The sequence below is a fragment of the Sorex fumeus genome, unplaced genomic scaffold (assembly GCF_029834395.1).
Source record: "Sorex fumeus unplaced genomic scaffold, SorFum_2.1 ptg000128l, whole genome shotgun sequence".
In the NCBI taxonomy this organism is placed as follows: domain Eukaryota; kingdom Metazoa; phylum Chordata; class Mammalia; order Eulipotyphla; family Soricidae; genus Sorex; species Sorex fumeus.
In genome coordinates, this window is record NW_026606185.1 from 14,497,693 (window position 1) to 14,641,871 (window position 144,179).

General features: G+C 42.3%; 1 protein-coding gene across 1 annotated transcript; it reads right to left on the reverse strand.

The window, feature by feature from the left end:
• Positions 1 to 13,401: 13,401 nt before the first annotated feature.
• Positions 13,402 to 49,880, reverse strand: APCDD1 (APC down-regulated 1). Its single transcript, XM_056137941.1, has 5 exons — positions 49,518 to 49,880; positions 35,571 to 35,754; positions 31,924 to 32,455; positions 16,586 to 16,907; positions 13,402 to 15,487 (listed from the first exon to the last, which is right to left on the reverse strand). Exons 1-5 carry the CDS (start codon positions 49,573 to 49,575, stop codon positions 15,039 to 15,041), a joined length of 1,545 nt encoding a protein of 514 aa, XP_055993916.1. The 5' UTR covers positions 49,576 to 49,880; the 3' UTR covers positions 13,402 to 15,038.
• Positions 49,881 to 144,179: the final 94,299 nt, after the last annotated feature.

A 144,179-nucleotide genomic window follows, 5' to 3' on the forward strand; every position in this document is an offset into this window, starting at 1 on the left:
TGTTTGGGGGCCACACACTGTGGATGCTCAAGGCTTACTCTTAGCTCTGCAGTCAGGAATTGCTCCTGGCTGTGCTCAGGGGATCACATGGGATGCCGGGATCAAACCTAGGTCGGCTGTATGCAAAGCAAGTGCCATACCCACTGTACAGAGAAAGATAAGAGATCCAGCTGGCAAGGGTTGCTGAGTTCATGTGAACTTTCATTAAGAAATAACCTTTGGAGGTGATATGCATGTTGTCTGGAGTTGATTTGACTTAACGTGCTATGTTTAATAAATAATATAATGTATTATGTAATATTAATAATAAGCATACACTTGCTTATATGCGTGGGATATAATTTAATTTCCGATATATATCTTATTATTATGTACTATAAATAAGATTATGTACTTGCTTATGTGCATAGGGCATGTAATTTAATGTAGTATATACATCTTATGTGTGTGTAACATAAATAAGATTATATTTGCTTATGTGCATATCTAGGGTGGTGAGTACTTGAATGTGGAAAATGTGCAATAAAAAGTGCAATAGTTACTTTTAATGTCTTAAATCATTGAAGTAAAATGCATCCTGAATAAGAGGAATCAGCCTCCCAGGAGAGATACTGGCTGGAAACATCATCACTCTTTAATTACTTATTTTTTTCCATGTTCTCTCAGCATTTCTAACTTCTGCATTCTGTATGAAGGAAAACCACAGCAGGCTACAGGGAATGAACGTTGATAGAGAATATTATAAAGTGTGATCCAACTATTCCTTGAATAATTTAAGTACATAATTCATTTTAGTATAAAAAATAAGCACCTATTTGCTCACCTATGAAAATAAGGAAACAGGCCTTTTCTTTGCCCATTGTTTCATGATTTCTTGCACAGATATTGTTACCTCATTAGTATTGTGTAGCCTGCAATCTCTGGCTTTTTTCTTTGGCAGGTGGGGAGATTCCCAAGCCGTGCTCATGAGTCCCAACCAGGATTCTCAGTCATCGGGGCCTCCATGGCTGCATCATGAAATGCTGCAGACCACGTGGTGCTGGGAATTAAATCAGATATGAAGCATATCGGGGCTGGAGCGATAGCACAGCGGGTATGGCGTTCGCCTTACAAGCGGCCAACATGGCCGACCCGAGTTCGATTCCTCCGCCCCTCTCGGAGAGCCCGGCAAGCTACCAAGAGTATTCGATATGCCAGACACAGTAACAACAAAGTCTCCAATGGAGACGTTACTGGGCCCGCTCGAGCAAATCGACGATCAACGGGAGGGCCTTTACCTTTACCTTATGAAGCATACCAGGCACACACCTGACCCACTGTACTACCTCCCAGTCCCTTTTTATTTCTCTTATTACGAGGGAAAATTTGGACCCTGTGGAATTATTAGAGCTCAGATCTTTCTCTCTGTTTCTGGAGGGTAAACCCGGCAGTGCTGAGGGATCTCAGGGTCATTCCTGACAATGCTGGAGGTTTAGTGCTCAGCTCAAGGGGCTACTAGCCTGTACCACCAGTGCTGGAGGAAGTGCCATGTGGTGCCAGGGGTCTAACTCAGAGCCTCACCTATGTTAAGCAGGTCTTCTACCACTTGAACTATCTCCCTGGCCCCTTCTATATATTTTTTGAAGTTTACCATTTCTATTATGATCATAATCTAACATACTGAATTGAGCAATGTTCATAGACAAAGAACTTGAGATTTCTTTTAGTTTTATTTTCAGTCTTGAAGTGGAAAGAATGAAAGAAAAGTGAAAGACAATGTAAAGAAAAAATTGAATATAATGTTTTTAGCATCCAATTTCATTTTAAATATAGGAATCATGGATGTAAAGTAAGTTCTAGAACAGTAAAAATCTGGGAGTAGTACAAATCTAGAATTCATTCCTTTTCAAAAATTATTTTTAATGGAATCACTGTGAGATACAGCTACAAAGTTTGTTCATGATTGGGTTTCAGCCACAAAATATTCCAAATACCCATCCTTCCACCAGTGTATATTTCCCACCACCAATGTCCCAGCTTTGCTTCCACCCTGCCTCAGCCTGCCTCTATGGCAGATGCTGTCTCTCTCTCTCTCTCTCTCTCTCTCTCTCTCTCTCTCTCCACACACACACACACACACACACATATATATATATATATATATATATATATATATATATATATGGCATTTAAGGCACTTGCTGACCCAGGTTCAATACCAGGCACCCAATATGGCCCCTTAGGCCCTGCAAGGAGTGAATCCTAAGCCCTGAGTAGGATTCCCCCCACCACCCCCCCTCTCATTATGTCATTATGGTTTACAATACAGGCACTGACAGGTTATCATGTATATCCCTTCACCTACTTTCAGCACTCAGATCTTGTCCGAGTGATTATTTCCAACTATTCCCTTTTATATTTTTCATGTCATCAGCCCAGCCAGCAACCTACTATTAGACCTTATTCAGCAGCATTTTTAGTTACTTTAATTTTGTCTTTTAACATATTCACCAGACTTTTAAATGTAGTTAATATTTTTTTCGTTAATTTTATCTTTTAAAACTACTTCTAAGAACAGGAAGCATAAATAAGTTAGCATATAAAAACAACTTATTATTCATGTCTCAAACTTATTATTCATGTATCCAACTGTCACGTTCATGGATTACCCTCAGAGAGATCTTACTGAATTGTAGATTCTGTTTCAGCAGGTCTGGAACAGGGTCTGGGGATGTGTCTTTACAGTTTCTCTGGTGGTGCAATGCTGCCAGTTGGTGGTCTGCACTTGGAGCATGCATGTTGCTATTGCAAACTATGGGCATCAGCCAGTGTATCTTCCTGTGGGAACAGCTGAGTCCATTGATCTAGGACACTGGTAAATGCAGGTCTATCATGAAAGCTTTTGTTTCATTGGCGCATATTTCTCATTAGATAAGGAAAGTGAACTCAGAGAAGGTGAGGGGCTTAGCCATTGCAGGCAAGGATGTGGAAGGTGAGCAGAAATTTAAACGCAGTCCTGCTTCTAAAGTCCATCATTTCCACTGCACATCCAAGAGAAGTAAAGCAGAGGGCTCAAGGCACATGAAAGAGCTGTGGGGAAGCCAAGGATCCTTAGCCGAAGCTGCTCAGAGAAGAGTACAAGCAGGATTGATCTGCAAGCCGCTAGTCTTGGAAATCTTTAAAAAGGTAAGCTAGAAGCTAAGAGGTTTCAAATTCTCTTAATTTGTTTTTTATTATGTTACAGGACTTTCTATTGGATTTTTTCCTTCCCTCCCTCTCCCCTCCCTCTTCCCTCTCCTTCCTTCCTTCTTTCCTTCCTTCTTTCCTTCCTTCCTTCCTTCCTTCCTTCCTTCCTTCCTTCCTTCCTTCCTTCCTCCCTCCCTCCCTCCCTCCCTCCCTCCCTCCCTTCCTTCCTTCCTTCCTTCCTTTTGTTAGGGGGGCCATACAAGAGGTGCTCAGGGCTTCCTTCTAGCTCAGGGTTTAGGATTCACTCCTTGCAGGGCCTAACGGGCCATGTTGGGTGTCCGGGATTGAACCTGGGTCAGCAAGTGCCTTATGTGCCATACTATCTTTGCATCCCACTCCCACATTGACTTTTGTTTGTTTTTAGGACCCTCACTTTCTCTTACATCCAGGTAAGCTGACACTGAAGAGTTAACTGAGCAGCTCTCTGTTGTCTGGGAAAATGATCAAAAATAAGGCACAAGTGAACAAGCCTCCAGCGGGGCAGTAATGTTTGTGGACTACATTATTCCTGAGGAAAATGTTAGCTCCACACATAAGAGTATTTGATTTTTTTTAAATCAGGCTGATTGTTTCAATTAAAACACACTGCTTTATTATGTTGAAAATTGCACATGAATTCTTTGGATCTTTGGCTCAATAGTCACTTTGATGTTTTATTTTTTGATGAAAACATAAAGGACTTGCCTTTCAAGTTTGTTATCTCTTGTTTCAATGACATTTTTCAAAGTATTAAGAAATTAGCTCTCTAATACTGACGACTCAGTTCGAAATTGGCACGTAATTCTAAAGTGTTATTGGTGCCCGTAGGTGTTTCCTGCCATTTAGTTTCAAACTAATAAGGAAATGCAGAAGTTGGCTAGAGTTTGCTACAAATATTGTGGATAGACATTTGTGCTGGAACACATTCAAAGGAGATTTTTTTCGAGAAAGCATTTTATAGAACCAAGACTTTGTTTTTTTGGCTGTAGAAAAGATTTGTATTTGGAAATTAAAACTATTTTTCATCTTAGACCAATTGACAAGTCTGAACTTCGATGTTTATGCATTCTGTGACTTCAGTAAGGTGTTTTTTTATGACAAAAAGGGAAAGAGTTAAGGTAGAGATGAGATAAAGCCTTTTATATTTGAGAAATGTCTATTCATGTCCATTGCCAATTTTAAAAAATCAATGTACTTGCTTTAAAAATAATGAGCTACATGTTCGTTCTTCAAGTCCATATTCTTCAAGTTCTTGAATATTTATTTCCTCTCTTTCTCTCATTTCATATCTTTCTAAGGGAGTTTTGTTCAACAAAATCTACCTTGCTTCATTAATTTTTTTTTAGGAATTCCTATTTATTTTGGATATTAATTTCTTATTAAATATGTGGTTTGCAAAATGTTCTTTAATTCCACAGGTAACTTTAGCACCCTGTTCTTTTCTCTTTCTTTCTTTCTTTCCTTTCTTTCTTTCTTTCTTTCTTTCTTTCTTTCTTTCTTCTTTTCAGTACAGAAACTCTTTGATGTAGTCCCACTTGTTTGATTTTGCTTTTGATGCCCATATTTCAGGGATCAGACACAAAAAAATAAATATCTGCTGAGACCAATGTTACAAAGTTTTCCTCATTTTCTTCTTTGATTTTGGTTTTATGTTTAAATCCTGAATCCATTTTGACTTAACTTGTGTATGGTTTAGGAGTCCAATATCATTATTTTGTTAAGAAATTCCGTTTTTCTGCCATGACCCAGAGACACACAGAAGAATCTCAGAACCAAGCAGAGATGCCTCCGGACTTTGCAACAGGCCCATCTCATTGGGGTGCCTCAGACAGGAGCAGGAGTTGTCCCTCCACCTGTTCCCTAGGAATCCTGGGGACTGCCACCTTCCAGAACCCAATGAAAAGCATGGAGTTTCCTTGATTGCACTAACTCCTCTGTATTGCAGCTTGATATGCAACAATTTATTGCATACTGATGAGACAATAATTTGAACTTAAATGTGCAATTTCCAGCTCGAGCACATAGAAACTATCTGCCCCCCAGTCATTGGCCTAGAGACCCAGGGCCAAGAAAGATCTGGATTAGTGATGGAAAACTCCAGGCCAGGCCTCAAGGTATAGGGGATGGGCCAGCCCTTCCCATCTGCCTCCCTCTTTGGGATCCTGGATGTCACGTCAATGAACAACTACTTAAGCTCATTAATGGTCATGATCTAGAGACATACAAAAGAATTTCAGAACTGAGCAGCTCACTGCAGAGATTTTTCCAGACCCTAATCACCTAAAATTTTAGATTTCTAGGAGCGAGCAACCTATTTCACAGCCGTACAACATCCTATTCAGAGCATGCAATACAAATAAAGTATCTAGCATCTGTCTTTTCAGCAGGTTTGAGTGGTGGTGGGAAATTCAAATTAATGGTGGTTGGAAGGTGTGGAAGGTGTGATGGTGGTGGGATTGGTGTCAAAATATTGAAAGTAATCCATTTTGGGGAACAACTTTATGAAAACTTTTTAAAAATCAGTTCTCTTAACACCACTTGTTGAAGAGACTATCTTTGTATACTTTTGGCACTCTTGTCAAGTCAGTGGACCAAAGCATACATTTGTTTCTGGACTATCTACTCTGATTCATTGGTCTATGTGAATATGCTCTAGTCTATAATGTTAATTACTGTGACTTTGAAATATATTTTGAAATCAAGAAGTGTGACGCCCCAGCTTTATTCTTAGTTCTCAAAAGTAGCTTTGGGGAGCTGGAGTGATAGCACAGCAGGTAGGGCGTTTGCCTTACATGTGGCCCAACCTGGGTTCGATTCCCAGCATCCCATATGGTCCCCCAAGCAAGGCCAGGAGTAATTGCTGAGTGCATGAACCAGGAGTATCCCCTGTGCATCTCTGGGTGTGACTCAAAAAGAAAAAAAAAGCTTTGGTCATTCAGGATCTATTTTAAGTTCATATAGACGTCGTGTTTTTCCAATTTTTTTTTCAACAGGAGCTATAGAGATGTTAATGGGCATTGGACTGGATCTGTGAAAATTTGGGGGGTGTACGGCTTGTTTATAAAAGTAGTGTTAAAACTTCCAACACTATATAAACTTGGTATTGAGTTTTCACATTAAAATTAGTTCTAGGGTCAGAGAGAGTATAGTGTTCAGACCTCGGTTTGATTCCCCTACTACATTTGGCCATCGACCACCACTGGGGATAGTCCTCAAGGCCCCCCAGCATGGCCAGCTTGGGCTCTGGAGTCTTCCAGCGCTGTAGACCTGGCCCAGGTATTTCCAGCACTATAGGACCTGAGCAACATCAGATTCTCAGGCCCATCCAACCATCAGCCCAGTTGGTTGAGAACCATTCCTCCTGAGCACCAGTCATTGCTGAGAAGGAGCCCTTCAAAATAAATAGAAATAAGAGTTCCACTTAGCTCAGAGTCATGGGGACTACATACATTATCTATAGGGAATAGAGAATATGTAACAAATAACGGGGTAAAAATTTGAAAACTGATCTAAATTCAATTATAAATTATATTCCCTATTATGGAGTCAAGTATGTGCAACATGAAAAATTAATGTTTCTTGTTTAATCTGCCATGGCAGTATCGTAGCCAATGAGGTTTATCCCACAAAGAACCACGTTATGAAAAATAGGGGTTGCCTTGGGATTCATGGACTAGTCCTAGCAATAGTCAGCTCAGTGATCCTAGCAGTATTCAAGTGACATCAGGGACAGTACTCAAGCGACATAGAGAATCAGAGAAGGGGCTATATGTATGTGGTGCCAGAGATGGAACTCAGGGTCTAGAGTGTGCAAGTGATGTGCTTCATCCATCCAAGTTCTCTCCCTAGCTCCAAGGCCATTTCTACCCAGAGGTTCCTTCCCATGCAGACATAATACTCTTTTATGGATTTTCCTTGAGTGTACTAACTCCTCTGTATTGCAGCTTGATGAGTAACAATTTGTTGCACATTGATGAGACAATAATTTGACTCTTAAATGTGTAATTTCCACCTCGAGCACATAGAGACCACCTGCCCTCCAGTCAATGACCTGGAGATCCAGGACCAAGAAAGATCTGGAAGGAATCCATAGACTGAGGAACTGAGAGTCACTGAAGCCTGAGAGTATTTAGAGGTGAACTCACCCACTCCTTGCATTGTGCTACATAAGAGCATAACTGAACCTCTCACTAGTGTTTATTCTCTCTCCCAAAGCCAGGACATAGATATATTCTCTGTAAATTTGCTGGATCTTGATAGCCAGCAGAGGGTGGATGGCCTACAAATGCCTGTTTATATGCAGGCAGACTTAAAAGTCGATTTTTTTAGTAACAATAATGTAATGTAATGTAATGTAATGTAATGTAATGTAATAACAAAACTGTAATGTACCATAAGATATCATGAAAACTAGGCAAGAAAATGTCCATAAAGATGCAAGTATGAAGACTTTTACTTAGTGTGTGTTGGAGAAAATGGTGTGGTGGAAAAGTCAAACTGAAATTCTGTGCATAAAAGGAACAGTCCAGAACTGGAGAGTACAGAGGGCAAGGCACTTGCTTTGCATTCAGTCGCAGGGATTCACCATCCAGGACAACTGGTTTCCTACACAGCCAGGAGAAACCCCTGAGCAAAGAGCTGAGAGTAAACCCCGAGCACGCCAACTGTACTGCCCTGGCAATTCCAAAAGAAGAACCCAACAGGAGATCTGTAATTCCCAATCCTTAATATCAACTTAACTTACAGAGCTACAAAATAAAATGAATAATACATTTTAAATTTTATTTGGGAAGAGGGTTCCCAAGTATGCTCAGAAGATCCAGGGACCCCACTACAATTCTTTTTTTTGCTTTTTGGTTCACACCCGGTGATGCACAGGGGTTACTCCTGGCTCGTGCACTCAGGAATTACTCCTGGCAGTGCTCAGGGGACCATATGGGATGCTGGGAATCGAACCCAGGTCAGCCGCATGCAAGACAAATGTCCTACCTGCTGTGCTATTGATCCAATCTCAAATTCTTGGCCAACCAGACCTTCAGTTCAGTACGAGAGCCCAAAGAGATGCTGCCATGTTCCTCACTATTGTGTGTTCCTTTGAAACTGGCTGCAATTCTGTGTTCCATAAAAGCAAATCTTCCAGAGATGGTAGCTGGGTTCACTAGTGAATTTTCTCAGTGGGCCCCATGTGGGATTTTGTGTTTAATTTGTATTTTATGCCTTGTCTGTGGTGCCAAGGGAGAACTCTATTTGCTCCCATTTCAGCCATGTTCAGTCATCCCATTTCTGCCCCTTATCCAAAAGATTGCAAAGTCCAGCCAGGGCAAAGCAGCTGTAGCAGAAGAGCACTATTTCGTTACAGTTTCCAAAACTCTTACCCTAGCCTACCCTGCCATGCCCCTCACTTCTCATATAATGAAATCTACTTTAAAAAATCTCTACCTAGGGGCTGGAGTTATAGCACAACTGGTAGGGCATTTGCCTTGCATGCAGCTGACCCGGGTTCGATTCCCAGTATCCTATGTGGTCCCTCGAGCACTGCAGAAGTAATTCCTGAGTGCAGAGCCAGGGGTAACCCTTGTGCATCACCGGTGTGAACAAAAAAGTTAAAAAAAATAGCTCTACCTAAAAGCTATAAGGGTGCTATAAGCTAATTATTTTCCCACTTAAGTAATGTAGGAACTGCAACACATATAGCTTCACTTTCAAGTAAATTGAAGGATAAAACTTCATCAAGCAACAGAGCTCAATTTTCCAGCTATGTACACTGATTTCAGGGCAGATATATTAATTGGGTAAAGTCTGTGATAAATTGCACCGTTTTATTTAAGAAAAAGATAGACATTTTGTAAATGAGCTCTCATAATACCTAGTGGCCCTCACTTTTTACTACAATCTTGATTTCTGGAGTGCATAGCTTCTCAAATGTCATAGGTGCTGACTGATCAAATGTAGAAAGAAAACTTGGCTTCACATGTCTAGTCCTGGGAAATTACAATCCCTAATCTTCCAGAGGATTTTCCTTGAACTTTCCTATCAGTTCACGGAGAGCAACCTATTAAGCAATAAAGAGAATGGAGTAGAGGTTGACTAAAGCATCATCCCTCTTCCAGCTCAAGAAAATGAAGACTGAGCTGCTGTAGGGGGTCACTGGAGCCTTAGAGGCCCAAGACTACCGTGGGCATTTCTCCTCACAAATTCTGGTACCTGCAATGGCTGCATGGGATTCATTGAAGGAAGGGGGTGAGATTGCTCTGGTATATTCCAAAGGGTGTACAGGTAGCAGAGATGGTGGTATCTACAGTTAGCAGAAACTGTGACCCAAATGAATCCCTGCAAACCTTGCTTTCAAAACGAGTGGCTACCAACTGAATGCTACTATGTGAGTTGTGTCCAATCCCACACCCTCAGGGGCATACAGCCTGGTATCAATCAAGTCTCCTCTGGAGGGTGTGACCATATGGTGACTGTCAGCATACCTTAGCCAATAGAGATGCATAACTTCCCCAATATTTTCCTCATAATATTCTTACTTCTGCCTATTGAAACAACAGGAAAATGGAGTTACAATAAAATAGGGCCCATTTTAGGTTCTGAGCTCATATGATCCAAGAGTTTGTTTGGGATAAAGGGCTCCACATTAAGGTACACACTCATCCTCGAGCACTACTCTCCACAACCCACCTTGGACTGTTTATTTTCCCTTCAGCAGAGTATCCTGAATGTCTAGTTAATGCTGTTGTTTTTTTCCCACTGTTATGTATCCAGATCGCATGCATTATAGGAATTGGTGCAGCATTATAAAATATTACACTTGTATGTACTGCAGTGAAATTTACTTTCAAGAATGCATTTAAAGAGTTGAAGAAACAGAATGCATCACAGAAAATGTGATCATTTAAGTTTTTTTTCAATCTGAAACTCCAAGTCCTGGCAACATCAAAGTTGTCCTGGGCTGTCAGTTTCTCCATCCAACAGACCCCTTTCACGTTGGGTGTTGCTGAGCAATCCTGGTGGCTGCTAGCAAACATGGACGCTGCAATGGTGTCTTTTACCAATACTCAGTCACAGCTCAGTGCTTATGCCCTGTGGACACTGGACCACCAGGGCCACCCTAATGGCACTTGGGGGCTATTCGGGTTATACTCAGTGGTGCTGAAGGGGTGTAGAAATGAGCTAGAAATGCTAGAAATCAAAGCTGAAGTGACCTTTTACTATTTCCCAATCCCATGCAATGGAGTCTTTAGGGTGGGTATTACCAGGAAGTCACAGACACTACACTGCAAGATGTGACAATCCTAGCACATGACCAGACCTGTCACAGATAAATAAACTACCTTTGTACTGTGCCAGGTTGCTCTGGGACTCCAGGAAGCTCCTTTTTGCATCCACAGCCAACCTGGATTTTATAGTTCAAAGTCTACATAATATTCACATTTTATTTTGGTCCAAAGAGCAGCTTTCTGAATCTGACCATTATCAGCGTGCTCCTGAAGAAAAGTCTGGTTCCAACATAGCACTGAAGTGCAGAAAAGCTATCCATCATTTATTTACTACTTTCCCCAAATCTAGGAATTACAAGCAGAGCTATCTGTTAAGGACAGACTGGCTAGCATAAGAGTATGAATTATAGAATAGCTTATTAATAGCTTATTATGGAATATCCTCATAATCCATACCTAACCCATACAGAAATAGCATTATGGCCTTAAGTTAAAAATTCTGTATTTCAAATTAGAATAATACTCAAAAGCAGATGAATACATATGTCACTGTCTCTTCACAGTGTCAGTAAATTACTTAAAATCAGGATCTTCATGGAATGCATGGACAGTTTACATTTAGAGGCCATTATTTGTTTTAACAATACCTAACCAAGATATGTAGTGATACATGTGTAAGTGATAGATATAAATCTATATAATGTCAATTAATTTATAAATATATTGATCATTTTATGAAATGATTTATAGAAGAATATCAGAAAGTGATAGCACTGTAGCACTGTCCTATAGCACTGTCCCCCTGTTGTTCATCGATTTACTCGAGCAGGCCCAGTAACATCTCCATTGTGAAACTTGTTACTGTGTTTGGCATATTGAATACGTCATGGGTAGCTTGCCAGGCTTTGCCGTGCAGGTGAGATACTCTTGGTAACTTGCTGGGCTCTCCGAGAGGGGTGGAGAAATCAAACCCTGGTCGGCCAAGCTGGCCACATGCAAGGCAAATGCCCTACCACTGTGCTATCGCTCTAGCCATCAGAAAGTGATAGGACAAGAATTTCATATCATCCCTAGGATATATATATATATATATATATATATATATATATATATATAGGTAAAGGTAAAGGCCCTCCCGTTGATCGTCGATTTGCTCGAGTGGGCCCAGTAACGTCTCCATTGGAGACTTTGTTGTTACTGTGTTTGGCATATCGAATACTCTCGGTAGCTTGGCCGGCTCTCCGAGAGGGGCGGAGGAATCGAACTCGGGTCGGCCATGTTGGCTGCTTGTAAGACAAACGCCCTACCCGCTGTGCTATCGCTCCAGCCCATATATATATATATATATATATATATATATATATATATATATATATACACATATATAATATACATGCTAATTACTATGTATTTGGGTGATGCATATAGGTGTATGTATGCATATATGTGTACATATATGTATATGGAGTGAGAAAGTACTTTTAAAACACTTGAATCCATACGGTACATGGAGGAAAATGTGGGCAGAACCCTCCATGACATTGAAACGAAAAGCATCTTCAGAGATGAAACACCACTAACCAAGCAAGTGAAAACAAAGATAAATAGGACTAGAAGCTTCTGTACCTCAAAACAATGACCAAGATGCAGAAAGAGCCCATGAAATGGGAAAAATTACTTACTCAACACCCATCTGATAAGGCATTAATATCGAAGATATATAAGGAACTAGTAGAAATTTATCCAAAAAACCCTCCAACCCCATCAAAAATGGGGAAATAAAATGAACAGAAAGTTCCTCAAAGAAGAAATACAAATAGCAAATAGACACATGAAAAAAGTGCTGTACGCTGCTAATCATTAGGGAGATGAAATCAAAGCAACAATGAGATATCATCTCATATCACAGAGACTGGCTCACATCAAAAAGAATAAGAACAACCAGTACTGGCATGGATGTGGGGAGAAAGGGGCTCTCATTCATTTTTTATGGAAATGCCAACTGGGAATATACCCCAGGGGTTCCAAAACACACAGCAGAAACACCGTCTGCACTTGTATGCTCATTGCAGCACTACTGATAGTAGTCAGAATATGGAAACAACATGAGTCCCTGAAAACAGATAACTGGTTAAAGAAACTATGGTACAACTACACCTTGGAATAGTATGCAGCTGTTAGGGAAAATGAAGTTATGAAATTCACTTATAAATGGATGGACATGGAGAGTATCATGCAGATTGAAATGAGTTAGAAGGAGAGGGAGACATAGATTGACTGCATTTGTGGGATATTAAAAAACATAATATGAGCCTAATACACAAGGACAGTAGCAATAAGGACGAGGTGGACTGGTCCACGGTTGGAAGCCTGCCTCAAGTGCTAGAGAGAAGGCCGTTGGGATAGAGAAGGGACCACTATTACAAAGATAGTTGGAAATGATCACTCTGGATAAGAACTGTATGCTGAAAGCAGGTAAAGAAACAAACATACCTCTCAGTATCGTATTGTAAATAATGTCCAAACGGAGAGAGAGAGATGGAAAGTGCCTGATATAGAGAGAGGCTGGGGAGGAAAACTGAGGACACTGGTGGTGGGAAATATACATTGGTGGAGGGTGGGTGTTGGAACATTGTATGACCAAAACACAATCATGCAGAGCCTTGTAACTGTGTATTTCATGGTAATTAAAAAAAAAAAAGGTGCGGGGCTGGAGCTATAGTACAGTGGGTAGGGCATTTGCCTTGCACGTGGCTGGCCTGGGTTTGATCCCCAGTATCCCATATGGTCCCCCAAGCACCGCCAGGAGTAATTCCTGAGTGCAGAGCCAGGAGTAACCCCTGAGCATCATTGAGTGTGACCCAAAAAGGAAAAAAAAATTGTAACTACATTACTATAGGTGAGTGGCTGTGAATTAAGTGGCTATAAATCTATCTCTTTCTTGGGAAATCATCAAGGTATTCTTTAGTAGTGAACATAGTTTTCCATATAATTTTATTATATCCTTTAAAGACAAAATTAGTATTAAATAGATCCACAGGTAAAATGTACTTTTGTTTGGGAGTATTTTGACATCTTTGTTTATTAAACTTGGCAGACATTAAGTTAGTATTTCCATTTGAATAAACCCCCTCAGTATGCACCACAACTTACAATATAATCTAAAGATAAAGCACTCTGGTATTCCATGCCATCCTTATAACTTAACACCACTCTGAATGCTGCAAGCATTTCATAAAGTGAATTCTTCAATACAGCTCTGACTTTTGACCTTGATCATGGTTTCCATGTTTGCTATGGGGTACATCCGGGCATTTGGTTACCCTTGTGTCCTTTTCTTAGTGTCCACTAGCAACAATGACACTTGGTGTTTGGCATTGTTGCATTATTATACAATACTGGACATGACCCCCTTGGCATGACTCAGGGATGTAACCCATGAGCCCTAGAAAAGTCTGTGTGGAAAAAGCTCAAAGACCATGTAAGATGCCCCTGAGATGCACTGCATAACAGAGCCAAGGCCACAGCAGGACAAAAGCCACGTCAAACTGGCAGGTCTTGGGAGAGGGGCTTGGCACAGTGCCTGGGGTTCACACAGGCTAAAGGTGTCACAAAGCACCCAGCTCTGCTGCTTGCACTGTGTGGACAGTCTAGTGCTTACACACTAAATGTGGTCTTTCTTCATCTTTGGAGAGAGAAATACCAGCATGAAGCTGTCTGCTAGCCCTGATACCACATAAGCCACGACAAGTACCCTCTGAAAAGGAACTTGTGAAATGAACAGGCACTTTATCATTCATTCACATTGAACTTGCTGTCACCATTCTGTGCAATTCTGTCTCTATCTGCTTGACCATAGGTCCACTGGGTAGGTAAGCAAAATGCTCCTGTATTCCCCAATCATCCCAAACCAGAATATGACAAATATTTCCTTTGCCACCAAATTAAAATCACCATAGTTTAAATTTCTTTGACGTTTCAATTACAGACACTTTTCTACAACATTCCCCAATCTGCATTTTCTCCTTGTTGGCAGGAAGGCTGTCAGGTGATGAGAGGGAGCTTTGTGTTTTTCCTTATGTACAATATCTACACTTGACTCTCTTCCTTATTAGTGAAAGGCAGCTGGATGGCATGTCCAAATCCACTTGGCACTGGAATCCAAGAAAATCTAAGAGAGTAAAACAGTTTCCGAGGAGGGTAGGAGGCATCTGCAGTAAAGTGGCAGGGACAGCAACAGCCTGATTTCTGCTTTTCCAAGTTCAACTCAGAAATACAATAATAAATTTGGGGGAAGAAAGGAAGAGGACACAGCTCTTCCCCCTACTCCCTCCACTCACCACACTAGCCCCAGACCCTCTGCAGCCTTAAAGTGCAATTTACTATCCTAAAGGCGCTCAGGACAGGGATATGACAGGATGGAGTTCAAAGCAGAGACTTCAAAAACAAGCTGTGCAAGACTCGGGCTGGGCAGGGAAAAAGCACTGGAGAAAAGCAGACAGTTTTCGGGCATTCAAGTGCATCAGAAAAATAAGTATCCTTTCTTCCCATGAGGAGAATCTGTCCCTTTTAAGGAGTCCTGATTTGGAAAAATAAACAATGGTATGCAAATTTCTATCTGAAGATGTTCCAGTGCAACAGAGTCAAAATTCCAGCCAGTAGAGCCAGGAGCCGAGGGCCAGTGTCACCCCCGGGGACCCAGCTGCCATCACGGGGCCCCCGCTGGTCTTCAGTGAAGTCGGCTCTGGGTGCAGATGAGGCGCACTGCACCAGGGGCATCTGGTAGGACGTGGCTCTCTTCTCTGGCCTGTCTGGGCTGGAGCCGTCGCTGGGCCTTTGGCCATTGAAGAGCAGGTAGCGGCCCCGGCCATCCTGCTCCATCTTGAAGATCTCGTACTCTGTGTGAGGTAGTTTGATGCCCAGCGCCACACAGCCGTTGGTGTGGGTCACATCCTGCTGGACACCCACCTGCCAGGAGCCCTCGGCGCCACACTCATTGCCATTGAAGACGTTAAGGAGTGAGGCTGTGGCCGCATCCATGGGGGTGACCTTCATGTGATTCACTGTGGAGGAGAGGAGGATGGATCAGAGATGAGGAGGGAGTGATCACACAGGGCCCGCGGGGTGAAGGCTGGGAGGGAACTGTCTCCGAGTGTCCTTCCTTACAAGTAGGGCCAGTGATAAGCCCTGAGCACTGCCAGGTGTGGCCCCCAAATAAACAAAAATCCTGTGTAAAATCCTGCTTCTTACATCTCTCCCTGCAGATTTCATTCAGTGTTTGCCACCCGGCTTCAGGGTGGGGTCCGACCAAGAGCAGCTCTCTTGGCAACATCTGTGCCCAGCCCGCCCCAAGATGCCCTGGGACTCATCGAGGTTGGCTAGAATATGCGAACTAAGTATGTGGAACCAGGGAATGCTGTCCAGAATGGTCGCATGCATGGTCCAGGTAAGTGATTTTCAAAGAAAGTCACAGTCCCTCCCCACAGGTTGAGGTGCTGGAATGATCTGGGTGAGGCAGCAGCTGGCAGTAACCTTAGATAATTCTGAGGGGTATGCTCTGCGTATGTCTGCGTAAGAAGGCAGATTTCAGGGGCTGGGCCTAAGGCAAGTCTCTGCATTTGTCTGTGACAGGCCTGAATTCACTCTACAGAGACGGACAAGCTTCAGAACATTCTAAGACCTGGGAAGTACATGGCTTCCCTGGCTGGGAAGTCTGTGCAATCTCATCCTGGACCCTCCTGACTTGACCAATCATATCACATGACTCTCCCATCTCCAAGCACATGACAATGACTTTTCAAGGGCAGGACGGGGATGGGACCCACCCCACCAGAGACCCGCTAAGCTCAGGTCCAGCTGAGAGGTGGCTGATACTGACTCCTGACTGCCCAGTTGAGAAAGTGCCCTGCAGGCAGCATGGATCAGCGGCCACTGAAGGGCGACATGGACCTGAAGCTTCGTCCCCAGCCATACCTGACACATGCGCAGCCCTGGGGACAGCCCAGCACAGCATGGGGGAGCTCATAGTGGCCCGGAAGGAGGCTGTGGGGAGCCCCCAATCACATGGGAAGGAAAGGGTCCCTCCCCCAGGCTCTGCATGACCCGCTCCCTGCCCCCTCTCCAGCCGGGAAGACTGTGACCCGAGGCAGGAGCTGCCCTACCTTTGAACACAAACTCCGTGCCACCCATGACCTTGGCCGAGTGCACGCCCCGGCTGTAGCGGCCCTTGGCGTAGATGGTGAAGGTGGGGTGCTTGCACACGGGATCCGAGTAGTGGTAGTAGTGGCCTTCCCAGGTGTTGTTGTTGTCGTGGAAGATGAAGTGGCGGGTGAGGAAGAGGACTTCAGGCCGCACCTCACAGCGCTGGCTCACCCACTCTCCATGCAGGCCCACAGTCAGGTCAGCCTTGGGAGGCAGCAGTGGTGGGTGGTGCTCGTCTGAACGGTGGATGATGCGGCATGCGATACAGGTGTGGTCATGGTTCTAGAGTCAAGAAACAAACGTACTGAGAGCTGTGGCTGGGTACCAGGAGAGCTGGTGCTTCCCAGCAGGCCTGGCCAGGCCCACCCAGAGCCAGGCTCATAGTCCAGCAGAGGCGGGAGAGATCTACAGGACACACCTATCTGAATGGTGGCGGGAGACGGTGCTCAGAGCTGACTCCTGGCTCTGCACTCAGGAATCACTCCTGGCACTGCTGGGGGACCATACGGGATGCTGGGGATCAAACTCTGGTTGGCGGCGTGCAAGGCAAGTGCCCTCCCCACTGTACTATCACTCAGACCCCACAGGGGCTCTTCTAAATTCCTATTATGTGTTCAGATCACATGTGAAAGACACTTAATGATTAAAAAAAAAGCTGCATCTTACTTATGTTAGAAGGTGAGAAGCAAATAATCACAGACGGGGCCGGAGAAATGTGGTGCTGTAGGAAGAGTGGGGCAGACAGCCATGGAGATGCTGGCCTTGCATGTGGCTGACCTCAGTGTGATCACTGGAGCCACATGATCCCCGGAGCATCATCTGGTGCAACCCTGTACTGCTGAGGTGACCCAGGTGATACCCGCATGGCAGGGCCTAAGCAGCACCACACCCTCAGGTCCTCGCTGGACCAGCAGGCTGAGAGTCACTAGTGGGGTCCTGGGTCTCCTGAGCACCGTTAAGAAACTCCCCTCTCCCTCAAATTTACAAAAAACTATCAAATGTTGGTGAAGACATGGAAATTCTGGAGTCCCTGTACATTATTGGAGCTCAGGGGTGCAGCGTGTGGGATTCCCACAGTAAGGCACATCTGATCTCAGCAGCATTCTTCATGACAGCCAAAGGATGGAAACACCCAACAGCCATCAGTGGCTTTTCACACCCACAAAGTGAAATCATGGAATCCGATTCAGCTTGGAAAAAGGGGCGAATTCTGACCCACACTACATCATGGATGGCTCTTAGGACATGGTGGCCCCTGCCATATGGGAAAGACTGAAATAAGGCAGTCACAGAGGGCCAGAAATTGCCTGAATGAGCACGAGGGACCTAGGTTCCTCAATTCCTATAGAACAAAGAAGGCTGGAGGCTTCCAGCGGCAAACGAAAGAGGAGGGGAGCAAGCGGTTGCTTGGACACAGGTGTAGCTTGAGATGTTGGGAAATTCCTGTGCATTCCCACCTCCCATCTCCACTTCCAAGTCAGTTTATTGGCCCAAACCAGAGATCCTGAAGTCTCCGGCTGCAATACGCAAAGTCTGCTAATTCTGAAATACTGACAGCTGAGCAGGAGCACACCAAACTAGATGTAAAAGTAACAAGAAGACAGCTAAGCTCAACAAACAAAATCAGTAATGCAGAAGGCTCAACAAGCAGCAAACAGTTCAGCAAATTCTTAGACAAGCACTTACCTCCGTGAAGAGCTGTAATGAGTCTTACATTAAAAAAGTATGAGTTTTTAATATTTATTGATTTTAATATTGGAGCTTTGTTATTTAATCAATTTCAACTCCAGAACTGTATCAACAGTTGCGGCTCTTGTCTACATTAATTTTTTTTAAAAGAAAGTTTTGTGCACGAATGATGCTGAAGGCTACACAGCATGAGAAATGCCAGTAAAAGCTGCACACTTGAAAAAAAGGGAATTTCTACTGTAACAGACAATCTCTATAATCAACTTTAGTTTGAAAAATTATGACACACACAAGAGAAGTAAAGTGCCAGAGTGGGGCCAGTGGAAAACAAAGGCAGAGGCTACACAGAGGCAATGCCTGAGGCTCAGAGAAGTTGGGGCCGACCTCCATCCATGGGGGCGGTGGCTTGGTGAGCTTCAGAGCACCTCATTTGCTTCCTGCTTGACAGTGCTCAGCCACTCCATGCCAGCAAAAGAGGCAGTGCATCCCTCAGAAGCACTCTCACTGGTGAGTCTGTTTCTAGCCCTAGCGGGTCCCAGTTTGTGCAAGAGTGCTCAGAGGCTGTCGGCCGAGGCAATGCTTTGAGGAAAGCCCATCTGGACACAGGTGTGGGCTTCTGTTCTAGGAGCCCCATGTGCCAGCCATGGGGCCTCCTACCCTCTGCTATTGTCCTCCTACAATGGGGTGCTGTATCTTGGACTGCTGACGGAGCCAGGCCCTGCTAGCGGCTAAACACCCATCAGATCTCTGTAATGTCTCAGTTGTTCAGGTGACCCCAGTCCCGAGCTCCCTCCAGGAGGGCCGGGAAAGGTGGAACTCACTGCTCACTAGTCACTCTGGCTAGGCCAGCAAGCTGTTTTTCAAAATCAGATTCCAGCTCTCCAAGGCCTCCTTGTTTGCAGCACTCACTCAAGGTGATGCTGCTGGGGTGAATGTCTGGTGAGCTGCATGGCTGTTGAGGGGCAGAGGAGAAAGCTTTTGGCTCTCTATGAGCTCCTTCGAGGACTCAGCCTTCACTGGACTGCTGAGAGGGGCCTGGAGTTACTGTCGAGTGAGCTGCAGGTACGCTGCCCTTTTTCCTGCTGTTTCAAGACACCTGCTAGCCTTTGACCTCCATGGGAGATGTCCTGCCACCCTTGGTCTTCCCTGAACTGCTGTCAGCAGCTTCATTTCACAAGAAAATGAAGAGGAAAGAGCCTACCTGCCTGAACCCCAGTTAGAACCATGCTTCACTGTACAGAAAGATGCTTCCAACTCAGAGAGGTCTGAGGGCCCTGGGCTGGCACCAAGCTTCTAACAGTTGACTGGGCTTAACACCTTGGCGAAGCATGAATCTGTTTAATACCCTCATGTATAAAATGGGGATTGTAATGCATTTTCTACATAACTGCTACAAGAAATGAGCGCTGGGATAAGGTGGCTCTGACCTTTAAGTTGAAGTCACTGAAACCACTGTAAGCAGGTTTCTCAGAGGGACGGGAAGGGGGAGAGAAGTGCAGGGTAGGAAGGAGCCGAATGAGTAGGAAGATAAGGTGAAGAGCAAGTCTTAGCCTCTGGGTATCACCATCTTTCAATTCCATGTTAGGGTAAACACACATTCAGTTCAAGGAGATCATCACTTTCAGTCCTACTCATGTTTCCTTGGGGATCTATGAGCTGAAGTTTCCAAACATATTATGCAACAATTGTTCTGACACTCAAAGTCAGATCATGAAGGCAGCATGATTTCACCCCACACTGTTATCCTGTCCCCCAGAAGCACCCTGAGAGCTGCCAGCAAATGTGGTCATGAGCAGCACCTTTACCAAGCCAAGACTGACTGTCTTCTCTTCCCTGCCTCTGAGTGAAATGAGCCCTGCCCAAGAGCAGACTCAAATCTTTGGATTCAAGGACAGAACAGACAGGATTCTGGCCAGTGCCTTTTGGCAAGAACACCGCAAAGCACAGGAGATGCCATCTGTTTTAGAAAGGACACAGCACCCTGGACCATGAGAGGAGCAGGAAGCAGAAGCACCCTATACAGTTCATCAGCTTATGGACTAGCCTGGGCTCTGCCAGGGTTCAGTCAGTGCCTGGAACTTCCAAACCCAGCTCCATCTCCCTTTCTCCCATCTTCTCTACCTGGTCTTCTATTTGTGGTTTTAAAGTCAACAGTGTGACCAGTCCAATACTGGCCCTTCCTGGACAATGAGAGTCTCAATCCTCACACAGTTGGATGCTGGTATCGAAGAGGAAATTAGATGGGGAAGCGGTGGGTCTGGTTTCTAAGAGCTGCTGCCGGGATACAGCCCAGCTCAGAGAATCTTTGCCCAGATTAGGGGGGAGGCAAGCTTGTCAAGTGATCCAGAAAGGTGCCAGGTCCAGTGTGTAGCATCTGTTGTTCATCCGGGCTATTCACTAAGGAGCCCAGGTCAGGACCCCTAAGTGTTCTAAGAGAACACAGCTGAACCTGATCCTGTGTTTCTCGGTGACAGGAGAACAAGCCTATCAGGCAATGTGAGGGAGAGCACTCACCACCCCTCAGGTCTTTTGAAAATTTGGTGTGTCTGGTGGGGGGGGGGGGCAGTGTGAGGAACCTTGACACTTAAGTGTCAGTCCTACAAATTTATTGAAATAGTTACATATTCTTCCTTGTTGCTTTGTTTTGGGGTCACATTAGCTAGTGCTCAGGGCTTTACTCAATTGCTTTGCGGTCAGGGATCACTCCTGTCATGGTTTGGGGGCCCATATGGAGGAATTAAACCCGGTTTAGCTGTGTGCAAGGTAAGCTCCCTATCCACGGTACTATTTCTCTGGACCCCTAGTAATGTTTTTCCAGAGACATAAAGTTCAACATCTCAACCATTCTTCAGTGTAAAGGTTAAGGGATTACCTATAATCCTCTCATTTTGCAAACACCACCACTTTCTGTTCTAGAACTTTTTCTTCCCCAACTGAGAGGCTGCACCCTTTAATACTGTCTTCCCAGCCCAGGCCCCAAAAGCCACCATTTAGCTTTCTGTCTCAGAACCGAACAACTCTTGGTTCCTCCTACAAGTGGAGCCACAGAGTGAGTGAGTGTGTGTGTGTGTGTGTGTGTGTGTGTGTCTGTGCACACATGCATGGTGGTGGTGGTGGTGGTGTGGGAATGACACACACACTCACACTCATTTCATTCAGCACAATATTTTCAGGGTACTCCCATATTGCAGTGTGCCTGAATTTCCTTCCACTTGAAGGCTGATGAATATTTGATTGTATACATCACGCACAATTTGTTTCGCCATTCATCTGAGCCTGGGCAGTTGGTTTGCACCAACGAATGTGAATAGTTGGCTAATCTGAATAATATGAACTATGAGCATGAAAATACAAATACCTCTTGAAGACTCTGCTTAAAATTTTTTTGGATCTGCACCGAGAAGTAACACTGCTGGCTTATATGGTGAGTTTATTTTTATTTTTAAAACTTTACTAAGAACCCCCATATGGTTTTGCATTTCAGAGGAACTATTTGACATTCTCACCAGCAAGGTAGAAGGTTCTGATACCCTACGATCCACTGAACAACCATAATGGGTGTGATGTGGCATCCCATGAGCTCTGATAGGCATTTCCTTAATACTGAGCCATACTGCAGATTTCACATGCTTATAGTTATTTGCAGATCCACTCTGATGAAAAGTACTACTCAAGTTGTTTGCCCATTTTTAAAAGTAGGCTGTTATGCTTTTTGTTGCCAAGTTGACTATTTTTAAAAGCAACTCTTTGGCCAGCATTAAGAATCCAAAGATGTCATAAGCCAGAGTGGGAGTATTACCTTTCTGTGTGTACTGTCAACAAGTGGGCAGTTTTACCCACATAAAGAGACACCCGGTAGGGCTGGACTGATAGTAGAGCAGGTAAGATGCTTGCCTCACCGGATCCAACCCGGATCCTGTCCCTGACACCACATATGGTGAAACCCATCAGGAGTGATCCCTCTGTAAGCCCCAAACACCCTGAGGTGTGGCCCCCAAACCATAATAATAATAATAATAATAATAATAATAATATAATGAGGCACCTCTTTGTTTTGTAGAAAGATTTAGAATTATTAATAATTTGTACTCTGAAGTTCCACCATCCTTGAATTTAATTCCAATGAAAAGAGCTAGAGGAAACCAGCATCAGAAAGCAAAACTTTAAGCTTGCATACTGATTGGCTCTAAAGTTTCTCTTTTCCAAAGCTGCTGTTGCTTCAGTAGTCTTGCAACATGTGGGATTTCTCAACATGAAGCTAGATTTGTACCCTGAAATATCAATTGCTTTCACCCGCTCCTTTCCATCCACCTGGTTCTCACTAGAGCAGCTGTCCTGTCCCGGGCTCTTCAACTGGGCTTCTTCTACATCACTTCCTGAATCTCAGGGAAGGCTATTTTAAAGCCACCCGTCTATAACAGATGATCTGAAGGTTAAAGCAGAGGGACCAAAATGTGTTTCCTTGTTGCTATTCTTTACACCAGCTATAAAAAACTTTAATCCTGAGGGCGAGGAAAGAGAAAGGATCTCTATATAATTAATCTCTTAAATGAGAGAGAGAGAGAGAGAGAGAGAAAGAGAGAGAGAGAGCCTATTCTAAAAATGCAAAAACTTTATGGGTAAGTAATGCTAGGGGCAAGGCGCAGGACTTTGCCTATGTTGCTTTCTGATTTTCGCTCAATACTCTGATCACACATTAAATGCCATCAGCTAGTACAAGAAAGGCACTGACACTGAAAAAGTTCAAGGACATCGATTTCTTAAGCTGCACAACCTGCCTAGAGGTCACCGTCCATTCTACAGAAGAAGCAATCACAGAACGGAAGTGGGGGGCAGTGAGGCTTCAGTGAGGGACAAGTCCTAAGCAGAACCCACAACATCAACTGGTCGCGGGGTCCTGGGGTAAGGTTCCCCAGAACACGCAGTCTCCTAACACAGACTTGGTCCTAGAGTGTCACCTGTCTGCCAGGGAAAGTGCCATCTCCTCCTGCCAATATCAACTAGAGAGTTGGTTCCTCAACAACACTCGCTGTATCCGCTTGTTTCTAGCATCTTCCCACAGGGGAAGAATTTACTTATGAAGCTCTTGTGGACAGATCGACTGCAGAAGCTATCTAAATAAGACATTCCCTGGGCTAAAAAAACTGTTATTCAAGGAGATGGAGAAATGGAAAATTTCCTTTCCTAGAGTTTTGTTCCATGGGATTAAAAAAAGTTCAATAAATAAATTTTAAAAAAAAACCCTAATGTTTCTTTGGGAAAATCCTGCTATGGCCAAGGACAAATGTTCAAAGCTTCTGCATACAACTGCAACTCAATAGGTATTTGGTCAGCTTTCTAGTCCAGGGAGAGCTACAGGAGTTTTCTACTTTCACTCCAAGTTGCTTCAAGCAAGTCCTAAGTGTCTTACCCTTCCACGGATCCCAGGACATCAGGGCAGAACTGAGATCCATGGGATGGCACTGGACCCCTCTCTGAGATGATGAAGAGAATGACTACCATGTACTCTGGGAACAAAAGATGCCCTGTGTGTGGGCAAGCCTCGAGGGGTGCTTTTTAGATCTGAGATCCTAGGAGTTTCCAAATTCAACTCAAGAGATCATTTCATTTTCAGAAGGAAGTTGGATGAAGCCTTTTCTCCTGTAGCTTCAGAGGCTGCCTGGGAGCTGGATGGAGGCCCTGCGGTCCCTGATTTGTCCCACCAGGCAGGGAGAAGCTAACACACCTGCACACAACATAGGCACCGAGGCTGCTCAGCCAAGTGCTGCTCTCAGGGAAGAGGATTTAGGCTGGCTGCACAGCAAGCCACTCCTCACATCCCTGTCCATGAAGGGATCTGGCCATCAGGAATGATGGCAAAAGGAAGAAAGGGAGTCTGTGGAGTCCTTGGGCATTTGTATTTGAAGAATATTTAAGTGAAGTAAAAATCAAATGAACTCTCTTCTGCATGCTGAAATTAAGAAGTTTCTTGACACTTGAGGGCCAGAGAGATAGTCCAGGGGTTAAGCATTTGCTTTGCATGAAGCCATCCATGGTTCAATTCCCAGTGCTGAAAATAGTTCCCCAAGCTTCACCAGAAGTGATCCCTGAGTAGAGCAGGAGTAAGTCCTGAGCACTGCAGGGTAAGGTACCGCCATCTCCCCTCCAGCAAAAGAGAGAGAGACAGAGAGAGACAGAGAGAGAGTTGTTGAATAACATTGGTTTGTCCTTTCTGCCCCCACAGGGAGCTTAAGTTTATTGAGTTACGCCCATCACAGTGCTCCCAAGTAAGATGCAGAACTCCCAATACTCTGTGTTATCTTTAACCTCTCCTCTGTGCTCTCCTTCTCCGCTCTGTTAATCACTAACTTCCCCAAATCAGACCAGTGATTTGTGAAGTCAAATTCTTCGGAGGACTCTGGATTTGGTATATGTAAGTGAAATACTGCTTTTCTTTTTCATTTATGCCCGTTGCATAGTTTGCTTTAGACCAATGTCCTTTTGTATAGACACAGGAAGACAGTTAATGCTATGCTTTTGTAACTTGGGAGTTAACTGAGTCCGAATCATATTCACTCCTGAGCATCTGTCACATTTACTCAACTTACGCCTCAGCTGCACTGAGTTCCTAGCACCCAAAAGCAGGGTCCCAATAAGACACTTGGTTGATCCCCCGGCAAGCCATAAGTTACTCTGGCATTGAAAAGGGAAAGGCTAAGTGCCATAAAACATATAATAAGAGCACAGTCATGGACAAACTCTGTCATGACCCCAAAAGAAGTATCTGAATAAGGATCCTGCTGGGGTTAGGAAAGAGTAACTTGGCCTGAGAACTATAGTCTGGGAACTATAGCGAGATGCCCCCAGGAGAGCCACTCTTTAAGCTTAAATATCCCTTACTGTGTCCATACAAGTGACTAGAAATATTAAGAAGTAAATTTAAGATGACTGTTTAAGTGGATACTGGCTAAGGAAAGGGGAAAGTAATCACCCTTAGACGGAATTCTTCCCCTGGGCAGATCTCCTAGCAGGATGAGATTTTTTTTTTTTTAGTATCTCCTGAAGGGCTTTATATCTATGCATTGTTTATCATGTTCAGCCACACTATATGTAATTGCTACCCCCAGCCCTTCATGATTTCTCTATAAAGTGGTGAGACTTCAAATAAATGGTGACTGATTACCAAACAGCCCGGTGGCCCCACTCCCTCTGTCAGTGGCGGCTGGTAGGGTGGGGAGGCACTCTTGGCCACTGAACGCACGCGTTGTGCACCCAAAGTCTGAACTCACGGTTAGTGGATCTAAGTGTCTAAGTGTTGGCATTGACACTATTTTCCAGAAATGGATTTTCTTTTGGGGAGCCTGCCAGGCAAAGCTCAGGAGGCTGAGCCTGTCCAGGGATTCTTTACCAAAGGAAGGAAAAAAGGTTCAAAGTGAGGTCAGAGGAGGTGCTGGGGTAACATGGGCTGCCCGGGCATTGCCCAGGGCCTCCAAAGCTGCACCCACTGAGGCTTGGGGGACCATGCGGTGACAGGGGTTGAATCAAAGTATGAGCCTTAGCCCTTGGGCTCTTATCTCCAGCCCTAAAAATAGATTTTCTACGAAACTTTGAATCTGTGCAGTTATTTTACAAAGGTTCTTACTGTCCTAAGAAATATCAGCAAATCATAAGAAAGATAATTACTTTCATTGCACCTGGATGCTGGAGCAATAGCACAGCAGTAGGGCTTTTGCCTTGAGCACGGCCAGCCTGGTCGAGCTAGGTTCAATTCCTCCGCCCCTCTCAGAGAGCCTGGGAAGCTACCAAGAGTATCTCGCCCGCATGGCAAAGCCTGGCAAGCTACCTGTGATGTATTCAATATGCCAAACACAGTAACAACAAGTCTCAAAATGGAGACATTACTGGGCCCACTCAAGCAAAACGATAAGCTTTTTTTCTTTTCAGCCTGAGAGATTTTTATGTGACCCTGGGCATACTACTCTTATCACACAGGTATACAAAACATTTACTGATTAGTAAATCAGAAAGAAACAGATTTTGAAAATAATTTTGCAAACAGATTACCGAGGGAGCCAGGGAGCGAGCATACAGGAGGGCTGGGTATGATTGCTGGCACCACAGGGGTCCCTGAGCACTGCCAGGAGCAACCCCTAAGCACGAAACAAGGAGCTGTACCCCCAGCAGAAGGTAAAATTACAAAATAAGAAGTTACTTAAGAAGCTAGGCTTTGGGCTGGAGGAATAGCACAGTGGGTAGGGTGTTTGTCTTGCACATGGCCAACCCAGATTTGATTCCCAGTATCCCACATGGTCCCCTGAGCACCACCAGAAGTAATTCCTGATTGCAGAGCCAGGAGTAATCCCTGTGCATCGCCAGGTGTGACCCAAAAAAAGCAAAAAAAAAAAAAAAAAAAAAAAAAAAAGCTAAGCTTATGAAGCTCAAAGTTGAGACTTCCAGACTTACCCCCTCCACCTGGTCCATCTGGCCCTCACCCCTGCAGCTGCTCTCCTGTGACACTTGCAGAGAGAATATCCCCACAAGCCCCGAGTTCCTCCTGTTACTCTGGCAATACCCAACTAGGGTCCTCCAGACCTATGTGGAAGGTGGGACCACTGTGAACTCAGTTTCTGCTGCAGGCTCGAACACCAAACCTGCTGCCCAAGACCAAGACTGTCCAGGTCACACATATCAGAAAGCCCTGTGGGTAAATAGTCTTTGTCCCAACCTCTGTCTGGAGAGGCGCGATCTTCAAAGGCAGAAGGATGGGTCCCTGTCTTGAGCCTACACAGAGGCCTGCAGAGAACACGGGGCTCTTTCTTCCAGGCTGATGGGATCTGGACCATGAAACTGCGCTTTGGTGCAGCTCAGCTTCTACGGATGTGCTGGGGTAGGTATTTCGAGACACGAAGTTCGAAGAAAGTTGTCTGGTTTTCAGGCAACTACCTTTTATTTATGACTCTGTGGCTAACTCTGCAGAGGGTTTGGAGAAGGACCAAATCCTCATTGGCTTACAAGTCTGACCCTGAGGCTCTGGCGATCCCAGTGACCCCCTGCCATCACTTACTTCTAATTTTTATTAAAAAAAGAACAAGCCTCATTAGCTTATCCCTCAGCTGCCCAAGAATTCAGGCAGAGGGTCTTGGGTGCCCTGATGTTAGATTCAAAGTGGGCGGAGTATCTTCTTTCAGGACTCTGTTAGGTGGTCCTGATTTTTTTTTTCCAAGTGAAGAGCAGCCAGATTTCGTCCCGAAAGAATCCTCCCAGCACACCTGATTCTCTTCAAACATAACTTATTTGCCAATAAAACTCTGAACCTCAACAGCAAAGCTGCATAAAGCTTAGAAAAACAAGTTGATTTAAAGTTTCTATTTTTACTTGGTGTCTCATTTCCAAAGGGGCTGAGACTAGGGGTTTCAAACTCAATTTAGCATTTAAACTAATTTTCAGCCAGGTCTCTGCGGACCTGCAATTAGTGGAGGCCAAGTTCAAAGGAGGGGCCTGGGCTTGTGGCCTCCAGGATGTGCTCCCGGTCCAGGGCCCTGCCGGCAGCACAGGCTGAGAGCACCTGGGCCTTTGCGTTTGAAGTGTCCACAAAGGCTCCTGAAGCCAAGTTCATTTATTCCTTCTCCGAACTGTCCAGGGGAAGGATCTAAATACTTCCTGATGACTTGGCTGCACACTGTGGGTGCAGACGTACATGCCAGGGACAACAAGAGAAGAAGGGACCCTTTCAGCTCTCTGCGCCGCCCCGACCCCAGGGCCAGTCTTCGAAGGAAGTCCCCACCGCCAGGCAGCCGGCTGGTCAGGGCCTGGACCTCAGCCTGGGGGCGGTCACCGCCCCTCCCACCAGAGACTCTGAGTTTTGCTCTTTGCACCTGATTTTACTCTGAACAGGGATGGTGTGGAGGTGACGACGGACAGCACGATACACAGTGACACTTTTCTGTCCAATTGTCCTGCTTCTCAGAGGTCATCACTGCTGGGTTTCTCTTGGGCCCTTCTGGAAAGATCAAGTCCATGTAAACTTGTCATCTCTCACAAGCCTTACAGAATGTTATCTGATGACTCAAACTTGTAGTACCTTTTCTTTTCTTTGTTCTTTTCTTCTACTAACATATGCCATGCACAGTATCTCAAGTCCGAAGCTTCTTTTCTTTCTTTATTGGGGGGCTGAGGGGTGAGGGGTGGGACTATTGCTGGCTCTGTGCTCCGGACTGGCCTCTGGTGGTGCTTAGGGAACCAGATGCAGGGTAGGGGGCTGAACTGGGTCAGCTGCACGCAAGGTCTTCTGCCATTCTAGCCCTCTGGAGATCTTTGAAGTCTTAATATTTCTTAAGTCACAGAGTGGTTTAAAGAGGGTACGTCTTAGGGTTGGGGGGGGACCCTTCCTGCACTGCCTATGCAAGGCATGGGGAGAGAATGGGAGGAAACAGTTTATAGGTGGGCATCATATCAAACACTTAGCTTCCTTATTCTTGTTCTCAGTTCTTTCCAGAGGTCCCTACTCCAGGGTAGAACCCCTTCCAGGCACCAGATAACATTCTGCACATTAACCCACATTTTACCACTTGACAGAAAAGAAAATATTAAGGTTCCAGAAGGTCAATAAACAGTCCCAATACCCCAGTGCAGATGCACGCAGAAGAGCCAAACCCTAGTGTCTTCTCCCGTTTCCCAAATCCCCACTCTGGCCCATTTCCCTAGACCATGGGTGTGTATATATGAGTGTGTGTGTGTGTGTGTGTGTGTGTGTGTGTGTGTGTGTGAGAGAGAGAGAGAGAGAGAGAGAGAGAGGAACCTTTTCCACTTTCTTATTTATAAAAATTCTAAGACGGCCACTGTCATCCCTAATTCCCATGCTAATGTTTAATAATTCACTTGTAAGAACGTTTTCTCCGGGGAACCACGAGCATGTAGGTGCAGACTGCCCTCCCAACAGAAAGCCACTGTTCAGCGAGGGCCACAGAGCTGCATGAGAGAAGTAAGGCCAAGAGGAGCAGAGAATCCTATGAACGGGCAGGGCCGAGGAACACTGACCTCACCTCCAAGAACTCCTGCTGAGGAGAGCTGCCAGCACACAGCCCGGCAGCAAGTCCAGGAGTGAAGAGAGTGGGAAGAATAAAGCAGTGAGGACCCCTCCTTGGTCCTGAAAGAGTTGAAGGGGATGGGAGGGTCCCGGTGAGCACCTGCAGTTGACCAAGCCAAATCTGAGCCGGATGTGAGGCAGGTGTGAGTGAGTGGCCACAGCGGGGTGAGGTCTGGAGTAGGGTCTGCCCATGGCCTTTTCTCCCCCTTTGTCCTTCTCCTCGGGCTCTGCCACTCTGTCCTGCCTCCCCTGGACACTGACTCTGTTGTTCGGCTCCCTTGGCTGTGTGTCCAGATGAAAGGACTCTGCTTGCTTAGCAGATTTCCTGAGAGTCTCAGGGTGAGAGAGAGGTTGGTGCTCTCGGCACGCAGGAGATTTCTGGCTAATCTGCGGACTGCTCTTGTCCTCCTCAGCCCCACCCACCCTTCTCCACAGCCCTGTACATACTTACCTCCCATCACCAGAGAGAATTTAAAAGTTGGCTGGACTTGTGCACTGGGGAAGCCAAATGGATGGACCACCGCTCTCCCTCATGGCAGGGCATAGAAGGGGTCTTGCTGTAGCACCTGAAGCTGGCAGGCTCAGCCGAGGGCCCCACTTCTGATCAGTTTCCCCTAGACAAGCTTGCCCATAAACTGGACTGCTTCTCTCCTGGGGCTCAGGCCAGGCCATGTGGAAAGGGTGGCCCGAGCAGATGCCTGGGGTGGACATGGGCAGCAGGCCTCTCACCTCTCCCCGCCCTGACACACCTGTCCTCCTCCTCAAGACAGAAAGAACACAGTGGACCTGACTTCTGTTCAGCCATGGACCTCCCTCTCGGGGCCGGTAGAGTCCAGCTGGCGAGCAGCCCAAGGCTGCAGCCCAGAGAACGCTGGGTCTATGCCCGCAGCCAAGCTGTACCTCACAAGAGCAGCTGGCGGGCTCCGGGACGCCGCCTGCCTCCAACACAGCACAGCCAGAAAAAAGCGGCCTCAGCCAAGGCGATTCCCCACCATCACAACCGAGGTGACTTCCATGACATTGACTCCCAACAGCACAGACAGGGAAACAGAGAGCTAACAGTGCCTCCAGCAGGTCCTGGTCACGGAAGAACAGAAAGGACAAGGAAGAAAAGGGGTCTCAAGTACACACACCCTGGCAAGCCATCCGGAGAGGGTTCCCCACTGACCGCCCCCCCCCCCACAGCTGAGCTTCTGCGCAGTGGGAAGAATCCTGTTACATGCAGACAGACACAGACTCTGAGCCTGTGGGAAGGAAACGCCTTGCTAATTCCACATATAATTGCTGGACTATCATGCAAGGAAAGAACACTAAAGTTTTAATTGTTTCCTGCCCCTTCTGTCCTTTCTGATCACAGTGATGCCGTGGGGTGCGTCATCAAAGGAAGAGGAGGTGGATTCTGGAGAAAGATCCAGCGTGAAAACTGACCAACGGGGTGGGTTCGGGTAGGAGACTGAAACTCTCACATCTGAGTAGCTTCTGCCTCCCAGGGAGACTTTTAACAGGGTGACAGCAATGTGGCAGCTCCCCCTTGTGGACTCACCTCAGAGAAAGCCCAAAATCAGGGTAAGGAGTCAATCCCACATGTGTGGGATATATCAGGCTTTCTCCCTTACCTATGATGATGTCATATCTACCTATGATGATACCTAAACTTTAGTTTAGGGCAGGAGCGACAGGACCATGGGTATGGTGCTTGCCTTGCATGTGGCCAGTCCGGAATTGATCCCAGGCATCACTTTTGATCTTCTAAGTCCTGTCAGGAGTGATCCCTGAATACAGTCAGGTGAGGTCCTCCCCCCCCGCCCCACCCAATAAAAAAGTAATATAATTCTTTAAAGCCCAATTTAAGGGGTGGAGTGATAGGACAGTGGGTTGGGTGTTTGCCTTGCATTCAGTCGACCCAGGCATCCCATATGGTCCCCTGAGCACTACCAGGAGTAATTCCTGAGAATAGAGTCAGGAGTAAGCCCTGAGTATTGGCAGGTATGGTCCACAAACAAACAACAAAAAGCAAACGTTGCTTAATTTCTAAACTCTGCACAGTAAGAGATGAATAGGCACAGCTCATAGCACAACAGAAGAGCTGTAGCCATTGACTGCCAGGAAGGGCATGTGTATATGGTCTCTCAGAATCTCTTACTATAGGGAATATATCTGCAGCCTGTGCTGGCCCTCTGTCACTGAGGCGAGGTGTGTGGATGTGCTGGAGCCCCTTCATGCTTCTCTGCCTGCTGCCGTCCTGGGTCTGAGCCGAGGGCACTGGAGGCTCTGCTGTCCCTTCACGCCTCCCACTCCCAATCACAGGAAGGACTTCCTGCAACGAGCCAAGTCGACTCCAGGACAACAGTCTCTGAGCAAACCACCAGCCTCACAGCAAGAAATAGCGGCCGCGTCTTAGAGAGCAAGTCGGTGGCCAACTCAGGTGTTGGGACTTGGGGTTTGTATCTGTGCTCACATGGCCACCCCCTCTGCAGCAGCAGACCCTCCCTTTCCCAAGTGCCCTTGAGCACAGAAGTCACCAGCTTTGTGACTTGGGCTTACCTTGGCATTCTGCAGTGGGGGCTGGTAGCTGGACGGCCGGTAGAACATCCTCTGGGCGGCGTCTGTGTGAATGTCGCCCAGGAAGAGTTCCTCCACCAGGCGGTCTAGGTCATGCTGCAGGTACTGTTTTTCCACGCGTATGAGCTGCAGTTCATGCATGGCGAAGTTCACCGCCTTGGTGCACTCACAGCCATTCTCCTCCCGCCACAGGTCGTAGGGCACGTCCTGGGCCCAGGCCCCTCCCGCGGGGACAAACCCGGGGCAGGTCCGGTTCACCAGCTGGCTGAGCCGCTCAGCTACTGCCTCCGTGTGGCAGATGACCTGAACATTGTGTAGCTGGTAATCGGCCTCGGTGCCCCCGCGGATGATCCAGGAAGCCTGGCGCAGGCGGATCTTGCCCCGGATGATGAGCGTATAGGTAGGGCTTGTACACCGGTTGCCCCCATAGTAGAACTGGTAGGCCTTGAAGGTATTGTTAGGGTAGAATCTGTATGACCTTGTGATGAACTCTGGGCCTGACCTGACTTCACAGCTGAAGAAGAAAAGAGGTTTTGATTAAGCCCACATGCTGGAGGAAGAGCTTCAAGATAGAGTTAAGAAATAACAGTGATCCCGGCCAAGGCTCACTCCAAGGCAGACACAATCCAGTCCTTTACATGTACCAGTTCAGTGAGCAGAGTTTTCATGTCATCTACATTTTACAGAGGAAGAAATCAAGGCCCACGAGGCTAGAAAGCGTACCCACATCTCACAATCAACAGCGCTCAAGCAGAAGGCTGAATCTAGGGAGACGGTGGTAGAATGTATTCCCTGATGAGAAGTCTATCATTTTTCCCTGTGAACAAGCCAGGAGAGCAGAGAAGGACAGGCCCCCATCTGTTCTTTCTGGGTGGCTGCAGGAAGGAGAACTCAGGACTTGTCTATAAACTAAGCACCCTGAGTCCGGGTTGGGAATGGCTGTTTTCCCGAATACTTTTGATTTATAAACCGCAAGCAACTGGGGTCAAAGGTCCCTCCATCCTGATATGGAATCATTTCAGGAGAACACCAGGTAGAGGTAATCAGAACCTCACCATGCCATCCAATCAAAATGCATTTTCCCTCTATGAGGAAAATTAAGAGAAAGAAAGGATGTGTAACATAAATAGGGTCCCTACTGTTTGTACTTTTGGCAAGATGTTGTGTGTGTGTGTGTGTGTGTGTGTGTGTGTGTGCATGTTTTCAGTGGTCTTATTTAAACACTAGATTCCTAGGCTAGAAATGCATGTACCAGGTCTACGAAACACAAATGGCTTGATAACTTTCAGCTCACAATCATCCTCAAGGTGCTTTTCACCAATTCACATATATGCAGTACATCTCACTCCAGGACAAAATCGGACTTTTCTCCAAGGCAGTGCCCGAGAACTCATCCATTGCTAACTTTTTGTTGGATCCTAGTTAGATACAATATGATTTTCTTCTCAACAATGTAAGCCTTTTTTTGGGGGGTCACACCCGGCGATGCACAGGGGTTACTCTTGGCTCTGCACTCAGGAATGACTCCTGGCGATGCTCGGGGGACCATATGGGATGCTGGAAATCGAACCCGGATTGGCCACGTCCAAGGCAAATGCCCGACCCGCTGTGCTATCACTCCAACCCCCAATTTAAGCCTTTTAATTCATAACACACATAATATACATGTCATGCATGTCAAAGACACTACCAAAATATATGTCTAATATATAGTAATTCTATATATAGAATATATTAATTTGATATTCTTCAGTCAAGTAGGGGAGTTGACATCCCAAAGATCATTGGCTGTCAAGATTGCTTAACAGTTCAACCTTTTAGTTAACAAACGAACAAATCAGTGCTATTTCAAAGTGAGTACCATTTACTCAGTAAAGTCTGTAAATTGATGTCAAAGAACAAACTATAGACATTAAGCCACTTTGAGTTTACTGTGAAAAAGGAGAGGAAATCTGATTCTCCATTTGCTTCTCCTGAATCCGTCCTGGAAATCAGGAGAAATGTCATTCTTTGAGGTTTAGAGGTCACTTCTTTGTGAGACATTATTGATGTACTAAGATCTGTGATTCAGCACATCTCAAATCCAGTCACCTCTCCTGCCCTGGCTACCACCCTCACCTAAACCTGTCATTTCAAGCCACAACTGCTACAACAGTCTTTGAACTGGGCACCGCTTTTCCTACCGTCCATAGTCACATGGAAGCCAGTGTCCTTTCTATTCTGTTCACTGCTCTATACACAAAATCTAGACTAGTATCTGGTGCATTTGGGCAAGGGTTTGTGCACTCAAGAAATATTTGTTGAATGAGATGATACATTATTTCAAAGAATGTGGAATTCAATTTGCCCAATATTTATCATGTGGTTATTTTGAAAATCCCATTTCTAAAAGAAAAGCACCCTCTGGGGAGCCAGAGCAATAATATAGTGGGTAGGGCTTTTGCCTTGCACACAGCCGACTCGGGTTTAATCCCCAGCATCCCATATGGTCCCCCAAACACTGCCAGGACTAATTCCTGAGTGCAGAGCCAGGAGTAACCCCAGAGCATCGCTGGGTGTGACCCAAAAAGAAAAAAAAAGCACCCTCTGGGTCTTTATCCTCTTTTAAAATTCCTTTGTTCTCTTCTTTGTATTCATGTGATCTCTCCCCAAGGTGCCTGGAGGCTGCATTGGAGAAGTCATCAGATCCCAGGGTTAGTCTTTATATTTCTCCACTATTTAACAGTAGAAATACAAATGTAGGTCTGCCTCTAGGCTATTTTTAAAAACTCTATTAGAAGATAAGCTAGAGCTCAGAGCTCAAACTAGGAAACATCTCAGCACCACAGCCTGGAAAGGAATCCAAGAATGATGCCCTGGGTAGTAGAGGTAGCATGACCGCCTTTTAACTTACTCTTAGAACCCCGAAGCTATATTAAATTACCAGAATATTTAGAGCATCAGACGCTGGCAAGTCCTGTTTCAGGGTTGGTGAAACACAGATTCCTGATTTCACTTGCTAATGGTTTCTTTTTATACAGGAATGGTCCTACAGAGTTTAGTAAACAAGGACCCATTCACTCACACCTTGTGGTACAATATCAGCTCTGCTTTAGCTAAGATTTTTACAGCACTTAGCTTGAGTTTCTTTACCAGCCAGAGTCCCAAAGAGTTGCTTAGCTCTTAATTAGAATTTAGACAACATCTAAGTTTATAGAATACAGTCCTCCTTCGAGATCCAGGAACTGATTCCAGAGCCCCCACTGATACCTAACACCCAGGATGCTAAGTCCCTTATATAAAATGGTATAGTATTTGCATGTAACCTACACAGATCCTCCCTTATAGTTTATATTAACTGTAGATTGTTTGCAATACCCAATAAAATGTAGATGCTGGGTTTATAGCTGTTACAGTATATTATTTGGAGATTAATGACAAGAAAATTCTGTGTATGCTCAGTGCCTATGCAAATATCACAGGTCCAGCTACACAGTATGGCTTTTTCATCCCACCAATGACAGATGGGTTTATCCACAGCTGACTGAGACAGAGCAACAATTGTATACAGTCTCTATGCATCTAAGAAACCCAAAGAAATGACCTCAATAGAGTGCTTTTGGTCCCATCCCAGGCCCTGATCCTCTTACCCGGTAGACACCCAGTGGCCCTCGATTGCAGGTGGCATCTGCACAGTGATCCTTGCACCATTGTGGAGATGTTTGAGCATGTGGTGACACTGTGATTCCTTGAAAGCCCTCCAGGCACTTTTCTCTAAGGACCTCGGATGAGATCTGCTGTCTGGATGAAGGAGGGCAGAACCCTCTCCCAGCCCTGGAAAAGAAAAGTGGAAGTAAGCTGCAAAGAGAGCTGGCTGCCGGTGTCCATCAGGTAAAAGAGCCATCGCTGTGGCAGGGAAATGAGAACAGGAGACAGACTCTGCTCCTCCAGGCGTTTGCAACTCTCTGCTGTCACCTTCCGAAGTGGGAAAGAGTCCTGGGAGACAGATCACTGCCCAGCTGAGAACATGTTGGTCCATGGAGATAACAAACATGACTAGCCTGAGATCACTCAGCCAATTCGTGGGAAAGTCTGGGCCAACACCAAGCATCTAGGAAACAACAAATAAGACTGTACTTCTACACAGGCGGTTGTTGAAGTATGGGGGGGGGGGAATGAAACATAAGTTAAAAAGAGAGAAATGGACATGTTCTAGAATCACCAAAAATCTGGAGCTGGGGGCTGAAGGCAGAGGAGGGAGGGGTCATCAGGAAGGTGGACACGTTCAGTGATATATGTAGGGAGGAAAGGAAAAACGGGAGACACTAGCCTCAGTGATGGGGTGAAGATGGGTGGGGAAGGGCCCAGGGGACAGTTCCCAGAATTGCTGCAAATGATCTACCTCCTGATGTGGTTCCTATCTGTTCACACTAGGTCATGCATTTTATTCCCTCACTCTCCAAATGGATGCTCTCAACATAGTTGCTGAGTTGCAAATCAGATACCTTCTCCACTATGAGGGAAGGTTGTGATTTTCCCCCTAGCAAAACCTCACTCTCACAAAGTTCGTAATGAACTGAACAGACACAAAGTTAATGATTAAGAACACCACAAGATCACACTTTATTTTCCCCATGAAATCAAAAAGAATAAAGGAAGATTAGGACTAAATTTGGCTTCAGTGTACATTTACATTGACTAAAATTTACACATGCAAAACTGCCATCTGTCATGTATTCAGAATAAAGAAAACATATGGAGTTATCATCAAAAAGCCTTGTCCATTGAGATTCACTTTTGAAATAATGAACAAATTGGTAGGTCTGGGGCTGGAGAGATAATGGAAGGGTTAAGGAGCTTCCCTTGCACACTGCCAACTTTACTTTAATTCACAGCATCATATATGGTCCCATGAGCTCTGCCAGGAGTGATCCCTGAGCACAGAGCCAAGAGTAAATCCTGAACACGGCTTGGCATGACCAAAAAACCCAAAAATACAAACAGGCAAGTCTTTATTATGGAATGCCTATGTTTGGGGTAAAAATGAAACAAGCTAGACACATGTACAAAAATGAGGGAAAAACACAAAAAAAATACACAAATTTAAATGTATCTGTGAGAATTGTGCCTATGAGGAAGCAATCACTGTCAGTGCCCTTCCGTTGTTCATGGATTTGCTTGAGCAGGCCCAGTAACGTCTCCATTGTGAGACTTGTTACTGTGTTTGGTATATCGAATATGTTACCGGTAGCTTGCCAGGCTTTGCCATGCGGGCGAGATACTCTCAGTAGCTTGCCAGACTCTCCAGAGATGCAGAGTAATTGAACCTGGGTCGCCCGGGTCGGCTGCATGCAAGGCAAATGCCCTACCTGCTGTGCTATCGCTCCAGCCCGAGGAAGCAATACATGTACATAAATAAACATATACACAAAGTCATTATTCATATATGTATTTTAGTGAGCATCCAAATAACTTCAGAGACAATCATGTCTCAAGGCTTATAAGGCTTCTTAAAATGAAAAGTTAGGATTGTAATATAGTCACTTATAGCAACATCATAAAAATGACTGGAGGAATCCATAGTCTTTCTAAAATTGTAAGCATTCTAAAATTTGTAAACTATTCCTACATTGGCCATGACGCTGAGGAATGAATTAATCTTTCATTAATCCCTTCAGTGTTGAGATTTCCACATGGGAATTCCTGGAGTTTTCCTTTGAGCAGAATGTTGGCCTTGGGAGAAAGGGACAGGTTTGGACTGTTCAAGTAGATCTTCAAGAAAGTGAAGGGCAATGAGAAAAAGGCTTCTATTGGTATAATTCAACTAAAAGAGATTTGTGGAAAAGATTCTAAAACAAGATTAATACCTTGTTCCAATTAAATGCAACCTCATCATCAATTCCTTTAGCTAAATCAAGGGGGTCAGACCTGCTTAAGCCCCTAAGTGAAGGCAATAATACAAATCAGAAATCTATGCCCAGTGGTGTGAAGACTAATGCTTCTGGCTATTGAGAAGACTTTCTTTCTGATGGAACTTGCAATTCCATGCAAAGGAGAAGGGAGGCATTTTCTCTAGAGCACGGTGTCCCAGAGTAGTGATACTACCCCCTGGGTGGGGTGTTGGGATAATCCAGATGGGTACTAGTAGCCTCGAGTGCAATGGTGAAGGCATTTTCTGTGATTTCCCTCAAAGAAGGTATATTTTCATGAGAACGCTGGTTATTTTTCCTGATCAACAAGCTAAGAAAGCCTGGGAAACTTTGCTCTAAAGTGAAATTCTGGGTATTCTCTTCCCAACCCTCATTCAGCCCATGAGTAGGTGGCCCAGGCTGACAGAATAAAGCAGGAAATAAGTGTGCCTGACCTGGCCATTTTTCTTTCTCTTTGCAAAACCAGCCTGTTTATAAAACAGATGCATTTTGATGGCCTCCCCTGTCTTCACAGTCTAAAATTTTTGAGGTGGACAAACTGGAATTCAGCCTACCACAGATCTATGTCTGTCTATTATGTCTTCTGCTGGCGTATTTATTTTGAATCTAATGATTATAATCCTTTTTGTCTGACACCTGTGTTATCTGCTAACTTAGAACCAAGGGAAGAAGGGTACTATTCCCTGTACTTCTGCCAACCCCAGTAGTTGTAATTATGATGCGAGGAAGCATTTCCTGAATTCCTTGTTAGGGGATCTAGGTCTGAAGGACAGCATAATTTTCTGCATGGGGGTGGGAGAAGGAGGTGGGGATTAACTATGCAATCATTTATGAAGTGGCTAGTACAAGAGATTTCAATTCAAGTCACTAGATACTGGGAGCTGGGGAAGATTCTGCTTCAAATATTCTCTGCATTCAGTAAAGATGCCATCAATGAAGCTGTTATAACAGTTTTTTTGTGAACCCCTTTATATCTTGAGATGGGTTTCCTGCAAAATGTGATAAAATCCTGGAGAGCCCCAGATCTGGGTGAAAGTTTCCCAGACACTAGAGTTTGAAACTTGATCTGCTACTTAAAGGATGCTATGGGATGCAAGACTTTAATGATTAAGATGAGTCATTATTTTATTGCCAGTGACAAATATACTTGCCTTTAATGATAACTTAAGACTCTGACAACAGTCCACAGAGACCCATGAATCAGGCCCAGCCAGCTCCAATTGCTTTGACATTCTTTGATCTCTTAAAGAGATCTTAAAGAAAATTTTTTTTTCTTAAAGAAATCTTAAAGAGAGGTTTAGCAATGTCTCTTGCCTTCACTGCACTGCTTCACAGATGACAGGTAATCAATCCATTTGTGTCCCAAGATCTCAGTAACAAAACAGTTTCATCTATTGCTGAGTATTTTCCTTTCCATGTAAGTGATTATGGCTCTGTGAGAAAATGTGGCAATTCAGTAATTCCCCCAGTGATAAATACTTGCCCCACTGCTGTCACAGACATTCCACTTGTTCTATTACCAGGCCTGTTTGATTTTCATAGTGTTTTTTTTTCAGAGCTGAAAGTATAATTTTAAGCGAGCCAAGGGGAATAAAACCAAGCATGCTTGGCACAAACATTTATTCTGTTTTCAAAATCAGCCCATTTTAAATCAGATCCAAGATACGGAACTTCAAGGATGTACATAAAGGAAGTAACATGAGAAGCTGGAACATTTATGCCAGGATCCTACAAAGACAGTGTCACTATCAGTGCTGCTGCCTTGTGGTTACTGGGTCTGGAACCCGCATTGAGCATAAAATGATGAAAACACATATCCACGGCAAAGTCTTAACATATGAAAACTAAGATGTCTAAGAATTGGTTAAACGCACTACTAGCATTATGATATTAAATTATTAACCTCTTGGGGCTGGAGCAATAGCACAGCGGGTAGGGTGTTTGCCTTGCACGCAGCCGACCCGGGTTCGATTCCCAGCATCCCATATGGTCCCCTGAGCACTGCCAGGAGTAATTCCTGAGTGCAGAGCCAGGAGTAACCCAAAAATCCAAAAATAAATAAATAAATAAATAAATAATTATTTAACCTCTCAAAGCTTCAGTTTGCTCCGCTTTAAGTTAGTCTCAGAATTAATGAGGACTTTAATTTGTTTGTTTGTTTGAGGACCACACAAAGCTGTGCTCAGGGTTTACTCATGGCTCTGTACTCAGGGTTCACACCTGGTAGTGTTCAGGGGACTGTGTATAGTGCTGAGGATTGAACCTGAGTTTTCAGCAAAAGGGACTGTTTGTTTTAGTACAGTGCATTACACATGGTTCTCACTAAATGTAAGTTATTGTTGTTTATAATGACTAGTCTCATAGGTGGCCCTCAAGAGTTCCTTCCTAAGTAATGGCACAGCTCAAACTGTAAAAGTCATCTGGAGCCAGGCTCACTCTAAACTCAGACTACAGACAGACCAGGGGCATCCACGCAAAGTGCAGTGGTGATACTGAGAAAAAAGAGGGCAGGACACAAAGGGCCAGGCTCTGTCATAGTCTGTGAGTTCTACTCAAATTAACAAGTGCAGATTCGCCACTGCTCTGAATGTGTAAGTTACCGGAAGCCTAAAGAAGTATCAAGATGCCTTTTTGAACCTTGAAGCTATTTGGTCCCACTATCAAAAAATAAAGGGAGAGAGAATAAAAAAGAGCTCTGGGAAGGAAGCTGGAGTCCAAGGGCAGAGGAAGAGGCATTGGTCATTCACAAGGCTAGAATCTCACAGGATGTAAAAACCCAGAATCACTCGAATCATCAAAAAGCAGGAAGCTTTTTACATTACTCTGCATGTCTGGAGTGAAATCTCTATTACTGCTCCCATCTGACAATGAGCACAGTTCATAGACCTGGCTCGGCTGTCAGTGCAGGACAGTGCCAATCAAAGTAAGCAGCCAGAAGAAGAGGAACTCCAGGGTTCCCCGGCAGAATAATTTAGCACTCTAAAGTGCTACTGAATTTCAGATGGAAAAAATAGGGTTGGTGTTTATTCCTTTATAATCTTTTCCTTTAAAGTATACAGAATCTTGATTAAACAAATCACGATAAAGCAAGACTGCTGTCAGGTCAGAGAAATGGTCTCTTGGTTCTACAGTTAATCACGATCTATAGCATTTACTTGGCTCACTTGGTATAGAAAATGAGGACAGTCTTCTTGTGAGTGTTACCTTTATTACAAGCCTGGGAATTAAAAGGTCATTTGAAATACAAGATTCAGCTTAAGGGGAGAAAAAGTGTAAGCTTTTCTTATCTCTGTACTCCAAGTTTTCCTTCTTAAGATGTGGTGTGCCCACTAAGGAGAGAAGTCAGACTTCTGGTTAATCCAGGAATATGATGTTCACTGAATCGTGTGGGGTATGTCAACTCCAAATTTGGGACTCATTCAGAAAGTCTCCGAGGGACAGATACTATTTAAATGGTACTATTTAAGTGGCACTGGGAGGATTTATGAAGGAGCAGCAATGCTCTGAAGACTGAATACAGAAGCTGTCTAGGCAGCAATAAAAGGCACAAGCAAACATGAGAAGGCAGGTAGGAGAGGGCCACACAAGAGGAATGTGAGCAGTTCAGGGAGTAGGGACGGCAGGGTGGCCCAGGAAAGAGAGGCCACAAGAAAGGTGAGCCATCACCACGAAGAGTGTCCCACTGAACATCAATTAAACTGCAGAGATGATGCACAACTACCGAAAGACTTAAAATAATGTAACATCATGGGAAGAAAAATACCTGTTGCAATGAGGGACATTTTGAAAGGATGGAAAGCAGGAAGATGATTATAAAGCATTTTACTGGGGTAACGTATAATTTTGTTTGAATAAGTAATAAAGATAAAAGAGAAAAATTGCTTGCAATAAATAATAAAAATTATTTTTGTCATCAAAGAACAGGTATTTGTTTCTTTGTATGTAGAGACACTGGAATAAATAGGTAACAACCCTGTTTAAACCATGAAATGTCCTCTCCCCCATTTTTTTCTTATAATACAAGAGTGAAAAAAATGCATATGTCAGTGTACACATAGAGAACATCAACAGTTTCACTAACTGATGATTCTAGATCACGGTCCTCCCGTTGTTCATCGATTTGCTCGAGCGGGCCCAGTAACGTATCCATTGTGAGACATGTTGTTATTACTGTGTTTGGCATATCGAATACGTCACGGGAAGCTTGCCAGGCTATGGCGTGCGGGCGAGATACTCTTGGTAGCTTGCCAGGCTCTCCAAGAGGGACGGAGGAATCGAACTCGGGTCGGCCATGTTTTGGCTGCGTGCAAGGCAAACGCCCTACCCGCTGTGTTATCGTTCCAGGCTGGAGAGATAGTACAGCGGTAGGGCATTTGCCTTGCACGCAGCCAACATGGCTGACCCGAGTTCGATTCCTCCACCCCTCTCGGAGAGCCCGGCAAGCTACCTACCGAAAGGATCTCGCCCCCCACGGCAGAGCCTGGCAAGCTACCCATGACGTATTCGATATGCCAAACACAGTAACAACAAAGTCTCCAATGGAGACGTTACTGGGCCCGCTCGATTCTAGATGTTGTAGCTAATTAAGCATGCTAGCTAGCTGGGATCCCATTCATTAAGACTGTCCTATAACTAAAGCCAAGGAAAAGAGTATGTTACACTCTTACATATCATCACTGTCACTGTCACTGTCATCCTGTTGGTCATCGATTGCCTCGAGCAGGCCCCAGTAATGTCTCCTTTGTCCTAGCCCTGAGATTTTAAAAAGTGCCATATTCAAGGCTCTTTCAGGGTCAGGAGAATGAGAACCATCATTGTTACTGGTTTTTGGCATATTGAATATGCCACAGGGAGTTTGCCAGACTCTGCCGTGTGGGCAGGATACTTTTGGTAGCCTGCCAGGTTCTCCAGAGTTACACATCATATAGTAAGAAAACTGCTGTGAGTTTGTAGGGTTTCTTTTTTTTTTTTTTTTTGCTTTTTGTTTTTTGCTTTTTTTGGCCACACCCAGCTATGTTCAGGGGTTACTCCTGGTTCTGCACTCAGGAATCACCTGCTTGGGGGACCATATGGGATGCCAGGGATGGAACCTGGGTTGGCATGCAAGGCAAACACCCTACCCTCTGTACTATCGTTCCAGCCCCGAATTTGCAGTTTTCAAGGTGGCTATGGGTAAGAGTTCTATTTTCTTTCTGGATAAAGTAAAAATTATAATGATGGTAATAACTACTCTTTGCCCAACACTTGCCAATTCACTTTATGCATCTCTCATTCTTCAAATGCCAGTTACTCTGCAGGAGCAGAGAGAAACAAGTGGAAACTCACTTCTTTTTTCAGTTTCTTGGGGGTCACATCCAGCGATGCTCAAGGGTTAACCCTGACGCTGCACTCAGGAATTACTTCTAGTGGTACTCAGGGGGCCTACTGGAGATCAAACCTGGATTGGGTGAGTACAAAGCAAATGCTTTAACCACTATACTAAGGCTCCAGTCCCAGAAACCCATACTTTTAATAATAATGTGTTCTAGAAGCAGCTAAACAGTGACAACTGAGTGACAAACTTTGAGTGGTAAACTTACAGAAGCACTGTTCTACAGAGCGGAATTCTAGCAAGAAGGCTTATCAAAATGACTTTATTGTCAAGTAGTTTCCAACTTTGGAGGGGTCCCATGATCTCGGCACCCAGATACATTTATCCTGGCTAATGGGTAGTTTCTTTCAAGCAAGTACCAAAGGAAAAAGGTAGATACTAGGATAATGTTCACCTGTTGAAAACATTACTTTCTGAGGAATTAAGGCCCAATTTTATAGGGAACTAAGTGAGACCCAAGAGCTCTGGCAGATTTTGTGTGTGTGTGTGTGTGTGTGTGTGTGTGTGTGTGTGTGTGTGTACATGAGCCACTAACTCCTAAGGAATGAATCATTCCACTGAAACAATTCTGAATGCCTACACACTAATCTTACCTACTATGATAATTGAAAGTCTGTGGTTCCTAATAATATCAAATAAAATTCCCGAAATGAAAGAAGTCAAAGGGTTGACCATTCTACAGAAAGCAGTCCCTAGCACAACTTTTCCAGGGTAACACAGTATTTCTATGATAGTTAATTAGAGCAAAGATTACTCCTAAACTCACGTGTCCTCATAGAGGCAGGTCAACACACTGTTAGGGACCAAGAACGGTCACCGAAGGAGTGGGAGAGGGACAAGAAGTGAGGACAATAATTTGCAACATTGGAGGAGTCCCATGATCTCTGCACCCAGATACATTTATCCTGGCTAATGGGTAGTTTCTTGTCCTCATATTCATTCAACAAGCAGTTGGGTGTGCCAACCCTGTGCAGTTTTCTCTTAGGTATAAATCATTGTTAACATGCAAAAGGAAAAGTGGAGAAATGATATGCTCTATGTCCAACTTCCTATTTTCTCAAAAGAACTTGAAAAAATCTGAAATCCCTAGACTAGTCCATCACACTTTTTCATTTATGTACCTAGATTGAGAATCAAAAGTTCCAAGCTATATAAAAGAGAAAATTTGTTGGATGGAAACAATTTTCAAGTATACTTGGGGCTGAACTTAGATGAGACTGATCTCTATATTCAAACTTCAATGCGGGGGTGGGGGGGCGGGGAATATAAAGGCTAAATCAAGTATAAAGTCAAAAATCTTAATAGTTGTCTGTGTAGATTGAGGGTTTTAAATGACCTCTTTCTGGTCCAGTTTGCATGTTTCTGTACTTTAGATAATGTGACATATATTAACCTGATAATCAGAGTGAAAAAGTACTCTCATGTCAGAACTGGCGTGAGACTTAAAAACACGAAGCTGATAAAATGTGACTGATTAGATTAAATGCAGTAATTATTTAGCCATGAAATTGCCCTACGCAATTATATAAGCAGTCATTACTGTAAATGTATGCTTTGAAGTGGATACAGGGAGATAAACTCCAGCACGGCTTTCCATGTTTGGAAATAAAAGCATGTGTGTATTGCCAACATACTGCATTTAACCACCAGATCTGTGCTTACCAATCTTTTGTTTTTATTTTTCAATTTTGTTAAGATAAAAGAGAGATACCTTTAAACCATCATATTTAAAGATGTAAAGATGCTTTTCCTTTGTGGGAAATATAAAGTCAAGATTTGTGACAAGTCTAATAAAATAATTATTAGAAGGCAACAAAGTCAAGCAATTTGACAAATACAATGACGTTAAGATTTCAGATTCCTAGCTTAACGTAACTCCAGTGGAAAACAAGGTCATTTTCCATGCAATTTTCTTCTAGTGCCGTGATTATCAAGTCGAAACTATAAAGCTGACCCTCAAATTGCAAAATTTGGAAGCTGGTTCTGTTGCTGTTGCAGAGTTGTGTACATGTATGTGATGTGTGCACACAAAGGATATGTATGACTGTACAGTGTGTATGTATTGGGTGTGGCGTGCTAAGATTCCCAGCAGGGAAAATACTGCAATTTAACCACAATGTGTCACCCTCCCAGTTCTGAAAATCTCTAAGAAGACTTCACGCTGAGAATTTCTTCTAAACTTCTTAGCACTGGGGAAGTTCTGTTCAAATGTCAAATTCTATCTTTCACATGCAGAGGCAGCCAGCACTTAGTAGGGCCTCATCTGCTTACTTTTGAATGAATGAAATTCAACCTCCAGGACTGAACAGAGTGCACCTAGCAATTTTAGGGTGGCACCACACATTGGTTTTTTTGTTTTGTTTTATTTGTTTTGATCTCTCCTACATACTCATCACACAACTTTTCAGAATAATTTCATTTCTAAATTGGAGAAATGTAAGCAACACTTTGCGCATACATAAAAGCTTGACACCTGAGGAGAAATCCTACTTGGAGGATGATGGCAGGTACTTTCACTGAAGTTTGCTCTATAATTGCTTCAACTCTCTCTATATACAGTCTATGGAAGACACAGCCTGCTATACCAGTTTTCAAGAGGTGAACACAGTCACTAATGTATTTTTTAGTATGTCTTATCTTAAGTGCTTTTTTGCTTCATCTTAATTTATATCAACTCAATCAATCTATTTCTGAACAGCATGGAATTACACTTTCATACCTTCCACTTACGTTTGGATAAAAAGAAAAGTTACTCATTCTCTGATTAAGCAAGGAAAAGAATGGGATATTATAAAACTCTCAGCCACCTCTTTGAAGCAAGTCAATTTCTCTTGCAAGAGAATATTTACTATTTGTCTAATATTCCTGCTTCCTGTTACAAATTTCTCAAACTTTAATGGCTAAGTGGCGGAATGTCCATAAGCAACAATGTTCCTTTGGTTATCAGTAACTGTCTTCAGTAAAATGACAATGCAAAGAATCCTATTTTACCCTATTTGAATGTTTCCTCACATTTTGTTAACTGTCATTTGCTTAACTCTAGGGGTTTTTTGTTTGTTCTGTTTTGATAGGATACACTTATATGAAAGGGGATAGCTCCAAGATGCCATCCCTACTCAGAAAAGTCAATGAATTCTCCAAAAGTAAACATCACTGGGGAACAGAACATTCTCTCAGCATCAGCTCCAATTTTTTAAATCAAACATTTCCATTAGCAAAGAGAATTAGCACTTTGCTGTGCATTAAAGCACGACTTATTCTGGAATACCTCGGGCTAATCTGTGTTTGGGAACTGAATGATTTTTGTGGCTTTTCATGTAAGCAAAGAAAACAGTGATAATGGACGTCTTCCAGCTGCATACCTTCATGACATTCAATAGGTTTTATTTGGATTAAGAAATGCAATTGTTTTCAGAAGTTGAAGGAGAGGAAAGTAAAACTGACATGTACACTTTTATGCCATCAAATTCTGAACTTGGGTCCTGTACTACATTTACAGTGTTAAAAAATAGCAAAAATAAACAACAGTCTCAAGCCTTGCCAGAGGGTAATTTACTCACCAAAAGGTCACTGGGGTGATTTATGACTTGCAATGAGTTGAAACAAAAGTAACCAAATAGCTGAACAAAGGCTGGATGATGCCAAATATGATAATATCTATAGCATCCTTCTACAGAATCTTCAAGAAGATCTTGTGTACTTTTTACTTTTTAATGTGACTTGTTAGAATAATAACCACCTACAAATGTTTCCTGAAACTGAATTTACTGACATTTTCACCAGCACAGTCTCAGTCAGAAATATTCACTATGGACAAATGTAGTAAGGTTAGCAAAATGAAATGCCTATTTATTGGAGAAAGAAAATAAAGCCACTCTAAGAAAATGTTGGTTCTTTCCATTAGACTTATACTCCTACTCCTAAGTATATGAAGTTTGGTCATGTTATTAAAACACATGATCCAATTCCATCTGTTATAACAAGTTTTAAGTGAGTGTAACATTCCTATCAAGTCAGCGTCAAATAAAAATTGGTGGGAAAAGAGGAAAGGGAGAATACCCAATTCTTTCCTGGTGCCTCACATTATTGCAATAAATTATGACATGCCTTTCTTAAATCCTGAGGATGAATCTGCTGAACAATGAATCCCTGTTTATTTTCCAACACTGAAGTCCAACACTCACGGCTGGATCAAAGTAGAGCTTTGAGGAACTTCATTGATAATTCTGCCACTGCAAAGTCCCTTTGAAAATGAACATTTTCTTGGATTTATTTTTGTCATGTCATTTAGCTTTGCAAACCTCTTTTTAAATTTAAAAGTTGCATACCCTTCATCTTTCTCACTCCCTCTCCCCCTTTCTCCCTCTCTCTCTCTCTCTCTCTCTCTCTCTCTTTCTCTCTTACACACACACACACACACACACACACACACACACACAAAGTGTAAGCAGCATGCACATAGGCAAAGATGCTAGGGTTTGGCCCTGTCCACTCCTGCACAGCAGACAGACTCCTTCTACACCATTCTTCCAGTTCTTCCTGAAAGCAGCAGGTTCTGGTTCTGGGTAAATCCCTACTCATCCCCATTCTGAGATCCCAAAGAGTTCAAAGCAATCCAGACAGGAATCTGGAGACTAGGGGCTCTACCTGAACCTGATAAAGGATATACTTGGGCTTCTAATACCAGTGATTACCACTCCAGGTTGGACAGGTGGGGTAGGAAGTCTAATTATAACCCCCACCTCTCAAAAGATGGTGAAAAAGTCCACTCTGAGCTGGCCCAGGCCACACGTCTTGAGGATTGCTTTTGTCATCCAGAAAGGCAAGTTTTATGAAAAAAAAAAAAAGTTTATGCCAAACTTTCCAGTAATTTTTTTATTTTAAAGTTATTTGAACATACCATCTTCTTTCCTCACAGATATTACAACAGACCTTTTCAAGGGGACAATTTTCCCTGTTTCATCTCTCTCGCCTTCTTTTTTTCTGCTGTTTGTGGCAGCTGCTGTTTGATCTGTTCATTGGCTCTGATTTGTTTCATGTTTCAGCCAAAGATTAAAACTGCTCTGTAATTCTAAGCAGATGGGCCTAGAAGTGCAACCCTATAATTATACCTTCTCTCTCTGGCCCTGGAACTGCACGCCTTCCTTCCATCCTGACTTTTCAAGTCTGGGATGACTGGGGCTCAGAGTACACCTTGGCAGAGATGACCCAGGCTGACATGGCTGGTGCCCGGCTGGAGGCTGGAACGGGTGCATGGTTCCAGCAGCTTGCCTGGGTCTCCCCTCTCCCTTTTTCCTAGCTCACCCCAGGCAGGGATGACATCTCTATCTTGAGCGCCTCCTCCAGCTTCTTGCTGCAGGTCCTGCAGGAAACTAGAATGTGGGGTGTTCTGAGCTGAGCTGCTGAGGGTTTTTGGGTGGTCTGGATGGGTTTGGAGGAAGAAGGGAAGTTTGCTTGGGACAGGTGAGTGAGGAGTTCCTTTGCTTGCAGGATCAATACCAACTGCCACCAAAAAAAAATCCTTCAGGACCTACGCTAATCTGCCTTTTTCTCCGCGCAATCCCTGGAAGTCTTATTAAAGAGAGCTGAAGTTTTCTGAAGTTTTCTGGCTCAGGGTTTAAGCACAGCTCCCCAGAAACTGTGGCATAAGAGGCCACGGAAAAACGATCAAGCCCGGGCAGAAGGGACTGGTTTTAATTAGTATACCTTGGCTATTTATTGAAAGTCTCTAGCTTCTTGAATCTGCATCAGCCCATAAGGGAGAGAACCCCCATTACTAGCACAGCTACACACACACACACACACACACACACACACACACACACACACACACATACACACACTTGCCCTCAGACAGGAGGACAAGAGCTGTAGAGCTGTAGAGCTGTGACCCCTCCACCCCCGGGAAACGATCAAAATTTCTCCCGACGTCGTAATTAAAAGTTTGGGCCACATCAAGGGCGTCTCCTGCAGGCTGACACTTTAGAAACAGGCTCGCAAAGTCTGCGACTTTGTGACAGCCGACACTACGAAAAACCCAGGCTAGAGGATCAAAGTTTCCCTGGGGCTTCACGCCACCGATCCTGGAGCTAAAACAGGGTCTTTCTTGTGTGAGGGCTTTGCACCGCCCGGCACGCGAAAATAAATAAAATAACCAGAACCTCAACCCCCATCCGTCCACCCCCAAACTCCAGCTGCAAAAGCGCGTCCGAGGAGCCGAGCCTCCCCCCGTCTGAGGAGCGGTGGGTAGGGGGAAGCGGGTCGGCTCGGACTCTCGGGGACCGTCCGGGACTCACCGTGGAGCAGCAGGGCCGGGACCAGGTAGGTGAGCAGGAGGCGGCCCCGACGGGACATCTCCAGTCCTCGGCCGGGCCCTCGCGCGCGCGCCGCACCTCGGGAACGCGGCTCCCGCCCCAGCTCGGGGCCGCGCTCGGGCGGCCGGGCCGGGCCCGCGATCAGGCGGCCGCGGCGCGCCCCATGCCCCGGGGAGCCCCGCGCGCCGCTGGACTCCCGGCACCGCTGCCCAGCCCGGCCCCCGCGCCTCAGCCCCGGCCGCCGCTGCCCAGCGCCGCACTGGCCGCCGCGCCGCAGCCGCAGCAGCTCTTCAGGGTCCCGCCGGGCGGGGCGGGCCTGGGAGCGTCGGGCGCCGCCCCCCGCCCGGCCCGGCCCCTCGACTCCCCGCCCCGACCCCCGCCAGGCCCGGTCCTACAGCTGCCCCGCTCCCTCTGCCCCGCCCCGTGCCCCGCCCCGAGCCCGCCCCCCGGCACCCCCCGCCGCGGGCCCGCGCCCGTCCCCCGGCCCCCCCTTGCCCCCCCAGGGCCTCGCGCACCCCCGCCCCGGGGCAGGGAAAGCCCAGGGCCCGCGACCCCGATGGCAAGGGTAGCAGGGAGCCCCCCAATTCCGCCAGCACCCACCCCTTCCTTCCCCGGCTGCTGGAGGCGGGGGCGCTGCAGGCCGGGGGTGGGGAGGGGGTGGTCTCCTCTGCGCGCGCGCACGCGTGTGAGTGTATGTGTGACTGTGTGTGCGTGTGCCTGTGTGTGTGTGCGTGTGTGTACGTGTGTATGTGCGCGTGTGTGAGCGTGTGTGTGTGTGCATGCTTGTGTGTGTGTGTGTGTGCCCCGTGTGCCTGTGTGTGTGCTTGTGCATGCGTGTGTGCTGGTGTGTGCATGTGTGTGCTTGTGCGCATGTGTTCGCGTGTGTGTGCTTGTGTGCGTGCGTGTGTGTGTGTGCGTGTGCGCACATGCACGTGCGTGTGCTCCCGCGTGAGCATGTGAATGTAAGGAGGGAAGAGAGAAGGGATGAAAGAGTGACGGGTCACAGAAAGTGGAGGTGGGAGTGACACTGCCTGCCACGGGCGGGGGCGTGGGGGGCTCTTCCTTCTGCAGCTTCATGGGGGTGGGGGGAAGGGGAGGTCTCTGATGAGCTCAGGAGCCGCGTCAGGGGCCCAGGTTGCAAAGGGAACAGCGTCGATGGCAGGAGCTCCTTTTGCTGACCTCCTCCGCCCCCCCATGCAGAAGGCAATAACTTGTTGAAACTTGGGAGAAACTTCAAAGAAACACTCCCTTGTCAATCAATCCTCAAGAAAGTGCGCCCAGATCCCTTCTCTCCCTCCGTTTGCCAGCCTAAATCTTGATTGGCTATTCATGTTCTGCAGGAGTTAGGGGGTGATGTGCAATCTTGGCTTTCAAGCTCCAGTTGTACTTCCTCGGGCGCTGCCACAGCATCCTTTTCATGTGGTGGCTGCTCTCTGAGTCTCTGACCCGGACACGCAGGTTCCTGGAGTTTGCTCCATTGCAAAGGCCCCTGCCATGGGTCTTTCTACTGTTTGGGGACGTTGTTCCAATCCAGCCTCCTAGGCTAATTGTCATCTCTTCTGTCTGGAATAAAGAGCAGCGCCAGGAACAGATGGATTCAAGAGATCATTTCTCGACTCAATTCTGCTAGTGTTTTTCATAAATAAAGCACTTTTAAAAAGAATGCCTGACTTCCCAAAAGAGTTTTCTGCCTCTTTGAACAATATAATAACTCAACTCTATGTGCTTTATACTTGCAATACTAACCAGACCTTAGCGTGGGTGTAAAACTGAGTTAAAATAGAAGAGAATTTATTTGTTTCTCTGTCTCTGTCTCTTTCTCTCTCGCTTGCTCTCTCTCTCTCTCCTGCCGTAAAAAGACACCTTTTGGTGTGATCGTGCTTGATGTGCTTCAGTTTTTATCACCAACATAATCATCTTCTCATCTTAATATGATGAGGCATCATAGCATGAACCATTGATCCAGCTCACGGGGATGGAATTGCTGATGTTTGCAGATCTGGAAGATGAAAGACCCTGTGGGTGAAGAAAGGGAAATTGTCTTAGCAAGGTCCAAAGTCCGGGTGCAGGAGTCTTTTAGTGATGACTCAGTCTGCAGTCTGTTTCCCTAGACGTTTGTCTTCACCAATTGTGTTTCCCTTTTACCAACGTTTGGTAGCAAACCTAGCAAGCACAGGCACTTCACGACCACTTCTGGTGGGATTTAGTTTAGTCTAAGGGTTTCGAGCCTGATGCTTGGGCCAAGTGCTCTGTTGTTGCTTGAGTCTAAGGGGGCTGGAGGTGGGGTGCAGTGCTGAGAAGTGAGGTCAGAGGGCGCAACATGCTAGATAACGTGTCCTACCACTAAGGCTATCTCCCTGGCCAGATTGTCTTTTGGATGTTGTCACAGGGTCGATTGGCTTAAAAGCAAGAACTTAGTTTCCTCACCAATGTTGGACATTAGGAAATGGTATACTTGGCTGCTTCAGCACATCACCAAGAACACATGTTGTTTAACTTTGCTAAGCCTTTGAGTTATTTGATGCCTTTTAGTCTATCAGGAAATATTAGAAACAAGCAAGTAAGAGTGTTAGGAATGGTGTGTTTCTGTATAAGCAGCTGGATTGGTTGTAACTGAAAAATGTTGAGGTCACTCATCACATGTTAGCAGAACAGTTGGGTAATACATTTATTCTAATCTTTTTATTTGATTCTGTTATTTTTTTAAAAGAAGAAAACCCAAAAAAAGAAGAAAAGAAAAAGAAGAAAACCAGCTATCATTTGGTATCATCTTCACAGTGAAGATAGTTCCATTTTTATTTTCACAACCGACTTTACTAGTATGATATGAACATAGCCCAACTGATGTCATCAGTTTGAAATTTGTGTCGCCAGTATATTGGTATGTAGTTTCATTGATTGAAACCTTTACCCCTCACCCTGCTGGAGTCCCTGCCCTAGGAATGTTCTCATTGTTTCTACTCTCTTTGAGGTCCAGAAGAGTGCTGGAGAGTTCACTTTCCACATCAATTTCATATTTTTCTCTTTTGTGTACTCACTTCTGGAGCAGAATGATGAAAATTTACAGTATTTATTTGTCCCACAAATAGATAGATTGGGTTTGGCGCTATATTCAATGGTGCTCAAGGATTATTTCTGACCGAACCTGGAGATCCATATGTGTCCCAGGTTGGCTAGGTGCAGGGCAAGTGACTTACCTTCTTTATTATTTCTCTGGCCCTCACAGTATATATTTGTTTTAAAGGACACAGAGAGTAATAGAAGGAAGAAGAGCCTTTCCAAGCAGATAATGAGATAGTGATTATGGACTTGAACTCAGAACCTGACCCATTGAATTTGGCCCAAACAATTTCATCAGACCACTTATAAGGCCATAGTGAGTGGAATGGAACATCATCAATAACTCTATTAGGATATCGGTTTAGGTTTTTTTTTGGGGGGGTCAAACCCTGTGAAGTTCAACAATTACTTTTGGCTCTGCACTCAGGAATCACTCTTGGTAGAGTTCGGGGGAATATATCAGATGCTGGGAATTGAACCCAGATCAGATATATCTAAGACAAGCTCTTTAAGTGCTGTACTATTTTCCCAGTCCCTCTGTTGGAATATGGAGCTATTCATAGGTATTTGTGTCATATTGATAGGGAATAAAAAATTCAGAATTCACAGTCACAAGTAGAGCAAATCCTGTGTGGAGCTCCCATGGTTGCTCATCTGTCAGCTCATGAAATCGTCACGTGTTTACCCTACCCTCTTTCCCCATGAACACTGTTTAGCAAAAAGCCTCTAACCTGTACTAGGACTTTAAGTTAGAATCAGTACTTTGATATTCTACTGTTACTCTGAATTATGCACCAGTTTTCTGGAACTCACTGCGTGTGGGTGATTGCTTGACTTGAGTTTCTCAGGAGGATGCCTGTTTTAGTTTGAGATTTTTCGTGAGCACAGAGAAGAAGAGCATTCAATGGCATCATTTTCCTATGAGGTACATATATCAGTGTATTTTTCGGACCTACAATTTGCTTTCCTAATACAGTCCTGGTGAAAATTGATATAAAGGTGTGTGGCATGCAAGTCATTTAGAATTTCAGTGATTCAGCTCTTAAAGAAAATGATAGTTTTAAGGACTAGAGGAATGCAAGCAATGCAAAAACTCAGTCCTCAACTATAAATGTTGTCAGAAGAATCTTATTAAGAATGTTTTCTCAGAAGGTGAAAATGTGAGAAATAGAATTTTCTTTGAAATGCTACTAAGATGTCAATATGGCAGCATGATAATCCCTATCTGGAGGAGACATGCTTAGTCTTCTTCTCACCTCTTTCAATACCTACACCAGTATTTTCAGAATTTTGCCCACAGGAGCATTTCAACAAATGGTAAAGACAAATGGTAAAAATAACTTCAATCTTATGCAGCATCATCAGAGGTCACTGTCACTGTCACTGTCCTCCCGTTGTTCATTGATTTTCTCGAGCGGACCCAGTAACATCTCCATTGTGACACTTGTTACTGTGTTTGGCCTATCGAATACATCACAGGTAGCTTGCCAGGCTTTGCTGTGTGGGCGAGATACTCTCGGTAGCTTGCCGGGCTCTCCGAGAAGGGTGGAGGAATCAAACCCAGGTCGGCCGTGTGCAAGGCAAATGCTTTATTCTAGGAACTCCTTAGGGGAAAACTTTCTGTGTTATTATTTTAAACCATGCAATTTATGAGAAATTATTTTGGAAATAAATGGCACATATATTTTATAAAGTTATGGGCATTGGAAACATCTCTGAGTCACAGAGTCATCTGAACTTAAGAAAATAGAACTTGCATTTAATTTTATAGTTATGGAAGTTATCCTAGAAGATCAAAATAGGGGTCTGAGAGAGAGAAACCTCAGTAGGCTAAATGCGTGCTTCATTTATAGGAGGCTCAGGTTTGATCCTGGGCACTGTATAGTCCCCTGAGTACTTCCAGAAATGACCCCCAAAACAGAGCCAGGAATAGATACAGAACACGGCCAGGTTAGGACCAAAAACCAAAAAAAAAAAAAAGACTAAAAGAAAGAATATGTTCATAAATTTAGCATTTATTTATCCATTTATCTATCCAGCCCTGTTGTTCATCGATTTATTCAAGCGGGTGCCAGTAATGTCTCTATTTGTCCCAGCCCTGAGATTTTAGCAGCCTCTCCTTACTTGTCTTTCCCAATGATCAGAGACTCTTTCAGGGTCAGGAGAATAAGACCTGTTTTAGTTACTGGTTTTGGCATATCGAATATCCCAAAACCATACCCCATTCCCCTGCCATGGGAAGCTTGCCAGGCTCTGCCTCTGTGGGTGGGATACTCTCGGTAGCTTGCCGGGCTCTCCAAGAGGCAAATATATATATATTTCTCTCTATGATTTGTTACCTACTGTCTGAACTCCAGTGGAAGCTGTTGGGTAGTGGAGGGTGGCAGCTGTTGGGTAGTGGAGGTCTGCTGCCAGGGCTGGGTCCCTTGGGGCAGGGAGGGCTCTCTTCAATTCCCCTCTGGGGTGCCTCGAGTGAAAACAGGCTGGCGCAGAGTCCAACATATACTAGCATCTGAAAAAAGAGATACATGTATAATGGTAATTCAATTTTTGTTTTGTTCTGTTTTGTTTTGGGGAGGGTCACGCCCACCAGTGTTTCAGTATATCTACTCCTTATTTTGTGCTCAGAGAATCATGTGTAGAGCTGGGAATTAAATAGGGTTCGTAATGTGAAAGGCAAGTACCCACTGTACAGTCTCTCTAAGGGTAATTTGGTCAAATAATAATTCAATCAATCCACTGAATCATGCATCCATTCAATCAAATATTCTACATGTGTTTCAGGAGCTTGCGGGTAGGGCGGTCGCCTTACAAGCGGCCAACATGGCCGACCCAAGTTCGATTCCTCCGCCCCTCTCAGAGAGCCCGGCAAGCTACCGAGAGTATTTGATATGCCAAACACAGTAACAACAAAGTCTCCAATGGAGACATTACTGGGCCCGCTCAAGCAAATCGACGATCAACGGGAGGGCCTTTACCTTTACCTTACCTTTATGAGAAGACCCAGGACCCTTATCAAAGAAAGAAAACGTGAGATCATCCAGAGGTTGGAGATAATAAAGGAACTTCGTAGAATTTTTGTTATGTTTTCCTGTGGCATTTAGAACATCATATCTGATAATGCCAGTTGCCGTGTGCATCTTACCCCCTTATCTGCTTAACTGGATTATTTGGCTCTTTGAAAGCAGGAAGAAAATTGAATATTATCTTGGCATGTCATTCCCCCATTTCTTTACAAGTTCTTTCATAATGGGCATTTGTTGGTGTGGAAGATGAATCAGGAAAAAATCAGATCATCAAGGGAGAGTCTTTATGAAGCTAACACTATCCTAAACACACAAGGAAAGGAAAACACAAAGACACATACAGTCACACACACACACACACACACACACACACAGGTTTCAATCTGAGCAAGCTCTACATCCTTGTAACACACATAGCAACACTCAAATGTGTTGACAAAGGAGAGATTGAATGGCACCTTGAACAAGAAACCAAGTTCATTAGGCTCAAATCTCCCAGCTACTGGAGTCAGGATAAACTTGTATTTTGGCTAGCTATAAAATGGGAGTAGCAATGGCAAAGAATGTGCCTTAAAAATGAATTCCTGGGGCTGGAGCGATAGCACATCAGGTAGGGCATTTGCCTTGCACATGGCTGACCCAGGTTCTATTCCCAGCAACCCATATGGTTCCCCGAGCACCGCCAGGAGTAATTCCTGAGTGCATGAGCCAGGAGTAACCCCTGTGCATCGCCAGATGTGACCCAAAAAAGCAAAAAAAAAAAACCTCCTTAAAAAAATGAAATCCCTAACCATAATGAAGTTATAATAGTCCATACATTCTCTATAATGGTGAAATTGTCCCATAGGGTTAAAAATTTATTCTTGGTAGAAGGAGGTGTAAAAAAAAAACAGTGAGTTTGGGCCTTCAAAGGGACAAAGTGCTTAAATAGGTATAAAGTATATCCTTGTACTTACAACTGAATAATGAAAAAAGTTGACACTCTTTTGGAGGACTAAAGTATGAGATTAATCAATTAATCCTATTATAATCAATCATATAGCAAACACCTATAATGATTTAACTTCTTAAATTACTGAATATGTTTTTGTTATATGAAACTAAATTTGTTTTGCTTCAACCAGCCATCTGGAGTGGTATTCTACAATCAAATTGCATCATCATAACATTACATTTAATATTGTTTATCTTTCATTTAGATGCTTCAGATATTACAAGTTTCTCCTTACAGATGGTAAAGCTAAGGCCAAAGAAATTGAGTAGTTGCCTGAAAGTCACAACTCTTTAGGGATAAAATCAGAAAGCTTCACATTAACCAAAGCCTCCCACAAAACAAAAGATGGATTCACTAGAGAATTCTTCCAAATCTTTAAAGAGGACCTACTCCCAATCCTTTTCATGCTTTTCCAGGAATTTGAAGAATCAGAAACACTTCTAAACAGTTTCTATGAGACAAATATCACCCTGATACCAAAAGCAAACAGACATCACCAAAAAGAGAATTACAGGACGATATCCCAGATGACCACAGATGACCAAAGATCCTCAACAAAAATCTAGAAAACTGAATCCAATAACTCATCAAAAAGATCATACACCATGACCAAGTAGGATTCATTCCAGAGATGCAAGGATGGTTTAACACTTGCAAATCAATCAACATAATTCAACATATCGATAAAAGAAAAGCTAAAAGCTGTATAATAATATCAATAGATACAGAGAAAGCATTTGACAAGATCCAGCACCTGTTCATGATAAAAACTCTCAACTCCCTTCAAAGTGGTAGTTGAAGTAGCTTTCCTCAGTATAAACAAAAACCAATTATGACAAGCCCACAGTAAGCATTAGTCTCAAAGGGGAAAACTAAAATCTTTCCCTCTAAGATCAGGGACAAGAAAAGATTGCCCACTTTCACCACTTCTCTATTCAATCTAGTAGTGGAAGTACTTGCCATAGCAGTTAGGAAAGAAAAAGATATCAAGGGCATCCGATAGGAAAGGAAGCAGCCAAGCTATCGCTATTTGCAGATGACATGATATTATACTTAGAAAATCCTTAGAACACTACAAAAAAGTTCCTAGAAACAATAGGTTTGCCATAGTAAAGTGGCAGGTTACAAAATCACTACTCAAATGTGTATGGCTTTTCTATATAATAAAGAGAAGAAAGAGATATTGAAAAACAATCCCATTCACAATCCTACCTCAGAAAATCAAGTACCTAGGAATCAGCTTAACTAAAAAGGTGAAGGACCTGTACAAAGAAAACTACAAAATGCTACTTCAAGAAATAAAAGAGGACATGAAAAAATGAAGACACATCCCCTGCTCTTGTACCAGGAGGATTAACATTGTCAAAATGGCAATACTCCCGAAAGCATTGTACAAATTCAATGTGATCCCTATAAGGATACCCATGACATTCTTCAAAGAAATGGATCAAACACTCCTGAATTTCATATGGAACAATAAGCCCCCACAAATAGCTAAAACAATTCTTGAGAAAAAGAAGATGGGAGGCCTCACCCAACCTCAATCTCTACTACAAAGCGGTAATAATTAAAACAGCATGGTACTGGAACAAAGGCAGAGCCGCAGACCAATGGAACAAGGGAATCTTCTGACACACAACCTCAAATATATGATCATTTAATCTTTAATAAGGGAGGAAGAAATGTGAAGTGGAGCAGGGAAAACTTCTTTAACAAATGGTGCTGGAAAAACTGGACAGCTAAATGCAAAAAAATGGGCTCAGACCTCTACCTAACACCATGCACAAATGTCAAATAAAAATGGATAAAGTTTCAACACCAGACCAGAATCCATTAGGTACATTGAAGACAAAATAGGCAAAACCCTCCACGATACTGAAGCTAAAGATATCTTTAAAGGTGACTCACCATTGGCCAAACAAGTGGAAATAGAGATAAACAAATGGGACTGCCTTAAACTGAGAAACTTCTGCACCTCAAAGGATACAGTGGCCAGAATACAAAGAAAGTCTACAGAATGGGAAAGGATGATCACCTAATATCCATCTGATAAGGGGTAGATATCAAGGATTTACAAGGCACTGGTTGAACTCCACAAGAAGAAAACATCCAACCCCATCAGAAAATGGGGTGATGAAATGAACAGTAGCTTTCTGAAAAAAGAAATCCGAATGGCCAAGAGACACATGAAAAAATGCTCATCATCACTAATCATCAGAGAGGTGCAGATCAAAACAACAATGAGATATCATCTCACACCACAGAGATTGGCCCACGTCCAAAAGAACAAAAGCAACTGGTGTAGGCGTGGATGTGGGGAGAAAGGGGCTCACCTTCACTGCTGGTGGTAATGCCGACTGGTTCAGCTCTTTTGGAAAACAGTATGGACACTTCTCAAAAAATTAGAAATTGAGCTTCCATTTGATCCACCAATACCACTTCTGGGAATATATCCCAGAGATGCAAAAAAGTATAGTAGAAATGACACCTGCATGTATATGTTCATTGCAGCACTGTTTACAATAGCCAAAATCTGGGGGGGAAAAACCTGAGTGCCCGAAAACAGATGACTGGTTAAAGAAACTTTGGTACATCTTCACAATGGAATACTATGCAACTGTTAGAAAAGATGAAGTGATGAAATTTTCATATAGGTGGATCAATATGGAGAGTTTCATGTTAAATGAAATGAGTCAGAAAGAGAGAGACAGACATAGAAAGATCACACTCATTTGCGGAATATAAAGTTACAGAATGGGAGACTAACACTCAAGAATAGTAGAGATAAGTACCAGAAGCATCACTCTACAGCTTAGAAGCTGGTCTCACATGCTGGGGGGAAAGGCAGCTCAGATAGAGAAGGGACCACCAAGTAAAGGGTGCTAGGAAGACCCGCTCGGGATGGGAGATGTGGGCTGAAAGTAGACTATAGACATAGAACAAACACGATGACCATTAATACCTCTATTGAAAACCATAACATCCCAAAAGAAAGAGAGAGCATGAGGGAATGCCTTTTGCCACGTAGGCAGGGTAGGGTGGAGGGGACAGGTTGGAGGTGATGGGAGGCATGCTGGAACCATTGGTGGTGGGAAATGGGCACTGGTGGAAGGATGGGTACTCAATCATTATATGACTGAAACGCAAGCACAAAAGTTTGTAAGCCTGTAAGTGTACCTCATGGTGATTCACTAATAAAATTAAAAAAAAAATTTTTTAAAAAAACTAGCAATTGAGCTCCCATATGACCCAGCAATACCATTTCTGGGAATATATTCCAGGGGTGCAAAAACACAGTAGAAATGATATCAGCACTTGTATGTTCATTGCAGCACTGTTCACAATAGCTAGAATCTAGAAACAACCTGAGTGCCCAAGAATAGAAGACTGGTTAAAGAAACTATGGTACTTCTACACAGTGAAATACTATACAACTGTTAGGAAAAAATGAAGTCATGAAATTTGCTTATAAGTGAATGGACATGGAGAGTTTCATGCTAAATGAAATGAATCAGAAGAGAGGGACAGACATAGAGTGACTGCACCCATTTGTGGAATATAAAATAATATTGTATGAGACTAACACACAAGGATAGTAGAGACAAAGTCCAGGAGGATTGGTCCACAGTTGGAAGACTGCCTCAAGTGCTGGGGGGGCGGGGGGGAGGGCCTTGGGGGTAAGGCAGTTGGGATAGAGAAATGATCGCTAAATCAATATGGTTGGAGGGATCGCTTGGGATGGGAGATATGTGCTGAACATAGACAAAGGACCAAACATGATGGCCTCTCAGTATTTGTATTGCAAACCATAATGCGCAAAAGAAGAGAATGAGAAGGAAAGTGCCTTCCATAGATGCAGTGGTTAGGGTGAAATAGGGGTGGTGGGAAGGATACTGGGGACATTGTGATGGGAAAGACACACTGGTGGAGGAATAGGGGTTCAAGCATTGTATGGCTGAAACTCAATCATGAAAGTTTGTAACTGTATCTCAGTGATTCAATTTTTAAAAATAGCGTTAAAAAATCAGAAAGTTTCAAAACTTCCAGGAAGGTACTATTTTCCGTTCTAAGCCTAAATCAAAACAAAACAAATTCCTGTACCTCTCAGAAGTAGAAAATTGGTTTAGATGTGTTGGTTTTGAGACATTCAAGAGAAAAAAAGAAAACTAGGTAGGCTATTTAGACATTGGTTGGAGTTGGCACCCAGATACTTGGTTCTAAATTCATTGTTTTATATGCAAAATTTTCGGCTCACGTTTTAGAGCAAGTCATTGTGATCTCTGATGTTTCCATCACATGTGGTGCCTGCAGATGCTATAAAATGGGGCAGGTGGTCAAGCTGGATCATCTATTGTTTGTCTTTAGAACAAATAGACTGTGTGCCTTTTATTTGAAACATAGGAAGATCAAGGGCTAGAGCGATAGCACAGCAGTAGGGCGTTCGCCTTACAAGCGGCCAACATGGCCGACCCGAGTTCGATTCCTCCACCCCTCTCGGAGAGCCCGGCAAGCTACCGAGAGAATTCGATATGCCAGACACAGTAACAACAAAGTCTCCAATGGAGACGTTACTGGGCCCGCTCGAGCAAATCGACGATCAACGGGAGGGCCTTTACCTTTACCTTTCACGAAGATCAAACTTCTCCAATCACTCAAAAGGGAAGTAACTGCCCATAAAGAGACAAGACAAATCCAAGGGGATTCTCTTAAACTCAGTGACAGGAGCCTACCTGGGATTGGTGGCAGAGCCTCAGGTCACAAAGCCAGGTGGTTCAGAGCTCAGAGGAGGCCAAAGACCCATCATGTTAGACCTCCCAAGGTCACACAAGCTGGGACCAAGAAGGAACTAGGATAGAATACAAGGTTTCCACAATTCATTTCACAACATCTTCCGCTTCCATTTGCAGTGATTAAAAATTTGAAAAGCAAGACTTGAAAAAGTACTTTCATGAAAATAATTGCATTTTAGTTTTCTATATGTGTTTGTGTGTGTTTGTGTATGTATGTATATATATATATATATTATTGTCATTCCTTCTCTTATGTCATCAATTTTGTCTCTGTTCTTCTTGTACCCTTGTTAGATTCATCTGTCTAAGGATCCAAATATTTAATACTCACAATGAGTTCCTGGTTTCTAATCACCAAATAAAAAAGTTTTTAACATTAAAAACTCAGTTACTCAACTTTTTTCTGTTATTTATGAATTATTGATTTTTGTCTCCATCATGGCATCTGTTTTCTTGTGTCCTCTGTGAGGGATGGCAATTGTGATTCTAGGATGGAGGGCATTAGGGGAGATTTTTTCAAGCCCATTGCAGGACAGGACAGGGGAGGGAGAGATGAACGCAGGAGAGGAATCGAAGGCTGCTCTCTGATACACCCTTTGCCACCTCTGCTCCAATTCTCTTGTTCTGTTTCTCCAGGAGTTTATCATAGCAGAAATAATAGAGATCTTTCCCTTACCACTGCAATGCTAGCTATGTTGCATACACTGAGACTTTCTAAGAACATGGTGCAAAGACAGGGGAATGGTGGGTGTATGCTTTCGGTATGTCCAGTTATACAGGAACTGGACATACTGAATTCCCACTCTGAATTGAGGTGACATGCCATTGATCCAATTCCATGAAAATCTGTTCCACAAATGGGCCTTACAAGAACTGGGACTTTTAGAGATGAGACAACTAAGCAGAGGGTCATCTGTGGAGCATCTGCATTTGAGAATTCAAAAACTCTTCTTCAAAGTCTTGACTCAAAGACTTGGCAAAACTTTGCAAGGAAGACTTTCCTCTCTGCTCTCATCAAACAACTCACCTTCAAGATGTCTCCTGCCGTGCAGGCTGGCTATGAAATGTGGTATGACAGGCGGGAATGGAGAGGAAGAGCCTTAAAACACCCTCCAGGCAGAAGTATTCATCACAACATCTGATGAACAAATTAGTGTATGCATTTTCTAGCTCTAATGCTTTTAAAATTTTCATAGAGGGTAGTAATAACCAGATATTTATATACATGTTTTGTTGCTTGCCAGGTTAACTGAAGGAGATCAGTTAAGGGGCAGAAAGACAGTACAGAAGGTTAGGAACACATGTCCTGCATATTGCCAACCCAACTTTTGATTCCCAGCACCACATAGTGTCCCCAAGCACCACTACAAATGATCCATGAGCATAGTGTCAGCAGTAAACCTTGAGCACCACCAGGTGTGGCCCAAAGAGAGAGAGAGAGAGAGAGAGAGAGAGAGAAGAGAAGAGATAAGTTAGTGGTCAAGCATAACTGTGACCAGTAGTGCCCCTTTTCCCCAAAATAGCCCTAACCGCACTGCTTTGAATGAGTGATGCTGCTTTATTTTAGAAGTTGAAGATGGCCTCAACTAGCATTAGGGATAGAGCAAGGCACAATTATGCATTAAATAAATATTTGCTCCATGATTAGAGGAACAAATACTATGTTCTAGACACCTAGAAGTAGAATGTGAATCCAATTGAATCCTTGTCCCTGGAAACTAACTGTTGAGGGTGCAGTATCCTAACTTCCTCTAGATTCCTGATGATAATCCAGAAGGGACCACAGAGAGCTACAAGGAAACCTGGCAATCAATTAAGACTTAGGTAGGAAATTTGCAGGAGAGAAGTTTGTGGTGCTTGGTGGGGCGGGTGGGTGGGGGGGTGCTTGCAGCTCTGTGCCTTGGTGCTGCTCCCAATTCTCAGAGACCATGCATGCAAAGTCTGCATCCAGCCCTTTAAGTTATCTCTCCAGCCCCAGAGGTACGGCTTATTGTCTTTAACTCTGCTTCTAATAGTTATTAGTCTCATTTTCCCCATTTGTGAGATGAAGGCTTCCTTAGGTATTGCCACTGGCTCATTCCTTGAAAGAAAAACAAGAGAATTTCATGTCAACCTTGCTTTCTTGGAGGAGAAAATGGAACCAGGAGTAATCCTAAAATCCTTTGTAGATTTCTCAGCACTCTCCAATGGGCTGTGCAAAAGCCATTAAAGGCATAACCCATGATCTTAAAAACCATGTTCTCTAAAGTCTAGGTATAACTGAATGTGAGCTACTTTTTAAAATATTTTTAATAAGTATCTTTATGATTTATTATCAGTAAATGTTTGACTGTCTTGTCTCTTTTATATTTCTACATACCTGGAATCAGGTAAAAAATTTTCTTGACTGAAAAAGGGTCACAAATGAAAACATTTTTAAAAACCTGCTCTCAACAATCATATTCTGGGCACAAAAGAATGGCATTTTGGGCCAGAGCTAGACAATGGGTAAAATGCTTTTCTTGAATGCTCCTGACGTGGGTTTAATTCCTGGCACCCCATATGGTTCCCCATGCCCAGCAAAAGTGATCCTTGAGAGCAGAGCAAGGAGTAAGCCCTAAGCATTGATTGCTGGGTGTGGCCCAAGGAGAGAGAGAGAGAGAGAGAGAGGAGAGAGAGAGGAGATTTTATTTTACCTTTTAAGTTTAAGTTTAAACCAAAAGATATGCATGGCTAGTACATGTATATGAGATATGGAAAATATATAACCAAGTAACTGATTATATCTATATGATGTTTATCCTTGCCTATGGTTTAGTTGCAACAACCTTTTATTTTAAATTTACTAAAATGAACACATAATTTCTCCAGTGTCACTGGCAAAGAGTGGCAATAATAGTTAAATACACATTGGTTTACAGTCTGGGAACCCCATTTGTCCCTTATTTTTCACAATCCTCTGAATGGGGGACTCCAGCTACATCTGAGCTAATCATTATAACAGGTGAGTCATGACTATAACTGTTCCTGTTTTGCCAACAAATAAACTTAGTGCCATGCAATTTAATGGCCCAAGTCATCACGGCTAGAAAAAGACTGGAACCTGATCTGACTCCAGACATCAAGTTTGGTGGTAACAATAAATATGTAAATCAAATGGAATTCAGGTATTTCTGATTCTGGATTCCAAACTTTTAACTACTACTTGGAGTTTCCAACAGGAAAGGGGTCAAAGCTCATGATGCAGAGAATAAGGGGAGAGGGTTGGAATCTAGGGGGACTGTGGAGCACTTCTCCAAACAATGGAGCTGGGACTTGAAGGATGGATGCCTTTGAACAGGTGTGTGCTCCACCTGGGGAGAGGGACTAAACAGACACCCATGGGTTAGTATGGGCTAAGCAGGAACTTGCCGAGTACTGGGTAGAAATTGTGTCCAGAAGCCTTGTCTGCTGTGGGACGGGCAGCAAGGAGCCATGCTTAACCCCAGGAGAATATCTGTCCACATTCATTCCATCCTATGGCCCACGTGCCTTTGGACATGTACCTTTGGACATACTTTACAAGAGGGAAGGCCAAAGTTCCTATATCTATCCTGCTCCTGCCCCAGTCTTTTTACATACATGTAGGAACACATTTATGCACACATACACACACCTGCACTGACACATGTGCAAAGAAATGTAGCTTAAAATATATCTAGAATTGTCAATCTCCGCAGATATAGGTATAGTCAAAAGTGCATGGGGTTCTATTCATGGACATGCTCTTGATTTGAAAACTCTTAATTTCTGAACGTTGCCCCTCTGGATCTACTGAATTAAATATAAGACTAGGAGAAAAGTGTCCGCCTGTGTACACAGGGAAAAGGTGGGCTGTGGGGTTGGTTGAAAGCACAAAGGTTTTCCAGGCACCATCTTGAAAATCCCCCCTCCTCCAGAGTGGCTGCCTCTGCCAAGATGCTCTGATCCTTCCTGAGAGACCGCAGCCCTTCTTCCCGCCCCCTGCCCAGCAGGAGGAGGGTGTGAGTGAGTGAGGAGGGTGCGGTGGAGACTTGGCTTTGCTGTGTTTATTTTGAATCCGGAGAAGCCAGATTTCTCTTTCATTTACATTATGGCTCTCATTGTTTTATTTATTATTGTTAGATAGAGGTGAAGAATTTGGTAATGCCATCAGAGTGTTGTCTTTTGGCTCTGTTCTAACTTGAAAATCTTTTCTAGTTCTATTCTGTTTCCTACCTTTGGTAAAATAAATTCAGTACCTAAATTATTGAAGTGATTAATTATATTGTGAACTCTTTCCTTCTGCCACATAAAAGCAAAGAAGAAATTTGGGACTTGGTTTCAGGTAACCAATATGTATATTTCTTGTTAGATTTGCTGGATTATTGGCTTCTCATAAGTGGTTCTTTTTCTGTCCTCTCCTTTTCATCCATTCCCTCTTCTCCTCTCTACTCCCTTCCCCTTCTTTATGCTTTGCTTCTTTCCTCTCCCTTCGTTTTTCTCCTCTCCCTCCTTTTCTCTCCTGACTTCCCCTTCTTTCCTCTTTTCTCTTCCCTACCCCTCTCTCTTTGCTCTCCTCTTAAATTACTCCTTGATCATATTCTGAGTGAGAAGATAGTACATTGTTAATGTCTAGCATGTATTGACTAACGTTCGATAAACAGCACCACATGGTCCCCTAAGCATCACGGAGTGTGGCCTAAGAGATATCCTGAATATCAAGGTGGCCTGGTTATCTTGGACACTGGCATCACAGGGCCTGAGCAGCATCATATCCTGGAGTTCCTGCATCGAAACTCTGGTCTGGTTGGCCAAGTGGGACCTTTGGTGCTTCCCCAACACAGCACGGTATGCCCCAGTACAAAGAGCAACTACTCTTTGGACAATCACTATTACTGAGAAAAATAAAATTCTACCTACTTTCATTTCATGCTCTACTATGGTCACTGTATATTCCATATTCTGATAGTTCTCTAGAATCAGAATGTTGGGAATCCAGACTCCTGCTCCCTCTTCTCTACTGGCCAGTAGTCTCGCTAGTCAGGTTGTCTATGGTAGATGGGAAGTCGATACATGTCAAAAGTTAGATGACAATCTGTAACTGAATATGTTGCTGCTCCTTGGGTTCTCCACTAACACTTTATGAGTCGGAAAAATGCAGAAAACATCTGGACATAGCACATTTACCATAATGGACTTTAAAATCTCTAGATGGAGCTCAAGATGGCTGAGTCACTTAAGTCACTTAACTTCCCGTTAGTCGGCGATTTGCTCGAGCGGGCGCCAGTAACGTCTCCATTTGTCCCTGTCGCGTGCTAGTGTAGCCCAATGGCATCTCTTCGCTCCGGGAACATGGAGGGCCTCAAACCGATCGTTCATGATCTTGACAAAGAAATCTGACCATCTGGTAGGTGGGCGGCCACGCGGTCTCTTGACATCCCGTGGAATCCAATCAGTAACAGCTCTAGTCCAACGGTCATCTTTAAATCTCATTACGTGACCAGCCCATCTGATTTTCGACACCTTGGCATATGAGACAGCGTCCCTGATCCTTGATCGTCGACGGATGTCAGAACTCCGGATTCGTTCTCTCATTTGAGTGAAACGTGTTATTCCAAGCATAGCTCTTTCTATTCTTCTTTGGGAGACCTGAATGGCGTTCTCATCTTGTTTGCGTAGGGCCCAGGTCTCTGAGGCATATGTTAATGCAGGAAGAACAGTGGAATCAAAGAGATGTGCCCGGAGCCAGAGGTTCTTCATCCTCTTAGCTATTTCTTCGACGTTCTTGAAGGCGTTCCAAGCCGCTCTCTTCCTCCTGCGCAGCTCGGGTGCCAGATCATTTCTCATGTTGACCTCTCGACCTAGGTACACATAGCTGTTGCATTCGGAGATGGTCGTTCCATTGAGAGAGAATGGGGCATCAGGAACAAGGCTGTTTCTCATAAACATTGTCTTCGTAAGATTCAGCTGTAGTCCTACCTTTCCACACTCACGGTCAAAGTCGGCCAGCATTTGTGCCGCTTGGCTGATGTTTGGTGTTATTAAAACAATGTCATCAGCAAAGCGGAGGTGGTGTAGTTGCCGACCATCTATCTTCACTCCCATTCCTTCCCATTCCAGTCGTCGCATGATGTTCTCGAGGGTGGCACTGAAGATTTTTGGTGAAATGGTATCACCCTGCCGCACCCCTCTCTTGACATCAACGATCACTTCTTTGTAGAATGGTGAGATCCTGGTAGTGAATCCGCAATACAGCTCACGGAGGATCCTGATGTATTGGGCTTGAATGCCCTGATTGGCTAGGGCTTCAATGACCGCTTCCGTCTCAACAGAATCAAAGGCCTTCTTTAAATCAATGAACGTTAAGCAGAGCGGCATCTTGAACTCCCGAGAAACCTCAATGAGCTTGGTTACCGTGTGGATATGGTCGATGGTGCTGAATCCTTTGCGGAACCCTGCTTGCTCGCATGGTTGTCCTTCATCTAGTGTTCTGCCAATCCTATTCAGGATGACTCGAGTGAACAGCTTGTAGATGACAGACAATAGGCAGATCGGGCGATAGTTGCCAATGTCATGGATGTCTCCCTTCTTGAACAGTAGTACGGTCCTGCTGGTTTTCCATTGGGACGGAACCTTGCATTCAGACAGGTAGCGAGTGAAGAGCCGAGCCAGTGTATTGATGAGTACTGACGGCAGGTTCTTCAGGTGTTCAGGTCTGACCTTGTCTGGGCCGGGTGCTGTTTGCTTCTTTACCAACGAAATGGCGTGTCGGATTTCGGAAGGGAGAACGTTAGGAACGACATACCCATCCTGTGGAATTTGGTATGTCGGCAAGTGGACATGGCTATCGAAGAGATTTGAGTAGAAGTCATGGATAATCTTCTCCATTGCCGTTCTGGAGGATGTGATGGATCTATCAGGACGTCGGAGGGCAGTCATCTTAGTCTTATAGTTGGCGAAGGACAGGCGGGCGTTACGAATACTTTTCCCGGCTTCTGCCGCATCTATCAGTACTTCTGCTCTTCTCTCTTTGAGGTCTTCCTTGATCGCATCTCTGCACTGCTTTGCAAGCTCGGACGTTAGCTTGCGGTTGCCTGAGGCATGCGCCAAACCACGCTGGCGAATTAGCTCAAGAGTTTTCGAAGATAGGCGACTTTTTGTGGCTATCTCTCTCTTGGCGTTCCTCGCACATTCATGGAGGTGCTGAACCAGTCGATCGTATTCCTCGTCAATGTTGTCAACAATGGCATCTTCCCATGTTGCCGCAATAGTACCAAAGAGTTCCCAGTTGGTGGTCATTCTGGGAGTTCTCTTTTTGAACTTTGCAGCCCTTTCTCCCCGCTCTGTGAAGTAGAATTTTGCACGAAGGAGACGGTGGTCCGATCCCGTTCGAAATTTTGGGACAACAGCGACATCAGTCAGGCAAAACCGTCGATTGAATATGATGTGGTCTATTTCGTTGTGGAATCGTCCACCGGGAGACTCCCATGTCCATCGTTTAGATTCTGCCTTCTGGAACTGTGAGTTACCATGAATGGTCTTGGTCGACATGATGAACTCAGACAGTCTCTCACCCTGTTCGTTCCATTCTAGGCCATGGGTCCCGATGTGAAGTTCTTCAGCTGATCTTCTCGGTCCTATCTTGGCATTAAAATCACCCACAATGATCTTGTAGAAGGTGTGGTCTTCTTTATAGAACTTCTCTAGCTCCATGTAGAACTTCTCGATTTCTCTTTCATCATAATGAGATGTTGGTGCGTAGACAACGAAGATAGAAACTGCAGGCAGTGAGCCACATCTATTCAAATGTAAACGTCCGATTCGGGTTGTTAGGCATTGGAATGAATCAATGCTCTTGGCCAAGTTTGTGTTGACAAGGACACCGACGCCTCCAACACCTCTTTTATCGCATGTTCCGAGGATCAATTCTTCTCCGGTGTGAAAACAGCATGGTGAGATTCGTGCCTTCTTGTCTCGGTCAGACCAATGATGTCGTACTTGATCATTCGCGCTTGTACCATCAGGTCCTCGATGGATGCATCTGATGCTAGCGTACGTGCATTGAAAGTACAGACGATCATTTTTGTCTTCCTTCGTTGTGGCAGCCTAGGTCGGCCTTGAGATTTTGTCGGCCTCTCCTTTCTCATCCTTCTCAGTGCTGCCATGTCGGTGAAGCCTTCAGGGTCAGGTGAATGAGACCAGTTGTAGTTACTGGTTTTGGCATATCGAATACACAGCGGATAGCTTGCCAGGCTCTTCCGAGATGGCTGAAAGACACTAAAAAATGGCGATGATGCCCTTTGGTTGGGATATGGTTGGTCTAAGACCCAATAAAATTACTCTGATACTTTAGTATTTCATAAGATAAGGGTAAATTGATCATTTTTATACCTAATATTTTTATATTATAAATATCATCTATAAGTAACTCATATAGATCATTATGAAAGTTAGTTGCACCTATCTTAAATAAACAAATAGGACATACTTTAATGGAATATATCTGTATGATCACTTCTTTTTTTACTCTGGAAATATATTTTCACACTGTACAGAGATATTTTCTTACCAAAGAGTAATTTTTCATGATTTTTACTCTTTTTTGGAGACAAAACTCTTTGAAGTTAAAATAAATAGAAATAAAAAGACAGAAAACAAACAGTGTAGCTAAAAACACTTTTTTGGACAGCAGTAAGTCTTGTGACTCCTTGAGAGAGAGGAAATGCAAAGAAAAGGTTCTTTTAGTCCTACTGAGAGGTGGGCTGTTCATGCTTATTTAAAATTTCCCCTTTGTTTATTTTCTTTTTAAAAAGTAGAACAAGCTCTTCTAATGTTAAAAAGATTCAGCATCTTCAACTTGTTAAATTAATTTCATCTCAGCCAATGACAGGAGTTGTTACAAAGAAAAAATGGAGTCATTTAGCTCTAACTTACTTTTTGAAGAAAAGTTTTACTTATAGTTCATAAAATATGCAATATTTTATAGAATTTGACTAAAATGTACAATGATTCATACAAAGAAAAATTATAATGATATTAGATAAAATCTTATGTTACTATGCAATAAGTCAATTTCAGGCAGCAGCTAAAGAACACAGGTGTGTGTGTGTGTGTGTGAGTGTGTGTGTGTGTGTGTGCATGCACACACATTCGCATGCCTGCTTCATACTTTCATAGAATACACATGGTAAGGTGAACAAACACACAAAAAAATCTTCAAAACCAGACAAAGTTAATCTTGCCTGCCAGTTGACAATCCAGCAAGAAATTGAACACCAGCATTCACACAGAGGAAAATATTAAAACCATGTCTTACAGAACCAATTTCTTTTATGAAGTGTATATAAGCATAGATGGTGTCACTAGATTAAGCAACATGACTTTGTGAAACTAAACAAAACCATCTGCTCAATAAGACCAGTGTACCAGGAGGCATAAGTGGGGACCCTATCTGTCTCAAGTGAGCATTCATGCTATAATTGCCTATTGTCCCAATCCCAGTCATGGTTTTATAGAGACTCAAAGTATAACAAAAGTGTGGCTGGAGAAATAGCATAGTGGGCAGGGTGTTTGCCTTGCACGCAGTCAATCCAGGTTCGATTCACAGCATCCCATATGGTCCCCCTAGCAGCGCCTGAGTGATTCCTGAGTGCAAGCCAGGAGTAACACCTGAGCATCGCCATGTGTGACACAAAAAGCCAAAAAAAAAAAAGTATAACAAAAGAGATTTTGAATCAGTTGCACTGACTGGTTAGGACTGTCCGGGACAAGTCATGAAGGTAAGTGTGTGAGATAAGCCCTCTGGACCACCTTTCTCATTGATGATTGGTCCAGCCTCTGTTGCTGCTACAATCTGATCTCCCTGCAGAGAGAGGAAACAGGATTCTCTTCTATTATTTCTGTACAGCAATTATGCAGGTAGTTTTTTGTTTCACTTTGTTTTTTACATGGGTCATAACCACACCTGAAGAGTTCTGAACTTGACCATGTCGATCACTGTTACTCTGGCAGCAGAGGTCTGAAACCTATCAGCTACCAGTATTGAAAAATATTTCCTATTTTCATCATAGTTAACATTGAAGTAAATTGTGGTGCCCCAGAGGTATTAGAAACATGTCAGTTTTCATGGCAATAAGTTCAGTAACTGTGAATCTGGATGGGTTGAGGTGGGTGGGTTGAAGGATTGTGTTGACTAAGACTGTTGACCTGTTGTGATGGGCCTGGTTTTGAGTCCTGACCAGAGTTATATGTTTGGGGCACATTGTTAGATCTCTCAAAAATTGAATTTTCTCATTTATAAAATAGCTGTTAGATCTTTACAATTTCAGTACGATTGTTGAGAGAGGGTTGGCATATAAATTTAGCACCTGGTGCCCGGATTGTCAGTAAATGTTTAGTGGTGATAAACTGCGTCTAACCGAGAGAGTCCCACAGGGTGCTAGTCTAACTGCTAGAGCAGTTGCCTGAAAATTACCTATTTGAAATCACTACGTAACATTCTTGGCTAAAAAGCAACAGAGGCCAAATGCTATTTTAGTCACAAAGCAAAGAGCTGGTCTGGTAAATATATGCCCACTGTTGCCACTGGACTTTCCATGATGCCCCATAGATGCCATTTACATTGCACTCTGGGAAAGGACACTCATGTTATCCACATTCCCTGAATAAGCAACTGGCTGTCTATTCCTGAAGTCATCCACTCAAGTGAATGTAAATTCCTAGAGGACCTTAGTTACACCGTGAGCTTCAGCTGCAAATATTGGATGAGTGAGATGGTTCAGCATCTTTTTTTTTTGACTCTTACAAAGCTGTTCATGACTGTATTTCAGTCATATAGTATTCCAACACCCATCCCTCCACCAGTGTACATTTCCCAGGTCCCTTCCCATCACCTCCCACCCCCAACCCCCTGCCAGAAGTAGTCTCTCTCTCTCTCCTCTTTCTCTCCTTTTGGGCATTGTGATTTGCAATATTGATACTGCAAAGTTATCAAGAATATCACTTTACCTACTTTTAACCCTCAGATCTTATCCAGTGTGATCATTCCCAGCTATTATTGTCATGCTGGTCTCTACTCTATCTCACCTACCCTCAGCCCCACGCACAATTGTGGTTAGTTCCAGTAGAAAACTATTATCGATGACCAAGGAAAACAGGCATCAGGAGGACTTGTAAATGATTGGTTCAGCACCCTTTGAACCCTTGAAATTACTCTTTGGGGCAGGATGGGTACTTCCTATTCAGTGTCCATTGTTCTACTTTCTGATATCATAGATAATGCTAGCACCCAGGAGTACTGCATCAAGAAGAAAGAATGCTTGAGGACAGATTAGTGACCTGACCTTGATGTTCCATGTGCTTGATTTTTGAGTCATTTACTTGCCACAGTCCTGGTATTCCTGAAGCTGTGAAGGTGGAAGCTATTAGCCTTCCATGTACAAAGCAGGCAGAAAAGCAAAAGGAAAAATCAAATTGGGAATAGAAAGTAATATGTGGAGATGTGAAGATGGGAGAAGAGACCACTAGATGTTGAGAGGAGAGCTCAACAAGAGACTTGACTCCAAGTTACCAGACTTTTGACCTGCGTTCCTGAGAGAAATGAACATCTGGGTCACAGGTAGGTCAACTCAAAGTACAGTATTCAAAGTTAGTGGTTCCAGTGGGAGCTGGACCATACCCCTGTGCACTGGTGAGAAATGAAAAAGCTTCTTGTGCCACTACTGGGTGCGCAAGGAAGTTTTATCCCTTATTAAGCTGAACCAGGAAAGTCCATAGGGAGGAATTACCAACACCATCTTTCTTCATAATAACTGGCATGTATTGTTTTTGTTTCATAGAACCCCAGGGACAGAATTGGTTTCTAAAGTGGTACCTTAATTACCACCTACTTCCTGGTATGTGTACATACTTACTTTTATTCTTATGGTAAAAATAACTTTTTAGAAGAAGTGCCTAAGTTTAAATACAGGGACTGACCTACTGTACCTCTTTAAAAAAAAAACAACTTTTCACAGTATCAGCGAGATAGACCATTACAAAGCTATTCATGGTTGGGTTTCAATCATACAAGGATCCAACACCCATTCCTCTACCAGTGTACATTTTCTACCACCAATGTCCCCAGTTTTCTTCCCACCATCCTCCAATGCCCTACTCCCTCCTCCCGCAAACCTACTTTATGGCATGCACCTTTCTTCTTTCTCTCCCTCCTTTTGTGCACTATGGTTTGCAACATAGGTACTAAGAGGTCATTGTGTTTGTTCAGGGCATTCAGTATTTTTATGGGAAAGATAAGGCTGGAATAGCTTTTTTTAACTTGGTGGCAGGTTTGGGGTGTGGATGTGACTGCCCAGGCTTCCAGAAGTACAGAGAAATGTAGGGAGGAAGTTCACCCAAGCCCTAAAGAAAGCCTGGAGATTTCAGTCACAAAACATGCAAACCCAAATTTTCAGCAGATTATATCTCAGTGAGGTCCATCCTGAGACTGTGGAGTCTGGCCTGGGGCATGGCAGCAATTTTGGATTGTGGAAGTAAACAGATGCCAGGGGCTCTGCTTGGGCGGGCACCAAGTTGACCCGCTCCCTTCCAATTTGCCCTGGTCTGTTCAGCCTTGCACGGATCCAACCAAGATTAACTGCACCCTTTGATCTCTTTTGAGATTTATTTATTGGTCTTTGAAGCAAGGCCTATAAATGAGCTCGTATGGCTGAGCCAAAGCTGTTTTGGGGTGTGGCTTCCACATACCTAACTTTTGGCCTTATAATTTTTTGGGAAATTTGGTCCTGAGTTGTTGGGGTCCGGACAGAGGCATAGTGCCAATTTGGAAGTATCAAGAAGCCTGAAGGCACCATCAGGATTCTGATGCACTCATCCTACAGGTACAGGTTGACCTGCTAGCGGCACCACACTCCCTCATTTGGTATTTATGTTAAAGAATCTCAAATTCCAGATCAAACGCACTTTCTTTTAAAAAATTGTTTTTATTAAATCACTGTGAGATACAGTCACAAAACTTTCATGTTTGAGTTTCAATCATACAATGATCGAACACCCATATATCCACCAGTGCACATTTTCCACCACCAATGTCCCCAATATCCTCCCCCCCACCCCGTTTAACCCCTTCCCCTATCTCTATGGCAGACAATTTCCTCCATACTTTCCGTCTACTTTTGGGCATTATGGTTTGCAATACAGATACTGAGAGGCTATCACATTTGGTCCTTTATTTACTTTCAGCACACATCTCCTATCCCGAACGATACCTCCACTCATCATTGACTTAGTGGACCCTTCTCTATTCCAGCTGCCTTATCCACCAGCTCATGAGGCAGGCTTCCAACTATGGAGCAATCTTTCTGGCCCTTGTCTCTACTGTCCTTGGTCAAACCCACTTTCCACATGGGTTCCTCATAGGCAAAAGTTCTAGCCCATCTTGATTTTCTTTAGCCAGTTGGTTCTGGACAGTGGACATATGAAATGGTGGATTGATTTGCTGATAGATTTGTTATATCTGATTGATTGCTATTTTCACAACTAAGAACTTAAAATGAGAAGTATTTTCCCAATTGTACTATAATTTTCAGTTGCCATACACATTTTTGGAATCATCTGAGATTTAAAGTTACCTTGCAATAAAGTTCTCTGGAAAATTGTTCAATACAAAATAAACGTTAAATATTTTTCTTACAATGAAAAAGCAAACAGGGCCCGCAGAGGTAGTATAGCAAATAAGTTGCTTGTGTTGCATGCAGCTAACTTGAGGTTGCTTTCTGGCACTGTTATGATCCCCTGAGCTCCTCCAGGAGTGAGCCCTGAGCACAATCAGGTGTGGCCCCCAAAGGAAGAAAAATAAAAGCAACAGATTTTTTACTAAAAGTCTATGTCAGTTGGAAGCAACTTCTCAAAGTCATAATCTTTTGGCAGGATAGAGGTGAGGAAAGATATCTCTTCATTTGGCAAAGCTAAAAAATATATAAATTTTATGAAAAAGAAGAGGAAACTGGTTTTTGAAAAGAACTACTGCTAGCCAAAAAAAAAAAGAAAAGTAAAATAGATGTTTTCAATAGTTTCAATCATTATATGATTTTTGTTACTAAAATAGTATAAATACTATACAGCCCTTCATAAGACCCTTGAAAGAAAATTTCAGAAATCATCCAATTTAATACTCTAACATTAGAAGTATAATTTTTTCCTGATTCATTTACAAAGAAACAGAACAGTATAAATTCTTGATTGATAGAAGGAAATGGAAATTTTTCTAGCCAAGTCTAATGGAAATCTTGATAAAATTGGTGGATAGGGTTTAAAAATGAGTGTTAGGATTTAGAACACCAAACCAATATAAAATTTCTTCATTTGGAGCTATGTAATTTTGAGTATTGCTTTTCTCAGCATTCATAACGATTACAGTTGAGAATTAAAGTAAATATTTGAATCCCTTTTATCACAAAATGTTAGAGTGATATTTTCAATTTTCATTAAAAAATCAGTCATAAAGGATGAAACATATTGTATCATTAAAAATTTTGTTCTTTTTTTTTTACATTTTATTTTCATAAGGTTGCTCACATTAATTGATTACATTCACTATTTCAACACCAATCCCACCACCATTACACTTTCCCACTACCATTATTTTGAATTTTCCTGCCACCATTCAAGCCTGCCTGCCAGGGGAAGATGCAAGAAAATTAATTTTCTATTGTTTATTATGAATAACATGAGAGGTTGCGTAGCTGCTTTCAAGGCCACACACTTCTGGAATTCTGTCACTGTCCTCTCGCTATTCATCGATTTGCTCAAGTGGGCCCAGTAACATTGTGAGACTTATTACTGTGTTTGGCATATCAAATACGTCACGAGTAGCTTGCCAGGCTTTGCTGTGAGGGCAAGATATTCTTGGTAGATTGCCGGGCTCTCCAAGATGGGCAGAGGAATAGAAGGTGGAGGAATCGAACTCGAGTTGGCCCTGTAGGCTGTGTGCAAGGAAAACGCCCCACCTGCTGTACTTTCGCTCTAGCCCTCTGGAATTCTAAAACTGTAAATGATTGGAGTCCAGAGACATCTCTGTGAGGAGCGAATCTGTTTTGAGATTCATTTTTGAGTCTTAGGATCAAGGCCGTTGGTGCACTGAGATGGCACCCGGAGACAGTTCGTGGGAGCCAGGACCCCAAGCAGGCAGGGAGACTGGAAGGGCCAGCCTGTCTCTAATGCTGCCATGTGGCCTGGAGCCTTAGCCCCTGATCCCATGTACCTGGGTTTTCTTCTGGAAGCTCATGGCCACCAGGATTTCATCTGGAGTGGACAGAGAGGGAACGCCTGCTCCATCTGAGGTGCCCAGTGGAATTGGCTTAGTACAGGGTCCAGAGAAATCTCCAGCGAGCTGTTGTCTTCTGGGATTCAATGCTGAGTCTCCATTAATAATTTTTTTTAATGTAGGAGTATTGCTATTTATTCAGTCATTGATTATGCTGATTGAATTGGGCATGAACTTCACCTTACTTTTTCCCCCTTTTTGTAAATTTATTTATTGAATCACCATGAGAGCAATAACAAAGTTTTCAGGTTTAAGTCTCAGTCATACAATGATGAAACACTCGTCCCTTCACCAGTGCCCATTTTCCACCACCAAAAACCCCAGTATCTCCCCCTTTCCAGACCCTCCCCCTACATGTGGAGCAGATGATTTCCACATTACTCTCTCTCTACTTTGATAGAAGAGAGAAATTCAATATTTTGACACCAGACCAACCATTATTATTTGGGATTTTACCCCAACATTCAGATCTGCTGAAAAGGCAACCGTAGACAATTCATTTTCTATTGCTGATTATGAATAACATATGATGTTGCACAGTCGCAATAGTGGCCACACAATTTTGAAATTCTGAAATTTTAACAATTAAATCTGGAGAGATCTCTGCCAAAAGCTGCTGGGTTCCAAGATTTGTTCCTGAGTCTCTGGAATCATGGCCGTTAAGCAGCTTGATCAGGAGCCAGAGAGACCATTTGTGGGCAGCGACTTGGGGTCTCATTGGGGCGGGGAGGAAAGGACTGGTTCCACCCCCATCCTGTGAGGCCTGTGTGTCTTGTCACTGTGGGTCCAATCCTGTTTGTCCAATGGCCTCTGGAGGATGGTAGCCATCAAGCCACCAAGGGGGAGCAAGCAGAGGGACAGCACCCTTTCCCCCCTGGGGTGGCCCAGTGCCAGTAAGCTACTGCAGGGAACGGACACATTTCTACCAAAAGCCACTGGGTTCCAAGATTTGTTTCTGAGTCTCTGGGATCATGGCTGTTAAGCAGCTTGATCAGGAGCCAGAGAGGCCATTTGTAGGCAGTGACTTGGGTCCCGTTGGGGTGGGGAGGAAAGGGCCGGTTCTACCCCCCGTCCCATGAGGCCCTGCATGTCTCGTCACTGCAGGCCCAAATCTGACTGTCCAATGGCCTCTAGAGGATGGTGGCCACCGAGCCGCCAGCAGGAACAGGCCAAGGCATAAAACCTATTCCCACCTGGGGTGGCTGGCACCAGTAACCTACTGCAGGGACCAGATGCATTTCTGCCAAAAGCCACTGGGTTCCAAGATTTGTTTCTGAGTCTCTGGGATCATGGCCGTTAAGCAGTTTGATTAGGAACCAGAGAGGCCTTGCCTCCAATTATATAGCTGAGCCAGAAGTGGTTTGTGGGTGTGTCTCCCACGTGTCTAAATTTGGGCCATTTACTTTCTTGGTAAACTTGGCCCCAAGTTGTTGGGGTCTGGCCAAAGGCACAGCAGCAATTTTGGGGTATCTAGAAGCCTGAAGCCACCATCAGGCTGCTGATGCACTCGCCTCACAGGTACAGATTGACCTGCTGGCGGCACCATACCCCCCCATTAATAATTTTTAAGATGCTATCCCTCCCTATTAAAAAATATGTTTTTGTGTATGCTTTATTAGAAGCATAATGGAGAGATTCTTAAAGTGTTAAGACATTGGCTATAGTTTTTTTTAATTAAAAAGGTAAAGGCCCTCCCGTTGATCGTCGATTTGCTCGAGCGGGCCCAGTAACGTCTCCATTGGAGACTTTGTTGTTACTGTGTCTGGCATATCGAATACTCTCGGTAGCTTGCCGGGCTCTCCGAGAGGGGCGGAGGAATCAAACTCGGGTCGGCCATGTTGGCCACTTGTAAGGCGAACGCCCTACCCGCTGTGCTATCGCTCCAGCCCTTTTTATTAAACTGGGAAAAATCATATCAGTTTCTAATGGTGAGAATAATAGAAGACCATCTTCCTCCATGGTTTGACAAATGATTTCCTTGCACCCCAAAGAGTAACATTAAGCAATGGGAATTATTGAATTTCACTAAGTTTGTCTCTCATATTAAAGAATTTTAAACAAAGTGTAAAGTATTAACTTGAGAAAATATGTGTACAATTTTACCTTTTGAACTATTTGAAATTATTATGTATTAAAATGTATAAAGCATTAAATGAGTCAGAATAGTGGTAGTGGTAGATTAAGAATGACAATACAAAAGTTGTCCAATTAAATATAGTAAAAATTGAATTAGTTCAATTAATTTATTATTTTTTAAAATTTTGTTTTTGTCCACCAATTTTTGTTTTAAATAATAATTTTCTAAGTAATATCAAGGGTTTTTTTTTGAGGGCTCTATCATTTATAAGACTGTGGAATGTTAATGCTACATTAACCAAAAGATACATGATCAGAGAAATCTGTTATTTTAATTTAGATTTACTCTTTTGATTGCAGAATCAAGTATTTATAGTAGAGCAACAATATTTAGGTTTTTATTCTATTTACCCATTTACTTTTGATCTATCAATATATTGTTACTTACAACTAGTTTCTTATTAACTAACACCCTATACCTTTATGTTTTTCTATATCATGTCTCTGCTTATAGTTGAACTGAATAGCCCTTACATAACTTGATCCACTCAACACAAAGTTACATCCAGAAAAGACAGTACAATATAAGATATTATATCTTAGGACTTCATAATAGTTATTAAACATTATTATAATATCTAGTGTCTTAAACATCTAAAATACAACAATTACTATTTTAGCAATGAACCAATAAATAAAGGAATTTATGAGGTATCTTTTGTGGTTCATTATAAATATAGAACATTTTCTGTGTGGACTATATTGGAGTTAATTGCACGATTTAGTTTGTTCAGCCAAATGGGAAAGCTACACTACTTCACCAAATGAGTCAAAGTGTAGAAATTCTAAACAAAATACTAAGCTTTGTTAGCAATGTCTTTAAGCTGATTTAAAAATGTACTCTATAAATTATTGCTTTGACCTTAAATTTTCAATCCTTTAGAAATCCAGAACTCTGGCATGGGATTTGCTTCCTACTGAGAACTGGGGAAGCCTAGTCCTAATCATTTCCAGATGTCTCTTCCTGACCTATCCCAGGGACTCACTTGTTTGGGGGAGGGCACAATCCTTTCCAATGAGAATCTGCTCTTTTAATAGTCGCTTTTTAAAATGAGCCCAGATTATTAAGATATAGATATTTGTTGTGGTTCCAATCACGACTACTCTTCTTATGTATTTGATGATGACGGCTAATTAGCTGTTTTAGGTTTTCTCCCAATGATTGATTTAAAAAAATCTCTACATAAATATATCTCCTTGCAAGACAATACCATATAAAACATACATCTGAGCAGTCACATGCGGTTTACTGAAAACAATTATATTTCTTCATTTAAAAGCATTCTTTTTTTCATGGTTTTACTGGTCCTTGAAATGTCAACTAAAAATGTTAGAAAAAAAACCCAGATAAATTATATTCACATGAACAATAACAAGTTGCCTCAGAAGGCAGAACTATTTGACCACAACATGTAAATATCACTACCAACATAAATATACATATATGCATATACACATGTGTGTTTAGATCTGTATCTTTCGACACCAAATGGCAATCACAAACTTTGAAGCTTAACTTTATTTTAAAAAACAAAAAAGGGGGGAAACTATAAAGGAGGAGAAAGCTTTGAAACATGACTGTAAACCATGTGAAATACATTTAGGTTTTTCAAAGAGAACCGAAGGCTTTCAATTTCAACAGAACTAAATTGCTGTTATTATTAATAGCAGACATGTGGCAGTGTTTTTAATTGAGACCAAAAGTGTGGGTTCTTTCTACTACAAAGATGCTGCAGACTCTGAGGCTGTGAAATGTACAAAATTTTTATTCTCCTGCAACTTCTTTTTTCTTCCAAGTGCCTAAAATTTCAGTATGTGGTCTCTGAGTCAAGGGCTAAGATATTTCCAGAAATAGTGATAATTTTTGGCTTAGGAAAAGAATGTTTACCCTGATGATTACATAAGGGTAGCTGAGATTTGTGGCTTTTAATGAGAATTAGGGTGAAATTGGCTCATACAGATGCTTCATGTAGCACAAGAACACCTGCTTCTTTGTCATCCTCTGACATTCTTCTTCCTAGGGTTACACACTTCTCTGCAGTATGGTTTGATTTAGGAAATGAAATATAATTTAATAAGTCTGTTCCTTTAATAAAGGAGTTAACGAATCTGCCAAGGAGTTGTAAACATAGACTGATATTACCTGCAAAACAGCAGAAAGTGCCAACACTGCATTCAAAGAACTTAAAGTCATACTGGGAAAACGGGTAAGCAAATACTTCCAGCTCAGTCTGATGAGAAGTGCAATAAAAGTCTGACGTGGGTCTGGCTCCTGGTAAAGTCTGGCAGAGGAATGTCATGGTTGCCCTGGAGGGCCGTTGTGCAGGGATGTTTTCCTGGAGCTGTGATCCTTCAAGGAGCATCAGAATTTTTTTTATAGAGCTTGTTAAAACCAGATTGCTGGGTATCTTTCCTCTAGTCCCCATGAGAGTTTTTGGGATGAGGCCCCTTAGCAAAAGTTAAAGTGACGCCGATTGGCCTTGGAGGATTCCACTGGCTCAAAAAACAAACAAACAAACAACAACAACAACAAAATGAGAGGGTGGATTTTGTAGGATTTGGTTGACTGGTTTTTATAGAAGAAAGAAGAGAGACGATTTTTGCAAGGCTTACAAAATACCAAGGGTGATTGCCCAGCAAGGGGTTCTTGTGAGCTAAAAAGAACCTTAGAAGTATAGTGAAATTTGGCGTTAAGTGATCAGTCACCTTAATTTACCAGACCTCGGATGCTTCAAGAAAGCAAGATAAAGTAGGATAGTCTTGGGCAAATGCAAGGATACTTGTCCACCTGGGATCACAGTGAGATTAGGCTACATAGGTAGACAATTATCAGGGGCTTAACTGAGAGGATCTAAGTCCATTCACAAAGCCAGTAATAACCATTAAGGCTCCAGTAAGGGAGGCACATGGAATACTGACATTTTTAGAAACTTACTTTTATCATCCATAACTTAGGAGAGAAAACAACTGCCGTGACTTTGGTGAATGCCACATGACTAAGGCAAGGGTTTGTGGTTGAGATACGTGACAAGAAAAAGCTGCAAAATATGCTAGGAGGCAGAATTCAGGTACTGTGGGATGCAGGATGGATGACCAATGAAGATAAACAATACAACATTTCATAGAGAAGGAGCCAGAGCTTTTAAAAACGCAGTTGACTAAGGGAAGAACGTGGACCAGTGAAGGCAATGTGACACCTAGTTATACATGCTCTGCCATCCTGTTCCACAGTTTTCTTCACTAATAATGTTAACCACTGTTTTTCTATTTCTATTTGTTGGGTCAGTCTGGTCTTGTGTCATAAACTTTATAGTGACTGAGAATGAAGAGAGGGATAATGGGAAGTTGTTTGCAACAGATTACTTAGAGCATCTCCTTAGTCCCAGTCTTCTCTAAAGGAAGTATTTGCCTCTTTTCAGAGGGAAAAACTCCATTTATTATATTTCCTTTATATATTTTTTCTTGCAAATCTGCCCCTGTGCCTGCATATTTTGTCTAGTCTTCATTCCAAGTTTCACACCAGCGAGCCAGTGTGCATACTTGGTCTTTGTCAGCCTTTGGCTGTACTCTAAAGTGACTAATACTGATTTTTAAACAAATTTATATGGCTCAAAAATGAATCCCTCCTCCATTTTTGGCCCCTTGTGTAATAGTGCTTCCAAACACAATCTTTGTGAGCTGTGTTGACATAGTGGGAGGGTTTGAATGCTGCCTAGGGAGCACGTTCTACCTAATATCACTGCTAATTGGAAATAAATCCCCAGTTTCAGCCTGAGTAAGAGAGATTAAAAGCAACTTGGTGCAATTTCTCTACTATTGCTATGGAAACAGGGACCAAAATGGCTTTGACTATTGTCTAGAACCAAATCCCTTAAAATCAAGAAATAGGTGAGGGTCTTAGAAAAGGCTGTGTGAGCCAAGTAACCAACTGATGTAGCCTTCCCTTGATCAAAAGGTCAGCTGCTTGTTATCTGACATATGTTTTCTTGTGGCCCTCAGATGCCCTTAACTAGATTATTACAAAGGGGTGTGTCCCACAGTTTCCATCTGGATGTGGGGAAAAGTATGAAGACTAAGACTACTTTTGAGTCCTTCTCTGCAGACTCTTCACACAAATATTCCTTTTCCAAGCTATCCTATGCCACATACCTAGTGGAAACTCAGATGTCTCCCTTTGTTCCCAGGTTATTATGAGGCCACACTCAAGTCAGCAAACTCAGGTCTTGTTTTGTATTTCAACCTTATCACCCCACTTTTCAGGAGTCAAAAACAACAGACTGACCCTAAAAGTTAATTGAGAGGATTTCCAAAGAAGAGTCTGGAAGAAAATAATCTCAGTATCTCTAGATCAACTTTTACTTTTTTATCAGATCATCTCTTAGTTCTTATTTCACATTTGTTAACAACTTATTTTTGTGCAAATCTTTGAGGTTGCTACCTTGCAAATACCCAATCCTTGAGCAATTTTACCTTTTCCCATCATCTGTTTTCATCTGCCACATTCCCCGACCTCCAGGCCTTTCAATCTTAAGTATTTTTCATCCCAGTTTAGCCCACTGCATTTACACATCCGTCACTCTTTGACTCTTTGGTTTTCAGATACCAGCAGGTTGAAGGGGAATCTGATAAATGAATTCATGTTGGTATAATTCAAAGGAAAAATAATTTTTGAATGTCATAGTATTGTTTTATATTCTTCAAACAACATTGCATAGGAAAATCTCTGCTCAGTTTGTCTTTAAGTTTAGTTCTGTGTTCTTGAAACTCCTCTAAAATTAACTATTAATGTATTTGGCCTAGTGTATTGTGTGTTTTCATAAAGTTTATCTCTAAAGATAAACTGTAGAGAGGTTCCCTTTGCAACCTTTGCTCATAATCATGTTCAGCCAACAAAAATGTGTGTGCATATATCAGCTCCATTGCTATGAAGAAAGACCCTCAGGAGTGTAAGCTATGGATTACAGTCACTATGTTGGTCAAAGATGCCCACATGGTGTGTGCATCAGGATTCAGACACAATGGACACCTATGAATTTTATGGGTAGGAATCAGGTTACAGGTGTTGGGACTGGAAACTGTAAAAAGATCATTTGCCTCTACTTATAATATGGAACATGCAGTGGTCCACACCACCATTTTCCTATGCTGTGAAATAATGACGTTAAAGAAAAGCTAGTCAATACTTTTATTCTAAGAACGGCATCCCAGGATTTGAAATGTAGGGAGGTTCTAGCTTCATAAATATAGCTAGGAGAGATGTGACAGTGGCTCTAGTTGTAATTTTGTCACTACACATTGTTCGAAATGTAGGTCTCTTTTAGACAGTAAAAACCAGATCAGCAATTGGCGCTGATGCTGGTTAGGTCTCTGCTTATAAAGAGGGTTTTGTCCTCAAATTTAATTTCCAACCCAAATTCCGAAAATGAAAACAAGTAGAGGCATTTCAAATGGTTAAGAGCCACAGTTGACCATAGTGACACATTGGAGAACTTCTTCGTAGCATGGTGGCACAGTGCTCCTGTTGTTCATTGATTTTGCTTGAGCGGGCCCAGTAACGTCTCCATCATGAGACTCGTTGTTACTGTGTTTGGCATATTGAATACATCACAGGTAGCTTGCCAGGCTTTGCCATGCAGGTGAGATACTCTCAGTAGCTTGCCGGGCTCTCCGAGAAGGGCGGAGGAATCGATCCCAGCTTGGTTGGGCCGGCTGCACGCAGGCAAATGCCATACCGCTCTGCTATCGCTCCAGCCCTGAAGAACTTCTTAGCGTTGGGAATTATGGTAGGGGTTACTCTTCCAGAAGAAAGAAAAAGCAGCAGCATGGTATATCCTTTTGAGGGCATAAAACTGAGACAAATCAGGAGATTTGCTTAGTAATGAAATGCACATTGTCTTGAATGCACACTGTCATTTCTGGAACATTGGTGAATTTTGAATTTATGTTTATATTAGTGGATTTATCACTATAAAGCAAGTCACTTATTGATGTGGTTGTCCCTGTAGTTTCCTGTATGTTCTGCATATTTCCTGATCTTCAGTATAACTGTGCACTAGTCAGAGGCTCAGGAAATGTCCTGGGCATGTCCTGATGTCCCTTCTGTTATTCCTGAGTAGCTTTTAACTAAGAACCTGACTTTTATATAAAAGTGAACCGTAATCTGAAGTCTGTCTAAAATCTGACCTTCATATCAACTTAGTTCTAGAGGCCAAAGAGATCAAACTTGCCCTTTAGTTCATTGTTCAGGATAATTCCCTTGTCGCAGGTTTTTGACAAGATTACAAAAAAACAACAACAATAAAAAGTTAAAAGCATTACTAAAGGGCTTTACTAAAGGGCATTATCAAAATTGTCTCTCTTTCTCTCAGAACATATTATAAGTTGGGTACTGTGCTGGCACTATCAGTTGATGGATATAATTTGAAGTATGTATGAGGAGGAAGATTAAGAACAAGATTAAAGTCAAGATCAAGTAACTGTCCCATTACAGCTGAGTCAGGCTTTGCAGCTATTGTTTGTAGGACTCCATGGGTATAGCTTGATTTAAACATATATTACAAAATTCAACATTTCATAAGGGTTATAGTGATCTATCAAAACAGGTGGAGAAAAATAGAATAAATGCTCTTCTAGGATCCAGCTCCATTTCTTTGCGTTCTTCACTGTCAAGGTAGCATTCCTGGCTAATGTCACAGCTCCCATTTGAAGGAAAGGACAGGGACTGTGAGGCATATTCGCCAGATTCAGGGACTGAGTAAACCAAGTCAACTAAGCACAGTGGCCTTTAGGTTCTTTGGTGATGCAGCTAACACCAAACCTGGGAAATCTGATTCTCTTCTTGTGGACATAGTGTGATTAGCTGGAACACACTCAAGAGCACAGCACTGCACCCAGGCCTAGTCTATCCACCATACCCTGTTCAAAAAGATAGCCTTGGATGCATTTGTATGGTTTTAGTCCTACTTCAAATTGTACCCTCCCAATGCTTCTGACCAAAATCTGCATTCCCCACTGCTGAGTTTTTTCCTCTGTCCTCCTTGGGAAAGGCTGCCTTACTCATGATTGTGGTTTCTACCTTAGTTTTTTTCTCTTACCTGGTTTCTTGTCTCTAACCATCAGGTCCCAGAGGCAAGTCCTACCTAAACTGCCACACCCTGTCTTGGCACGCAGACCCCACCCACCCCAACTCAGGTGCAGTGCCCCAGGCTCTGCTGTGTGGGAGGAAGACAGTGACTGACAAGAGATCCATGGCTGAAGAACTAGGAGTCCTGGCACACTTCCTGAGTCAGAAAAAGGAAGCTTTAAAATGAAGCTAGAGGGTCCCTAAGGAAGTACAGTGTCCAAGGGAAAGGCATAAAGGCACCTCTGAATGACCCAGGCTAGCCAACCACCATTAGTATATGAGTCAACTTCATTCCAGGCCTCAATATTTTGCTTTTCATGCTACCTGTCTGTGTTCCTGAAGGAACACTTCAATTACCAGCTACTTGTATTTTTTAATTACTAGCCAGATGCTCATGTGCAAAGTTGCCACCATTGTGGGGATAACTCTTACTGAAATAGTTCTGTGAGATTTAAAAATTGAGGGGTATGGAGGGGCTGGAGTGATCACTTGATCACTTGACTTCCCGTTAGTCGTTGATTTGCTCGAGCGGGCACCAGTAACGTCTCCATTTGTCCCTGTCACGTGCTAGTGTAGCCCAATGGCATCTGTTCATTCTAGGAACACGAAGAGCCTCAAACCGATCGTTCATGGTCTTGATGAAGAAGTCTGACCATCTGGTAGGTGGTCGACCACACAGTCTTTTGACATCCTGTGGAATCCAGTCAGTAACAGCTTTAGTCCAGTGGTCATCTCTAAACCTCATTACGTGACCAGCCCATCTTATTTTTGATGAGAGCATCCCTGATTCTTGATCGTCAATGGAGATCAGAACTCAGGATTCTTTCTCTCATTTGAGTGAAACGTGATATTCCAAGCATAGCTCTTTCAATTCCTCTTTGGGAGACCCGAATAGCGTTCTCATCCTGTTTGCATAGGGTCCAGGTCTCTGAGGCGTATGTTAATACAGGAAGAACAGTGGAATCAAAGAGATGTGCCCGGAGCCGGAGGTTCTGCGTCCTCTTAGCTATTTCTTTGACGCTCTTGAAGGCATTCCAAGCCGCTCTTTTTCTCCTGCGCAGCTCGGATGCCAGGTCGTTTGTCATGTTGACTTCTCGACCTAGGTACACATAACTGTTGCATTCGGAGATGGTCATTCCATTGAGAGCAAATGGAGCATCAGGAACGAGGCTGTTTCTCATAAACATTGTCTTCGTAAGATTCATCTGTAGTCTGGCCTTTCCACACTCACGGTCGAAGTCGGCCAGCATTTGTGCCGCTTGGCTAATGTTTGGTGTTATTAAAAACGTCATCAGCAAAGAGGAGGTGGTGTAGTTGCCGACCATCTATCTTCACTCCCATTCCTTCACAGTCCAGTGGTCGCATGATGTTCTCGAGGGTGGCACTGAAGAGTTTTGGTGAAATGGTATCTCCCTGCCAAACACCTCTTTTGACATGGATGATTACTTCTTTGTAGAATGGTGAGATCCTGGTAGTGAATCCGTAATACAGCTCACGGAGGATCCTGATGTATTGAGTTTGAATGCCCTGATTGGCTAGGGCTTCAATGACTGCTTCCATTTTGACAGAATCAAAGGCCTTCTTTAAATCAATGAACGTTAGACAGAGCGGCATCTTGAACTCCCGAGAAACCTCAATGAGCTTGGTTATCATTTGGATATGGTCGATGGTGCTGAATCCTTTGCGGAACCCAGCTTGCTCGCATGGTTGTCCTTCATGTAGTGTTCTACCAATCCTATTCAGGATGACTCAAGTGAACAACTTGTAGATGACAGACAATAGGCAGATTGGGCGATAGTTGCCAATGTCATGGATATCTCCCTTCTTGTACAGTAGTACAGTCCTGCTGGTTTTCCATTGGGACAAAAAGTTGCATTCATACAGGTAGCACGTGAAGAACTGAGCCAGCGTATTGATGAGTACTGATGGCAGGTTCTTCAGGTGTTCAAGTCTGACCTTGTCTGAGCCGGGTGCTGTTCGTTTCTTTACTGACGAAATGGCATGTCGGATTTCGGAAGGGAGAACATTGGGAACGACATATCCATCCTGTGCAATTTGGTATCTCGGCAGGTGGACATGGCTATCGAAGAGATTTGAGTAGAAGTCCTGGATAATCTTCTCCATTGCCCTTCTGGAAGATGTGATAGATCCATCAGGACGTCTGAGGGCAGTCATCTTGGTCTTGTAGTTGGTGCAAGACAGGCGGGCGTTATGAATACTTTCCCTGGCTTCTGCCGCATCTACTAGCACTTCTGCTCTTCTCTCTTTGAGGTCTTCCTTGATCGCATCTCTGCACTGCTTTGCGAGCTGGGACGTTATCTTGCGGTTGCCTGAGGCATGCGCCAAACCACGTTGGCGAATAAGCTCAAAAGTTTTCAAAGACAGGCGTTTTTTTTTGTGGCTATCTCTTTCTTGGCGTTCCTCGCACAATCATGGAGGTGCTGAACCAGTCGATCATATTCCTCGTCAATGTTGTCAACAATGGCGTCTTCTCATGTTGCTGCAATAGTGCCAAAGAGCTCCCACTTGGTGGTCATTCTGGGAGTTCTCTTCTTAAACTTTGCAGCCCTTTCTCCCTGCTCTGTGAAGTAGAATTTTGCACGAAGGAGATGGTGGTCTGATCCCATTTGAGAAGGAGTGATAGCACAGCAGGTAAGACATTTGCCTTTCATACTGCCGACCTGGATTCGATTCCCAGCATTTCATATGGTTCCCTAGCACTGCCAGGGGTAATTTCTGAGTGCAGAGCCAGGAGTAACCCCTGTGCATTACTGAGTGTGACCCAAAAAAGAAAAAAAGGAAAAAAATGAGCGGTATGAAGCTGTGGGTAATGCACTTGCCTTGCTCATGGCTGACCCAGCTTCAATCCCTGATACTCTATATAGTTTCCTGAGCTGTATCAGGACTGATCTCTGAGCATGGACTGAGGAGGAAACCCTGAGCACTGTGGTGCAAAAAAAAAAAAAAGCACAAAAAGTGAGGCGTAACCTCTATCTCCGTAAAGTCCTAAAGCATCCTAGAATGAACGCATAAAACCCTTAATCCCCCTCACTCAAATACTATACTCTTAGTCCAGATTTCTTCCCTAAATAGCTAACCTATTATTTTTTTAGTTTTAGAGAATATCTTTATAGTCTATCCCACTGATGTACTTAAAGCAGCACAAATGTGTTTGTTTTTAACATACCTGCTTGTATTCTTCGTCCCTCTTTGAGAGCCCGGCAAGCTACTGAATGTATCCCGCCCTCACGGAAGAGCCTGGCAAGCTACCCATGGCATATTCGATAAGCCAAAAACAGTAACAATAACGGGTCTCATTCCCTGACCCTGAAACAGCCTCCAATACGTTGGGAAGGATGAATAAGGAGAGGCTGCTAAAATCTCAGGGCTAGGACAAATGAGACGTTACTGGCTCCCACTCAAGTAAATCGATGAACAAAGGGATGACAGTCGTACAGTGATCGTGTAATAAGAATTAATGAGTTTAATGATTCTGGTATGTATCTAGTCATTTAACTTTGACTTCAAGTTTATTTGGCGGTTTTTATCTCCTTAAACATCTTTCCTGTATTTCAGTTCTGCAGGTGAATAATTGTGGGGAAATGATGAGAAAAATGTCTTGCTAGTAATTAGGGCCCAAGGCTTAATGCTTTCTCTATGCTTACACTCGCCAGGCTTATATGGGTGTCCCTGCCGTGGGTCAGCAGATAGACTGACCACATTGGAGAGGCAATGGCATTGCATAGGTGGTGTTAGTAACAGGACTTTATCTTTAACTTAACAGTAGAGTGTTGTTTTGCAACTTTCAGTTTGAAGAACTCATTGCTTGAACTTACAAAAAAAAATTTCCCCAGGTAACCAGAGATTTATACTGGAAAGCTGAAGCAATAGCTGATATCAGAATTCTAAACTGGACACTAGACTTTCTTGGTTCTGCACTAGCTACTAGGCTATTCACAGCCTTCTGGACTGTGCTTTTTCTTGGAAAGGAAATGGGGGAGAACTTGAAGCACTATTTTCAAACTATAGGTTATAAACCGTTAAAGGGTTGTTAAATCAATCTTATGAGTTAGACCCATTTTTCTTTTGAAAAATAGAAAAAAGAGAATATTACACATTATAATGGTTCAGATTACTCTGTGAAACATTAATTTCAGTTATGCACATGTGTGCATACAGGATTATAATTACCGGGTTATAATATAAAATGAATTTTTCTTTCTTCGCTAGATTTTTATGCCTTTCTTTTCATTTAACATTTATTAAATGATTTATTATTAGTTTATAATATTATGAATTTCAGGCTTTCATTGCCACACTTCCATATGTATATAATTGTCAGTGCTTCCAACATCAAAGTTCCAGTGTCATTTCACCACAAAATGGCCAAAATGACCCTCTGTTCATCCCTCTGATTTTCCTCTCCATCCCCTCTGGTCACATTACAGTTTCCTCCAGTCAAGAGCTAGCTTTGTTGTCATATGTCTGTCCATTTGCCTTAGTTTTTCATACTCTGTATAGACTGAACACATGTAATGATTGTGTTTCTTTTTCTTCCTTCTTTTATTTTACATAATTAACTCAAGTTCATTTCATTTTGTCCTAAAAGGCTTGAGCCCGTCTTTTTCAAAGCAGAGTAGTGTTTCACTGAGTATCTACACCACAGCATCTTTATCTAGTTATTTCTTGATGGGCTCTGAGATTGACTCCATGTTTTGGCTATTATCTATAAATACTTCTATTAAAAAAAAGATGCGAACAGCTTTTCAGATACATGCTGAGGAGTTGTTAAAGCACCATTTTTAATGTGCGTCTTAGTTTTTAAAAAAAGAGAATAAAAACCTTCAATATATTCAACACCTTTAATGACCATTTAAGATCTAGTAATTATTGTTTCCTGAGTGACAAAATGTATCTATTTGTATATCCTGAATATACTTACTAGTTATTTGAATAGCTAAATGTTTGTTTAGTTATAATTCAGAGCCTGGCAAGCTCCCCGTGGTGTATTCAATATGCCAAAAACAGTAACGAGTCTCACAATGGAGATGTTACTGGTGCCCACTTGAGCAAATCCATGCACAATGGGAGGACAGTGCTACAGTACTGCAGTTATAATTGTGTCTTGGTCATATATATATACTTAATCACTTAATCACTTAACTTCCCGTTAGTCGTCGATTTGCTCGAGCGGGCGCCAGTAACGTCTCCATTTGTCCCTGTCGCGTGCTAGTGTAGCCCAATGGCATCTGTTCGCTCTGGGAACATGAAGGGCCTCAAACTGATCGTTCATGATCTTGACGAAGAAGTCTGACCACCTGGTAGGTGGGCGGCCACGCGGTCTCTTGACATCCCGTGGAATCCAATCAGTAACAGCTCTAGTCCAACGGTCGTCTTTAAATCTCATTACGTGACCAGCCCATCTGATTTTCGACACCTTGGCAAATGAGACAGCGTCCCTGATCCTTGATCGTCGACGGATGTCAGAACTCCGGATTCGTTCTCTCATTTGAGTGAAACGTGATATTCCAAGCATAGCTCTTTCTATTCTTCTTTGGGAGACCTGAATAGCATTCTCATCCTGTTTGCGTAGGGCCCAGGTCTCTGAGGCATATGTTAATGCAGGAAGAACAGTGGAATCAAAGAGATGTGCCCGGAGCCGGAGGTTCTTCGTCCTCTTAGCTATTTCTTCTACGTTCTTGAAGGCGTTCCAAGCCGCTCTCTTCCTCCTGCGCAGCTCGGGTGCCAGGTCATTTGTCATGTTGACCTCTCGACCTAGGTAGACATAGCTGTTGCATTCGGAGATGGTCGTTCCATTGAGAGCGAATGGGGCGTCAGGAACAAGGCTGTTTCTCATAAACATTGTCTTCGTAAGATTCAGCTGTAGTCCTACCTTTCCACACTCACGGTCAAAGTCGGCCACACGTCGGCCACAAAGAGAGAAGAGCAGAAGTACTGGTAGATGCGGCAGAAGCCGGGAAAAGTATTCGTAAGGCCCGCCTGTCCTTCGCCAACTATAAGACCAAGATGACTGCCCTCCAACGTCCTGATGGATCCATCACATCCTCCAGAACGGCAATGGAGAAGATTATCCATGACTTCTACTCAAATCTCTTCGATAGCCATGTCCACTTGCCAACATACCAAATTCCACAGGATGGGTATGTTGTTTCCAACGTTCTCCCCTCCGAAATCTGACACGCCATTTAGTCGGTAAAGAAACAAACAGCACCCGGCCCAGACAAGGTCAGACCTGAACACCTGAAGAACCTGCCGTCAGTACTCATCAATACACTGGCTCGGCTCTTCACTCGCTACCTGTCTGAATGCAAGGTTCCGTCCCAATGGAAAACCAGCAGGACCGTACTACTGTTCAAGAAGGGAGACATCCATGACATTGGCAACTATCGCCCGATCTGCCTATTGTCTGTCATCTACAAGTTGTTCACTCGAGTCATCCTGAATAGGATTGGCAGAACATTAGATGAAGGACAACCATGCGAGCAAGCAGGGTTCCGCAAAGGATTCAGCACCATCGACCATATCCACACGATAACCAAGCTCATTGAGGTTTCTCGGGAGTTCAAGATGCCGCTCTGCTTAACGTTCATTGATTTAAAGAAGGCCTTTGATTCTGTTGAGACGGAAGCAGTCATTGAAGCCCTAGCCAATCAGGGCATTCAAGCCCAATACATCAGGATCCTCCATGAGCTCTATTGCGGATTCACTACCAGGATCTCACCATTCTACAAAGAAGTGATCGTTGATGTCAAGAGAGGGGTGCGACAGGGTGATACCATTTCACCGAAACTCTTCAGTGCCACCCTCGAGAACATCATGCGACGACTGGAATGGGAAGGAATGGGAGTGAAGATAGATGGTCGGCAATTACACCACCTCCGCTTTGCTGATGATATTGTTTTAATAACACCAAACATTAGCCAAGCGGCACAAATGCTGGCCGACTTTGACCGTGAGTGTGGAAAGGTAGGACTAAAATATATATATACATATATATTATATACATATGTATGTATATCAGCACCATGTCCTAATCAACTGAGGTAACCAGCCATTCAACACACACACACACACACACACACACACACACACACATCTACATATATATGAACACTATTTGGATACTTAGAAGTGTCTATTACAAATACACACCGACAAAAGAATTGGGAGATATTTTTCTCAAGCAGAAAGCTTTGTCTTTTAAACACCAAAGGAATTGGGAATCTGGTAGGTGACCCAAAGGAAAAAAATATTAATGTTAAGAACTGAAGTCAGAAGGCATTTAATTTTGTACTATTTTTTTTTGTGGCAGTGTTTTTTTGCCTCAGTGATAAAGTTAAGCTTTTCTTTCGTGATTATCATTTGGAGTCTTCTCCTTGGTTTTCCTAATGTTCCATTTTGGAAAAGAAAACTAAAGTCTATTGCCCTAGGATAATTAAAACTGACAGAATTGGAAAAAGAACACAGTTGAGGGAAACTTGAGAATGTCATGTACATCAACTGCTTAAGAAGTCCCAGCAATATTTCCATAAGCAGGAGACATTTGCATTGTTGCACAGAACTACATAGCCTTGAAGAAGCCCCCAGAAGGTCTGCAATAACTCTTGCTCTGTGCACAGCTGCCAACTAGTCATTGGAGTCACTGATGGAGCCTGAACAGGTAACTCCCAAGATCAAAATAGGCATTTGTACTTCAAATAATTGCTTTGGTGTCATTTCCAAGATGCTTCTGAATGCTGTTAACTTCAAAGAACCTGCTTCCTCTATTTGAAAAATGGATATTTTAATGTCTGCCAAGCCACAATTCTATGAAGCATGATAATGAGCAGAATGTTCTGGAGATTTCCAGATGAAAGGTCTCCAAGGTCCACAACTTGCTAACGTCAACCACCTCAAAAAGAAGCAAAGCTCACAGATAAGTACCAACCTCAAAAGACAAGTTCTTGGCATGATATACCACATAGCAACCATCTTTGCTCCAGCCAGAGCTGTTTTTGACTGAGGATAACCAAGCAATTCTTGATTTGGGATACTGTAAACTAAGGGTCATGCTTCTCTCTAGCAAGAGGGTCGTAGGGGGATCAATATAAAATTATGATCTCAAGAGAAGCATGAAGTATCACAGACTATGCATAGGCAACCCAATCTTATCAGTTTTGTATATACTTTTAACTGGTATTCTGTGAACAACAAAATGTAACAATGCTATCCTGCTATAAAAATGAAGGAATGGTTCCTCCAGTCATTTTTTGTAATTCATAATAAACAAACACAACACAGGATTTCCTAGAGTTGGGCAGGACCAAGAAGTTTTCCATCCCATACGTATGTTTATTCAGTTCCAACTGCCACCTTTTACTTTAGCCCAGGGGCAAAGGGGCACCCACACAAATGCAAGATACAGGATTTAGCCAAGATCATTAGGCAAGGGTGCCTTTCCTACACAATGATGCCTTGTAGGCACAGGGACGGGAAATTATGTGAGGAATGTGATAGCACCAAGTCTGAACACAGAGAGGATGGGACGTTGGTAGAGGCCTGCTCAGTCTTGATTTCAGCCTGCAAAAGAGAGGGAGGAGGTTGGCATGCTTTCTACCTCATTGATGGGATAGCCAGGCTGCCTATGGCTTTTCTTTCCTTTGTTCACATACACTGTTTTTGCAGAGAACGTGTGTGCAAAATTTTTTATTTTAAATGAAGCATGTTCACTGGCAAAGTAGGGTTAATTCCAATGTTAGGTTGCGCATGGGGGTGGTGCAGCAATTGGAGGGTTAGTGAGTAAACTTCCGTGCAAGCAACTGGATCTTCCACTTACCTTGTTCTTATACTTGCATGCACCTGTGAGATGAGATTTGCATCATGTTTTCAGAAGGACAACTTGCAATGGGCCCAGGAAAAAGGTAGAAAATAGCCTTGATTGAGGAAATAGACATGTGCGAGAAAGAACAATAGTTGTTTGCAAAATCTGAAGATTAAGTTTATTAAGAAAATGGATGAAGCTTATTTTTTCAAAATCATTGTAAATAGTAACCAAGACAATAAGTTGAAATATTAACAAAAATCTGTTAAAAAACTATATGCAGAAATGTTTTCCAATGATTAGAAAAGTAAAAGGAAGGCATATGAACTTCCAAGATCAGAATGTACAGAGTTCAAATCCTAGGCCTGTGACTGACCACTGGCTCTGAATCTCTGGTTAGGTTGTAGGACTACTCTAAGTGTTTTCTCACATGTAAAATAGGTATTTGTTAAACAGTTATGCATCACTAATTTCATTTGGTATTCAAGTAACGGAAAATCTAACTGAGGAAATGAGTGAGGGAGGGCAGGCATCCCAGTTTTCATTCAATGAGGGAGGAAAAAGAAAGAACTAAGTAAAATATGCACTATATTGTTGAGTAACAAATAATCATAACAAATGATAAAGCAAGGAAAGGACATGACAAGTGGAGATGATGGGTGTGTTGTAGTAAAAATCTCTCTTCTATCGTTATAAATTGAATGAAAAAGAACGCATAGTCATACTCCGGGCTGGAGTGATAGCACAGCAGGTAAGGCATTTGCCTTGCATGCGGCCGACATGGCCGATCGGGTTTGATTCCTCCATCCCTCTCGGAGAGCCCGGCAAGCTACTGAGTGTATCTCACCTGCATGGCAAAGCCTGGCAAGTTCCCCATGATGTATTCAATATACCAAAAACAGTAACAACAAGTCTCACAATTTGCTGTGAGATGTTACTGGTGCCCACTCGAGAAAATCAATGAACAACGGGTGGACAGTGACAATTGACAGTCATCCTCCATACTGCTAAACAATAAATACTGCTCTCCTTCCTTCCTCTCCTAGTTAAAAAACTTTAGAGAGAACCACTAACTCCCTGACCCAATCACTTTCCACAGCTCTACCATGCATTCTATAGCCAAGAGCAAGTGACTTTTCTTTTTTTTAATTTTTATTAGTAAGACATCATGAGGTACAGTTGTAGAGTTACAAATTTTTGTGCTTGGGTTTCAATTGTACAATGATCAAATACCCATCCCTCCACCAGTGCCCATTTCTCACCACCACGGATCCCAGTATCCCTCTCACTCCCCATCCCCCCACCCCACCCTGCCTCCAAGTGACTTTTTGAGAGTTTAAAATGTTATACTGAGGAGTAAATGGACCAATTTGTGGACTTGCAGGACTGTGCCATCAGATTAGATGCTCTGTCAAATGCTATTTCTGTAGTTGCTCCCTTCTGACCCCAACTAACTCTTCCACTGGGAGTATCTCCTGTGTGTGCTGAAGATGATCTTCAGGCGAAGAAGGAATATAGAACTCAGGGGAGACTCACTCTAACAATCTATCCTGATACCCTCAAGAAACTCCTGAGCACCCATCAAAGCAGGTCTTGCCCAGTCTCCCAATTACTCAGTCATGGTTTGCTCCTCTTGCAGCCTCTGGACCCCTCGCTAGGTGCCCCACATGAGCCAAGTCCCACACAGTCTCTCTGAGGTAGATATAGAACACAAAATTGAGATGAAGCTTCTTCCTCTGGTCTTACAAATATAGCATTAACTGGTTTTATCAAGAAACTTGATATCAAGGCTAGCTCTGTCCATGGTCTTTCCACCAAGTGAACTCTTCAAGTTCTTCTCCCAACTGTCACCCCATCCAAAAGGAGCATTTGGACCTAGCTGTACCCATACAAGGTGAACCCTGGGAGGTCTTGCAGCAGCAGCAGCAACCACCTCCACCACCAGGAAAGAGCAAGTAAACAACTCTGCCCAACCCCCACCCCCACCCCCACTACGCTGAGAAACTGTCAAGGGATCTCTAGCTGCCAGAAATCAATAGAGTCAGAGGCACTAGGCTGATATCGTGAACTGGAACACCAGATAGCTGCTCAGAACATGGAACTCAGAGCTCCACCCTTAGATCCTCTGAAGTATTAGGGGTCATCATCATTCACTAGAATTTAATCACATCAGTGGATGGGTGCAGAAATGCAGGAAAGTCATCAGGTACATCAGAAATTTCATTTCTCCCAAGGATGACATCAGAGCAACAGTCCTCTAAGTGGAAAAGAATCAATAAACTTGGAGAAAGATTGATGGAAAATATGAAAGAACACATATTCAAACTGAAATAAAGGAGCTAGGAAAACAGCTACAGGATACAGTAGAGAATGGAAACAAAAAAATCAAATGAGGGCCTTTGATGAAAAGCCACTTAAAATCTTCAATAAAGAAAAGGCAATAGAAAACATTTTTTAAATCTTGTTCAGGAGTCATACTTGGCAGTGCTTCAGACTTGCTCCTGGCTCTGTGCTCAGAGATTATTCCTGGCAGTGCTCACGGGACATATGTGTTACTGATGATCAAACCCACGCTGGCCACGTGCAAGATAACATTGTCCACAGTATTATTCCTCAGGACCCTAGAGATATTTCTAAATGGAGAAAATTTAAGATATTTAAAGACAATATAAAGAAGAACTACCTCTGAATCATAGGAATTTTATAAAGGAGAAAAAAGAGAGAAAGAGGAAGAATAGCTGGTAGAAGAGATAAAAGGAGAATTTTCTGAGTTTGACAAAGAAAACTAAACTGACCCAGTAAAACTAAAGAATGTTAAAGAAAATAATCAGAAGCAGAACAACACCAAAATACATTGTAATTGGATAGAGAGTGAGAGCAAGCGAGTGAAAAAGAGAGAGCAAGAGAGTGAGAGTGAGAGTGAGTGAGAGAGAGAGAGAGAGAGAGAGGAGACTCCTGAAAGCAGCAAGAGACAAAGTCTCAAATACAAGGGAAATAACATTAAGCTCACATCAGATTTCTCAAATGAAATGCTATAAGCCAAAAGAGAATGGAATAATTTATGCAAATTTCTGAATGAAAATAACATGCAATCAAGAATCCTCTACCCTGTTAGGTTTCACTCTGACTTGAGGTAGCACTGTAACACTGTCCTCTTGTTGTTCATTGATTTGCTCAAGCCAGCTCCAGTAACGTCTCCATTGTGAGATTTATTGTTACTGTTTTTGGCATATCAAATACATCACGGGTAGCTTACCAGGCATGGCCATGCAAGCAGAATACTCTCAGTAGCTTGCCCGGCTCTCCAAGAGGGGCAGAGGAATCAAACCCAGGTTGGCTATGTGCAAGGCAAATGCCCTATCTACTGTGCTATCTATTTGGCTCATTTAAGGTAGAGATAAGACAAAAATATTCTCAGACAAACAAGAGCTGAGGACATTTGGGAATTGAAACAAGCTCTGAAAAAAAATTAAATGGATTCCTCTTATAAAAAGTAAGAAATATTAATAATAAATATGAGCAAAATTGTCATAGAAAAATGGTAACAAATTTCTTCATATAAATATTTTTTTCTAAATGTCAATGGTGTAAACTATCCTATCAAAAGGCAGAGGATGTGGTGCGGGTGTGGTAAAAGAGAAACTCTCATTGACTGTTGGTACTAATGTTGCCTGATTCAGTGCCTATGAAAAACAGCATGGGGATATCTCAAAAAAGTAAGAATAGAGCTCTCATAAGACACAGTGATTCTATTTTTAGCATCTATCCCCCAAACACACATTAATTAAAACATTTATTGATACCTATATCATTGTACTGCTTAGTATAATAGCCAGGATATGGAAACAACCTAAATGTCTAATGACAGATTAATAAAGAAGTTGCAGTATATATACACAATAGAATACTATGCAGCATGATAAAAGATAAAATCATACAGTGACTTGTTATGTGATGGAGCAAAAGAAAACAAAGACAAGTATTTGATAATCTCATTCATTCATGATATATATATATATATATATATATATATATATATATAACATGACAGACAGTATCAAGTGATAACAAACACTGGGCCCTGTATTACAGAACAAGAATACAAAGTCAGAGGAAAAGTAGTGCAAGTGAGAAAATGAAGTGGACAGACAGAATGGGGGACATTGGTGGAGGGTCTTGGATACTGTGGTATGGAGAAAGTCTTCATCAATGCCATAAAGTTTAACAATTTCATAAACAACTGACATGTGATCTAAACTATAATTAAGTTTCTAAAAATATAGAGTGACTGAATGGATCAAAAATAAAATCTAATATTTTAAATTTATTTACTTACTGAATCATCATGTCACTGTGAGATATAATTACAAAGCTTTCATGATTGAGTTTCAGTCATACAATATTTCAACACCCATGTCTCCACCAGTGTACATTTCTCACCACCAATAAACGCCATATACCTCCTGTCACACACCCTCCAACTGCCTCTATGGAGGGCAATTTTCTTCTCCCCCCAGTCCCCACCTTTTGGACATTATTGTTCGCAATACAGATACTGAAAGGTCATCATGTTTGGTCATTTGCCCACTTTCAGCACACATCTCTGATCCGAAGCAATCCCTACCAACCACTATTATCATAATAACCCTTTCTTTGTTCCAACTGCCCTCTCCCCCAGCCCTTGAGGTAGCCTTCCAACCATGAACCATTTGTCCTGACCCCGTTTCTACTGTCCTTGGGTGTTAGTCTCTCATTATGTTTTGTTTCTTTCTTTTTTTTATATATATATTCCATAAACCCTCTCGGAGAGCCCGGCAAGCTACCGAGAGTATCTAGCCCACATGGCAGAGCCTGGCAAGCTCCCCGTGACGTATTCGATATGCCAAACACAGTAACAACAAAGTCTCCAATGGAGACGTTGCTGGGCCCGCTCGGGCCTTTACTTTACACAAATGAGTGTAGTCATTCTAGGTCTGTCCTTCTCCTTCTCACTTATTTTACTCAGCATGATACTCTCTATTTCTATCCATTTTTAAGCACATTTCATGACTCTATTTTTTTCTAACAGCTGTATAGTATTCCATTGTGTAGATGTACCATAGTTTCTTTAAACAGTTGTTTGCTCTCAGACACTCAGGTTATTTCCATATTCTGGGTATTGTGAACAGTGCTACAATGAACACACAAGAGCAGATATCATTTTGCTGTGTATTTTTACAGCCTGGGTGTATATTCCCAGAAGTGGTATTGCTGGGTCAGATATAAGCTCAATTTCCAGGTTTTTGATGAATGTCCTAAAATCCAATTTTAGACTTCTACAGTAGACACACTTGAATTCGGACAATAAACACAGGCTCAGAGTGAAAATTTGTAAAACAATCATACAGGCTAATGGTAGACTTCAAAAAGCTAAACTAAACTTGTATCACACCAAATAGCTTCAAGCTAAAACAAAAGTAATGAGATAGGGAGGGAAAGAGCATACTGGTTAAGAGATCACTAGATTAAAAGGACTTTTAGTAACATATCTGTACCATATCCTCACCCTTAGAGGAGGGTGGGTTGGGTTTCCCTCCCCACCCCGACTAGAGTCCCAGCAGCTGAAGACCTCCAGTTCTAGCCACAGCCATGCTTAAGACCACTCTCCACATGTTCAGACGAGCCTCATGCATGAAGGAACCGGCAGAGGAACCCAGGTGTGTGGGACCCGGGGTGTAGATCTCCAAGTCTGCTCAGATTGGGACTGGGGTCTCCTCCACCCAGATCCCCCATCTTCCAGTATTTAGGCGTTACACCCACCAACTGCCCCTGGTGCTGTGCAATCCCATCAACGGCCAAGACCCAGAGACTATAAAACCCAGCTCCTGGAAGTGTGTGTCCGCATTCACGGCTGCAGTACATCTTATTATCTAGTTCTTACTCTGGAGAACCTGGCTGGCTACCAAAGTATCCTGCTCACATGGCAGAGTCTGGAAAACTCCCCGTGGCGTATTCACGATCATGATTATGACCATCCTGTTATTAGTCGATTGCCTCGAGCAGGCCCCAGTAACATCTCCTTCGTCCTAGCCCTGAGATTTTTTTTAAAAAGTGCCATATTCGAGGCTCTTTCAGAGTTAGGAGAATGAGACCCTTCATTGTTACTAGTATTTGGCATATTGGGTACACCAAGGGGAGTTTGCTAGACTCTGCCGTGTGGGCAAGTTACATTCGGTAGCTTGCCAGTTTGTCCAAAGTAGGAATGAGATGATAAGATGTTGTGTGGCCACAAATGCGGCCGCGCCGCGCACTTCCGGGAGCTGGGTTTTATAGTCTCTGAGTCTTGGCCATTGATAGGGTTACACGGCGCCAGAGGGTCAGTTGGTGGGTGTGACCCTTGCCTACTGGAATTTGGAGGGTCTGGGTGGAGGATGCTCAGCCCCGATCCGAGTAGACTTGGAGATCTCAGCCCTGGGATCCGCGTGCCTTTGATCCCCTGCCGGTACCTTCATGTGTGTGGAAAGTGGTCTCAGCATGGTGGTGGCTGGTTCTGGAGGTCTTCGGCTGCTAGAGCCCTGATCGGGGCGGGGAGGAAAACTCAACCCGCTCCGCTCCAAGGGGCCCTGACGAGAACAGCCAGGCAGCCAGGTGCCGGGGCAGGAGACTCTGCGCTCTTCTTTTCTGGGAGCTGGGTTTTAAATATGCCAATTTAAATTGTATTCAATATGCAAAAACCAGTAACAATGATGGGTCTCATTCTCCTGACCCTGAAAGAGCCTCGAATGTGGCATTTTCTAAAATCTCAGGGCTAGGACGAAGGAGATGTAACTGGTGACTCCTTGAGGAAATCGATGAACGACAGGATGACAGTGATATAGTGACAGTGATCTGTACCAAGGTGGAAAGGCAGAAAAGTTTATAAAGAAAACACAAATAAGCTGAGGAGATACATGAAGGGGCAACACAATAGTAGAGGAAGGCAGAACACCAGTAAGAGTAACATAATAAGTAACACCAGTAACACAATAACACCAGTAACACAATAAGATCCCTAAATGAAGCATTGAAAGGGATTCATAGGCATTCCCAGGACCCTCAATCCCCACCTTCTTCACCTATCACACCCCTCCCAAATAATAATCTTAGTTTTGTAATCCAAGACCAAGGGCCTTGGTGGTGGTGAGGTGGGTAACTGTGCTTCAGTGTCATAAATGTTGACAGCTTTAAAAATATTTTATTTTATTTCTTCCTAGACCAAATTTATTTCTTTTTCTTCTATTTCCCCATTTTTATTTTATTTTTATAAAGTTGTTCACAGTAATTTATTACATTAAATATTCCAACACCAATCCTACCATCATTACACCTTTTTTCCATCACCTTTATTTCAAATTTTCTCACCACCACCAAAACCTGCCCCCAAAGCAGGTCCTAAATAATTTGTTTTGCATTGCTTATTATGAATATTCCTTTAAAAATGGTTCAAAAAGTTTCCTTTAGAGGTAAATCTGTAAAGTTTGCTGTATCTCACCCTGGAGCCATTAAGCCCTTGTATAAGAGAGTGTAAGAGATTACTAACATGTTGTTACATGTTGAGACTTGAGTGCTAATATATATATGTATATATGCATACATCACTGTATCACTGTATTACTGTCATCCTGTTGTTCATCAATTTCCTCAAGCAGGTACCAGTAACGTCTCCTTCCTTCTAGCCCTAAAATTTTCGAAAGTGCCTCATTAGAGGCTCTTTCAGGGTCAGTGGAGTGAGACCCATCATTGTTACTGGGTTTTGTTATATCGAATACACCACGGGGAGTTTGCCAGACTCTGACGTGATATGCATGTATACATACATACATACATATATTTTTTATTGAGATCGGTGGCTTTCTACTTTACACCCCATCAATATGGTATGCTACTCTTAGTACATCAGTGGAGTAGAGTGTGAAATCTCGCAGGCTGCACATGCTCCAGGACTTCTAAAATTTTTAATGGGGTGATGTAACTGGAGATGACTTTGGGGTCTGGAGGCATCTCTACAGCGTGTTGTTCTCTTCCAAGATTTATTTGTGAGTCTCTGAATTATGAGCTTATATTGTGCTGGAAGCAGTTTACAAGCATGGCCTCCAGGCTCCCGGAAAGAGAGGGAGATGGGGGAAGGTCACTCATTTCCGACTCTGAGGACCTGGAGATTTAGGTCACAAAAGCTGCAGACCTGGATTTTTCAGCAGATTCATTCTCATGGATGAGGCTTGTCCCTAGCCTGTGGAGTTTGGCCACGAGTATAGTGGCAGTTGCGTTCTGGAGGTTTTCGGCTGCTGGGGCTCTATTGAGGCTGGTGCTGGACTTACCTGCCCCTATCTGGGTTGCCCCGGTAATGAGGTTCAGCCTGGTGTGGTGTCTGGAGACATCTCTCTGTGCACAACTTTTAAACCTATTTGGACTCTGAAAGCTCTTGATGGTACGTATATTAGTGGCTTAGACAAACTCCTCCTTTACACACAGCTCTGCCCACCTACTAACAATTCTAAAATATTTTTGCTAAGGTTCTAATGACTACAATGATACCTTAGTGTTGCCTATATTGACATTCCCTTCATTGTGTGATTTTGTGAATGTAAGGATGCCTTTTAAATTATTTTTACTTTTTGAATTCTTTTTTTGTTTAAACAGCATTGTGGTTCTTTAAATAATGATTGTCAGTCTGTAATGGTAGAATGTTTCTTATCTCCAAATAGATTAGGTTATCCCATTTGGTAGATTAGGTTGGACTTCAGGCTTCAGGAAACTCCATGTCTATGTATTTTGTGAGCGTTTGTGCATATTCGTTCATCATTTTGTCTCCTTGCATCAGTTCAGTGCATGACAATTCCTCCTCAGACATGTTGAAAACGACACATCCTATCACTCATGTCTGAGGAAGCAGGAAAAGGGGTGAGGGTGGGTTAGGGGGTGGGCAGGTGGGCTGTTGAAATGGTAGTATTTAAGAACTGTTGGAGTTCTGAGGTACTTGGAAAATTCCTCCTTTCCTCTGAATGTTTAAACTTGGATTCTGAGTTTACTTTACAAACAATAGATCCAGGCTCCTAAGCATCCTGGCTGAACATGCTGAATGAGTCAGGAGAAAGCACCCAGCTGGGCTATTTCTAAGGAAAGTCCTTGATGTCGGGACACAGTGGGGCAGCCCACCCCCACCCCCAACCTGGGGGAGGTTTCCTGCTCCTGGCAGGAGGAGGTGAAATTTGCAGAAGGGTTATGGGATTGCTGAGCTGGGAGATTGGGGGCGGGACAGGGGGTGGGCATGGGGGAGTGCTGGGTGAGGCAGCAACAGATATGCCATGAAAAACAGGCTCAGGCTGATGGGGGAACTTCTGCTTGAATGAAGCTGAGGTGATGATGAGGTCACTCTTGCTGGGACAGACATTTACACAGGTGCTGGACAGACAGCACACCACCTCTGGCTCCTTTGTCAGCCCCCAGCCACTATTGCTGTTTCCTGGTCCGTCAGCAGATGGTCAGCTGAAGCTGGCTGGAGAAGAAAGACCTCTTGATAATAAACTCGGATCTCTCTCTGGGAATTGGCATTCCTTGGCATGAAAGGTGGAAAGCCTTTTGTCTTGCTCTCCTGAGTAGTCAAAGAAAGGAGTCTGCTGGTTCCCTGACCTTGCTTGGCACAATCAGGAGATTGTGGTTTGTCAACACAGGTAGAGGGCACAGTCTGAACTCTTGGGCTAGCACCTTCCCATGGATACAGCTTCTGGGAGTGCAGGGAGGGTGTTGCAGCAGTGCTGACTTCCTGGGAGAAACCAGCCACCAGTGGAGGAAGGGACATTTGGAATTCTGATTCTCAAGGCTGAGGTTTCCATAAACAAGGCTGGGGGTTGGAAAGATAGCACAGAGAGTAAGATTCTTTTCCTGCACATGGTCAACCTGAGTTTGATTACTGGCACCACATAAGGTCCCCTGAGCACTGCCAGAAGTGATCCCTGAGTACAAAGCTCCAAAACTCACATAAATGATTCTACAAACAGTACAACACAAAACTCCAACAAGGTGTGTATCCCGTAAGGGAATTGCTGTCCTGTGGAAGGTATCCATCTCAAGGAGTGGGAAGACTCTCTTTCTGAATAATGGGTTCCAAGTCCTATGAAAAGAGATTTATAAAGGGCAGTCAAAATCACGGGCAGTATCTGTGGGAAAGATTCTTTCTGGAGAGCCCATATTGCTTTGGGGCTCCAATCTTAATTCCTTTGCTCCCCCTCCTCTTCGCTACATTTCCTCTTTGTAGATTACAGTATGCCAAAACCCTGGCTGTGTGTCTATGACACAAACCTTCTGAGTGCCTTTTAAGATACACATCAACCAAGGCCTAGCCTTGCCTCTTCTCACATACAATAGAGCCAAATTTCTTATCTCCTGCTGATTTGAAAAGTATTGCAGAAGCTGTTTAAAACTGTTTAAAGGAACATGTTCAAGCCCAGCTCTATGGCCTTTGTCCCCAGGAGAATGCAGCTTTTCTAGAGGAGTTCTTTTTTCATTGTTAATTATTTCCTCTTCATTTTGATTTCAAACATCCTTCACCAGCAGTTGAAAATTGGTAATGAATTGGATAGGTCATAAAGGATGCCCATAAAGGATGAAGCTATTTAATGTTCTCCAGATGCAGGCAGCTGTCGGCATTACTGAGCCAATGAAGGGATGGCTTCTTCTTCAAGGACCCTTCGACTGGAGTGATCACTCGGGGTGCCTTGGGGTCGGGGCTCTGAGGCCCAGAAATTCACTCTCAGTAATCCATATTCCAATCATGGAATAAGGTTGAAATGAGATTGAGAGTAACGAGCTATATTTGTATATTTGTGTATTCTACCAGTGTTGGTAAGTTTTGTTCAGACCTCCTTGTTAAAAATGAATGCCAGCCAGGCACTGACTGATTCTATCACATAGCTGCACATTTCATTTTGATCAAAATTATACTCATCAAATGGACAAATGTGAGAGTGTTTTCAGGTGTGAAGCATGGTGTGCAATAGCAGGCATAATGCTAGCCATGGCCGGTATAACCACAGCATATATTTGGTCATCTTTTGCATCCCAAATTTGTTTTCTTTAATAAATGACATCTTGTCTTATTTTTAAAGTTTATTCTGAAGGGGCTGGAGTGATAGCACAGTGGGTAGGGCATTTGCCTTGCATGTGGCCAACTCAGGTTCGATTCCCAGCATCCCATATGATCCCCTGAGCACCGCCAGAAGTCCTGGGTTCAGAGACAAGAGTAGCCCCTGTGCATCACCCGGTGTGACCCAAAAAGAAATACAAAACAAAACAAAAGTCTATTCTGAGTTAGAGGATATATGAATTCACTACAAACCCCAGCTATGAGCAGTCTTAGTTTGAACTGCTTCTAATCTTACCATATCACACGGTCTAATGCAGTCTCAAATCAGGAAAAAGCCAGAGGTATTTGGAAAGGCACCTGCAAATAAATCACTCTCCAAGATGCTATTGAATCTGCACACAATTTAGAACAGTTTTTCCCAATTGTCCCAGTGTGAGCAAACGTTAAGAGCCACAAGTAACTGCGCACTGTTCAGAAATGGTGTCAAAATGCAGGGCCCTTGGGATGGGGGAAAGGAAGATGGGAGGGGTACTAGGATTAGTGGTGGTGGAGAATGGGCACTGGTGGAGGAATGGGTACTCGATCATTGTATAACTGAAACCCAAGCACAAAAATTTGTAAGTCTACAACTGTACCTCATGGTGTTTCACTAATAAAAAAAAAAAAGCAAGGCCTTTATTTTCCCAATCTGCCACTAGAAATGAAGACGAGATATAGTAACAAAACTTTTAGCCTTCAAAATCTGTAAGTCCCCCCCCCAAAAAAAATAGAAAATAAAAAAATCTGTAAGATTCTGTGCGATTTTCCTTCCTCATTCCCTGCCCTTTGTTTCCTCAGGTCTCTTGGCTGTTTAATCCTCTTAGGATCCCATTCTCTTGGGTCGCCCTGAACCACTGGGGAGCAGAGAAGATTTGGCTCTCATCAAAACCATTGGCAGAAATACCAGACAGGGCTTGTTATCCTGCTTGAGGCTTCTTGCTCAGGCAAAAGGCTTGAGGAGAAAGGAGGAAATTTCAGGGATCAAGCTGAATTCAGAGAAATGGGGACTATGCCTTCTCCTCCCTGCCAGGAAGAACAAGACTAGCCCATCTTACAAACATTTCAGGCTAGCCCTTCTGCACATGAACTGGACTGGTTCTCCTTGTGGATAAGCCAGTCCAGAACCCCAGTGACTGAGTACAGAGCTGAAGGCTCAGCTGGAAGTTGCTCTGATGGTTAGATGATATTCTCAAAAAGCCTTATCTGCAATTTTGATTTGAGTCAATGGCCTGTAGGGACTAGTGGGGCTCTGAGTCTTCCTTTTATTTCTAACCAATCAGCATGCTTTTGTGTTCCGGGGATAAAAGACACTAAGCATTTCAAGGATATGTAGTGTTATTATGATTTAAATGGGTGGAGTGTAACCAAGTCCTTCAAAGCCTCAGGAAAGGAAACCCACACAGTAAATTAGCCACAGACTCAAAACACCGGCTTCAGCCTAGCCATTTACACTTTTCCCTGGATCACGTGTCTGTGCTGCTCTTTTCTCTGTCCTTCCCTTAATCCCTGGGGGGAAAAAGCAGCCCTTTTTGTGTGTGTGGAGGGGATGGGGTTGGGGGTGGGGACCAGCCATACAAATCTCCCTGCATGGATGCAAAGTGGGACCCAAGTTGCCAGGGAGTTTTCTCAGCCTTTGCAGAAATTAGGAGCTCTTGGAAGGAGCTTATTCTCCATTTATGGTGAGTTCAAGTGGGACAATAGTTCTGTGTGGCAAAGGATTACCCAGCCAGTCACAAAAGCACCAAGACCTTTTAATCTGAGAATCAAAATTGTGCATCCAGTGACCCCTCCACAGAGGGGGTGTAAGGACAGAATGAAGAAACTTTGTCATTCTCATGATGGTAAAACTTTCTTTGTATGGAAATATTACCATTAAGCTCTGATGTTTCGCCAGCTGTTTGAATACCTAGGCAATGTAACAAAAGTTAAACAGAAATGAGAAGGCAGTTAAGGGAACTGCCTTCTAGAGTGCTGGAGGCCTCAGGTGCTGGACAAGAAACAGGGCTGAGTTTTCTTCAAGGAATAAAAGATGCTGGATATTTCAGGAGGGGCCAGGGCCAACCAGACACATTGTTTTCTTTAAAGTAGGCATAGGATGAATTTTATTCACTGTGGACTTCTGGTCAATTGTATTTCTTTCAGCTCCAGTTGCTTATTTACTTGGGAAACCAATGTATTAAAATATAACTAGGAAGAATCATATAAATATATATATATGTATATACATATGTATACACACACACATATATACATACATACATAATGTGGGGCTTGTGAGATAGTACAGACGGTAAGGTGCTTGCCTTGCATGCAGCTGACCCAGGTTCAGTTCCTGGGCACCTCCTATGGTACGCTGAGCATGAATAGGAATGATCTCTGAGAACACTTGGGTGCACACCCCAACCAAAGTTTTCAGTGAACTCAGTTAAAGGTTCCATTCACCTTACAGAACCCCAGATAGCTATTTACATTTTTTTGGAGAGAACCTAAGAAATGGTGAAACATCTTAATACTAGAAAATGTACTTGTTAGATCACTAAAGGGGAAGCAAAATGTGTGGGTGTCAGACCTATCGTAATTTCTGAATTTGGCAATGAAAGGATGCACAGGCCACATGTTATAACCAGGATGGTTTTGTAGAGTGGGTCATGAGCAACCAAAATCCCACCAACAAAAAGAAGGAACATTCTCAGCTGAAGGAATAACCTAACAGAGGTCAGTGCTTTCGTGGTGTGGGGCTTATTTGGTATCAGATTGAGCCTGTATAAGAAAATCACAGATTCCATTATATGACAGAGGGTTTTAATAACCAGGATAGTCAGGTTATGGATGGACTTAAAGCCAGGTCAAGGAGTTTGGACCTTGTTCTGCTGGATGTGGGCAATAGTGGCAGGTAACTGTGGAACAGTGCTAAGGCTAGGTGCTGGGTTCCAAACATGATATGTGAGGGTGTATTAACAAGAATATATTCAAAAGTCAGTCACTAAAAATAGCCTAGTTGCAGGGCATCCTGGTGAATCTGATTTCTGGTAAATTGATAGTAGTTTATAGTATTGTGGAACACTTTTTGATTTCCTGGCAAATACCAGCAGTGATTCTGTCTCATAGACCCTGGTCTCCACTCCCTACCAGAACAGACACTAGACAATACTCACTTGGGAAAAGAGAACAATTGTGACCCCCAAGGCATGTTTCTTTTGAAACTCCATTCATTGTATTTAAGTCTAAGTCAAAGGAAAGAGAAGACTGGAACATTAGACCTCGAAAAGCTAGAGATCCAGTTCTCCAGCCTCCCTTTATTCTTATATCACTGAAGTCTAAGATTCAATATTTCCTATTTTCAGAGAGATATAGAGCATGCTATTGAGAAATGAAATGAATACTCTAATATATTTCAAATGTAAAATGGAAATAGTTTTTGAGTTGGTTCTTGCTTTGAGGGATTTCTGTGTGATCTGCTCCTTATTAGCCTGAGTAGTTGGAGTGGAGAAATGTGCACTGGCTTTTTATTAAGAACAGGGAATGGGGGAGGGGTGGAGGCCCTTTAATCTTTTCTAAAACCCACATGTTCACTCATTGTATCTCTGACAGCAGGGGAAGAAACCAGGAACCTCAGTTGCAGGGACATGTGAGCCTGGCTTTTTAATTTTTTTAAATGTAATTCAGGAGTGAACTTGTCACATCTAAACCGATGAAAAATGAACATATTCATGAGCATATTTATGCTGCGACTATGGTCCTAGGGCTTGGTTTTATTTGCCCAAATCATTAAAATTAAGTTGTAGTCAGAGATCCAAAAGAAAATGGAAAGATTTCTGCTTTCCACATGTACATTCTGATGTGGGTAAACAGGTATGTATGTGTCTGTTTCTCTGAGAGTGGCTGTGTGTGCAGGCGTGTGTGTGCCTGTGTTTATATTGTGTGTGCATGAGTGTGTTTGCTTCTGTGTCTGAAGAGTAATTCTCCATCCCAGGGCTGCATTTTCACTTGGCCTCCTTCATTATCCCCCTCACCCTCAGGAGACAGATGGTGTCTACACTTGAGCTTTGCCAGAGATAATTACATCAACTCTCAGAACTTCTCAGAGCTCCAAGTCCTTCCGGCTGTCGCAGATGATGGTGAGGGCTCCCTGGGTGGATGAGCCTGTGAGAAGTTGGCCTTCAATATCAAAATAATGAATAGGCTTTAATGCGATTCTAAAAGATCATTCAACCAGGAAAAGTTGGCTCTGATACTAGGAGCAGTTTTCAGAGCATTCTCATTTACATACGGGTTTCCAACTGCATTTTCTTAGGAGAAATCACAGTGGTTTATCCAATAATTGAATAAAACACTCTTCCCTCATAAAATTTAGTTATTCTGTACAAACCAAATAGTTCCAGTCTTCCTAGGCTTTATAATTTTCTTTAATGCCATCCACATCTCAAATTACCACATGAAAAATGAAAGCAGCAAAGTTAAGAGCTTGGCAATTTCGTCACTCTTAGTGATGAAACTCTTAGTAATCTCTGACAGAGAGTAATGCACATATGTGGCTTTATCAAATGCAGAGGATTGCAAAACGTCACTGGGTCTCAAGTAACTCTCAAATCATTGATATTACTGTCTTTCAAACGATGGAACATTCTCAGAATAGCTGTTGTTTGAGGTGAATGCCTTTTGTTTGAATCCCAAACTCTCTACTGAAGAATACATTCTACAAAGGGCTACAATTTTTAAACTAAACAATACTCCCACTTTATATATTTTTTCATACATCTTTATTGTCATTGTTGTTCTTTTGGAGGGGTTAGAAACACACATGATGGTACATGAGGCTTCTTCCTAGCTTTGTTCAAGAATTACCCCCTGTGGTACTTCTGGGGTCATAGATGGTGCTGGGGATTCAGCCTGGTTGGCCACCTGCAGGGCAAGTGCCTTATCTCCTATACATGTCTCTGGTTCATTCGCATACTTCTGTTCCTAGCAAGGCAGTACTCTTGTACACAGTGAATATACATTTTTAATGTGTAGAGCAACAAAAAAAGCAAATTTATGCTTCATTTCAGCTGAGATTCTAAACCATTTTCCCAACCCCATCCCTGGACACACTGTTCCATGGCAGCTGGCATCTCTTCCCGGGGGGGTGCAAATGCCCCACCCCCATCTGTACCCTTAAGGTATCCCTCTTCCCTTTTGACCTGTTTCAAAAGCAGAAAAACATACAAGTCCCCTAAATATTAGAAACATTGATCATTTCAGTGTCTGGATTTTATGTGATTTTAAGAAAGATGCAGGGCATGATAAAGTTACATCTTACTTTGATACCCAAGTATAAATGCCTTCTCTTCACAGATGCATTGTGTCAAATTTGATAAATGTTACTTCCTTTATATTATTACATCTAAATAAAAATATGTGTGTATATAAACCTATAAATACGTATGAAGATTCAAAGACAATATATACACAATATATCTGTGGGTGTTTTTGGAAATTAATGCATATTTTATTTTTTATTTATTTATATTTTTGATATTTTTTTATTTTTAATTAAGACACCATGATTTACAAAGTTGTTCATATTAGAATTGTTTCAGGAATGCAATATTGCAACACCAATCCTATCATCAGTGCCCCCAGGGCCCCTGCCATCCCCAGCCTGTCACCTTAGCAGGCAAAAACAAATTTATTTCATATTGGTTGCTCCAACAAAATTTAAAGAAATGTCAAGTAGAATTATTGGAATATAAATCCACAAAAGTCAATTCATAGGAATTATTACATGATTTTAACCTATCTAAATAAGTAAATTCAAATCACTTACCACAATATAGCATACTGCCTATTCTTATTTACATAACTAAATTTTCAACTCTGGTACCTAAAATATATTGCATTAAATTTCATTTTGTGCTTGAACTTTATTGCAGTAAACATCATATCTTCCCTGTCATGCATGAGACTTTCTTTCCAACCCCACCCAATTTACCAGGCATCTACCAAATTTATTTCCTATTACTTGGTCCAAAACACCTAAAAGAATGACAAATAGAATTATTAGAAAATAAATCAATGAAAGTCTATTTGTGTTGATTAATTGCTATGTTTTTAACCTTTCTTAATCAAGTAGAGGAAAACCACATCTACCATTAACGATATCATATTCAATGCCATATGAAATTTCTCCTATCCTTTAAAGGAGCCCTTCTAATGCTTCTTGCAAAACTGGTTTCAAGGCTATGGAGTACCTGACCTGTTGCCTACCCAAGAAGCTCTGTACAGTTCCTTGAAATCTGAATGATAATCTAGCTGGATAGAGTATTCTTGGCAAGGTGTTTAGTATTCGTGTTTTAAAATTGTATATCAGTGGTATCATCCTAGAAAACAACATCCTTTAAAAAAATGCCAACATCATATTTTAAAAATCTATTTTTATTCATATGATTAGCATGTAGGTAATATAAAAAATTTAATATTTTTGAGAGCATCACACCCAGTGGTGTTCAAGGCTTCCTTCTGACTCTGTGGTTTGTGTTTAGTGGTCTCCAGGTGGATCAAGGGATCATTTGTGGTGCTGAGAATCAAATTAGGATTGGTCATGTGCAATGCCAGTGTCCTAACCCCTATTGTATCTCTTCAGTCTACAATCAGTCTCTATTGTTTAACACAGGTGTTACCTTATAGTTTGACTCCTGAATATATTAACGCTTATTTTTGCAAATATGTATTTTATATACAGTTAAATATAAATATATATAAAACATTTTTATTTGCTATATTACTTTTTGGAGAGATTATTTTTGTTTATTCACTGTATATAAAGTTGGGTAAAAGTGCATTCCTGTTAATTCTGTCATTTCCTACTAAAGCAACCATCTCAGGTATAATTTTACTATCACCCTGAGGTCCTAACTCACATGTGATCCTAGGTACATTTTACCTACTTAACTCATTTTTATCATCCAGTAGGCCGAGTTACATTACATACATTGGCAGAAGATTATTTTTCCATGTTGATCGTCTTTAATAACAACTAATTGTAGCACTAATGAGAGCTGTCATTTACTGAGAGACTGTATTTTGGAGACATGCTTGAAAAACCGTAGGCACATTAGAAACACTAAGTTTTAAACCAAATGCAAAAGGACATCCCAAAGTTAGACATACTTGGCTAAGAATGTGTTACTACCATCAAATCAGTCTTCAGATTTGGGTCTTCTCAGTTTATATGAAAAGTAAAGGCAAAAATACGATGAGAATCTCCAGCTTCTGAAAACCCTTGAAAGCTACAAAGACAGGCAGGTATGGCATCAGCTTTGTATGCAGGGAGGGCCATTCTCCTCCACAAGTACAACAAACACCGCCACAGAGAGTGGATCCTCTGTTCTTCAGCAGTGCACTTCTTCACCTCTCCACAACTCACCATAAATATACATACAGAGACATACTAACTGCAGTTTCCTAACTATACAAAAACATACAAGAAACAACTCCAAACTGCAAAGGTCATAATGGTAAAGCAACGCAAAAACCCGCCAGGCTTAGTGAGTGAAGATGCTAATCTAGTTGACCCTACCGGTAATAATCAGCAATATAACCTCTCTGACAACAATTTAGAATGGAACTGTTAAGGATGCATAAGGAGACCAAAGAAACTATGGAAGACTGTAGCACTGTAGCATTGTCCTCTCGTTGTTCATAGATTCGCTTGAGCAGGCACCAGTAACATCTCCATTGTAAGACTTGTTGTTACTATTTTTGGCACATCGAATATGCCAGGGGAGCTTGCCAAGCTCTACAGTGTGGGCGGGATACTCTTGGTAGTTTGCTGGGCTCTCCCAGAGGGACAGAGGAATCAAACTCCAGTGGGCCGCAAACAATGAGTAGGCAAACGCCCTACCCATTGTGCTATGGCTCCAGTCCCATTGTGCTATTGCTGCAGTCCATCACCAATAAAATACAAGAGAATATGAGAAGAAATGAGGAAAATGCAAATGAAAATAAAAGCAGAAATGACAGTTCTGAAAACCCTTGAAACTAGTATTTCCTTGGAAATACGATCAAAACATTATAATAAAAAGATGCTTCCCTCTCTGTTTATATTTCAATATCACCCATTTACTATGATGAGCTCTTATTGAATTAATAACTTTCACGTTTTTATCACTGTCTATGTTCGACAATGGTGATTACGCAGCACTGCTCTCAGAACGTCTAAACAAATCACCAAGCAGAACCCAAATCATATTTAATCTTTTCATCTTTATTTGTTTATGACCCAGAACATTCCAATAAAACCAACACATTCTTAGTCCAGATCCAATAAACCTTAAGAGGAACAAATTTCTTAAGAAATAATTGAGCAGGATAAATGAATGTAAGAGTATCTGTTAACCATGTAGAGTATATACAGAGCTTGAAAGGAAAAACACACAAGCTTGAAATACTAACTTACACTCATTTTTGAAAGATTTTTTCCAAAGAAAAACTATTGAAATATTATTTTTCAGTATAAATCTCTTACTCAATGCTGTTTAAGTTGTGTCTCGCACTTTTTATATGTTGTGTTATGTTTTCTTTTAGTTCATGCATGAGTTAAACTTTTTTTTCTTAAGACTTCCCATTTGACCTATGGATTATTTAAAAGTGTGTTCTTAAGTTACCAACTGTATGAAGATTTTTCCTATTGTTACATTGACGTTTGATTTCATTGTGCATAAAGAACACACTCTGATTCATTCTTTAATATTTGTTGAGGTTTGTTTGATCATCCAGGATATGGCCTACGTTGGCAAGCATTTTATGAATGCTTGAAAAAAAATAGTACATAATTGCTGTTGGGTGAAGTGTTCTATAACTATTGGTTACCTAATATTTTTGCTGAGTTCTTTGTCTATCCTGATTTTCCTTCTAGTGGTCCTAACAGTTCTTAAAAGAAAAACCTAAGACTTTCTATTCTAATTCAGATTTATCAATTTTGCCTTTCAGTTATGTCTGTTTTTGTTTCATATATTTTGTAACTTTTCTGTTTTGTGCTTAAACATCTAGGATTATCAGTTCTATGTAGATTCACTGTTTATCATTATGTAACTTTTACTTTCTCCCTTGTAATTTTCTTTACTCTGGAGTATAGTTTGCCTGATTTATAAAATGCCTGAATAAAACATATATATATTTATCTTTTCTAATCTAAACTTTTATTTACAACTTATCTACTGTGTTAGAAAAGAAATTAATTTTAGATTGCATGTAATTGGGATATGTTTCTTTACTTGTTAGATTCATGCCAATCATTTTATTTTATTATTTCTTTATTTATTACAGTTACAAAACTTTCATGTTTGAGTTTCAGTCATACACTGATTGAACACCCATCCCTCCACAAGTGTACATTTTCCACCACCAATGTCCCCAATAATCTTCCCCACCCCACCCATTCCCCTGCCTCTATGGCAGACAATTTCCTCCATATTATCCATCTACTTTTGGGCATTATGGTTTGCAATACAGATACTGAGAAGCTATCGCATTTGGTCCTTTATCTACTTTCAGCACACATTTTCCATCCCAAGCAATTCCTCTAAACATCATTGACTCAGTGATCCCTTCTCTATCCCAGCTGCCTTCTCCCCCATCTCATAAGGCAGGTTTCCAACCATGGAGCAATATTTCTGGCCCTTGTCTTTACCGACCTTGGGTGTTAGTCTCATATTATGATATTTTATAGTCCACAAATGAATGCAGTCATTCTATGTCTGTCCCTCTCTTTCTGACTCATTTCATTTAGCACGATAATCTCCATGACCATCCACTTACAAGCAAATTTCCTGACTTCATCTTTCCTAACTATTGCATAGTATTCCATTGTGTAGATGTACCAAAGTTTCTTTAACCAGTTGTCTGTTCTCGGGCACTCAGGGTCAATCTTATTTTAATTGTTACATTTAAGGTCATTTACATTTCAGTATGTATAATCTACCATGTTGGTTTTGGCCACACCTAGCACTGCATGGGATGTACTCTTGGCTTTGGGAGTGAGAGTGGGGGCTGCTCCCAGCTGTACTTGAGGACCATGAGGTGCCTGGGATCCAATACCTTACCACTTTCTGTTTTCTCTTTGTTTATTGTTCTAGTTTTGGTTTTTTCTTTTGCCTGTGTGATAGTTGAGTGCTTGTAGAATTTTATTTTGGTTTATCTAGTGTTATTGAGTATATCTCACATAAATTTTAGTGTTTTATCTAAGTATTTTATGGAGCAGACATAATTTGCCATAGTCTATGAAGACTGACATGAAACCAATTTGAGAAATATAGAAATTTTACTTTTTTTTAGTTGTTTTATACTTCCTCATTTGTAAAAGGATTATTGAAATATTTCCATTGAGATATTTCCATGTGTGCATGGCAAAAATTAATATTTTTATAAGCTAAGTAGTAGTTAATTATATAAAAGTACTTCTTATCATTTGTCTAACCATATTTGGCTGTATGTATTTTGAAAGCTATGATGTATTTCCCGGGATAGTAAACAGTTGAATTTTTCTTAATCTAATATGCCATTCTGTGCCTTTAATTAGTGATTCCAGACGTTTAATATTTAAGGAAATTGTTAAAATATAAGTATTTACTGCTATAATATTGTTATTTACATGCTTTCTTGACTTGTCACTCTTTCTCTTATATTTTGGCATGATTTTTTTTGTGTTGTTTCTTATCTCTTTCTTCAGTAGATTCTGATTTTATGTTATTGATAGCTTTAGGTTATAGAGAGAATTTTTTCTACTTGTAGTTTATTAGACAGATTTATTTTTACATGCATTTTAAGAGACATTTTTCTCTTCTTCAATGGCTCTATGGTGCATAATTTTAACATCCTACTAACTTCTGATAAGATGCTTTTCATTTCATTTTTGGAAGACCCTTTAATATTACTTGCAAAACTGGCTTGGTGGTAATAATTGCTTTAATTTTTGTTTCACCACAAAGTGCTTTATTCTTCCTTCTACCCCAAATGATCAAATGGCAGAAATTCTCACATGAAATTTCTTTGCTTCAGAGCTTTGAATATATCATCCATTCCCTTTTGTCCTCTTAAATTTATTTTTTAAAGTATGTCTTTAATTTTGGGGGAGTTCTTTTATTCATAATTTATCTCCCCCACCAGATGCCTATAGTGTTCTGTTCTTATCTTAAGTTTCTAAGACTTTAATTATATCTTGGGGTGGGTCTTCTTGGGTTTATTTTGATTGGAACTCTTGAGTTTCTTATAGTGAGATATTTCCCAAATCAGGAAAGTTCTCAGGTATTATTTCTTCAAAAGAGTTCCTACCCCCTTTTCTTTTCTTTTGAGGATCCTATAATGCGTATGTTGTTTTCCTTTATGTGGTTCCTTAAGGATTTAACACCACCTTCACATTTTACAGCTCTTTTTTCATTTCCTACTCCACTGATATGTTTTCTATCTCCCACTGCCTTGCCTCAGTGTGAGGACACTTTTTCTAACCCCCTGATTCATTTCTCAGGGTCTGATTTTACTATGTTATAGTAAAGAGTTTATTTATTTATTTTTGAAATCTAGTATGTAGTTTACTATGACGTTTAGTCCAAATGCAGGTTCTTCTCTACTCATCCACCATCATACTGGAATCTTGCTGTAAAAATTTTGTTATATTTTAATGTCTGTTTCACCTTAGTGTTGGCCTCTTGTTCTTTGAAAATATTTTGGTGTGGGGCACACCTGGCTATGCTTAGGACCTACTTCTGAATCTGTGCTCACGAATCACTTCTGGCAGTGTTCAGGGTACCATACATACTACCATATGTGGTGCCAGGGTTCAACTCTAGGTCGACCACATACAAGGCAATTGCCGTGCTGGTTGTTGTATATCTCTCTAGCCCCTTGGTCTCCTGCTCTGTGTACTGATGTTTTAATGAACCTGAACAAATTTTATTGATATTTCAGTGACTCTAGGTGAAGAAAAGATGGGGTCCACCAATACAGAGCAGCATTCTACTAATGCAGAGGTGGTAACAACGAGCATAGCTTATGTTATCAGTATAAATATGGGTGCTAATGTCAAAATCAGATACAGATCTGTGTGAGAGGTATGCCTCAAAGAAGCATCATAGCTAGTCCTGATGGTGCACCTCTCAGTTACGATATAAATTTTGGCATCAAACGTATGTCCACATATGCACATATTTTTTAAATTTTTTATTTATTTACTTTTAAACTGAATCAGTGATATATGCAGTTACAAAGTTGTTCATGATTTGGTTTCAGTCATGTAATTTTCCAGCACCCATCTCTTCCCCAGTATACATTTCAAATGGGACGAGATCTGAGATGCTTTCTGGACCTCTACTGTGTCAAAGACTTCACTGAGAACTTCCAGGGACTTTATATCAGGAAAAGAGCCCCTCCCTTCCTCCCTGCAAAGGACAGATGCAAAGGAATTATCAGAAAATATGCTATTTATTAGCTAGACTGTCTCCTAAAGTTCTATTCTAAATTACATATACACCTTATTCCACCCTTTATTACTAATTAAATTGCATTCATGTATTGATGTAATGCAGATTCCCCCAATAAAATCATATTATAATTATTGCAACTGGCTTGGGTCATAAAGTGATTCTTCTCTCAGCGCTCTGGAGGTTGAATTTTGTAATGTTACTCTCTAACTTGTCATGTCATTGGAATGAATATTTTCCAGATTTATGGTATGAGGAGACATTTTCAACCATAAGCTAGACCTTTTGAACATTATAAGATTTTAGATCTGATCTAAATCTTTTATTGTAGAAAATGCTCATATTATATTTTTGTTATTTGTTTTATTTCTATATACAAATAAAAATAAAACGTTCCACATGGGGGTTTTTTGGTTCAAAAATTCAATTATTTTTCAAGCTCTTAAGAGAAAATTCTTTATTACATTTAACAGTACTTTGGGTTTTTTTTAATCACCTTTATTTACATCCAAATTTATCTGCTATATTGCTCTTTATTTCTGAAAAATTTTAATGTCAGTAAATCTTTAAGTTTCATTTTTTAAAAAGTCTGTACTATTTTCATTTCTGCAAGTTATACTATATATAGCTTGATTTTCTTCCAATACATTAAAATATTTCTTGAATTTCTATAGGATTGATTAGTTTCTGATGAGAAGAATTTTTTGTTCTGTGTTTTTGTGATTCTCTGACTCCCTTAAAGATTTTCTCTTTTCTCCCTGGTTTTCTGCAGTTTGGTTATGATCTACCCATGTATGTTTTTCTTTTTATGTGTCCTAATTCAGTTCATCTGATTTTCTTGAATCTGGATTTTGTTGACTGCCATTAATTGAAAGAAACATCTCAGATATTTTTCTCCAAATATTTTCTTGTGCTCATTTTTAAATCTCTGCCACTCCAGTTATATGTGTTCGATATTGCCCTAAAACATTTAGATGTTGTTTATATTATTTTTTCTTTGCTCTTTCATTTTACTTTGTTTAATTTTTTTATCATAACTTTTTAACTCTGGGCTGGAGTGATAGCACAGCGGGTAGGGCATTTTGCCTTGCACGCAGCCAACATGGCTGACCGGAGTTTGATTCCTCTGCCCCTCTCTGAGAGTCCGGCAAGCTACTGAAAGTATTATGCCTGCACAGCAAAGCCTGGCAAGCTACCCATGACGTAGTCGATATGCCAAACACAGTAACAACAAAGTCTCACAATGGAGACGTTATTGGACCCACTTGAGAAAATCGATGAACAATGGGAGGACAGTGACAGTGAACTTTTTAACTCTAGTATATCCATTTTGTTGATAAGCCCATTTAAGGAGTTCCTCATCTTATCATGATTTTTACTACTCAAGTTTTCATTTGACACTTTTACAACTTATATCTCTCTGCTAAAATTCTCCATCTGTTCATGCACATTGCCCACCTGTTTTGTAATAAATTCTTTAACACGTAAAACATTTATTATTATTATTATTATTATTATTTTGCTTTTTGGGTAACCCCCAATGATGTACAGGGTTACTCCTGACTCATACAATCAAGAATTACTCCTGGTGGTGCTTGAGGGACCATGTAATGCTGGGAACTGACTGGGTCGAGTGATTAAGGTGATTAAGATTACTTACCTGTTGATCACTTGATCACTTGACTTCCCATTAATTGGCGATTTGCTCAAGCGGGCGCCAGTAACGTCTCCATTTGTCCCTGTCGTGTGCTAGTATAGCCCAATGGCATCTGTTCGTTCTAGGAACACGAAGAGCCTCAAACTGATCGTTCATGATCTTGATGAAGAAGTCTGACCATCTTGTAGATGGGCGTCCACGCGGTCTTTTGACATCCTGTGGAATCCAGTCGGTAACAGCTCTAGTCCAGCGGTCATCTCCAAATCTCATTACGTGACCAGCCCATCTGATTTTTGATGCCTTGGCAAACAAGACAGCATCCCTGATTCTTGATCATTCCTGGAGGTCGAAACTCCAGATTCTTTCTCTCATTTGAGTGAAACGTGATATTCCAAGCATAGCTCTTTCAATTCCTCTTTGGGAGACCCGAATAGCATTCTCATCCTGTTTGCATAGGTCCCAGGTCTCTGAGGCATATGTTAATGCAGGAAGAACAGTGGAATCAAAGAGATGTGCCTGGAGCTGGAGGTTCTTCGTCCTCTTAGCTATTTCTTCGATGCTCTTGAAGGCGTTCCAAGCCGCTCTCTTCCTCCTGTGCAGCTCAGGTACCAGGTCATTTGTCATTTTGACTTCTCGACCTAGGTATATATAACTGTTGCATTCGGAGATGGTCGTTCCATTGAGAGCGAATGGAGTGTCAGGAACAAGGCTGTTTCTCATAAACATTGTCTTCGTAAGATTCAGCTGTAGTCCTCACTTGAGGCATCCTGAATAGGATTGGCAGAACACTAGATGAAGGACAACCATGCGAGCAAGCCCGGTTCTGCAAAGGATTTAGCACCATCGACCATATCCACACGATAACCAAGCTCATTGAGGTTTCTCGGGAGCTCAAGAGGCCGCTCTGTCTAATGTTCATTGATTTAAAGAAGGCCTTTGATTCTGTTGAGATGGAAGCGGTCACTGAAGCCCTAGCCAATCAGGGCATTCAAACTCAATACATCAGGATCCTCCATGAGCTACATTACGGATTTACTACCAGGATCTCACCATTCTACAAAGAAGTAATCATTGATGTCAAGAGAGGGGTTCGGCAGGGTGATACCATTTCACTGAAACTCTTCAGTGCCCTTGAGAACATCATGCGACGACTGGACTGTGAAGGAATGGGAGTGAAGATAGATGGTCGGCAACTACACCACCTCTGCTTTGCTGATGACATTGTTTTAATAACACAAACATCAGCCAAGCGGCACAAATGCTGGCTGATATTGACCGTGAGTGTGGAAAGGTCGGACCTATTGATCCCAGAGGAAAAAAGGCCTATGTCAAGCATTTGCTGATTTCTGTTATTTCACTCAATTTCAAACTACCAACAATCTAACGATCTGCCATCTTGCGACTTGTTATGAGCCAATTCAGCATATCACTGGATAGTTCACTTTATAGAAAAATAAGAGTCGATTCTTACCCAAAATCTTTAAAAGAGTATACATAAAAGCACAGACGGGAAAAAACTTTGGTATAAAATATGAAAATACAAATAATCGGTCTCGGTCCTGGCCCTCCTGTTGTTCATCGATTTGCTCGAGCGGTCCCAATAACGTCTCCATCATGAGACTTGCTGTTACTGTGTTTGGCATATGGAGTACGTCATGGGGAGCTTGCCAGGCTCTGCCGTGGGGGCAAGATACTCTCGGTAGCTTGCTGGGCTCTCCGAGAGGGGCGGAGGAATCAAACTCGAGTCGGCCATGTTGGCAGCATGCAAGGCAAACCCCTACCGCTGTGCTAACACTCCAGCCCATCAAAATACATAAAATATATAATATAAAAATGTAGATATGAAATACAAAATTATCAAAAATCTCGAATACCTTAAGATTTGTATAGAGAAGGATTTGTACAACATAACTTTAAGAACTAAAATCAGAGACAGAGAAAAGCACAGTGGGCAGCGACACTTAACCTTGCAAACTGCCAACTGAGTTTAGTCTCTGACACTGCATATGGTCCCCCAAAGGCCCTACCCCAAGAGTAATCCCTGAACACAGAACAAGTAGTAAGCCCTGTGCACAGCTGTATATGGCTATAAAACCAAAAATAAATGGCAAATAAAAAATAATGTAAAAATAGTGATGGATATAAATATATTGAAATTATATTAAAGTTAAACATATACATCCAATGAGGGATACCATAGAAAAAGCTAACAGGTGTGACAGAATGAGGTAAACTATTTTCAGTGAAAAACTAAAAAGGGTTACTACTATCTATTCTAATTAAAGTTATATCAAAAATAAATAAAATATTGGACCCAATTTTAAAAATAGGCAAATGATGATGATTAGAAACAAGTAATGCATAGAACAGACCCAAAAGGTTGACAAACATAAGGAGGGAAAGTAAACATCATCAGGATTATGAAAACAAACTAAGGATTAATGAGCCGTCACTATGCACTTCAATGAAGAACATAAATTGAAAGGTTAGAAGTCATTACTATGGGGCTGGAGCAATAGCACAGTGGGTAGGGCGTTTGCCTTGCACGCAGCCGACCTGCGTTCGATTCCCAGAGTCCCTTGTGGTTCCCCGAGCACTGCCAGGAGTAATTCCTGAATGCAGAGCCTAGAGTAATCCAAGCATTGCTGGGTGTGACCCAAAAAGAAAATAAATAAATAAAAATTAAAAAAATAAACCAACAAACACTGTCCTCCCATTGTTCATTGATTTTGCTCCATTGGGCCCAGTAACATCTCCATTTTGAGACTTTTTGCTACTGTGTTTGGCATATTGAATACACCATGGTAGCTTGCCGCGTGGGTGAGATACTCTTGGTAGCTTGCTGGGCTCTCTGAGAGGGGCAGAGGAATTGAACCCGGCTCGGCCGGGCTGGCTGCATGCAAGGCAAACGCCCTACCACTGTGCTATCGAGAACTCTTTAATACGTGCAGACATGTGGAAACATACCCATCTAAGATTCAAATAAATTCCTGGAAAGTGCTTGATAGATGGTAGGTGTTCAACCAATGGCAGATCAATTGGAATCCATATTTCGTGTGTAATATGAAGAAAACTGTAGCTTACATGCCTGTGACCTTGTGCTGTGTATGGAAACCAGATATGACTGTACATCATCTGGAGTTAGTGGCAATCAGGGAGTCGTAGTTAACAAGGGCTTTGAATTTTAGACAGAAGGTGTTTGTGTCTCAGTTCAGCAGCTAGAGATTAGAGTGTGTCTCAACATTTAGCAATGGAGCAAATTCTTTGCTTTGAAAGAGTATGTGGGTTGAAACCTGCTTCCTGGGATTTCTAGTCATGCCCTTAAAAATGACCGTGCTTCTAGCCCTGGAGAATTGCTCAGAAGTAAAAGGATTGCCAGGGAATAGATAATTGAAAAATCAGTTTGGTTATTGTACTTAGAGAACAGGAAAAAAATGAAGCATTATCTGGATGCTTGAGTAATGGGTTCATAATAGACAAAAGATTCCCTGGTGATAAAAGAGGGAGCAACATTTAAGAGAAGAAATTGCTGGAAAAGAGCTTCCAAGAACATACAGAACATACAGTGTGAATTAGGGAAGATAGGGCTGTGTATGTCACCATCAACCTGGTCTTTTAGGGACACACATTGTCCAAGAGGCCTTGAGGCATACTAACTTTCTGTTTATAGTTTCTCTACAGCTTTCTAATTCTTCATTTACCAAGCCTTCTTAGATTATGGATGCCTTTGTTCTTTTTCCTGCTTCTATCCTTCAACCATACACCTTAAAACAAGCACACAAAAAACCAGAACAGAACCTGTTTTCAAATGATATAAATATATATTCATACAGGCTAGAGCGATAGCACAGCGGTAGGGCATTTGCCTTGTGCACAGCTGGCCTGGCTGAGCCGGGTTTGATTCCTCCGCCCCTCTCAGAGAGCCCGGCAAGCTACCGAGAGTATCTCGTCTGCATGGCAGAGCCTGGCAAGCTACCCATGATGTACTCGATATGCCAAATGCAGTAACAACAAGTCTCATGATGGAGACATTACTGGGCCCGCTCGAGCAAATTGATGAATAATGGGAGGACCGTGACTGTGAATGAATTCATAGGTATATCCCTTAAATATATATAAATATATATATTTAACTCTGCTAAAATCTCAGGGTTAGGACAAATGGAGACATTACTGGCACCCGCTCAAGCAAATCAATGAACAATGGAATGACAGTGATACAGTAATACATTGATATATATATATACATATGTATATATATACATATATATAGTATCACTGTATCACTGTCATCATATATATATGAAGCATATATATATATGCCTCTTCTGATGTGTTAGATTAGAGCTGTCTGGTACTCAGTGTTTGGAAAGCTTTTTGGCATTTTGGAATTAAACTGCTATCTTTTCTATGTATCTTTGCTGTGTTGAGGGGTATTTGTTCTTTGATTCAAAAAATTTCATGCATGATTTCAAGTTGTGTGCAGTACTGATTTATGCAACTTGTTCTTTCACCTCTCAGATGAGGAATTTGACTCCCCCTCATCTGGTAAATTGGAAAACCTAAATTTAAACCTACTTTGACTAACTTTTAATCAAAAGATTTTTTTCTTAAAGCCTATGATGTGAATTCTTATTCACATCAAGTCAACAAACAAGTCTAATTTGCAGAGGTTCTCTCTGAAAAATTATCATTTGTAACTCACTTATTTTCTGAAATGTGGCCCCCCAAATCATAAAATGACAGACATTGCATGGAACTGTTTTTTGCTGGGAAGTCTTTGTAATAAGAAGGAAGAGATTTGCAAGATCACATATTAGCAGGACTTGTTGTAAAACATTTGCGGAAAATGATTAACCTAAAAGATCTGCTAGTACCATCTGTTGGCCCTTGCTACTATGTCTCATAAATTTTTATCTTCTTGTCAGAATCTGGAGTCTCTTTAGTTCAGTAGGAAATGATCATCACTGGAAAAAGTATGTGAACTTCTCATCACATGAAACTGTTTGGATAAGATAACTTTGGATCTTTAAGATAAACCCTCACAAGTTTTCTTATTTCTACACTTCGATGGTGTTACCAGGGAATCACTGAGATCATCTATAGCCTGTGAATTATATCATCCCAACTCTGGCAAATAATTCTTCCATGGTTACAATGGTGCACATTTTTAAATTGCACTCATTTGGGCGGAGTCATATCCAATGACACTAAAGCTTTACTCCTGGCTGTGCACTCAGAGGCCACTCCTGGCCCTGCTCAGGGTACTGATGTGGTGTCAGGTCTGCGCCTTGCAAGGCAGACACCCTACTTGCTGTATTATTGCTCTGGTTCTCAGATTGCATTTATTTTAAATCCATATCTAATGGTACTAGAGCATGGACAGTTCTGATATTTAACCTGTTAGTCAATTGCTGTTTTTTTTTTTTTTTTAGCAGACGGGGTAAAATGGCCCTGAGAACCATACTTGGCTCCCTAGTAATTGGTGTGCCTCTTGGATGAATAATGACTTACTTAACTCTTTCAATATTTCTGTGCTTCTTCGAAAGACTTAACAAGCCGCCCATGATTATACCTCAGGATAAGAGCTTCCTATGAAATGTTGGGTTCTATTGTACTGTGCATTTCTGAGACCCCTCAGAGTTTCTGTCTATAATCATCTTCCTGCTTACCTGGTAAGTGCAATGACTTTGGATCTGTCATCAGTTATTTATTTATCTTATTAAGATAAAGGTGGACTTTGGTGGGGGACAGTGTTTGGATCCATACTTGGTGGTATTCGGGGCTTATTTTCTTTTTCTGTGCTCAGTGATTACTCCTGGTATGCCTGACAGAACATATGTGGTGTTCAGGATTGAACTGGGTAGACAGTGATTTGTCATTGCGTGGATATAGAGTATAATGACACAAACCTAGATAATACAGAACCTCCATATCCAAGCCATCTAATACAGCTATTGGCCAGTACCTTAACCCTGCTCTTTCTCTGGTCCCTGCACTTTTTATTCAGTTGACTAAATCAACTAGGTTTGTCTGAGTTAGTAAAGCAGTTTGTTTGGTTAGTCAGTGCCTGGGGTAAGTGCATTCATTAACAAACACATATTTACATTAGTTTCAGTAAAAACACATTTGTTTGTACAAATATGGAATAGTGTAGGAAAATGTTTATAGCATTTCCACTTGCCAACTCAGAAATAGCTCATCTTGTAGACAAACTGATGCATTATTCCCCCTTTTCCTCTTTCCGCCCAAATATTAGTGGGACAGCTGTTGTGATGCTTCATGCCTGCCTTCTAAGCACTGGATTTGAGTTTTTCCAGGAATCCTGGCATTCATCTAGTTCACCCAATCCCAAGGGAAGATATCTTCTCTAGCATCCCGACTCAGTGTTTCTTTAGCTCAAGTTCAAAGACAGATTCTCTTTCTCCTTAGAGAATGCTCATTGTTTCTCTAAACAACTGTTAGAATTTTTTTTTTTGTATCAATGCATGTCTAGTTCCTTATAATCACTTCCTATCTGTTCTAATGCTATCCTCTGGTGCCAAATAAAACAAAGCTTTTTCCTCCTCCAAACAATAGGCCATCCAACCTTTGAAGGAAGCACTGTCATTTTCTCCACCCTAGTAAACATAGTTCTTTAAACATTCTTTCAAGAGCTCCTTTCTAGTTTTTTTCTCCATGCTAGATGTTCTACCATGTCTTTGGGGGAACATGGTACAGAGGTCCAGACACCCATTTCCCTTGCAATCTTTTTCAATTCACATTTAAAAAAATGTATCTGATCTTTTGGATGTGATCCATTTGTAACTGAGATAGAGTTTGACTAAAATTTTCAACACAGCCATATGCTGATGAACAAAATTTCAATTACATACTGCAATATACTAAAGGTCCCACTAGCTGTACCAGATGGCCCATGTGAAATGTCCTGCATCATCTGTCACTGTCCTCCCGTTGTTCATTGATTTGCTCGAGGGGGCCCAGTAATGTCTCCATTGGAGACTTTGTTGTTACTGTGTTTGGCATATCGAATACATCACGGGGAGCTTGCCAGGCTCTGCTGTGCGGGCGAGATACTCTCGGTAGCTTGCCAGACTCTCTGAGAGGGGTGGAGAAATCGAACTCGGGTCGGCCATGTTGGCTGCGTGCAAGGCAAACGCCCTACCGCTGTGCTATCGCTGCATCATCTAGTTTGTTCATTACCCCCTACACCCACAGAGTGACTTTTCTCTAGATTATCATGTGACACAAGACTTTTGTAATTGCTGTCACTTTGTGTTGGGAACCAGAATCCAGAAAGCTGGAGCCCCTTTACACTTTTTGTTTATCCTGATAAACTAAATCCTGATATATAAAAGTCTATCTAATGATAGATCAAGATTACTAGGCACCTGACCAAAGAATGTTTTTCTTTTCCTTTTAATGATTATTGGTTATAAGCAATAAATACTATACATGGAAGACACTTGGGGCTCTCAGTCCATGAGGTTGTGAGCCCCCTGACCCCTGTTCCTTTTCTCTTGTTTCTGTCTCTTAATCACTGCTTCAGGCCAGTTCACTTCTTGCTGGTCCCCAGCAACTTTCCAGCAAAGACCTGAAAGTGGCCTTGCTGGAGTTTCCTCAGAAATTGTCAGGGACAGGAGGGACAAGGCCAGAACAGTCATCGCTTCATAACCGGCCAAAGCAGAGACATTCACAAAGGCTTCCAGGTGACTTGGGCACATGGCCTTTCTGAGCTGGATGGGGTCCTGCCCCAAGGACAGACCACTGCTCCCCTTGAGAAAAGGCATCCAATTAGTCCATCCCAGATGCCCAGGAACCCTGACTACCTATGGGAACCCACTGTGCACTGCTCTATTCTCTCCGAGTCTTGAAGGTTTTGAAGCTGATGCTGGACTCTGATGTCCCCACGCAAACTATTTGTCAGGAATGTGTCCAGTGGGGAGCTGACTGCCCAGCTGCTTCCCGCTCCATGCGAATGTTCCCTCCCAGGACCCTTGCCACTCTCTCCCTTGAAGTTTTTGGGTGGCCCAAATAATGTCCAGAAACAAGAGCAAAGGATCAGTTGGATATCATTTTGAAGTTTAATGTCTTGGAACAGTTTTATTTTGAATTTGTTATTTTAAGCACACATTGTGATTTAATGACTGGGGGGGGGGGAGTTCAGTTTGTGGTTGGGTCTGAGCACTGAGGAATGCATGTTTAATTTTTTTCATCCTATAACCAGTATTTCATCTTAGACTAAATAGATGCACATTTTAGAAATCCCACAGAATCACTGACACAAACACTGTGTTTATATAAGTGTTTGCATGTTTGAGTGCATTTAACTAAAGAAAATATGTCAGAGCAAGTTAAAAGGGGTTTTGTGGAACTCTGATAAATTCGTCGCAGCAGAAATCCCTTCATCTTTCTGTCCTTACAGGATTTTATGTCCAGGCATAGCCTTGGAACTTATTTCTGGTCACTGTTCTTCCTCTCTGACTATGACTTATTTGGTTTGTTTGTTTGTTTGTTTGGGAGCCCACACCCGGCAATGCTCATGGCTTACTCCTGTCTCTGTACTCAGAGATCACTCCTGACAGTCTTGAGAGACCATATGAGGTGTCAGGGATTGAACCGGGGGTTGGCCATGTATAAGGTAAACGCCCTACCCACAATACTGTTGCTCAGGTGCCTGACTCTGACATTCTTTGACAATAAAGAGCACATCTTAGGAATCTGTACCCTGCACAGTGAATGTCACTCCATGATGGAGGCTCCGCCCTGGTAGAATGCAGCTGAGTAGAATTTCCATAAATTCTGAAGAAACAGTAATGGTAACTGTCTGGAGAAGCAGAGGGACAGTCTTACATTGGGACCTTTTGATAATCAGATCTCCAATTTCCCCAGTAAGAGAGAAGGGAATCGGTTTGATTTTTATAGTTTCTCTTATCCTCTTAAACAAGGTATGAGGTCTATGATTTCACTTACATCAATGTCTCCAGAATATGCAGGACTATTACCTCACAGTAAAGGATCATCTAAGAATTTTTGTTGTTGTTTGTGCCTGGTGAACTTTGTTTTTAGAAAACAAATTCACACCGTATCATTTATTATCAACAGCGCAGTATATGTCAACCATTCTAGGGCACACTATTACAATACATATTTAAAGTGCACTGAATTTTAACGTCCAGAGAACAAATGTTCGTCTGAATGCTTAGATTGGGATAGAACATTCACAGTAATAGTTTCGAGAATCTAATTCACGCATGAGTTTAAGGGGTAGAGGGGGAAGGATCTTGATGGATAGATAGCATAGCAGATAGGGCACTTGCCTTGAAAGCAGCTGATTGGAGATTGCTATTCAATCCCTGGCACCACTTGTAGTGGGAGACCAAAACACTTGGGAAAGCACCACTAGTGGTGATCTGCCAGGCATGCCGTTTCCATCCTTAAAGCCAACTTAAAACAGGGAGAGAGAGAGAGAGAGAGAGAGAGAGAGAGAGAGAGAGAGAGAGAGAGAGAGAGAGAGAAAGAGAGAGAGAGAGAGAAAGAGAGAGAGAGAGAGAAAGAGAGAGAGAACATGTTCATGATTTCCCAGTCATGTGTGCAAAATTTCTAGAGCCAATTATTTATGTTCTCACCACTGAACATGAATATGTAAAAGGTGGCAATATTACCCAAATGGATGTAGGATGAGTATAGAAAATGACACTATAGATAAATAAACTTTTGCTTGAACACTTGTTCTCAAGCAGTCACTCTAAGAGGTTATTTTTAAAAGAACTGGCAAATTCAATGTCTAGAGGGTTTTCAAAATTCAGTGCATTCTATGATAATTGGAGGACAAATGTATTTCTTGGCAGAATTTTAAAGTGGGAATAGGTGGGTGAAAGAGGGTCACTCCCAGGCCCACCAGCTGGCAAAAGAGTACAAGTCATTTAATGGTAGCAAGTAGAGCACTGGGTTTTAATAGTCATGTGGTCAGAGTTCCCGGAGTAAATAGCTTCCACTTCCCCTACTGCTGCCAGCTGGCCAAATGAAAGACCACCTAAGTTGTTGGCCCCAAAGGAAATGGGAAGGCAGGTTCTCTTCTCTAGTAATTCTCTTACCAACCACTGGCTCCTGCTACCTAAAATCCCACTATTTGACTGTTGGTCCTTTAACTCAAAATCATTTTCAGTTTACATTTGAATACAACTTAGCAAGAAAAGTATTTTTGTTAGTCCTTTCAAATTGATTTCTAATCACCAGTGAGATTTAGTGCATTTTGTTTTTAAGATTAGTGGTGATTGGAAGAGAGTGATTCTGTTGAGGGGACCCCCCTAAAAGGTGCATTTATTGTATGAGTGGCCCAGACCTTTACTCCTTCCACTATCCCTGCTCTTCTACATTGGCCTGCAGCTTCTCCCATCAAGAGGGTGAGAATATTTACCTGCCTGTGGATTCTTAACTTGGCTGTAATACTTTCATCTAACTTTCCAGATGGAAAGCTAGGGCTATCAGCTCACTTGTTGCTGGATTTTTGCTATGTTATAAGAACAGTTGAGTTCGGTGGAGACTGAAAAACAGGCTGAACGACATGTGGACCAAAGTTTAATTGAACCAATAGACCCAACTTAGGCTACCCCAGGTTTACCTAAAGCCATTCAAGTCCCAGAAAAATAAGAGAACCACTCAAATCAGTTAAACGGTCCGTGTGTGTGAGTCAAATAAATGTATATTATTATGTGTCACAGATATTTGGGGTTTATTGTTTTACAGTGTTGTTCAGGCAAGAGATCATTGGTTATTATGATCTTAGATCATTGAAGAAGAAAAAAGGTACAGGATGGAGCAGATGAGGACTATAAATTTTAAGTTAGCTTTGCTCCTTGTGAATGTTTGAATCTGTCTCCACATTTAGGTTACCAGAAAACAGCAGAACTGACTAGCATTATCATAATACCATAGCCAGCTTGTTCTTCATACCAGTGGTAACTGGCCTCTTTCCCACAAACACAGATATGTGACATCTTTGTCTTTGCTGAAGGAATGGGAACAACAAGGGTGTGTGTACTGAGATTCATTTTGTAGCTAATAGTGTCAGTTACTTTGTTTTAGGTTGCATCCAAGCTCATCCTCTCTTACCATGGTCCTGTGACTTAGCATTTTCTCTATTCTTCAGATGAGAATACTGAGGTCTAGAGCAACCATCTAGCTTAGCTATGCACATCAGAGTTTGATAAACTTTTTGCTATGGATAAGATGACAAATATATTAAGCTTTGCAAAGCTATGTAGTCACCATTCCACTATATTAAAAATAAAAATGAGTTGTATATATCTGTGAAGGAATAAGTATCTAATTAATAAACCATGATGATGTGATCTTCACATCACAAAATAATATTCTTTTAATTTCCCCTCCCCTTACCAATTCAAAAAAAGCAAAAAGCACTTTTATCTCGCTGGCTCTTTGAAAATAAGAGGCACACCAGTGCTTACCAACTCATGATGCAAATAGTAGAGGTTAGATATAACCCATAAAATTTTGTAAGTGAGTGAGAAATAAAAAAATTCTGTATAGAGTTTGGATATTTTTGTTACTATATTATTACCACATACTGCCTATATAAAAACAAATAAGCATCAAGAAAATGTCCAATATCCTCTTGGAACTGTATGAGACACAGCATGTAGAATTGCTGACATTTTATTTGCAGTTGTCTTTGAACCAACGAGATTCATTAATGTGTATGTTCATGTGTACATGCGTGGTTCTGTGTATATATGGGTGTATGTATTTATATGTGTGAGTATACTTATGTAAGCATGTGCATATGCAAATATTTATTGGAAAGAGACTTCAGCATAGTAATGGTACATTATGAATAAGATAGAGAAAACTATTATTGCTTCACATTGTTGGAAGGGATACTGAGACTTAGAGTACTTTTCTGAACTTAAAAATAGAGCAAAGGGGCTGGAACGATAGCACAGCGGGTAGGGTGTTTGCCTTGCAAGGGGCCAACATGGCTGATCCGAATTCGGTTCCTTTGCCCCTCTCAGAGAGCCTGGCAAGCTACCGAGAGTATCTCGTCAGCATGGCAAAGCCTGGCAAGCTACCCGTGGCGTATTTGATATGCCAAACACAGTAACAACCAAGTCTCACAATGGAGACGTTACTGGGCCTGCTCGAGCAAATTGATGAACAACAGGAGGACAGTGACAGTGACAGTGATTGTTGGAAGGAATACTGAGACTTAGAGTACTTATCTGAACTTAAAAAGAGAGCAATGGGGCTGGAGCGATAGCACAGTGGGCAGGGCGTTTGCCTTGCACATGGACGACCCAGGTTCGATTCCCAGCCTCCTATATGGTTCCCTGAGCACCGCCAGGAGTAATTCCTGAGTGCAGAGCCAGGAGTAACCCCTGTGCATCACCAGGTGTGACCCGAAAAGAAGAGAGAGAGAGAGAGAGAGAGAGAGAGAGAGAGAGAGAGCAAAATGCAAAATTCAAATTGTGATTTGTCTGATTCCAGAACCAGGTTTGCTAACATCCTCTTCAGCTCCTCCTTTCTGGGGAGAAGGCAATCCCCACTGGCCTCGACTGGGCATGAAGCCCTTGCCTGACACCAGCTCCCTTGGAATCACATTCTCCCTTGGGCTCTTTCACCAGAACAAAAGAGGAAAATAAATCGTAATGACAAGATAAAAGGAACCAGCATGGACTGTTGAACATCCTGAGTGGAAAGCAAACTCTTAGAGGCTTGTTCCCCTGTGGGGCCTTTGTGCCATAGTTATGAAGTCAGATTCTTGATGGGGTCTTATGTCATTCCATGATGACTTGATTACTGCAAGGGAGACTGACTCAAGGTAATGATCTCACAAGCCACAGTGCTGCAAAACAGTCAGGTGTCCTTTCTGATTCTAGATGACATGTCCTCAGTCTTAGAACAAAACCTTGAACCTCTCCTATCTGGCATGGATGATTTTCTTTGTATCAGAAGAGTCTTTACCTCCTGAATCATCTCTGTGCCACAAGGGCTAGAACTGCCTGATGGCACTCAGGTGTGGGCATTCTTCTCTTTACTCTTGATTTTCCATTAAGGAAGTGCAACACCTACATCCACTGAATAATTTTCTTGATTGTTTTCTCCCATGTGTGATATAATTCAACTGCACATATGCAGATATTTTAAAATAGAGTTCCTATTCTAGTTCCTCTGAAATTGAACAAGACATTTGAATTCCTGAGACTTGCTGTTCTTCTTTGATGACAAGTTAGAATCATAATTGTGAAAACAATCAACCAGCTCCAGAGGCGCAGAAAAACACAAGAAAATTTGTGTTAAATCTATAAAAGCACAGATTATAGCATCACCTGCCAGTCAGAAAGGCTATTCACATGAAACTGATTCAAGTGAAGTTATAAAATTCATCAGGCTTGCCTGCCAAGTCCAAGGTAAGACATTCCACCAGTCCAGCAACATTCCGGCTTTTGTCCTGCTGCACTGCTCAGGCACTTCACTGCTTCTAGCCTGCAAATGTTTTAAACTTGATAAAAGCAAAGTTATAGTCACCACCTCTTTCAAATCATACTCTATGGCATGACTGTGTGTGTTACAGTTATTTTTAATATTTGATTAATTTGTAGCTACCAGGAAGCAAAAGGCAATCTTTAATACAAATAAAGTCTTTTTATTAGAAATAATAAAGTTTGATCTAAGTCATTCAGGGATTAAACAAGTGTTATATTTGATGACTGTTTTAGTAAGATTAATCAAGAAAAGACAGAGACTGATAAGAATTAGTGAACAGGACTTGGGACATGTGTTTAGTCTTTCTGATCAGGAAGGTTCTAGGTTCAGGAGACTGAACTCTGGATTTGTTTTTTTAATTCTTGGGTCCTTCAAATTCTACAAATGAAAGCAATATGACTGGTTTTTGAAACCAATGTTTCTGCGCTTAAAGTTTTAAAGAAAGGCAAGAGATTCAAAAATTCTATTTACAAAATTATTCTCAAACGTTTATGACTTAAGATTCCTCAAGATCCCATTCAGGGATTTCAGTGACTTGCAGCCTGGATGGAGATATTTCTAAATGTGTGTCACGTACAGTACAACCATGTCTTCCCAGGTCACTTCAAAAAAAGAGATCTTATAAGTACTTTAAACACATAACTCTGCTCTTTATTTTTAAACAATATAGTGAGATTATTTGAGAAGTAACTTATGTAGTACTAGAGATTCTGTTAACCAGTGAAGAATTTACAGTAGAAATATCATCATATTACTTGATATAGCTCAGGAGAGTTAAAATGCTGAGTAATGACTCTTTTCTTGCACATATCTGAGACCCATTCATTTTGAGCTGTGCCTTTACAGAAGGCATGTGGATAGATTTCCATTTTTGACCTGTTAAGTCTCCTCAGCATGTCGTGTAAACATTTCTGGAGCTTTGTTCACTCTGAATGTTACAAAGATCACAGAAAGCAATTTGACAAGACCTCTTCTGTATGTCAGATGTGTCACAGTCTCTTGTCACAAGACCCAGAGAAGAGTCCCACACATTTTTGGTAACTAGGTTGTGGAATCCTAACATATCCTGCTTTCCCAGCTCTAAGTGCCAGGACATGTCAGATATCAAACACTTAATCCACCAGTGGGAAAACTGTTGTATTGCTTAAAGAAGTGGGCACTTGATGGCATAGTTCAAGAGAAAATCAAATCTATTGCTATTTCTCTAAAGGGAAAAATCAGAACTAACATCAGATCATCAGCAATTCAACAAATATTAGCAGACATTGGAGCAGACCCTGATTCCTAGACTCCATCAGCCCTTCTTTCGCCTGGGCTACATCAATTTTAGCCATTCGATTTGGCAGAAGTAAAAATGACATTAATTCATTAACTTCAAACTGCAACTTAGAGTAGCTATAAATAAATCATCATTATTAGGTAAATATACACATATTTCTGTGAAACAGAAGCATATAGAACCTCAACCTTAAGTTTCTTTCAAAAACAGGCCTTGTGACTCAGTCCCCAGAGTCACAGAATCTGAGTGAATGAGTACTTGCAGAGCTGTGAGGTTTTGAGGGTATTCTGTACAGGACAGGAAAGAAGCACCAGAGCTGCTATAGAAGAATGTCTTTGTCTTCCACAAAGGGCCAGCACCCCAGCTTTCACAACACCAACAGGACCCGGGGATTGGATTGCTTTTTATTTTCCAGTGCCACATGGCATATGTACCAACAGAAAGGTATGTAGAAAGAACTAGTTTTATTCCCAGCACTGTCCCAGCAGAAAGGGACCTGCAAACAGGAATGGGCTTGCATCTTGCCCTGTAAGGCCTGGAAGGAGGTCACAGAAGTGCAGGGGCTGCAGGAACGGCTGTGGATTGACTTATTGGGAACTGGCTTCAAACCAGCACAATGCTCAAGCCTGGGACATGAAGACAAGAAGTGACAAAAATAAGCCCATGAGCGGGCTGAGACCCCCACATCACAAAAGATGCAGAGAGCTTTCTGGAATAGCTTATGCCTCACTTCCCATCAAATTTGGATTAACTATGGCAAAGGCGGGAAAGAGAACAAATAAAGGAAAGCCATAGATAATCCCCAAACCTCCATTTTACTTAATAGTTTACATTCTTTCTAGGCCAAGTCAAGTCTCTTTTTTTGTTTCTTGTTTGCCAGTTGATAATGAGAGACAAAATAAACCAGTCTTACTTTAATCTCCTTCCTGCATGCAGATGGAAAAGTAAAGGGCTGAGACAATCCACGATTTGGACAAATCTATGAAAAGCCCCACCTTGAAGAGGAAGGAGTGTGGAAAGAGGACAGACCCTTATCTTGCTTGCTCTCTACCCTCTCCTCTTCCTCTTGGACACCCAGTAAATAAAACTCACCCATTAAATGAAACCTAAGTCAAGCGAACTCTGCATCACTGCAGTTTCTGAGTCTGAACCTAGTGCATTGACCCTCATGATCAGTGATTTCCAGACAGGGAGTCCTCAAGACAGCAGTCCCAGGCCCTCCTTGTTGAGTCCCCCATCAGATGCCTTCACCTGCACGTCCTTGTCCTGCCTTCTCAAGTTCTGTTGTTTAGAGATGCTTCCCAATAGGGTGGAAGCAGTAACTGCCCTGAGGTCAGGACCACGCCCCGCTACATTACTAAGTAACTCAGTCACCTTTTGTCAATTACTTTTCTATTCGATCTCCCTTGCTTCTTTTAATATAAGGACCAATGAGTCAAGCTCCCTCCCCTTACACAGCTAGTGCCTGCTAGACCAACTGTTCCTTTCTATAAATTTAGAGAACTTTCTTTTCTCTCTCACACACTCTTGCTCTCCTTCTCTCCCTCCATTTTTCCCTATTATTTCCCATGTTTCACTTGGAAGTATCACTGTCTTTATGAATGCTTAGCTTTTAGCATCTGCCCTTTCAATTGTGTTCCATTTGGTCATGATTTTTAAAAAGCCTGAAAAGATGAAATGATGCAAACATGATTTTTTAAAAAGTGGTAAAGTCAGACACTAAGAAAAGTTGGCCCTGGAGCAATAGTACAGTGAAAAGGGTGTTTGCCTTGCACGTGGCTGATTCGGGTTCTATCCCTGGCATCCCATATAGTCCCCTGACCCCTGCCAGGAGGGACTCCTTTGTGTGGAGTCAGGAGTAAGTCCTGAGAAACAATGGTATGATTCAAAAACACAAACAAGATCCCCCTCCAAAAAAAAAAAAAAAAAAAGAAAGAAAGAAAGAAAAAAGAAAAGAAAAGAAGGAAACTGTACCTATATAACTTGTTTAGCTAGTATTCAAGAACTAGAATCTAGAACCTTTTTCAGGAACAGGAAAGACTACAGGTAGATTGGGTTTCAAATTCCAAGAATTTTTAACAGAACTGTAGCACTGTCTTCCTGTTGTTCATTGATTTGCTCAATGGGCCCAGTAACGTCTCCATTGTGAGACGTGTTACTATGTTTGTCATATCGAATACAGCACGGAGAACTTACCAGGCTTTGCTGTTCAGGCGCGATACTCTTGGTAGTTTGCTGAGTTCTTCAAGAGGGGCGGAGGAATTGAACCCGGGTCAGCCTACCTGCTGCATGCAAGGCAAATGCCCTACCCACTGTGCTATCGCTCCAGCCCTTAACAGAATTAACTCCCATTTAAACCCTCTCTAGAGGACTGGAAAGGGTCTAGGAATACTGAGGTATTGTGTGTGCTTGCACACAGCTGACCCGAATTTGATCCCTGGCACCACATGTAGTTCCCTAAGCACTGCCTGGGGTGATCCCCGAATCCTTGGCACAGAGCACGGAGTAAGCCCTATTCATCACTGGGAGTGTCCCACTCCTCAACCTCAAATAAAGAACAAAATCAAACTGCTTCTAGAAAGTGAAAATTTTGAACTTCTCAGGAAAGTCATTTTGAATCAGATCAACTTCTTTTCCTTTTGGTATCTGAAACATTTTAGTCCATAACGGAACCCAAATGGGTCTCTTGCCAGTTATCAATAATTCCCAGACCAGAAATCCAGTCTAGTGTCTGCTTCCTTCTGAAAAAAGAAAAGAAAAAAATCCTGCCTGGTAGTTAACTGCTAAACTCTTAAAGAGTTTCAAGTTCCAAGGGACAGCTTGTCCTGCAGTGTTAGCCTCCCTCTGAGCAGAAGAAATGAGCCCAGCCAGGCCTTCATCTTCTTCATTTTCTCTCTCCTCCCCACTTTTCTCCTCCTCCCTCTCTCCCCTTCAGTCCAAAGGCCTGGAGCTAATGGGCTTCCACCCCAGCAAAGAATGCAGGCAGAAAAGAAAGATAGCACCGTTTGCCCTTCATACTTCTGGGAACTGGATGGTGTGTGTGTGTGTGTGTGTGTGTGTGTGTGTGTGTGTGTGCGCGCGCGCGCACGCAAGCACATGGGCACGGTGTGTTGGAGGCAGGTGTCAGACATAGAAAACAAAGAGAACAAATGGAATCACAATGTTCTGACTTCTCCGGAAGGGATCAGCAGATACTCAGAAGAAACGCAAGATCAGCCCTTGCTGTTCCTGAGAATGAAAGCCTCAGGGCACAAAAAACATGCCCAATTTAAAAAAAAAAAAAAAAAACAGACATCAAGAAGTCTGCACATAAAGGAAACATTGTTGGAAGTAGCACTTCCCACCAACAGACCTTTGGCAGTTATTTCCGGGGAACAAAACAGGGTGTACCTCCTCTCCTTCCTTCCCTTCCTCATGTCCTCCCCTTTCATTCCTTTGCCCTCCCTGCTTTTTCTCAGCTCTCTCTTATGTAAGGGCATTGGGTGCAGCATAGCCACAGAATTAAAATGAAACTGTGATTTTCATTACGCACTTGTTTGGGAGGAAGGCGGTGATGAGCCCCAGCCTGAGAACCTCTTTCCCATGTCACTGTTCTTACATGTGACCAGGAGATCCGTGCCAGTAGTCTCACAGACAGCAATTCCCAAGGGAGCAACTTCCCCAACTCACCAGGAAAGGATCTCCTGGTTTTTCACTCCACCTGTTTAATCTCAATCTGCAAAGTACTTGACTGACTTGGGCAGTGTGGCTTCCTTTGAAGAACTTTTTCTAAAACACTGTACACATCAGACATTTGAAATCCACCCATTTTTTTTAAGTTGCAAAAGAGTTTCTTTTTGCAGACCATCTGTTATTTAGTAATGTGCAAATTACCAATAAATAATTCCAGATTTTTTTTGCAAACCTAGCTATAAACAAACACTCCACATGTTTAAATGGAAGTCATTTTTCCCTTTGAAAGCTCATTCAGTTCTGCAAGATTGGAAGGGATTGGAAGAAAAGCTTCCTAGCAGATGCCGAAGAGTATTATTACTGCACACAAATAATACCGTTAAGCCAAACACTGACAAGGCTTCAGGAATCTTCCATTTGCTTCATCTGGATCCTCTCCTCTTTGCCACACATTTGCTCCAGGACCTTTAACAGATAGCACATATGTAAGCATACGAAAACCCTAAGGGCCCTTATGCGGAATAGTTTTATTCTTCTCACCATTGAAAACATTGGCAAGCTATGATTTCTCTCCTATGTAGCAATAGAATGTCACAAATAAAAATTGAATTTGACTGTGTCTTCCTAAGAAGTTGTTGAGACACCAAATTTCCCAAGTGTTTCTCTAAATAAATCTGGTGCCATTTTATAAGAGGAGAATGATTTATGTCTAAAGATCAAGAAAGGAAGCAGAGGGAAAATAGGGGAAAGATTTTGTTGAGGATTGCAACTTTCACCGAAATGAACTGTTCATGCTCATAGAGTGATATCCAGTTTCCAGGATGAGCACTCATTCAGGCAGAGCGTTTCGGACACAGGTCACGATCTCGTGTACCAGGGCCTTGGGGTTCCGGCCAGTTCCTAGTCTGGCCCCGTATCTGTCTGCCAGCATGACAGATGCCCCGTGTCCTTCACCAGGGACTCCTTGGCCAAAGGCCCACTAGCTGGTCAGGTTGTGGGTGAGTCCGCGAGACGTAGCAGGGGCACCAGGGGCAGTGCGGGTCCCCACACTCTCCGCCCAGCCCTAGCCTGCCTTCAAAGGTGAGTCCAGCAGATCCTCTTGGGCCAGGCGCTGCTCCGTGGGCTCCGGGCCATTTCGTGGGCCTGGGCTGTCCGACCCACTTACCTGCCTGGAGAGCAAGGACAGGCCGAACAGGGTCCAAAGGACGATGTCAGACCTCGGGATCTCCCGGACGAGGGCCTGCACCAAGGCTTCAGCGCGTAGGTGCAAGGTGTCACCTGCCGAGCTGCCCGCCGCGCCCCTGCCCTCCCTTTGGTCAGCTGACTGCTGCAAAGTCCCACAGGCCTCAGCATCTGTCCGCCTGATCCAGGTCCTGACGCAGGGCGCCGAGGGATGCACATTGTGACCACCTGCCCCACTAGCTGTGCAAGGAGGAATGCCCATGACAAGGAGCCAGGCTGTTACTGGGAGGCACCGGGCATTTCTGCACTGATTCTGAGTGATGAGATGGAGAAAATCACTTGAGTCCTTCCCTTGACCTCTTCCTGGGAGATTTGCGCTGTGTTCTGTGAGATGACGTCTGTTTATCAGTGGCAACTTAAGACTGGTTCAAACGGGAAGCAGTATGACTCATCCGACAGGTTCTCTCATTGATGATGGGACTCAATTATTTATTTTTTTATTTCAGTGACTCCTGATAAATAACAAATTTGCAGAAATAAAATAAAATATCTGAGGGGCTGGAGCAATAGCACAGCGGGTAGGGTGTTTGCCTTGCATGCAGCTCGCCCAGGTTCGATTCCCAGCATCCCATGTGGTCCCAGAACACTGCCAAGAGTAATTCCTGAGTGCATGAGCCAGGAGTAATCCCTGTGCATCATTAGGTGTGACCCAAAAAGCAAAAATAAAAATAAAAAAGATTTCCCCTCTGCCAGTTTGAGGTGTTCTCTGATGCTCCAATTTCTCTTAAACTCTCCAGGTTGTAAATCAGTTGGCTAAAAACAAATAATCTAGTTTTCCCGTCTTCTAATGTGCTTTACAATTGCGCATCACTGTGAATGTTAGGGTTCCATGAATATCAGAACCAACCTCCCTCCACTGTCTGTTTCTCTCCACCACTGTCTCAGGGCTCCCTCAACTCCACTCCCTCCACCTTTCCCCCGTATCTCTCTGCCATTTTTCCCTTCTTTTCACTAAGAAGTTTTGTAACTGACAAATGAGGCTATTTTAGACCATCTAAACAGTCCTGGTCAATATAGACTCTTTGAAAGGATGAGTGCTGAGTGCATGGTTCAGAAAAGGGAGTGAGTAGCTTGGCCAAGTACTGCTCCTACAGATAACATTTAGTAAATCTGTACACATTGCTGCAAAAATTAGTCATGACTAGAAGTTCTGGAGAGACACCAAAAGCAGACAGAAACTAAAGGAAAGTTCATCTTTAATAACTGAGAACTGGGTTTGGTAAGTGCAATTGTTTGAATATACCTCGTTGATTTAAATAATAAATGCCTCACCACATAGTTTTCGTAAGTCAGGTTCTCATGTTTACTGCTTCTTGCATCCTCTATTTAGGTCTTTATTGTACACACCAGGTACATTAAAGATGAGGTCCAGGGCCACAATTTCATCTAAGGGCTCAGATCCGCTTTCAGCTAATGGGTTGTTGGCAAACTCCAACTGCCTGTGGCCGAAGGACTGGAGTGCTTCAGTGCCGTCCTGTCAGCGTATTCCTCCCCACAGTGAGGCCAAAAGGAGAGTCTTTGATCTTTCTTCTCTTTGATTTAGTGTAAGGACTCATTAATACAGGTCTACCTAAGACCATCTCAACTTCAACATCAACTGCTTGGGAAACTTAATGATATCTGAAAAAGTCCCAGTGTCTCTCCCACATAATTAACCAAATCAGGAGAGTGAAGTCTGAGTGTACATACTCACTACTCTACGTCACACTCCAGAGGAGAAGATTCTCCAGTCTGTGTGCCTTGGGACTACTGTAAATATGGAGAACCAATTTAAGACTCTTCCTACTAAAGTGAAATTTAAATGGTGGGCACCAATTGGGTAGTGGAGACACTACCCAGTTTGCACTGCAAAGACAGAGAGTTTTAGACTGAAAATGAGTCATAAGTCAAAGTTAGAGCAGCTGTAAAACTAGGAGGCAATTCCAAAAGTGAGAAAGTTGCACAATGATCTACATACAGTACTTCCCTAGTAATAGACTCTTTTATCCTTTGAAAAATATGTTGCATGGGAAGCTTCAAGAGAATTGACAAACAAAACAGCTAGAAGCTGAAAAAAATTTTATTTTGTAATACGCTGATCACAACATGAGAGTGTTTGAACACTTGGTAGAAAAAAATACACATTTTTAGTGAAGAATACAACTAAATCCAGTGCCTTTACACGCATTGTTCACAATATTCCATATAAAATTTAATTCTAGATGTGAATAGAAATTTTAAAAATTATACAAATACCTGTAAGTATTGACTTCAACATGTTCTAGACTTGAAATTTGCAAACTTTAAAGTGGTTCTTAAAAACATATTCAAAAACCCAAGCACAAAACTTTGTAAGTCAACAACTGTACCTCATGGTGTTTCACTAATAAAAATTAAAAAAAAAAACATATTCAAGAATTTAAAAGAAATAGGGCCAATCCCACTTTCTTTCTTCCTATTGGTCTAATAGGTACTTGTTCACCTTCTTATTTTAAATTCTACTTTGCTGCTTTAAGTGATTTTCTAATTTTCTGCACCTATCTGGGGTTTGTTGTTTTAATACAATCTAGAAGACTAAGATTTAAAATAGAAAATTTTAGCATATTTTATGTTTATATAGTAGTAACATGATCAGGTATTACTATTAATGTTTATTAATGTTTTTTAATGTTTTTCCCCCTTTGTGTTCATGAGCTATAGGTTCATTTTCCTACTCTTCTCTCCATCTACTCTGTACTCCTTCTCACTTGAGACATTAGTTACTTTTCCCTGCTGCCATATGCCTTCACGATTTTAGGGAGAGACCAACTAGCAACTGACTCAAGTCCTCACACATACAGGAGCAAGTTCTTTAACTACTGACCGCACCCCCAGGCCCATTCTGTCCTCCTTATCCTTCCCAATATTGACTGATTTCCAGCATTTTTGCTTCAATTGTTATTAGAGAAAAAGGTGTTTGCAGCTGTTCTCTTTTAAAATATTCTTATGTGAGCTTATATTCATATTTTTAGAAACGTACCATTAACTATTATATTATCAGTATCATCGGTAAGTTTCATCATTCATTAACTTTCTTCTTTTTACTTCTTTCTTTACTTTTGATTTGCTTGTTTTTGAAATGAAGTTCTTTAATAATTATTTTACTAATAAGTATACATGGTAGTATATTTTATAAATCTTTGAATATTTGTAAGAAGTTTTCTTTTAGCTTGAAAAATAAATGTCATTTTGTAATATCGACTTCTTCAGCTGCAATGTTTAACTCTTTCTAATCCTCGGATGTTATCTGCTAGGAAAAAAGCATCTCAGTTCAATATAAAAATATATGTGGCAATTATGATTTATTTTATTTTGTATGTCATTTTTTGGATTGGAATTTCATATTTTCCTTTTTTTCTCAGAATAAAATATGCCTAGGTACCTGTCTTTTTTATTCAATCTACCTAGAATAAAAACCAAGCTCCCAGAAGAGAACAACGCAGAGTCTCCTGCCCCTGCGCCTAGCTGTCCTCACCAGAGGAGGGCGGGTTGAGTTTCCCTCTCTGCCCCGAGCAGAACCCCGGCAGCTGAAGACCTCCGGGACCCAGCCATAGCCATGCTGAGACCACTTCATGCATGAGCCTCATGCATGAAGGAACCGGCAGAGGAACTCAGGTGTGAGGGACCTGGGGCTGAGACCTCCAAGCCTGCTCGGTTCGGGACTGGGCCTCCTCCACCCAGATCCCCCATCTTCCAGTAACTACACAGTTACACCCACCAACTGCTGTGTAACCCCATCAATGGCCAGGATCCAGAGACTATAAAACCAAGCTCCCAGAAGTGCACGGCTGCATTTGCGGCCGTGCAACCTCTTATTCTCTAGTTCTCATTCTCAGAGAACTTGGCAGACTATTGAGAGTATTCTGCCCGCATATATGTCTGACTGGGAACACCTATAAAGGTGATTACAGGCTGCCCCAAAAGCCTCCATCCCTCTTGGAGAGTCTGACAAGCTACTGAGAGTATCCCGCCTACACGGCAGAGCTTGGCAAGCTCCCCGTGGTGTACTCGATATGCCAAAAACAGTAACAATGATGGTCCTCATTCCCCGGACCCTGAAAGAGCCCCCAATATGCCATCGGGCTACACTAGCAGGTGACAGGGATGAATGGAGACGTTATTGGCACCTCCTTGAGCAAATCGATGAACAACAGGGTGATAGTAATAATGATACCTGGAATTCAATGATTATGCAATTTGAACTACTAAATTGTGATACTTTTTATAATTATATTTACTCTACAATTTTATTTTGGGGTCTTTGTTGGACTGAGGTATCAAAATATCAACTTTGAAACTTTTTATCTTCCCATCATGATCACGACCATCCTGTTATTCGTCGATTGCCTCGAGCAGGCCCCAGTAATGTCTCGTTTATCCTAGCCCTGAGATTTTTAAGAAAGTGCCATATTCAAGGCTCTTTA

What these genes read in the sequence shown, in the direction of transcription:
- APCDD1 (XM_056137941.1), bottom strand. Translation starts at nt 49,575, where the DNA reads ATGTCCCGTCGGGGCCGCCTCCTGCTCACCTACCTGGTCCCGGCCCTG. An exon ending in GGCCACTGGGTGTCTACCGG is followed by an intron (nt 32,456 to 35,570) that starts GTAAGAGGATCA and finishes TTTCTTCTTCAG; the next exon opens with CTGTGAAGTCAGGTCAGGCC. An exon ending in CCCCACTGCAGAATGCCAAG is followed by an intron (nt 16,908 to 31,923) that starts GTAAGCCCAAGT and finishes TCTTGACTCTAG; the next exon opens with AACCATGACCACACCTGTAT.